This window comes from Rhinatrema bivittatum, chromosome 4, assembly GCF_901001135.1.
Source record: "Rhinatrema bivittatum chromosome 4, aRhiBiv1.1, whole genome shotgun sequence".
Lineage (NCBI taxonomy): Eukaryota > Metazoa > Chordata > Amphibia > Gymnophiona > Rhinatrematidae > Rhinatrema > Rhinatrema bivittatum.
Window position 1 is genome coordinate 101,249,806 of NC_042618.1, and position 144,179 is coordinate 101,393,984.

The 144,179-nt window shown below is 43.8% G+C and overlaps 2 protein-coding genes across 2 annotated transcripts; one reads left to right on the forward strand and one right to left on the reverse strand.

Annotated features, from left to right (window-relative positions):
* The first annotated feature begins 16,892 nt into the window (after window positions 1–16,892).
* On the forward strand, window positions 16,893–70,097 carry IVD (isovaleryl-CoA dehydrogenase). The gene is made up of 12 exons (XM_029598539.1): window positions 16,893–17,067; window positions 29,905–29,994; window positions 30,955–31,006; window positions 42,883–43,052; window positions 43,626–43,719; window positions 57,172–57,308; window positions 65,496–65,592; window positions 66,486–66,579; window positions 66,975–67,056; window positions 68,130–68,234; window positions 68,380–68,452; window positions 69,397–70,097. The coding sequence occupies exons 1-12, from the start codon at window positions 16,927–16,929 to the stop codon at window positions 69,528–69,530; spliced, it is 1,269 nt and encodes a 422-aa protein (XP_029454399.1). The 5' UTR covers window positions 16,893–16,926; the 3' UTR covers window positions 69,531–70,097.
* On the reverse strand, window positions 32,898–33,755 carry LOC115089266 (lysine-specific demethylase 4B-like). Its single transcript, XM_029597392.1, has one exon. The coding sequence runs from the start codon at window positions 33,753–33,755 to the stop codon at window positions 32,898–32,900; it is 858 nt and encodes a 285-aa protein (XP_029453252.1).
* Window positions 70,098–144,179: the final 74,082 nt, after the last annotated feature.

A 144,179-nucleotide genomic window follows, 5' to 3' on the forward strand; every position in this document is an offset into this window, starting at 1 on the left:
TGCTTGCTTTTTTGGTACTTTTTTATTGTGGAAAAGGAGACTGGGCATCTATTGGAACAGATGGCTAAGGGACTCTGGCATATGGATATTCTTTATTTTTGTTTTTTCTTCTGAGTGGCTTTCCCTTATTCAGGCAGTAATCTATGGGAGGTAGGCAGCCTGCCCAGCCCCGTGACAATCAATGCGAGATTTCCTCTTAGGAGATGGGGGGCTGGATAGGGATGTGGAAAGGGGGAGGTAGGGTGTGGGTGGGAGGAGCTGGGATAAAGAGAGTTTGGATAATAAAACAGGGTTTAAGGTAGCAAAGAGAGAATGCAGGTTCCTCCTCAGATATGCTAGGTATTTGGGAGTTGCAGTTCTGCTGTTTTCTCTGGTTGGAAACAGGGTTCGTCCCAGGCTAGGGAGAGGGACTCCTATTACAGGCTATGTACTTTTTCTTGTGGAATCATTCATGTGTACTTGACTGCCTAAGGAAGGTTGCCGAGTCTCTTGGAATGTAGCGGGACTGGGTTCCCCGATCAAGCACTGTAAGATTTTGAAAGCTTTTAAGCATCAGGCAGATATTTGCCATGATCCAAGAAACACATCTGAGTGATAATAAACACAGCAAATTGCCTAAATGGTGGATGGGGGGAGCTTATTGGGCATCATCTGGCTCAAATAAGGCAGGGGTGGCCATTTTAATCCACAAGGCCTTCCCATTTCAGGTTTGGGACCGATTTAAGGATCCTGGAGACATGTTTCTGATCATTTGGGGTGATTTGAATGGAGTCTCTAACTTAGATTGTAAGCCCTCTGGGGATAGGGAAATACCTACAGTACCCGAATGTAATCCATTTTGAAATGCTGAAAAAAGTGCGAAAAGTGGAATATAAATCTAAATTAAAATTATGTAACGTGCTTAATGTGCATGATCATGATTTCTTTAAGGGTATTCTCCAGAAATTGCAGGCTTTGGGAGGGGGGTCCTGTTGTATTGAGGAATGACCTTAATACAGCATTTGACCCTATGATTGATAAATCTCAATACCCCACAGGGGAACGGTTGGCAAAGCATAAAGGGATTCCATGTTATGTGACTGCCTAGAATTCTTAGATGCATGGAGAGTTTTGCATCCCACAGAACAAGATTTCATGCATGTATCTAGAGTTCATGCCATGCAATCTCGAATCAATTACCTGTTGGCCTCCACATCGGTTTTCTCCCAGATCACCCAGACAGTCATTGGCCCACTTGAAATTTCTGACCATGCTATTATTTGGATTGACTATCGCTGGGGGTTGTAGAAAAAAGGGAGGGGGAGTTTGAGGTTTCCTACCCATTTGTATAGAGATGGATTTTAGGTCTTCCTTGCAGAGAAAGTGGATGGAATTTCATGAACATAAGAGAACAGGTGCATGAATCTGCTTTGTACTGGGAGACAGTGAAAGTTGTCTTGCGGGGGAATCTAATTACCTATACGAGTTGACGGCGGAAAATGTTGGATAATAAAATACTCTTGCTGGAAAAGCAGGCAAGATGAGATAAATTACTACTTTACAGCTTCTTCTACTCCCAAAGCTGGGTCAGCCTATAGCTGCTCTTAGGTGGCCATAAATTCTCTCCTACACCAGAGAGCTCAAAAATGTTTTGTTTTTTTATTAAATACCAGCTATTTTAAGTTTGGCAGCAAATCTGGAAAACTGATGGCTGCTTTGGTGAAACATAGACCGGGGACTCAACATATAACAATAATTAACAAAGGAAAGTAGTTAACTCTACTGAGAGCCTATGTAAGATATGTTGGGGAATTTTTTTCAGTCTTTTTATGCCAAAGACAAAATAAAGGTGGGGAATAGAGCTGCTTTTTTTTTTTTTTTGGTTAAACTTTCCTTGTTTCAGTTAACTTCTCAGAAGCTTTGAATGCACCAATCTCAACCATGGAGATACAGGTAGAGAGAGAACAGGCTGCTCTCTGTAAAGCACCAGGCCCAGATGGGTATGGTGGGGAATTTTGCAAGTTGCTGAAGAAGCAGGTTGCACAAACATTACAGACCTTATTTACTCAACTGTTAGGGATTAAAACAGTTCCCTTTTGCCACTAATATAGCTTTAATTACAATTCTTCCAGAAAAGGGGAAGGATTGACTGATCCTGGAATCCTATAGACAAATTTCACTGATTAATTATGATCTCCAGGGGCGGTTCAGCTGCGTACTGTTCCTTTTTACCGAAAGTGGTAACTGAGTTTCACATGAATCAGTCCATCTCCCTGCTGCCTCTGGACAGAAAGATGCAGAGGACCCTTGGATGTCAAGAGACATATTGTCAGGTATCTGGAGGTTACTGAGCCTTTGCAGAAGTCAGATTGCCTGTTTGTCCTTCACGGCAGTACTAGATAGGGAGAGCCAGCCTTGTGGGCTACAATAGCTCGCTGGATTAAGGAGGTAGTTGTGGCTGCATACCTGGATGTTGAGAAGCTGTTACCTAGTCATGTTAGAGCTCATTCCACTAAAGTTCAGGCAGTGTCATGGGCAGAAGTTAGATTGTCTCCAGTTGACATTTGCTGAGCTGCAATGCAGTCCTCTGTGCACACCTTTTCCAGGTATTATTGTCTGGATGTTCAGGCCTGGGGACACAGCCTTCACATTTGCAATTTTGACTGGACCGCGGACAGCTCCTGCTCTATTTGGGAGAAGCTTGGGTACACCCCATTTGTTCTGGGTTCATCTGCCTGGACACTAAGAAATTTCCTTTTCTTTGGGACAGTCAGAAGAATCCAGCTTCCCTCCCTTGGCTGCTGAATGATTGCATAAGGATCCTCCTATGTGTCTACATATTACAGGGATTACTGGTAAGTATTACTCCAGTCCCTAGACTAGTGTTGTTACATTCTTGTCTGAGCTCATTGTTGCCTGTTCAGAGTATTGGAATGTTTATCTGTTTTTAATCAAGTTTTTTTGCTAGTCTTCCACCGTTGCTTTTGAAGAAAATACTAGCAGGCTCATGTTTGTTTTGTGTTTTATATACTGTCATTCCAAAAGATCACAACGGTTTACAATATCAGCATTCATATTTATGATCTATGATCATATACTTTGTCAACGTTCACCTTCTAATTCAACACCACAGCAAGTACATATTCTAGTTTATAGTCATACATATTATAGGATATCAAAGTAGCTACTATATAATTGTTCATATTGATACTTTTTCTAAGTCAACATAACAGTAAATACAAATTCTAATTCTACTAGCAATACCCTTTATATCATTTATTATATGTTGCTTGCTTCACTAGCATTATCTCTGGTGCTGTTGCTGCAGTTATCAGCATATGGGCATTTTACGTTAAATCTTATGCTCTTCTAAAGAGCCATGTTGTCACTACAGGGGGGTGTGTGTGTATATATATATATATATAGTGACATCAGTTTGCTCAGTCTCCATCTGCTGGTAGAGGTGCATAATCCACTTGTTCTGGATTTATTTGACTGTCCTAAAGAAAAGGAAATTATCAGGTAAGTAGTAATTTCTCATTACCAGTACACTTGAGGAAAAACTGGATCATAATATCCCTTAGGTGTTCCTGGCAGTCTCTGTGGCAGGTTTAGTCATAGTTCTCAGGAATCCATTTTTTTTTTTTTTTTTGCCTTTGCAGGGTAATGGGGACTTTTTGCCTGGATCACATACCAAATCTTTTGACTGTGCACGAAAGGGATTGTGCCAAGTGGCACAATTGGTGAGTTTAGGACAAATTTCCCCTTAGGAAATGGAAGTCTAATTTAGGATGAATGGAGGGCAGTGCTTTGTGTGTAATCAATTAAAGCACTATTGGCAGTCACTATCACGTGATAATCTTATGAACAACTTTAAGGTAAAAGTTGAAGATTTTTTTTTCAAATTGGGGAATGGAGGAGGCTGAGTATCTCTTGCTTATAGAAGGCACTCTCGGTGCTCCAAGATATAGTTGAGTGCAGTCCCCTATTAGAGAATGGAAGGCTGCGCTTCCAACTCAAGTGATGGGACAACAGCTCTCTAACTCCTTTGCGAGGATTCCAGGTTTAGTAGGAAATGCCAACTCGAAGGAGATGCAATACAACTTTTTATTGAGAGAATATTTGCTACCAGTTCAGTTGTTTAAAGTGGGTATGTTAGTCTGGCCCTTGTCCTAAGTGTTCATCGGTAGGGGACCTCTGGGTCATTACTTTTGGGTATGTCCTCTAGTCCAAGGTTTCTGGGACAAAATGAAAAGATACTTCCAGTTACAGATATTAAACATCCCCCTTTCTTTCACCCTGGAAGGCATGTTTGACTTCAAAGTTGTTAGGTGTAGTCGACGAAGGAGACCATCTTTTTCTCAGAAAAGTGTGGTTGCTGTTGGAAGAAAGTGATGCGTGTGGGGTGATAAAAAAGCTCTGGCTTATTGGGCATGGAGAAATAGTTTGCATGAACTAATGTAGATATTGTAAGATCTTTGAAAAGAAGTAAGTTGCGATTTATATCTATTTGGGACAAATACCTACACTAGTTTTCCCCCACAGCTAGCAGTCTGGTGCTTTTAATTACCCTTGATTTGAGTGGAGCCTGACCCCTTTATTATGAGATGGTTTGTTATGAGAGGGAATAATCTTTTAGTATGCACTACTGTTGGTCTTTGTATTACTTTTGAGGATTGTAAGGGGGAATTCTTTGGGGAGGCAGGAAAGAGAAGGGGGGGGGGGGACTGTAAGTGGATGTTATCTTGTACAGTTCTGGTGTGCTTCAGACCTAAAAGTGCATCAGTGTTTGCAGAATATTTGGTTTTGCTTACAATAAATTGATCTCAAATGATGTGGAAAAGTGAAAAAAAATTATAAAACAGATAAAAACCATAAAATCACATAAACAAGAGCAACAACTAGCAATAACCCCTTTTGTAAAATAAAAATAGCTACTCTCTCATTGTACAGTATGTAATTAAATATCAAAGACTTGGGATAAATGTGCCTACCAATCTATATTTTCTGTGTATTTAATACATTTAGAGGGAAATTTGACTGTGCTAAAGTGTGCATCCCAAGAAACTGCTTACGAACTGCCACAGTAGAGAGCAAAAGTTCAGGAAATACATTGTTCCCATGAAAGCAAAAAAATCTACTTTGAAAAAAGTTTCAACACTGTGTCTAGTTACACAGGAAACAAAAATGGCCAAACCCTTGGCCCTATTTGTTGATTCCTCTAATGTTCCAATAATTTGTCTCATTACCCCTGTTCTCCAGTCCCTTCACTGGCTCCCAGTAGCCTCTAGGATAATATATAAATCCCTCACCCTCATACACAAAGCCATCCATAACCAAAACATGCAATGGTTCCCTGAACATCTCTCCCTTCGTAAACCCACCAGGCCAACAAGAACACAACACCAAGCGAAACTCCAGACACTCTCTCCCAAACTTACTAAGCATGTCACCACTAGAGAGCGCTCATTCATCATAGCAGGAACTACCCATTGGAACAAAATGCCCTCTCACCTACGCCAGGAACCATGCCATAAGAAATTCAAACAGAATCTTAAAACCTAGCTATTCAAAATAGCATATCCTGACTGACTCAATGCTTCCTGATTTCCCCCCTTTACCACACTGATTTCTGAACCCCCCTCACGTCCGTCCCCCCTCCTACCCCCCCTCTCCCCTGCCTCCCGCCGTTCCTATAATTTCGCTAGTGTACCTCACCACGGCATATCCCCTTTGCCCTGCACTAACTCTTGTCATACGGATTAACTCCACTAGTTGAGCTCTGAATTTTTACCAAATATTGATTCCCCTTGAACTCCTATTCTTAACCAAAATATTTATCCTATCCCTGTTTTGAAATGTCCATGTTAGTCCAATCTCTGTTAGATATGAAACTTATTGTAAAGCCTGTTGCTATGTTATGTTACACTGTGAACCGAGGTGATGTGCTAATGTGCCACAGTATATAAAAACCCTTAAATAAATAAATTCAGACTGTCGGCAGCAGTTATGTCCATGCCCACTTCTTGAATTTGGTGAATGGAACTAGGAATTTAACATAGTTAAAGATGCCAAATTCTATGGAGATATCTTTGATATTTAAAAAATAATCCTGGTGCAATCATCCTCTTCCTCTGAAACCTTAAGGTCTTATATTAGAAAGCATTTTCCAGTTTCTCAACCTGGTTCCTCAGAGTTGTTCTTACAACAACGTTAGGATCTGATTTATCAAGGTATTTTGTCATAAACACAGAATGGGAAAAAGGCCTTAGTGAATCAGGCAGTTAGCTCATTTAAACTCTTGCATGCTGTGGGAGCAATTGTTGATTTTAGATTGATAGTCTCAAACTGGTCTACTGCAATGCTTGATTCTTGGGGCTTCTGGGTACCTATTTACGAGTACTCCAATTTATAGAGAATGCTCCTTTGCATCTCATTTCAAGTACCAGAATGTGTGACCATGTTTCTGTAACTCTAGCTAGCCTTCACTGGCTAGTCCTCCTTTTGATATGTAAAGCTCTCCAAGGTTTGGCCCCCCTCCAGTCATTGTGCCTTCTATAAGCAGACACTGCCCCACCTGCTGCCTCCACTCCTCAGCCCAGCATTGGGTTGAGATTCCATTGCTCTCCCTTGCCCGATTAGCAATTTTTTGCATCACAGCCCCTGCTCTCAGGAATAGCCTTCCTAGCTATTAGAGCAGAGAGTGATCTTTCTCAGTTTAGGAAGAACTTCGGCTGGGAAGGCTAGAGAAAAGAGAGATGGCTAAGTCTCTGACATTTATTAATGTGACATCATAGTAATATGTTATTTACAGAAAGTTATTTACATACCACATGATTGCATATACCATCCAGCACCCTTTGTGTCATCAGCCTTGTATCGAGGAGTCGTCAGGTCAGCAAAGGCGAGAAGGGGGTTTTCAATGTCCAGCACTCTATACATCTATAGAGGCAATATCCCCTACTCCCGCTGGACACTGGAAAGTCCAGCTCTTTTATAGCATGCCATAAACAAGTGTGCATGCAAGAGAGAAATGATTGATCACTGTCCCCCCATGTTATGTGTCAACAGTTGCTACTGCCCACTCGGACTCATCCTGTCCTTGGCATGTAGGGGTTGATCAGACCGCCTTATTCCTGACAGGGAGCCAGAAAGCTGAGCTGCACAACCTGTTTAACAAGAACATGTTTATCCTACAGCCCTATATGTACAAACTTACACCAGCTCCTGAGCAGAGGTACCGTAAGTCTACAGCCATAAAGTTACATCAGGGTGGCTAGCTCTACTCCTTGAGAGCCAAAAACAGCACCTGTTTTCAGGATCTCCATCTGCATATCCATGAGAGCGATTCCTCTTGAATGGAGACAGTGCATGCAAATCTATCTTATGCATAGTCATGGTAGACATTTTGAAAACCGGGCCTGTTTGTGGCTGTGGAGAATGGGACTTAGCCATCCCTGACTTACATGCATGAATGCTTTCCCTGTCCTAACTCTGCCCCCTTGCACACCTACTGAAAGTGTGGGTAAAAGTAGGAAAACCTGTTTCATGGCTACATTTACATACACAGCCCCCTGGTTTTAGTCCTGGGGCAATTCTGCACTACAGTGGATTGATGCAGAATTTGAGGCGGACCCTATCCTGCTCAAGGCGAAGAGGAAGGAGGCCCCTGCGTGCTGTCTTGCGGTGATGAGACCCTGGGGTGCTGCATCGAGGTGACAAGGGAGGGGGCAAGTCCCGGCCTGCTGTGGGTGGAGACAGTAGGTAGTGGTTTTGTTTGGGGGTGAGACTGAGGGTGAGACTTGTTGGGGTGAGAGGCTGGGTGGAGGTGTTTGGGTAAGAGCATGAATGAGGGTGTGTGTGCGCGCATGTGCCAGAGCGAGGGAGTCTCTGTGACAGAATGTGTATATGTGTGAGAGTGTAGGAGCTGGTCTATGTGAAAAAGGGAGTGTGTGCATGTGAGCGTGCTTGTTTGTGAGAGGAACCTCTTTCCTGGGATATGTGTGTGGGGGTGAGAGGGAGGGAGCCTGGCTCTAAGGGTATGTGAGAGAGGGAGGCCATGTGCAGTGAGAGAGAAAGGGAGCCTTTGGGAGGAGGTATGTATGTAGATGAGAGAAGGGGGAGCCAATGTGCAAGGGTGTGTATGAGAGAGAAATGTAGCCTGGGGAAGGAGAAGGGAGGGTGTGTGTGTGTGTGTGTTGGGGAGGGGGGGGGGGGGAGTGAGAGAGAAAGGGAGTCTGTAGAAGGAGGGGCATATGTGTACCAGAGAGCACCTGTGTTTGTGTGAGGGGCAATATGGAGAGGGGTCAAATGCTGAGGGGAGACGGAGTGAGGTGTCCTGAGCAGGCACAGTGAAAGGAAATGAGCCTGGGGAGCAGGGAGTGAGGGATAGTCTTACACTCCTACTTCTAGAGCAATTCTGCTCAAACTATTTAAAATTGCATATTTACCTAATATTTTTTCTGTATTTCATTTTAAATGAATTACTTAGCACACTATACAAGACAATGTTTATTTTAACCACTATAAAGTATGCAGAATTTTACAAAATTTGGGTACTGAATTTTAAATTTGGGGGTGCAGAATTTCAATTTTTTGTACAGAATTCCCCCACTGTATGATTTTTAAAAGCACTGCTTATATACATCAAACAGTTTTATGTGCACAAGTTGTCTTGAAAATCAAATCATCATGTGCTCAAAACATGATTTAAATGAATAAAAGTGGTGTACATAAAGCATGGTTTAGTTCTATGCATACAAGTTTTATATTCAAAACCCAAGTGCAGGGCCCTCAAACATGTCTCCTACACTCTACGTTCAAAATCACACTGGCCACTTCAGTAAAGGGTGGTTGGCCATGTGCACTGTTCAACGTGCGGCTGGCTGGGTGTTTTCAAGGGGTGTCTACTACCCCTTATACCGAAGGGGGTTAGTGCCTCGAAAATGTGTGGCCAAACCCCCTGGCTAATAGCGCTTATCACATGCACCTGCATGTTGCGGAGCCTATTACTCATTCATCTGGGATTCAAAAAGTAAACTGTGCATTCAATCCGCTCGTTTTATGCTCATATATTAATACCTGCTCAAGGGCAGACGTTTATGAGCAGCCTGGAAAACTATACAGAAAAAAAAGAGAAAATCCTGCTTTTCTGTACACCCTCCAACTTAATATCCTAGTGCTATTAAGTCAGAGGAACCAAAACTGTAAGAAGAAGAAAAAATTAAAAAGAAATGTGTGTGCTGGTCAGGAGAGGAAAACGGACACCCAGTTTTACCAGCATCCGTTTTTCTAATCGAGCGCTGGCAGTGGGTTAAAAAACAGATGCTCCTAACATTGAGCATCTGTTTCCTGAACCGGCTGACAACGGGTGCCAGAACCACCTCTCCTGGGACAGGGAGGCTCTAGGGGTGAGTAATCGTCCCTAGTGCCTCCTTTTAGTGTGACTCCTCATTTAATCACGTGCCCAGGAGAGAGCACTGTATAACCTGCAGTCGGATGTGGGTTGAATAGGTGCTAATCAATCCCCTAATGCAATAAGGGGATTAGTGCCTACTCAACGGGCATGGGAGCTCATCACATGGAAATGCATGTGAATGAGGCTATTAGGCATTCACTCCGATGCAAAAAAAAAAAAAAAAAAAAGTGCATCTCGGACACACATTTAGCGATCAGCTATTAATGCCTGCCTGGAACAGGCATTAATAGCCTATTCAGCTATTAATGCCTGGAGCAGGCATTAATAGCTGAGAGCATTTAAAACAAGCACAGAAAAGCAGAAAAAAACTGCTTTTCTGTACTTCCTCCTCTACTTAATATCGTTGCGATATTAAGTATGAGGAAAACCTTTAAGAAACAAGTTTAAAAAAAACAAAAACAAACCCCAAACTTGACAGTCCGGTGCAGGAAACGAACGCTCAACTAACAAGCATGTTTCCTGACCCCCCCCCCCCCCCCCCCCCGGCCTCTGTTAGGAAAACTGAGTGGATTCTCGTTAGCAAGGAAGTGCGCAAGTGACCCTAGCACCTCCTTGCTAACGCGACCCCCTAATTTAAATATTGCAGCGCTTGGGGCACATTAAGAAAGCGGGCGCTGACTGTTCAGCACCCACTTTCTACGCATATTTATTGCATCGGCCCCAAAGTGCATTAACTTTACCTCTACCTGTGAGTTAAATTTCCAGCATTACAAAAATAGTTAAGCCTCCCCCCACCCCCACCTAATGGCATAATAGCTAATAAATGCATTAGCATGGGCTTTCTATGTACTTATGTATGAAGCCCCTTTCTGCACATATTTTTGGGTCCTAAAATCCTTATTAAACTGGGAGTGAATTTATGCAAACATGTTTTCACCCTAGTACAGCTCCTGCAAGATATGCAACCATTGTATTACGTTATTCTAATAAAAAGGTAGCACTTTATATTTTTTTGTTTAACCTTTTGATTCAATGTTTTGGCCCACAACAAGTATCTGACCATGCACAGCATTCTCTAGGCCAGTGATGGCTAACCTATAACACGTGTGTCAGAGGTGACACGCCGAGTCGTTTTGGCTGACACGCGCAGCGTTTCAAGGACTATCAGGAATTTTTATTTTTTTTTTTATCGGCTGCGCCGAGCCTTTTCTTTTTCAGCTGCGCCGACCCTTTAAAATGTGTTTTTTAGTTTCCCCCTACCCTCCACCAATGCCCCCGGGCACAGGGAGGCTCATGCGTCGCAGCGATGAGGCTCAAGACAAAGATCGCGTTCAAACGCGCTGATGCTCCTCCTTCCTGCCTGTGCGGCCCCGGAAGTAAACGTTGCCGGAGCCGCGTGGGCAGGAAGGAGGAAGAGAATCAGCGCGTGCAGAAGAGGAGGAGCCGCCGCGGGTCGCTGCGAATCCCAAGTCGCAGCGGCCCAAGAAGAGGAAGAGGCCCGGTAGCAGGGCTGCCGCGGCCCGAGAAGATCAGGGCCGCTGCAGAGCCCAACCTGCGGCGACCCGCGAAGAGGAGGCCCAGAGGTGAGAGAGAGGCTAAGGGCCCGTAGAGTGCGTGTATGAGGTGAGTTGAGAGAGAGGACCTGAATGTTTGCAGAGACAGCATGTGAGAGCCTCTGTGTGTGTGTGTGAGAGAGAGAGAGAGAGAGCGCGAGCATGTGCCAGTGAGAGCCTGTGTGTATGAATGATTGTATGAGAGAGAGCATGTGCCAGTGAGAGCCTGTGTGTGTGAGAAAGAGAAATGCATGTGAGAATGAGAACCTGACTGTGTGTTTGAGGGAAGAAGATGGAGAAAAAAGAAACAGAAAAAAGACAATATAAAAGGAATTGGCAAAAAAATAAGAAAGGGAAGGTGAAAAAAAAGCCTGTGACCAACCAATTAGAAAACTAAGATCAGACAGCAAAGGCAAAAAAAAAAAAAATTTACTTTTTAGTGATTGGCACATGTAATCTTTGGGAACGTGCAAGAATAGCACTTTCTCTATGCGGATCTCACAATGTACGAGATCAGCATGGAGAAAGTGGAAGCCCACGGGGCCTGCACAGAAGAGGCAGCAGAATGGACTTCAGTGTCAGTAGCAGCAATCAGCGCCTCCCAAATAGTCACGCAGCAGCAGTGACAGTGGCAGCAGAGGAATGAGAGAGGTTCTGAGGTTGCTGGCAAAAGAAAGCGAGGGGGGGTCTGCCTTTAGTGTGTGAATGTGAATGAATGGGATTCTGTCTGGGGGTGTATGTGTGTGAATGCATAGGTGCCTGCCTGAGGGTGTGTCTGTGTATGAGAATGAATGGGTGTCTTCCTGGGGTTTGTATGTGTGAGAATAAGTGCCTGCCTGTGTGTGGTGTATGTGTGTGTGTGAGAGAATGAATTGGTGCCTGCCTGGGGGTCTGTGTATGTGAGAATGAATTGGTGCCTGCCTGGGGGTGTATGTGTGTGAATGCATGGGTGCCTGCCTGGGGGTGTATGTGTGTGAGAATGAATGTGTGCATGCCTGGGAGATGGGGAGGGAGTGTTGTGAACATGAATGGGAGCCAATAAAAAATCAACTGACAGATGAAGTTTGTAACGCTTGCTTGGACTTGAAGTGTACGAAATACCAACCTTCAATTGAAGATTTAGCCAATGAAATTCAGCAACAAAAAAGTCACTAAGCAGGTAAGGTAAAGAATTATTTGTTTTTGCTTTATTAATAAATACAGTATATATATTAAAATTATAACTTTGTTATTGATTAGAGCTACAAATATCACAAAATTATGGATTTTTCTAGAAGTGACACACCACCCGAGTTATGCTCGGTTTTTTTTTAATGAATTTTGACACACTGAGCTCAAAAGGTTGGCCATCACTGCTCTAGGCCAACGCTTCTCAACTGGTGTGTCGCATGTCCCACTGCTCCATTGCCCTTCTCCCTTTTCAAGCCCCCGCGGGCCAATTGGAAGCCTTCTTTCTTCCTACCCCCACTGCCCAATGGGAAGCCTCCTTCGTTCTGCCTGCCCCCGCTCAGGCCAATCGGAAGCCTCCTCCCTTCTACCTGCCAGTGGGAGTGGGAAGAAGCCTTTGATTGGCCTTTGAGGCAGGCATCGCCTAGCCTGGGGGTGGGGCGGGAGGAATAGTAGTGTCGAACTCCGATGAAACAAGGCCGCCACGAGAGCCCATTCCTGTGATGGCAAAGAGGAAAACCCGACCGAGGCCACCACGGGAGCCCATTCCCGTGGCGGCGAAAAAAAGAAGGCCATCCAGAGTAAAGCCACGGCGGAACTGGAGCCCATCCCTGCAGTGAAGGAAGAAGAAGTATTTGGTGAGAGCTGGTGTCTGTGTGTGAATGGGTGCCTGAGTGAGAGCTGGTGTGTCTGTTATGCCGGTCAGCCGAGGAAGCCAACCAAGCTTACTCCTTCCAGCTTCGGTCAGACGTGCTCCAGACCCCCGGGGGCTACCGTGATGTCAAAAGGCCTAACCCTGCGCTCGGGACGCCGTCACAGCAGAAGCCTTGCCCCCATATGTCCTCTAGACATGTGTGGTGAAGCCAGCCCTTCTTTTAAAGAAGATCAGCACAGGAAGACCGGCCTACCACGACTGGTCTCCACCCCTTCCTGGAGGTATTTAACCTGCCCTTGTTTGCTAGCTCATTGACAGGCCGATACAGTAAGAAAGCGGTAGAAAGAGTGCGGCAGTGCCGGGCGCACCCTCGTTTGCCGCATGCACAGGTCTGATCACATACCGCTTGATACTCTATTTAAATTGCTTGAAAATGCAAGCCGCGTCCAACGTGCGTCCATGAAACGCAATTCATTTTACTGTATAGGCGCTTTATACAGCGCCTATACAGTATCCTGGGTACGCTGGTACCTGTCATTTCAAATGACATTTGAAATGACAGGTACCAGGAAGTGGATCCCAACTTTAACCAAAAGAAAACCTAAAAACCTAAAATCCCCTCCTCCCGAAGTGACTCGACATGTAAAGTATTGTGAATAAGTGTAACCAAAGTCAACTTACTTTTTCTTTCTTTCAGCCCTCTCTGCCCTCCTCCGCTGGCTGCCAGGGGCAGCCAGCGGCGAAAGCTGCTTCCAGCGGCCCCTGCCAGCGAAGACGCACGCCCGTAGTGCACGGGCGCCCGTTCATAAGCTTTTGCTGACTTGGGGGCCCGTCAATTTGGGCGCTCAAGCCACCGAAGCGCATGACGTCACGGCATACGTTCATACGCTTCGCTGGTTTGTGCACCCAAATTGACGGGCCCCCAAGTCAGCAAAAGCGTATGAACGGGTGTGCGTGACGTCACGGCGTACGTCACACACTCCCGTTCATGTGCTTTCGCTGGCTTGAGCGCCTGTGCACTACGGGCGTGCGTTCGTCTGTCTTCGCCGACGGGGGCCGCTGGAAGCCGCTTTCGCTGCCGGCTAAGAGCAAATGTAAAAAATATTTTTCTATTGCTGTACAGAAAGTCAATAAATAACTTTTGAACTTTTTTTTTTTTTTTTACAGACTGAGCACAGCAATGGGGCTCTAAGCCAACCTCGGCAGCCAGAGGAGGGGGAGACGAGAACTGGACCACCAGCCTCTGTCCCCATACCTGGCAGCACCCACGGACTCAGGCTATGCTCCGCACAAGGGGCGAAGCCCCCCTGAGTCCGGCAAGAGCCAGGAGACAGAACCGTCTCCTGCCCAGAAAAAGGACTAACTACTGTTGTCAAACTTTTTTTTTTCAGAGAAAGAGCCAATCCAAAACCTAAGAAGAAGTACTTGCTTGCTCCAAAGAAAGAAGAAGAATAGATGGCTGACTAGCTGAAATCAGGAGACCGAAGGGTGAGCTGATGCACCTGCTGGAGACAGACAAATACTGAAGGGTTACAGGATAGGCTCTGTCCTCATAAAGACACCCTTTCAGTTTTAGTCTGTCTCCACCTGCTGGAAAGGAGGCTCAACCCACGGTCTCGACTGATCCTGGTACGTACAGGGAATGCTATCTTACAACTACCATCTTAGTGAGTAATCTAACTTGTCAGTCTGTCTCTCTGCAGCTCTGCTGCATTGCAAACCTGCAACCGGACTTCCCTAACCACCTCTGTGAGGTGGGTCTCCTCTGCCGAGGATCCCTGGACTGCTATCTCTGGATTGCCTCACTACTGCCACCTCTGATGGAACTCATCAGCTGTTTAATAAAAGACAAATATCTGTGTTTGTGTGTCCTGAGTCTAGCCTGGTACTGTGGTTCCTCACAGGGCTTCTCCCTGTGGGCGTGGTCATTTCCACAGTACCCTGAGAATCCACTCAAACACCTTTTAAACCATAACATCTGTGTGTGGATGAGTGCCTGGGTGAGAGCTGGTGTGTGTGTGGGTGCAAGAGCATTTGTGTGTGATTTGAGAGCTTGTATATAAGCGACCATGAGTGTGATTGAGAGAGAGACTGGTCAGGAAGATGACCTGTGTGAGAGACCGAGACTTATTGTGGGTCTAATTGGGGGTGGGGGTGTATGTGAGTGACTGGTTGTGAGTGCTAAGGAAGAGGACTGTGAGGACAGAGCTTCAGCAGTCCTTGCTGCTTCTGGTGAGTGCTATTGGCCTGGAAGGTAAAGGAGTAGGAGAGTTGCTGGAGAGGGTAAGTAATGGTGGCTTTTTAAATGTATTTTTCTTGATTGCCTGCCATTTTAATTATTGGGTATTATGCGATGTCTGCTGTTTTGAAATATTTTATTGATTATTTGGTCATGTTTTAATAATTTTTATGAGTTTTTAATTGTTGGATATTATTTATTTATTTCGAATTTTTCTATACCGACATTCTTGAACAAAGATATCAAATCATATCGGTTTACAATTGAACATAACTGTCGCGGCTATGGCGTTACATCGAACATAGAACATTGAGCAATAAACAATAAACATAGAACAGGTCAACAGTTCAATAATAATATATAGTGAAATGCTTCATCATAGAGTAACATAATATATATAAATAGGGGAACAACAACTGGGGCGACTGTATGCGTAATATCAAAATACGTTTAATGAAGGGTCATTATGCAGCTGCATAGTGGATAAGGCGTGGTGGTAGCATAGGGCATAAGGTAGCTATGAGAGTAAGACTGAGTGGTGGAGGGAAGGAGGAGTATGTAGGCAGGAAGGGAGTGAGGCATTAGAACAAGATTAACGGGATATGATGTGGGAGTAATGGGTGATCAAGTCTCCTAAGATCCTTAAGGGTCGGGTGACTCCTTAAAGAGTATGGTACGGAAGAGATGGGTGCTCAAGTGTCTCCTTAAAGTCCTGATATGTCTTATGTCCTGAGGTTACCTTGTGTCATGTTATGTCTTTTGACCCGTGTCAGAGTAATGTTGAGATTCAGGAAAGGCTTGTCTGAAGAGCCATGTTTTAAGGTGTTTTTTAAAATTTTATTTAAATATTATTATAATAAATATTATTATTATTTAAAATTTTATTTAAATATTATTCTGATCAGCAGCTGTTTTGTAACATTTTTAGTATAGCTTTACAATTATTTCTGTGTGGGGTTCTATAGCAGCTTGGCTTATTCTGTTTTCTGTGTTTAGGGCCTCCTTTAATAGTTGTTTTGTGGTTTTTCTGTTCTTGGTGAAGGGTGTGTGACCGAGTTGAGGTATTTTACTAGCATGTAGGCATTTGTATCAATCTTATTTGTTGTGTTTTCTCAATAGGATACGCATTAGTGGTAAATTACTGTCTTTTCATAAGGAAGGCTATTGTGCCTGATAGTAAAATGAGTTTGTTTTGCTTTTACTGGGATGTCATCAGAACCAGCATACCTTTTTTTGTATGGCGAGTTGTACAAGGGAATGCCCTAGATCTGCTCTGCACTCATTGCTAGGGGTTGAGGGGATTCCTGTGGATGCAGAGTGCAGGTTTACATTTAGCCCCGTGATGGCCACATGTTCAGTGTGTCGCGCATGTGAGAACCATCTGTCAGATGTGTCCTGGCCAAAAAAAGTTGAGAACCACTGCTCTAGGCTACTAGCAACTTAAGCCCTCTATGAGTTACAGATGTGTGAGGCATGAATCTGGGAAATGTAGTCTCGTCTCGGGCTAAGGGAAATGTCTTGCAGCGGGGGAGGGAGTCCTACGGATTGGCTGCGTTTTTTTGTACGGTCTGAAATAGGCCTACGGATTGGCTGAGCTGCTGCGGGTAGCCCGGGTGTGAAGTCCAAACCCCAGCAACAGGCGACAAAAAAAATTCCCAAACCCAATTCTGTTTAAAATAAGGTGTTTGTAATTACAGGATGTCTGCCTGCCTGCTTCAGATGGGGACTGGAGCGGATAGGCTCTCCCTGCGTGCCACCCCCGAGTGTAGAGCTCTAATTGGCTGCAATTTTTGGGAAGGCGTGGAGTGAGTGGCAGGCCAATGGTTAGTCTTAGCTGACGGGCGTGCTGCAAGGCACCAGCGGTGATTGGTTGGGGGTGGGAGCTACTGGCCGATTTTCCCTGAAGTTTGCAAGGATGGTGGTGCTGCTCAGGAAAGCGATCGCTGCCACTCTAAGGAGCCATCGGTGGCTCTTGCTAGGGACGCAGAGGAGGTGCGCGGGGTCCGGGGTGCTGGTAGATGACGTGATAAACGGGTTGAGCGATGAGCAGAAGCAGGTGAGGTGCAGACTGAGTGACTGTAAGCAGGTGACCCTGGGACTGGGGGCGCCTTCCCTTGGCCCCTATTCAGCGAATCTGCAGCATCTGCCACTTAACTCTTTTTCTCCTCCCGCAAAATGGAAGTATTTGCGAGATTTGATGTTTTCTGGGAAGACAAGACTTCCGAATTTTGGCATTGCTAATTCTTAAAACAGTGGTAGTGGCCTACCAGGAGGGAGGGACTCGTCAAGGCCTTTGGGCGCCAGGCTGTAGGGAGGGTGCTGACGGCCGCTCAAGTCCATACCTAGAAGCAGCAGGGAGCTCTGGTGTGTTTAGCACGGAATCCCCTTCCTTTCCCCGCTTGCCCTGTTGACTGCGTTTTAGCGTTGCTTTTTTTTCTTTTCTTTGACTGCTGACTGCAGCCAATGATAGCGGGCAGGAGGTGGGGTAACAGACGATGGCTGAGCAGGCCCGCAAAACAGCATGGGACTGCCTAGAATTTAAGCACTGGTTCCTGTTTGCACACCCTCTCCTTGAGGGAGCAGGAGACGAGCACGGTCGCAGAGGGAATCGGCAATTCTAGCTACTGCCAGGAGGCGGATAGAAGCCACTGGACACGCCAGCAGCGGACATAGCTTTTCTGTTCCGTAGAGCTGGGAGGGAAGGGGAGCTGCTGCTGAGGGCTATTAGCGCTGGGATATGGGAAATAATGCTGGGCAATGAGAGCGAGGCCCAGGTTCCAAAACTGAGAAGACTAGTTGGGCTGCGGTGGAGAAAGAGGGGTGTGGAGGCCACTGCAACCTTGGGCTGGGCTGGGGGACGGCGAGAGAGGGGTGTTTGTGGGTGGGGACAAACTGGTTCTGGGTAGGAGTGAGGAGAAAGAGAGGGGTGTTTGGGGCCAGGGCAAATGTTCTCTTTGATTACGTGGCAGGGCACCTCATATTTTGCTGCTACGGTTGCTTTTTCTCCAGTTTCTCAGGGTTATACAAGCTTTTTTTTGCTCATTCTTTTGTGGCAAGTCTTGGATTTTCTCTTAGTTTTTTAAGAAATGGCTCTCTGATATCTTTCTATTTTGTACTGTATAGAAAAAGAATTCTATTTGTTGCTGTTTGTCCCACATTGCATTATATGCAGAATCTGGCTTCTTGGGGGGGATCTTTCCTCTCCCCTCCTAGGCAATGTGGGAGTGGGTGGGGAGAGGCTGGAGCAAACAGATTTGCACCGATTTATGATCCCAGATCTAGGCTGAGTGCTGGAGGAGGGAGGAGATATTCGACAGCACAAGTCGTAAAGAGGTGGTAAATGCTGAATGGGGGATTAATGTGACCCAGACTGGCTATTGTTAGAGACTCAAACAAGTACCTGGCAGATTCCTAAATTAGATCTATTTCTTATTACTCCCAGAGATAGCAATTGTTTTCCTTAGTCTTCCTGGCTTATGAACTTTTCTATCAAGAACTGGTTCAAACCTATTTTAAAGACTGTTATGCTAGTTGCCTTGATCACAGCCTCTGGCAGCAGATTCCACAGCTTGATTGTGTGCTGATTGAAAAAGTACTTTTTAAGATTTGTTTTAAATCTGTTGGTTGTTTTCAGGGAGTGTTTGAGTATTATTTGAAAGGGTAAACATTCTTTATCTGTTCTACCCCCTCATGATTTTATAAACTTCTATCATGTCCACTCTCAGCTGTCTTTTTTTCAAGCTGAACAGCCCTAACCGGGGTAGCCTCTCATCCAGGCCGATACAGTAAAAATCGCGGGAGAGCAGGCGAGCACCCAGGCCACTCTCCTGTCTGCGCGATTCAGAAAAAAAAATTATTCAAATTAGGGCCCGCGGTAAAAAGAGGCACTAGGGACACTAGCACATTCCTAGCGCCTCTTTTTTGACAGGAGCAGCAGTTGTCAGCGAGTTTGACAGCCGACACTCAATTTTGCCGGCGTCGGTTCTCAAACCCGCTGACAGCCACAGGTTCGGAAACCGGACGCCAGCAAAATTGAGCATCCGGTTTTTGAGCCGCGGGCCTATTTAAAATCTTTTTAAAATTATTTTTAACTTTTGGGACCTCCGACTTAATATTGCCATGATATTAAGTTGGAGGGTGCACAGAAAAGCAGTTTTTACTGCTTTTCTGTGCACTTTCCTGGTGCCGGCAGAAATTAACGCCTACCTTTGGGTAGGCGCTAATTACTGAAAGTAAAATGTGCGGCTTGGCTGCAGATCTTAGTGGATCGCGCGGGAATAACTAATAGGGCCATCAACATGCATTTGCATGTTGCGGGTGCTATTAGTTTCGGGGGGTTGGACGCCAGCAGCTCCCACCCCATACTGAATAAGGGGTAAAGCTAGCGCATCCAAACGGATGCACTAGTACTTTATAGGCCTGATCATAAGGGAGCCATTCCATTCCCTTGATTATTTTTGGTGGTGGTTCTGTGCAAGAAATGCAGTGTAACTTATGGTAATTTACATATTTAAGACTGTTTTATTGAAAGAGAACAGCATAAATTTGACATACATGACTAAAGCATGCCAAACAAAGCACACACGCATGCTCTCTCACACATACAGGCTCTTAATCATATTTACATACTTGCTGTGTCTCATAAACAAAAGATGTCAATCACACAGACACACAAGGCCTTGCTCTCATACACACACATGCTCATGTGTTCTCTCACCCACACTCACTTAACATTCATGCTGTCTCAAACACATATGCTCACTCTCTCTCTCCCCCCCCCCCCCCCCCCCCCAGCAGAACTGGTGGCGGCAACAGCCTTCTCCTCTTCAAGCCTCGAGAAAGGGGTCCCATCACCCATGGGTGCTGATGTTCCTCTCTTTGCTCTAGGCCAATGCTGTCCGCACTTGTAAATTACCATGATCTATTCTTCCCAATTGTGCAGCAGCTGTACATCACTTCTTCCCATCCCTGCGGCCTGGAAGAGGAGACCATGCTACTAATGCCGCCGACTCTAGCTATCCTGCCGCGTTCACCCCGAGCTATCAGAATTTCAAGCCCTGGTGGAAGAAGAGTGTGCATCTTGCTGGGATAAAGGGGAGCAGCTAGACCAATAGGGGACCGGGAAGAGTGGCGACACACACTGGCTGAGAACTGCTGTTATAGAGGTCTATAAAATGAGTGGAATAGAATGGGTAAATGTAAATCAGTTATTTACTCTCAGAAAATACAAAGACTAGGAATTAGTAAGCAGCACATTCAAAACAAATAGGAGAAAATACTTTCATTCAGTGCACAATTCAGCGTTGGAATTGAGTGCTGCAAGATGTGGTTAAGGCACTTAGTAGCCGAGTTTAAGCAAGGTTTTGAAAAGTTCCTGGAGAAGCCAATAAATGGTTATTAACCAAGTAGTCTAAGGAATAGCCACTACTTATCACAAGATGGGATCTATTTACTGTTTGGGATCATGCCAGATACCTGTGACCTGTATTGGCCACTGTTGGAAACAGGATACTGGGCCTGATGGACCCTCGGTCTGACCCAGTATGGCAGGTCTTATGTTCTTATGATACCTGTTTTATGGGAAGGTGTGGCTCTCCTTTTAAATTGGAGCTGCTGAGTTGCAAAGCAGCAACCACAAGCTGCTGTTCAGCTGTCGCTGGGGATGGAGAAACAAGAAAGGAGTCAGTACTCCAAGGCTGTGAGCATCATGGTTTTGCAGCCAGAGTGCCATGAGATTAAGGCAGCAGGACCCTACTACTGCAGATGTTTTTCAATGAAATACTTAACATGAGAGCCTGAGAACAGCATTGAATCTTTATGAAAGAGGCTGCTATTAAGGCAAAGGTTTTCCCCTGGGAGTTGAGTGTGTGGCATACTGGGCCTTCTCTTGATGCTGTTTTGTGGTGGTCATCTGGAGGTTTTGTAATGTGATGGTTGTGGTTTGTGCAGGCCAATTTTAATAATTCTTATTAAATTAATACGCAGCATAAAACTGAGCATTCCTTGTTTTTTGTTTTTTTTTTTGGGGGGTGGGGAACTCAACTTCTGTTTTTCAGAGGCAGAAACCTGTACTGGAAAAAAACCCTAAAATCCACCTTGTCTGAGTACTGTTACACTATTGATTGTGAAGTATCTAGTTCTGCCTCGCGGTGAGCAGTCTGAGTGCTCTCGGAGGGAAGCTGAACGTGAGAGGTTTCTTTTGCCTCTCGTTTTGAGGGAATTCCCCCGCCCCCTCCATTACCTCTTTCTCCAATGTTTTTTTTTTTCTATCTTCACGCCCAACCTCTAGGATAGCAGTAACCGAGCAGGGTTTTCCATATTTTGTTAACCAGCTGGAGGGTGGGAATCTTTTTTTTATTTGGACCTTGTCAGCCTTCACCCTAGAAGTAGAAGGGATCCCCATCGCAGCGAGCATGGGAAAGCTTTCACCCCGGAGGCTGTTCTCAACAGTCTAGTCAGTTTATTTCTTTTCTGGGGATTTGTATTAGTGTGAATTTCTATGCCTTTAATTTCTAATTAGAAGTGCGTGGAGGCAGCACTGGGAAAGCAGCTTAAATGCATTGGCCCCTGGGTACTGGAGACCTTGTTTGGGAACAGATCGACCTGCACATTTCGTTTATTTTCATTTTTAATAAAATGTATTCATCGCTTCACTGTGATGGCCGAAGCGATTTACAATAAAAAAAATACCAGTATGTAAAATACACACACATAAATCGCTAAAATAAACTATATACATAAATATACCCTCTAGTCAAGAGACATGCTACAACTTCTGGCAGTAACATCATATATTAAGATGGAAATATGAGTTGGTCAGTAATCCTGGAAAGCCTGCGGCAAAAGAACCTTAAGTGCAGTTCTGAATGATTTACTGCAGAGATTTAGCATTAAGTCAACAGGCAAAGAGTTCCAAGGAGAAGGTACTGCCATCAAAAAGGCCGACACTCTTGTAGATGACAAGAGAGCAGATCTGGCACGTCGAGCAACCCCTGCAGGGATGACGAGACGTGTGATAGACTTTCAACAAAGCTTTGGCCCAAGGATGTGTATCTGAATTTAGCAGTTTAGATATAATCATGCCCACTTTATAGGCAATTCGTTATTCATTTGGAAGCCATTTTAAACCTACAAGCACAGGAGTTATATGTTGATAATGCTTCGTATTTGGGATTAAATGAGCAGCTGCATTTAACAATAATTGTAAAGGATGTACAGTGGAATATGGTAAACAAAGTTCCCTGTACATACCCGGATCAGTCCAGATAGTGGGTTGAGCCTCCTGTACAGCAGATGGAGACAGAGAAAAACTGAAAGGGTATCCTATATCAGGACAGTGCCACCCTGCGGTAAACCAAGGTAAAGACTATTGCAGTAGCCAGTAACAGGCAAGAGAACTGCTTGTACAACCGTTTGAAAGTCAGAAGCAAAAAGTGTTTTAAACCAGCAACAACTCGAAGCTTGAAAAAAAAAAAATCCAGATTTCACCACAGATTTAATCTGAGGTTTGAAAGAAAGATGAGTCAATCAATATTCCTAGACTTTTAATAGTGTCTGAAATGTTGAAAGATGAATTTCTAATGGATATGGGGGGATAAAATGTCAAATAATGTGATCGTTTAATCACCATAAATTCTGTTTTAGATATATTCAGCGATAGCCTATTATGGTGTAACCATTGTTGGATAGAAGATAAGCAGACGTGCAGGTGTTCCATGGACTCATTCCAAATAGCACATAAACGAATGAAAAAGTGTAATTATCTGCGTAGATTTTGTAACTGTCACAGATGCAAGCAATTTGGAGATCGGAGCCAAACAGAACTGCTGATAAAACAGAGCCCTGTGGTACCCCAGTGTTCATAGTAGTTTGTGAATATTCATTATTGCATTTTACTTGAATTGGTTGATTTTCTTAAGAATGAAGTGAACCAGTCTAATACTTTTCCAGAAATGCCACATTCTCCTCCCCTCGTCATTCTTTGTGTTGGGTAATCCAGAGTTTCTAGTATTTAGCAAACAGTAACATTTTTCTTCTACAGGTTCGAGATTAAGGGGAAAGTCATGGAAACTTCCTTATTTGCTTTGTGCCTTATCTGGCTGCGTGGTGCTGAATAGCGACGTCTTCGTAGTACTAATTCATGAAATCATATACCTGTAGTTCTAGTCGTAGGTTCCAAAGTCTGCACCTTTTTGAATATTGTATCCAAAGTAAATTTAGTACTGCTGCCTTTAATGTGACAGAAACCTGAAGAATCATCTGACTTCACCCTAAAGCTGAGGGCCACCGAGGATCATCCAGCGTTAGAGAGGCATCCAAAACTGTGGCGGGCATGGCCTGCGGTTTTTGAAAAATTGCCAGTGGGTACAAAGGACTCATATTCTGCAATTGCTTTTTTTTTTTTTGGAAGAGAAATATTTGCTGGAAAACAGCCCGTGTAGATTAGAAAATTAAATGCACGTAGATTTTATTTTTAAAATGCACTGTGGCCTCCCTTCCTCACCAGGAACACCTCTTGGTCCTGCTATAAGTGCACATGAGGTTCCACAGCATGAGCACTTTCAGCTGCACTGAGTATTTTAGCACAGTTGTCAGACTGCCAGTTTACTCGAGTAAATCGGTTGCTTCTTATCTGGGTAAATGGCTTTGAAAATTGTTCTCGCAAAGGCCTTCTGTATGTAACCAATTAACTAAGACTAGTCCCAGTATAACCTAGCCAGACTGCAATGTCTTGTGCAACCTCACCCAGGGTTGGAAGGCAGGTGTAACCACGCCCATTCGTTAATTCATCCGGTGTGGGACCGCATATTGGTAGTGGATGCTTGCATTGCAGTCTTGGGCTAGACAAAGCCACATGCCCAATGCATGGTCATAGCAGGAGGCCTTACTGCAGAGCTGTAGCCACAGCAGTGTGAATCTTACATGGTTGAGCCCACTGGGTAACTGGGGTTTTTTTTAATGTCATGTGTGGTCCTTGTATGTACCATTGCTTTAGAAATGTACATTCAATGTAATACTTTGATACATTTGTGATTGTATGCACTTACCAAAAGTCTATTGTAACTAATATTGACCAGTAAATTGTCTGCCACACATTTCGTCTTCGTTACATTTTATGACTGTACAGATAGTTAACCTGTTGCTCAGCTTTGTACAAAAGGACAGGCCCATTCTTAAAATTTAAAAACAGCTATTGAAGAACAAACGGGCCGATGCACTACGGGCACACACAAAACAGGCGCTCATGAGTGAGAGGTAGCTTTCCTAACGTGCGCCCGTCCACCTCCCCGGCCGCGCAGTGCAGTAGGCTAATGAGCTGCTGCATTAAACAGGAAACGCTAGGGGAAACTGCGTCCCTAGTGCCTCCTCGGCATCGGGCTCCCAGGAGAAAGCGGCTGTGCGCAGGCTAGGAAAATGGATGGTCGTAAATTGAGCGTCTGTTTTCTGAACCTGATTGCCGTTGACTTTTTTTTTTTTTTGCATGTTGCTGTGCTTTCACAATGATATTAAATTGGAGGAACCACAGAAAAGCAGTATATCTTCTGCTTTTCTGTTCAACTTTTGGGGCTCCTGAAGACTTAACACCAGCTCCGGGGCTAGCGTTAATTTTTGAGGGTTAAAATGTGCGCAATAGGCGCACTTATTTTTTTTACATCGGGGTACTAGCTAATAGCCTCATCAGCATGGTATTTACACGTGAGGAGCGCTATTAGCTATGTGCTGGTTTGGACGTGTGTTTTGAACACCCTCATCCCCTTGTATCAGGGGTTATGGACATGTATTAACCAGTGCGCTAGCCTGAGCGCACGATATTGCATCGACGTGAAAGTCTTTGGATTGTGTTATGGATGATTAAGGCCTTCTTTGAATGCTTAACATTGCCTTTTTCACCCTTAGTTCAGTTATTTCCTTGCTTCAGTGAGCCAGCTGCCACTGCAGGCCCAGCTCACTGCTGGCTTCTGCAACGAAGGACTACAGTTTAGTGAATCCTGATCTGTCATGGACTGCTCCACTGGCTTGTGCTGACAGATAATGAGCTTTAAACGCTAATGGCAAATCTCATTATGACCACTAGGTGGTAGCTTAACACAGACCAAATACTATGCATACAGCACAGTAACCCACCAGGAAGTCTTGGTCCTCTTCTGGGATCTTCCAGCAATAAATTTGAGTTCTCATTTATGGGGGCCCTTCAACTTTGTTTCCCCATCAGATACCCCTGTAGCACTTCCATTTATTGCCACTGTCATGAAGGAGTTGTGTAATGGTATTGTACTGTTTTGGGGCACATGCCTCTGCCTCACAACCCTTACACTACCTGAACCTAAGTGCAATTCACCTTTAAAAGTTTGACCCTGTGTGAGTGTGGAGGCAGACTTGCTGCACCTTGGTCATGACAGTAGGACCATTTAATTCTGACCAATTGTAATTCAAAGAGAGCCATCTCTATCCTCTGTCCAAGCTGCTGGATACAGCTGGGGCCACACTGAAGCCTCCCACAAGTTATTGCACTGTAACACATCCCTCACTTTTACTCCATGTATTACTGTTGCAATTCATATTTATTTTTTCAAAATTTTCCTTTACTAATTATATCTTCTAGCCGCTAAGAAATATTGTCTTATAGCAGATTTGAGCATGGGGGTCACTTTGCCTAAATGAGAGAGATTACAGAAATACCCAGCCCATCTTCGAGAGTGCGGGTAACAAGTTTTTTAAAAATAAAACCAGGAAGTAGGATGAGGGAGGGAGGGAATTTTGGATGGCATTAAGAAAGAAACAGTATTAGAAAAGAGAAAAACTGGACCTCAGTTTCTAGGTAGAAACAGTAACTGTAAAAGAAAGCAGTTTTCCCATATTCACAACATGAGACAAGGACTTTAGTACATGTGGCCTTGCGTATGAAACCATAAAACAATTGAAGAATAGAGAGAAGTAATTTTATTTTTTCATGGTGGTTTGATCACAATAGGTGCACATCATTTCCCTCAAAGACTAAAAATGTAAGAACTAAAATAAAGTAGACAAAATATAAGGAATACGACGAGTGAGGTTATCAAATTTGCAGATGATACAAAATTATTCAGAGTAGTTAAATCACAAGCAGACTGTGATACCTTGCAAGACTGGAAGATTGGGCATCTAAATGGCAGATGAAATTTAATGTGGACAAGTGCAAGGTGTTGCATATAGGGAAAAATAACCCTTGCTGTAGTTACTCGATGTTAGGGTCCATATTAGGAGCTACCACCCAAGAAAAAGATCTAGGCATCATAGTGGATAATACTTTAAAATCGTCAGCTCAGTGTGCTGCAGCAGTCAAAAAAGCAAACAGAATGTTAGGAATTATTAGGAAGGGAATGGGTAATAGAACGGAAAATGTCATAATGCCTCTGTATCGCTCCATGGTGAGACCGCACCTTGAATACTGTGTACAGTTCTGGTCGCCGCATCTCAAAAAAGATATAGTTGCAATGGAGAAGGTACAGAGAAGGGCAACCAAAATGATAAAGGGGATGGAAGAGGTTAGGGCTGTTCAGCTTGGAGAAGAGACAGCTGAGGGGGGATATGATAGAGGTCTTTAAGATCATGAGAGGTCTTGAACGAGTAGATGTGACTCGGTTATTTACACTTTCGAATAATAGAAGGACTAGGGGGCATTCCATGAAATTAGTCTTAAATGTGCTACTTGCTAATCTGAGAAAATTCTTTTTCACTCAACGCACAATAAAGCTCTGGAATTTGTTGCCAGAGAAGGTGGTTAGTGCGGTTATTTATTTATTTATTTAAAACATTTATATACAGTTTCACCAAATACATGAAATGACCAAAACGGTTTACAATATTTTTCCAAAGTAAATTAAAATTGGCTATAAACTAACTCCCCAACTAATTTAAAATAAATTAAAAGAAAAGGTAAAAATTATAATGGAATAAAAATTACATTAAACTCAGGATCAATTTTCAACGAAAAAATTAAATAGAATAACTTTAACCATTAATTTATAAACAAGATAAAGAACAATAATAATCCAAAAACCTATTAAAGCATAAAAGATTGAGCATAGATAGCATTTAGAAACCAAAGAGGTCTAACCTTCGATGGGATCTAAATTTCCAAAGGCTTCTTTAGAAACGTGTGTTTTTAAAGCTTTTTTGTTCTGAATTTGTCTCAAAGGTTCAGGTAAGGCATTCCACATTAAAGGCCCTGCAACAGAGAATGCCCTTTGCCTGGTGACATTTAAGGCGGTCTTTTTTATTGCTGGAACTTCCAGCAGATTTTTTCCTGCTGACCTGAGATCCCTAGATGGTTTATACATTTGTAGTTCCGAACAGAGCCAAACGGAATCGATACTATTTAGTAGTGAGTGAATCAGTGTTAAAATTTTTAATTTTATTCTATATTTAACCGGGAGCCAGTGCAACTTCTGTAATGTGGGAGAGAGATGTTGTCTCATAGGTGTTGCTGTTAAAAGTCTAGCCGCAGAATTTTGAATGAGCTGGAGAGGTCTGATGGCAGAATCCGGCAACCCCAGATATAATCCATTACAATAATCCAGCCCAGAAAGAACCAGGGCTTGTAGAATCGATCTGAAATCATTGATAAATAGAAGAGGCCGTAATCGTTTTAATACATGTAATTTAAAAAAGGAATTCTTTACAACCTTCGAAATGTGTTGAGAAAGGGACAAACTTGAATCTATCCACACTCCCAAGCTCCGAGCGATTTTTAGTGATTTGGATAGTTTCTTTACCCAACGTAATATTTTCAGGGGGGGGTATTTATAGGATTTCTGTTTTCTTTTTGTTTCGTTTCAGCCGGTTATGCGCCATCCATTTTTCTATGACAGAAATATATAACTGTACCAAGCAGTTAGTGTAGCTGGGTTCAAAAAAGGTTTGGATAAGTTCTTGGAGGAGAAGTCCATTATCAGCTATTAATCAATTTTACTTAGGGAATAGCCACTGCTATTAATTGCATCAGTAGCATGGGATCTTCTTGGTGTTTGGGTAATTGCCAGGTTCTTATGGCCTGGTTTTGGCCTCTGTTGGAAACAGGATGCTAGGCTTGATGGATCCTTGGTCTGACTCAGCATGGCAATTTCTTATGTTCTTATAAAAGGATACTTTAGGGATAAGACCAGTGAAGGAAACAACTGAAGCAGGACCCAGGCAATCAGATGGTTAGACCTCTGCTTTCCCAGTTGTGCAAGATATTTTGAAGGATCTAAATAGTACACCTTTAAAAAGAAAACCCTACATCTGTTTGCGTTGGCATTCTGATAAGCCATTAATCCAAATGCAGCAGAGACTTCAGTGGAGCTCTTGTGGTTGGAGATGGCAAAACAGGCACGCGCTTTCCATTATGGCCAAAACTATTAAGAAATATTTTTAGAAAATGTAGAGAATTGTAGGACCTGGCCCCCCAGGTATGTGGGGTATACAGCTATAAAAATTGATATTCTGAGGATTGGAGGTAGCGTGGGTATTAAGTGTAAATCCTTACATTATTTCCAGTGGAAATATGAACATTTCAGACACGTGGAGCCCAAAGTCTCTGCTAGCTCCCTGTGTAGATAGGAGGCCAGGAAGTATTTTGCAGTGGATATTGTAGTGAATGTTGCTGCTGTGTAACAAAGTGACTGGGTTACTCCAGTGGTATTCCTGCATAAACCCGGCCTGCTGGCCACTAGGCAAAGGTGCTGGAAAAGATCATGGAAGAAATACCACATTATTTGGTTTAGTACTCCATTGTGATTGCTGTTCCCAGTCTTAAAGGATAACTGGCTAAACTGTACAAACCCTAAACTTCAGTCCTCCCTCCCTATGTTTTGTTTTTCTTACCTCATTGGCTATAATTATCAGGATGCAAAGATGCTCTCCCTCCCAACTATTGTTTTCTTGTAGGTAATACAGGAAAGCCAGGATGCTGAACTCTGGACCTCTCAGTGCAGTCTGTAGCAGCAGGGTAGGAGGCTAAAGAAACTGCATTAAGCAGGGTCTGTCCCAATGGTCCCGTGTCGGCACCAGATCCAGTTCCGGGTCCGGTTTCTGATTGTTGCATGGAAGGGGGCGTTGGAATACTGTGGAAGCAGCAGCGGCCCCTATAGAGAGAGAATCTTGGCTGTCGATCTAGAGCTTTACCCTCCGAACTGTACAAAGCAGACAAACATAACAGACTGGTACGGGGCTCCGAAGGAAAATCGACTGTATGCGCTATCCAGGCTGGTGGTGTACATGGAAAGCAAAGCATCTTCAAATAAACTATACTAGTATCGAAGAAACCTGTCTGCTTAGCCAACTCAAAAAAAAAAAAAAAATCATCTCTGCTAAGATGTTCCCTACAAGTTGCTGCTTTTTTTTTTCCTGCCAGCGCTAGCCCACTAGAGGTTTAGCAGGCGGTTAGAGAGCAGCAGGGTGTAAAATTATAAGCCACACGATGACAAGAGGGAAGAACGGAGTTGAAATGCAGCTGCAGAGAGCGCGGCTGCTGAGCTCGCTAGTTGGCGTAGGCCTGCTGGTTAAAGCATTCATTCTGAAGTGAAGAACGGTGCCTCGCACATAGTACTGAAAATCTCCGGAAACTGGTGGAATCGGGGTTTTTTTTTTCTTCTCTGCGTTGTGGCTCTATATATCAGAAAATTGGCTGACTGGCAAGGTTTAAACATCATGTGCTGCCCAGCTAGTCCTGATGAGCTTAACTATCCTTCATTCTGCTTTTAGGAGGTTAGTAATGTTAGATTTGCTGTTTTCAGTGATCTGGCCTTAGGTGAGAAGGGAGGGCAGTTATTAAGTTCAATGACATGGGACTAGGGTAAGGTATGATGAACCTGCCATAGAGGATTCAATGTTGACTTTTTTTGGTTGGTTGGTTGTTTTTTCTGTTTAACAGCTCAGACAGACCATGTATAAATTTTGCCAGGAGCACTTGGAACCAAAGGCTCAACAGATTGACCAGGATAATGAGTTCAAAGATTTGAAGGTGAGTCCCTGTTCTGCATTGTGTACATGGATGTTTCTCTGTGGGTAAGTAGGATGAGCCAGCCCATGTACATGGGCGATACCATGAGAAGGCAACGATCCGATTCTTCTTCCATAGCTGTAGAAAATCCCAGAAGACTTTATCTTTCACGATCTCCCCTCTCTGCCATGGCTGCACAGGCCCTTTTGGTCTTATAATAATTGCTTAATGAAGCCAACTCCGAAAGGGGAGGTGTGAAGATGGATGAGGATGCTCATCCTGCTGTCCACAGAGGATGAGCAGATTAGCAACTTTAATTTTCTCCCGCAGACAGGCTGATTGAGTCAGCCACACAAGAGAGAATCCCTAGTTAAGGGCTGTCTTCATTAGGGAAAAGTGGATGAGGCAAAGGGCCTTTGTAACTTCATTCTTCCTTGTAGTTTGTATTTTCTTTTTAAGATGACCATATGAAAACACAGGCCCTTGGGAAGGGGAGGGTGGAGTTGCACTTCACCCCTCAGAGACCCTGTGCTTCCGTTGGGAGTCGATGTCTAAGCAACAATGGGAAGTGTATGTGTGTGTAGACAGAAGTCCATGTCATCTTGCACATCTCCTCAATCGAAGCCAGTTTTACATGTGCAACGGATGCAGCCATGGCTCACCCCCTTCCCCTCTTTTTTTTTTTTTTTTTTTTAACATCCTTATTCATCTCCCCCACCTAATAAATCCTTTATAATTAGTCAAACTATTCCATTAACTTTCCTTTTTAGCCAGGACCCACCGACTGCAGATTCATCCAGAATTTAGTGTTCATGCTTCCTGAGTCTGACCAATATGTGTGTCGTCCCCCGCCTTCCGTAGCTGTAAACACTGTCTCCATAGCATTCCTCGGCCCAGCCAGTCGTGGGAATCCACCCCGATCTCCGGCGTGGCAGCGGGCCTTGGGTGGGCGCTTTGATTGTTCTGTTTTGTGTTTTGTAGGCCTTTTGGAAGAAGCTGGGAGACTTGGGAGTGCTGGGAATCACAGCTCCTGGTGAGTCTGCATTTTCCGCTCATACCTAACGTTCCTCGATCTCTCTCTTCCTTCTCGTTCTTGTGATAACTTCTTCCTCCCTGGAGACCTGGACACTGCAACCACAGACTTCATTCTTCGTGTTGACGGGAGTGCTTTGTGTTACGCTTTGCATAGTCCTTATTCTGCTCGTGTAGATGTTCAGTTTTTGTAAAGCTTTTTTTTTTTTTTCATAAAGAAAGCATCGTGTAAATAGGTTAGAGACCAATAAAATGTGGGACCAGCAAACCTCCCCCCCATCACTCTGGTGTGGGGGAGACAGTGTAGGCAATTGTATTAATTACCCTGTCTGGGGGCTCCTTGTGCCTGCTTTGCCCTTTCTTTGCCTGGAGTAAGAGAGTCCTTTTTATGAAACAATATACTTGAAAGTCCAGAAGTAAAAACGGCCCTGATTCCTTCATGTCAGATTCTCTCTTTATTATTTTGCTTTTATATATGTACAGAGTATCCCTGTATTGACTTGTCTGTGTTTTCAATACATTAACAAAGGCACTGCCCATGCAACAGGTAAGGGAGACGCGGGTGCAGCCAGAAACGAGAATCGACTTGGGTAAGGGATAGATGCAAGTAATGCCTTCCAGAGGGAAGCTCTAATTGAATGCAGAAGTGAAGGGACTCGAGGTGGGGAAAAGCTGCTGCCTTCTAAATGGATTACAGAAGAGCAAGACGAAACTTAGGCTGTACAGTCTTTTTCTGCGTTATTTCTATCTAGTCTGGCCATCTGCCCAACTAATTTAGCTTTACAGTTCCCATCACTCCCTCAGAGCCTCTGTTTATCCCGTGCTTTCTTGAATTCAGATCCTGTTTTTGTCTCTACCATCTCCATTGAGAGGTTGCTCCAAGTATCCACCACTCTCTCTGTAAAGAAATATTTCCTACAATTCCTCTGGAGTCTGCTCCTTTTTTTCACTCGTTGCATGACCCTTCATTCTAGAGGTATTTAAATGTCTCTATCATATCTTCCCTATCTCACCTGTCCTTTAGTTTAGGGTGTACATGTTTAGATCTTTGTCTGACCCCATATACTTTAGAATGAAGACCACTGACCATTTTAGTAGCCACTCTTTGGACCGACTCCAACAGTTTGGTTTTTTTTTTATCCTTTTCAAGGTGTGGTCTCCAGATTTGTACACAGTATTCCAAATAAGGTCTCACCAGGGACTTATACATGGACAATATCACCTCCCTCTTTCTGCTGACCATTCTTCTCCTTATGCAGTCAAGCATCTTTCTGACTTTTTCGCCACCTTCAGATCACCCCCAGAGTCCCATTCTTCTTTCATGCTTAGAATTACACCTCAATATTGTACACTCCCGTAGGATTTTCATCCTAAATACATAACTGTGTGCATTTTTCAGCATTTGAATCTTAGCTGCCAGACCCTAGACCTCAAGCTTTGCTATTTATTTATTTATTTATTTATTTATTTATTTATTTTTAATTTTTATATACCGAGGTTCTTGTATCAGATACAAATCACTCCGGTTTACATAAAACAGTGAGATGCCCAAAAGGGAGGGGCTTTACATATAACTATAAAACAACGTACAAATTGAACATGGCATAGAAATAGTTACAAGAAAAGGAAAAACTTTTGAACTCAATATCATATTATAGTGACAAATAACAATGGGTATCATAGTTTTGAAAAATAAACTAAAATAAAATAAGTAAAAGTAATACAATAATGCACAGTATATACAATAAAGTATAAATTAATTATATGAGTGTGGTCACTTTCAATATTCCAATGCAAATCGTATATTAACCCACTTAATCCACAGGATCTATGCTCTCTTCATTCTTTTGATTACCATTAATAAAGAATCATCAGTTGAACTACTTAGTCTCCTATGATCCATAAAACGCCTTCCATTCCACCGTTTCGTTAAGCCCTCGGGGGTACACAGTGTTCCATTGGCATATATATTTTTGCTCAATGTTTCTTAATATGCCAGTTATATCACCTTGCTGGTGTACTTGGCACTGTGTAGCCATTTTGCCATAGTCAATCCACCGCAAGGTAGCAAAATTGGTGGACTCAGCACAATTGAACCCATGATTGAATCCAGCATGGTAACCATATGGAAACGTGATCAAGAATTCTCCAGCCTCTTGGGTGATCCGGTCAAAAGGGATGCTGTATTTCTTCAGAATTGAGGGCGAAATCAGTGTCATCTTATGCCGAAGAAAAGCATCACATCCTTGGGAACTTCCGGGAAAAAATCCTTTTGCCAGGCATTCTAGACGTTTACCATGCTCTGGAGGGATTGCATACCAGGATTTGGGTTCCCCAAAGTGCAGGTAATTGATGCTATACAGATCCATGTCCTCCGTATGCCAGGCAAATGTAGTCTTCCACATGTCGAAGTACAGGTAAGGGGTATTTACCCCTTCAATGATGATCCCGCACTCATGTTCCACCATGTCCAGGAGAGTATTCAGATTTCCAATGTTCCACAGATTCACGTCAGAGTCGTACAATGAGCCACTGATGTCTGCTCCATAAATTGGAGACACAAATGTCAGATTCTTCCAATATTTACGTTCCAGGTCCTCAAAATCTTGGTGGCGTGGAGTACAATACTTCTCACTGTTTGCCAAGCGCCGGTAATCTCCCACAGTCATGGGCTTCTTCTGTATGTTATACTGGGTGAACAAGCGAGACTGTCCAGTCACCACCTGTTGGATGGGTAGAGCTCTTCTCATAGTTTCCACACCTTCCTGGCTGTGTACCTTGTTGCAGACTTTGGTAAAGTCAGCAAAAAGACAAACCTTTCCTGACAATCCTTCCGCAGTGTCAATCAAAAAAAAAAAATGTTGAAAAAGAACTGGTTCAAAAAACAAATCCCTGAGGCATATCGCTAGTAATGCCCATCTCCTCTGAGTGAACTCCATTCAACATTACCCTTTGCCACTTCCCATTCAACCAAATTTTAACTCCATCAGTCACTCTAATGCCCATGCCAAGGGCACTCAATTTATTTAAGGTTACTAAATAGAACCGTGTCAAAGGCCTTACTGAAATCCAAGTACTATGCATCTTGTGCTCTCCCTTGATCCAACTCTGTCCATCCAATCAAAGAAATTTGATCAGCTTTGTTTGACAAGATGTACCTCTGGTGTCCTTAGTGAGAGTTAGGGAAGGCAGGGAGGAGCTCATTGTCAAGGTGAGAGATGATCAGGGCATATATCTGAGTGTTGATGGGGGAAGGGGAGGGTGAAATTTGGGTATATTATGGAAGATGTGATGAAATATGTTTTAAAAAAAATCAGATGCCATTAAGAGTGAGGGAAAAGTAAAATATGACTTAAGAGTAATATGCCAGGAATATAATATAATACTCTTCAGAGCCCGCTTTCCGTGCTTTTTATTGCATCGGCCCCACTGTGTTTCTTTCTTAATGCTATCCAGAATTCCCTCCCTCCCTCATCCTACTTCCTGGTTTTATTTAAAAAAACTTGTGACCCGCACTCTCAAAGATGGGCTGGGTATTTCTGTAATCTCTCTCATTTAGGAAAAGTGACCCCATGCTCAAATCTACTATAAGACAATATTTCTTAGCGGCTAGATATAATTAGTAAAAGAAAATTTTGAAAAAATAATAAATATGAATTGCAACAGTAATACATGGAGTAAAAGTGATGGATGTGCTACAGTGCAATAACTTGTAGGAGGCTTCAGTGTGGCCCCAGCTGTATCCAGCAGCTTGGACAGAGGCTAGAGATGGCTCTCTTTGAGTTACAATTGGTCAGAATTAAATGGTCCTAGTGTCATGATCAAGGTGCAGCAAGTCTGCCTCCACACTCACACAGGGTCAATTGTGCGTGCACTGTGGTGACGTAAGGTTCAGTTTCTGACATTACATATATTGGTCATCTGTGTGGATATGAGACAGAAACTTGGGATTGGATGGATGGGGAATAAGTTGAGGACAGAGAAAGTTACCATGTTACAAGCATGGGTCCAGCATTTGAAACCAAAAGACTGAAAGGGACTGCCCAGTGAATGATCATAGAGATGACAGGAGTGCTCCTGAATCCGACTGCTGTCCAATTTTCAGACTGGGGAAATGGCTATAAGGAGGATTTGTTGAACATGATATGGCAGAGAGAGAACCAAAGGAACATACCGGTACTTTCAAAATCCATGAGTGTGGCAGATGTTAAGAAGTAAAGAGTGGATTACTGGTCTCGAAGACAGAAGATGGGTTAGTGAGGTTGAGATGAAGCTCTGAGACTGGGCCAGAAAGAGAGCATTTGCTGTTGTGAAGGTTGCATCAAGTGAATGTACAGGATGGAGTTCAGATTGGATGGAGAGGAAGTAGAGTGTCTTCATAATTTGTGAAGTTGTCCATTTACTGCATTTTAGCTGTTCTAAGTCTTGCACTTCAGGGAATGAAATCTGCTTCAGTCCTTTTTTATTTATTGGTGTAATTTTGTCTTTATTACAGACTTTTAGAACCCAATTTTCCAAACTGTCTGCATGCTTAAGTGAATGTGCAGAGGTTGATGCTGGTATTTTATAAGCTGAGTGACGGGAGCTGCACCGTTTATAAAATTCCATGTGTTTCTGCCCTGAAAGTTCACCCATTCGTTTCAGTAGGTGTGATGATTTGCCATGCAGGAACACACACACACGCTCTCTACCAAGTTTATAAAAACATCCGTGTATGTTTTACACGTGTAATAATTGTGGCAATTCACGCACAATCCACAATTAAAAGCGAAGATAGGGGTTTTATATGCTTGAAAATAATTGCGTGTGTATTTGGAATTGGCAGTTTGCCGATACCTCCATCGGACAGACATTCACCGGTTCACTTAGACCACCCACCCACCCACAAACGTCAGACCAGTCCGATTTTCAGCTGCACAAACCAGTGGGTGTAAAAGTGGTAGCCACACTTACCACTTATAAAATAGCAACTCGCCTGTTTTTTTATGAATCATGCTCCGGGCCGCCCCCTTTTCCCCTCTACAGACTCGAGAAGCTTATAAAATATCATGTGTATGCATATGTGCTAAACTTATGCATGAAAGCCCACAAATCTCTGTGACCATTACCTGCTTAAAAGAGTACAAGCAGTATCATTTCAGCTGACTTTCCAGGTCTCAAACAGTAATGATTTTTTTTTTCAATTGTTTTTAAATATCTATATTAACAAGTTCTGTTAGAAACAATTCAAATTAGAAGCATAATACAACTATTTCCTCCCCTTCCCCCCAGGCCAAACAATAATATACAGACCAATCAAATCAAATACACATCGAGATTAAAAATAGCACTCTTTGCTAGGCTGTGTTACACTATTTAAAAAAACACAAAAAAAACCCCTCTCAATAAAATTTGACCAAGAGGAGAAGAGTGTAACCTGGGTCCCTTTCCGGGTTATCAGTAAGCCCTGGGTATCAAGTGTCAAATAGATCTAGTGCAGGATGATAGTGGGGAGGTTTAATTTTAAATGCAGCCCCTCCTTCTGTGGGGTCTGGCATGAGCATCCCTCTAGTGAGGTTTTAGAAGCAGGGCTCTGGCTACAGCTAAGAGAGGCAGTCCCTTGAGTTGTGAACAGTGTTCAGAGGTAGATGGGAACTTAGTGTTTTGTTATTTTACAGGCCCAGCCAGAGGAGTTGAGCACACTCTGTTTGGTGGTCCTGGCCAGGATCGGGAGGGGTTTTGCCTGTCCAGTACACAACCTGTCTGGTGGGAATCCTCCCTCTGGGTACTTCTTTTGAAATTTGAACCTTCTAAGTGGCAGGAGCCTTGCTGGAACTTGTCCAGCTCTTAGGCCCAGGGAACGGGGGGGGGGAGGCCTGGGCAGGATAGGAAAGACCTGCCCCTGCCCCCCCCCCCTAATATCCTCAGTGAGGTTGGGGGTGTCAGTGACCTGCTGTAAGGGTATGCTCCGGTGATATTTTTAATTTTACTAAAGATTTCTTTCAAGACCCAGGAGGAAGTTGTGACTGCCCTTCCTTCCTGACTGGAGCACCAAGAGCCCTGCTCCGGGGGGGACCCGAGGACAACAACAAAGGACTGTATTAGTGCGGCAGGCTGAGTCCTCTAACGCGAGTGAAAGCGAAGGCTATTGCCAGAAGAGACACCCTGGGGAGGGAGGGAGAGAGTTTATCTCTCTGGGCAGAGACTGACACTTTGTAACTTTGCCAGTTGGAGGGGTGTTCCTGCCCAGCTTAAGGACACCTTATACACCTGGGGACTCTGTTTTTTTCCAAGCTCCGGAGGGTAGACCTTCCCCTGGCTCTGGCAGCCGATACTGCTACACAGACTGAGGGGAGGCGATTGTAAAAAGAACATTCTGTGGTGCTGTGAATCAGTGTTTGTGCCAATTGCACTTATTTGCGACAGTAAAGATGTTTGGACACTAACACAGCGGCTCCAGTGACTTTATATTGGCACCTTCATCACACGCCTGGACACATCCCTGTCCCTCCCCAGGAACCTAACAAAGGACACGTGGAGCCTTGGGAGTAATCTCCCCGCCCACTCAGCCAAGAATCCAGGCCCTGAAAAGAAGAGACTGCGACAGGCAGCCTGGGAAGGTACCAGCCCCGAAGAGAAACAACAGATTCTTCTATGGCCTCATCGGATAGCAGTCCCCACCCAGGGATGGGGTTACAAAAGGAAGAAATAGATCCAAATGTGGTCAACATAAGCATTCTTATCACATTGCTTAAATTGTAGTCTATGTTTTTATATATGGTCAGTAGGCTTATACTCTGTCTAAGATGAAGATGTTGTTTTGTTGGCACTTGCAGTGCTTAGACTCTCCTCTCCTGATATCCTGATTTTTATGCCAGCACACACAATGTGAAGGTCCACGCAACAAAAAATGAACAAAATAGGTGAAACCTGGTAACAATACATTTTTGCAACCTGAATACGAGGCTGTTGGGGGAAAGTCTCATTGCTACATTAGGACTTTGTTTGGTTAAAATTGGAAAACCCTGATGGAGAAATTTGATTTTTTTTTTTTTTTGTGGTTTTAACTCAAATAAGGCCTTTCTTGAGGTACTCAATAACATCTGGCTGCTGTGAGTCAGGAAGAGGCAGCGACTCGATTATTGTAACTCACTCCTCCTAGGCTTACCGAAAAACTCCATCCACCCTCTCCAAATACTACAAAACACAGCTGCCCGGATCCTCACTAACTCGTGCAGAAACGAACACATAACACCCGTACTAAAGGAACTACATTGGCTCCCAATTTCTTCCTGAATCCAATATAAGACCCTCTCTATCATACATAAGGCACTCCACAATCCTGAGATGAATTGGTTCAACGATTCATTGATTCTCCATGAGTCAAATAAACCTACCAGACACCAATACCTCGCTACCATTCATACTCCCTCCCCCAAAAACACCAATCTGGCCTCCACAAGAGCACGTGCGCTCTCCGTAGCTGGCCCTGCCCTTTGGAATACAATGCCAGTTGAGCTACGCCAGGAGGACTGCCAAAAAATGTTCAAGCAGAAACTTAAGACGTGACTTTCCACAAAAGCTTACACCTAACACTACCCAGCTTATACCTAACATCACCCAGTCATCTCCCAGTCTATTCACCCTTCACCCAACATCTTTACTCCCCCTCCCTACATCTTTACTCCCCCTCTGTCCTTTTCCTTAAAGCTCTTCCTTAATTCTGTTTCCGTGAAATATGTTCACCATTCCCATTCACCTCTTTGAGTTGATTTCCACGTCTCATGTTCAATCCTCCCTAATCCTGCAGTATAATGGAAGCAATCTTGCAAGTAACTGATAACCTCATTCTCAATATAATTGAAGAATTCTTATTAGTACTTGTAGTGCAATGTATATAGTATCTGCAATGTATATAGGTCACAATGCAACTTAAGTGTAGTTTATAATGCATATAATTTCTCGCCTGTTTTATGTCAAACGCCATCTTATGCGTAGTTTACTGTTTTACTGTTAACCGATGTGATATCATTGATGAATGTCGGTATATAAAACCAATAAATAAATAACATCGGTACAGGCTAGAGGGAGCCCAAGCACCACTAGCGCAAGAAATAAAAATGGGACTGCGGGAAGCAGTGAGCCAGCAAGGAGCGTAAAACCTCCTGGCCCAAGAGGAGGCCTGCTGGAGAGGCAAAGCAGAAGGAGAGAGGGAAGAGGAAGGGAGTTTTCATAAGTTCCGCCACCCCTCAGACACATTTACCCCACTTACCTTGTCCAAGCATTACACGTGGCTTTGTTTGACTTCAGTTAGGCAGGGAGAGCAGTTTCTTAATTTTCAAAACATTTATTTTCAGAGTAATTGAAGAAAACTTATGAAACTTACTGTGAATGGTGACACGACATTAAGAATTCTGCACAAACAATAAGTGGGGTTTGGTGTTTTTTTTTTGTGTAACTTCTGGTTTAAATAGTGTTAAAAAAAAAAAAGGATAGTGCTTCTATCAGGATGCAGAGTTAAGGGACAAGGTGTGTAGCTTGATGGCTTATATCTTTGTGTCTCTCTGGCTGAGAGCAGGCAGGGTCCCAAGGTACCCTTGGTTCAGAGGAGACCAACAGGAGAAAACATACTTTTAAGTTGGGAAGTGCAGGTAAGGGGGAAGCAACCAGAATGGCCAGATGTAGTTCTTATGGTCCGAGATTACAAGTAAAGACCTGAGTGACCGATACTGCCGCAGGTCAGCAGATGGCAGCATGACACACAGATTGTGTGGAAGAACCCCCAACCCCCCCCCCCCCATGCTGCACCCACACCCCACAATGCCTTACTATCTGGTTTTGACTTTTTTAAAAATTAAACACTAGAATAGATGTCTTGCAAATGATTTATAGAAACAATTTGTGAAGCAAGGTTTTTGCAAGAAATTGATTTACACCTTATTAAATGGAATCTACCTAAAAAGTGCCACAAATAACACTTTTTGTCACGAAAACATTGATAAATGCCTACTTTTGATACCTACCTGAAACATCGAACCCCCCCCCCTACATTTTCAGTTTATAAATCCCCAGAAGTCCTACATGCAATGTTCTTGTGTAAACGTCCTGCAGCTTGCCTTTGCTAACAAAGCCATGAGCATAAAAGAATATTTAGCTCAAGAAGAGAGCTAGTGGCATCATAGTTAAAATAACGAGCGGGTTGCCAGGAGATCCGGGTTCAAGTCCCAGTTTCTCCCATTGATCTCCCTGTGACTTTGAGTAAGTTGCTTTTATATTCTGTTGCCTCAGATGCAACCTAGGGGTATATTTACTGTATGAATGTTTCTTTGATCAAGCAGGTTATAAATGTTGCTTAAGTTAAATATTTACTGAAGGCTTGTTCTCACTCTGTGTCTCTAGGCTGGAATTATATTTGGCGAGGCAGACATTCCCCAAAAAAAAAAAAAAGTGAGCACCTATTTTCAGCTGAACTAAGGATTCTTCTAAGATTTTTTTTTTTTTTCCAGCTGAAAATTCACCTAAATTTTGAAGCCAAAAAGTTAGGCTCCTAAATTGTAGATCTGCTGTTTATTTGCTTAGATGTGGTGCCTAGTGCTGAAAATCGAATTATTTTTCCTCTGCCCTAGCACTACCCCCATAGCTCCCTCACCTTCTTAGGTGCCTAGTGAAAACTAGAAGCCGAAATTTAGGGCATCAGCCCTAGTAAATTTTCAAAAGGGCCAATTTAGGAGCCTAACTCACAAAATTAGGCACCTACACCTTTGAAAATACACCTAAAAAAAACCCAACTTAAGCACCAATCAAAATGTTTAGGAGCCAGGTTTCCTTGTTTTTGTTTGGCTTTTTTTTTCTCCTATTTTGCTCCTTTTTTTTTTTTTTTTTTTCCTTTTCTGAACTTTAGTGCTGGGTGCCCTGGCTCATTTTCCAGTTCGTGTGTGTGTGTGGGTGTGTAAAATTATATAACTATGCGTGAGAGATGCTTAATAAGTAGGGACTTTAGATTGCAAATTGTTTGGCCCAAGAGCTTGTTCCAGTTCATAATGTGCTGTGAAGAGCTCTATGAATGATTAAATAAATAAAATCAGTGAAGGAGTTACATAGAGATGGAGTTTTTATAAATCTCATGAGATGTTTTAAGGAAAGAGAAAACTTAAGCAATCCCCCACAAATTGTGAGATTCTCTTTATGATGGTCTTTGTTGTCATGCCACATCTTTGCCTGTCACAAAATATATGAAAACCCTATACCTTCTGTGGCAAAGCTTGAATATTGTTTTATATCATAAATCGGGTGATGCATGGTTTGTTGTGTTCAAATTACAGAATATAATACTTATGAGAGTCAAAGCTACAGGAATACAAATGCAGAGACCATTTCTTTTTGCTTTATTCAAGATGTCATTTTCACTGTTCTGGTTCTAATTTTGTTTATTCTGCAAGGACAGCAGGATGTTAGTCCTCACACATGGGTTACATCAGATGGAGCCCGGCACGGAAAACTTCTGTCAGCTTCCAGAACTTTGACTTGGCATACTGAGCATGCCCTATACCACATGGGGTCCCTCTTCAGTCTGTTTTTTTTTTTTTCTGCGGAGTTCTTGGCTTTTTTTCTCTAAAACTTGTGGAAAACCTTTTTACCCCGATTATTTTTGCTTTAGGTTTTTTGCATTCCATCAACGCCGGGTCCCTCCGTAGCTGCCTCAGCTAGGTTTCTCAGCATTTCGGGTAAGTTTCCTTTTGCAACAAGGCGAACGAGCACTGCACAGTTTGGACTGCAAGCGAGCCTCAGCCTTCTATTTAGAGTGGACAGAAGCCCATAGACAATCCACCCAACCTTTTATTTCTTTTGATAGGAATAGGTTGGGAGTTGCCGTTACCAAACAGACATTATCCAGTTGGTTAGCAGATCGCATCTCCTTCTGTTATGCCCATGTGTGACTGCATATTGGGGGTCATGTCGAGGCTCATTCTGCGGCCCACTTGCGAGCAGTTCCCATGGAGGAGATCTGCAAGGCCCTTCTTCCAGTTCAGCTTCCTTACGTTATATGTAACTTCGCATTTCCTTAGTTAATGGTTTCCCCAGTTCTATGTAAACCAATGTGATATTTCCTTGAATGTCTGTATAGAAAAGTTTTAAATAAATAAGGCTGCGACGTGGAGTTCTCTCCACACATACGCATCTCAGTATTGTTTGGATAGGGATGGCCGACGTGATAGTAGTTTCTCCAGTCTGTCCTTCATAATCTCTTTGAGGTGTAGAACCCAACTGTCCTTGCCTAGGGCCCTTTGTTTTGGGTTCAGGCTGTCTCCCCCCTCTGTTTTCAACAGCACTGTAGTTGTTGTGCCCGTTGGCACCTGGTTGGTGTCTGTGTTGGGGAGCAGCCTGTAGCTAGGGATTCACCCATGTGTGAGGACTTCCATCCTCTTGTCCTCAAAGAAAGCAAGAGTTGCTTACCTGTTTCAGATGTTCTCAGAGGACAGTAGGATGTTAGTCCTAAAGAAACCTGCCCACCACCCCGCAGAGTTGGGTTTCTCCTATTTTTGTTATCTTTAATCTAATTCTATGTTACAAGACTGAAGAGAGACCTCGTGTGGACGGGTGGATAGTGGCATGCTGGGCAAGCTCAGTGTGCACAAAGTTCTAGAAACTTTGACAAAAGCTTTTCGTGCTGGGCTCCATCTGATGTCACCCATGTGTGAGGGCTAGCATCCTGCTGACCTCGGAGAACACCTGTTACAGGTAAGCAATTCTGCTTTACATTTTTAAAGTTGACTGATGAGGAGAAAAGCTATTGTTTAATCTTTTATCAAAATCAATATTTAATCTTCTTATGCAGGAAGATGGAGCATACCAGGAACCAGGACTGGATATAAAACTATATGCACTTTTCTCTTCCAGTGGAATATGGGGGATCTGGAATGGGCTATTTGGACCATGTCTTGGTAATGGAGGAAATCTCTCGAGCCTCTGCTTCTGTTGGATTGAGTTATGGTGCCCACTCAAACCTGTGCATCAACCAATTAGTGCGTAATAGCAATGAAATGCAGAAGAAGAAATACCTACCCAAGGTAAGGTGATGGGGGAGGTCATGCAGCTTGGTCTACAAGACCGGGTGGGGGGGTGGAAGGTAAATCAAAGTGGGTGAGGAAAGGAACAAGAGAAACAGTGAAAGAGCCTGAAAGCAGGTAAAAAGAGTAATCTGATCAGAGAGGATCTGAATCTGAGAGGACGAAGGCGACTGAGTTGCAAAGCAGCAAAGAACTGCAGAAAAATACATATCTTTCAGGGGCATTCTTACCACAGAACTAAAATCTGACTCTAGAAAAGAAGCAATAACACAATATTCATCAGGGCTTTCCAAACCTATCCTGGGGATCCCCTCAGCCAGTCAAGTTTTCAGGATATCCACAGTGATTATACATGTGAGAAATTTGCTTATACTGAGTGTCCATGATGTGCATATTCATTCTGGATATCCTGAAAACCCGACTGGCTGTGGAGTCCCCAGGACAGGTTTGGGAAGCCCTGAGATATGCTCTGAGAAAATGGAATTGTGTGCAGCCCCTGAGGGTGTGAAAAGAAGTAACACAAGTTTTTAGACTTACCCGTATCTAATCACTATGACTTTTTCCCATCACCAGCTGATCAGCGGAGAGCATATTGGTGCTCTGGCAATGAGTGAACCCAATTCTGGCTCTGATGTAGTTTCCATGAAGCTAAAAGCAGAAAAAAAAGGTAAAGCATGCCTTGTGTGACCTATCATAGGCTTGTGCGTCTGGCAGCCCTAAGCTGATCAGCAAGAAGGTGACCAAAGGCTTTAAGAGGTCACATTACAGGGTCATGAGAGGATGAATAGAGAGACCAGCAGGAAAAAGGAGGTGGTGATGACTTTTTATAGAAGTTGTCAGTAAGGCCTCATCTGGAGAGTGGTTTTCAATTCTGGAGACCCTACCTCCAAAGCGATATAGACAGAGTCCAGCGGAGGGCCACCAAAATGATGCTGGGAATGCTTCAATAGTCCTTTGAAATGAGACTTAAGCATGTAAATATGTATATCTTAGAGTGCACAAAGGGGATAGGCTGTAGACCTTAAATGACCTCAAAGTTCTAAATAATGCACAAGAAGAACCAAGAGATCCTGGCATGAGGCTGAAAGGAGTGAGGAGTGTAACATTAACAAAAATGATCTCTCTTCAGATAGGGTGGTAGAGATGGGTGGAGGTGCTGAAGAAGGCAGGGGATAAGCACAGAGGATCCTAAGGTTTCACAGAAGTTGAGGAAAAGCTGGAGATGAACAGCAGTTTCTGGCATTGAACCATGAAGGAGAGATTGGGCAGATGAGCCCGTGATCCTTATCTGCCAGAGTCTTCTGTTTCTATTTTGCATCATTGTTTAGTGTATGGGAGTTAACCTGCATCTCACAGAAAGAAGACGAACTTGCATGGTTCCCCCATCCACTGGAGGTACAAATCCTTTTGGTCAAGAAATATTTCCTTATGTTACACTGGAGTCCATCCCCTTTGAGCCGCTTTTATTTTACAGCTTCCTTGGCATTGATACCGTTGAGGAATTTGACTCTCCCGCTCGTATCCCGCCACTCCCTTATCTTTTTTAGAGTCTGCCAGTGTGAATTTCCCACATTGTTAGTATGTAGAATTTCCTTTATCTCCAGAATGGAGTAAGCATGAGTTTTACCTGCCTTTTGGAATAAGAAATCCACCTGAGGTGGGGTACAACTGCTTAAAAAGGAGGTGTAGCACCATAGCAAAGGTCTGACTCAGGGAGGGGCGGGGTGTCTCCAAACCTTTAACGAGACAAATCACTGAGGTGGTCTGTGGGGGAGGGGTCCCCAAAGTTTTTTGATGGGAGAGGAGTCCCGTTTCCCCCCCACCTTGGAATCTGGCTAGTTTGGTGATTTGAAATGCCTCAGAGCAGGGGGGGGGGAGGGAGGGTTCCCACAGATAGGGTGTCAGTAAAAATATTCTAGGAAGTTGCAACCCTGCCACACCCCCAGGAACTCTTCCACCTGCCTCCTCCCTTTCTCAGCATCCACATCTGACACACCCCCCCCCGAGGAGTGGAGAGCGGCAGAATGGTGTTTGTGGCACACTTTCCCCACTCACAAACTCCTATCCAGTCTTGTTCTGTCTCTATTTCCTTCCCTTTTCCTTCATCCCCCCTCTTTCCCGTTCTTGCTCTCACCCATTACCCCATCTCGCTCATACTCCCTTCCTCTGATTTCATTTTTTCATTCCTTCTCATTCATACTGCTTTTTCCTCTTCTCAATGCTCCTTTTGCCCCTTTTGGTGTGCTCTCATGCCCCCGTCCATATCTCCCTCTCACCCCCCTCATCTCTTGCAGGTCTTCCTTGTCTGCTGGTGGCGTTGGGGGACCCCATTGGCAATACAGCCTTAACCATCACTTTGGTAACTCTCTCTAACCTGCTCTTCACCCACTGCCTGCTTATGCACCGGCTATGGAGGTTCTCCTCTGATGCGTCATCTGAGAAAGTCCTACACTAGTGATGCATCAGTTGAGTAAGTGCCACCCAGATAACACTAAATACACTAATACATTGCTGAGACTTATGCTTCAGTCAGAGGTAGAAGATTTACTTTTTCATGTTCCTTGATGTTCCTGACCGGGCCACGTAAGACTGGGTGCGCTTTTTTTTTTTTTAAGTGAAGATAGGCCAGAATAAAGGCCTTGGTAAGCCAAGGTTTTGGGGGTCCCTGGTTTAAATCTAGAACAGGTAGACGACAAAGATCTAAACTTGAATAAATAGACATTTCCTTGTTCTATGCTCCACTAGTCAGGAACATGTGGGTAATATCTCCCATCCAGCACCTGAAGGCAGAATTTTATATATTCATTTTTTTTTTTTTCATGACCTAACGATGTATGTAATATGCAGAATCTCCATAGCCAGTATTCTTTGCCTCCAGCTACTGGATAGTTGGTTGTGGACAAGCTCACCCCGAAGATTGGAATTTATTATAATAATAAAAGAGGAATTTGGCTAGATTTGCCTTTATCCTAAGTCTATATGCTTAGCATTAATTTGGAGCCAGAATTCTGCAGATTAGTCCTCCTTCAGAGAAGTGAGCAAATAATTCTGAGCCAGCTCACTCTATCTCACTGGGAGGAAAGCAGTTTGAGCATAAGATTCCTTTGCAAGCACCAGTATTGAAAAGGAGAGACCTACTTAATTGTCAATTCTCTCGTTTTTACTTTCTAAGACCTGACTAAGGTAAGGCTCTCTTGCTGTCATAGTACTCTGGTTTACAGGTGAGTTCGGTACCATGACATTAAAAGCTGTTGTTCTCACCATGGTGATAGACTTGGCAGCAATCCCATGTTTTCTATTAGCTCCCTACAACAAAAGGATGGAGTCAGAATCCTCCTGCAAAGCTTCATACTCCTCAAACGAATTGGTAGTAAGTTGGGAGCTGCTTTATTTATTTTTAGACACCAGGCTCACTTTCAGCTCGAAAAAAGTCCGTTAATGCTGTCTGGTTGCTAGGACACGGTGGCCATCTTGAAGCTGCCACATGAGTCAGCTGCTGTGATCAGGGGAAGTCTAACTTTACCACAGGTTGTTACTGGAGGAAGGTTTTGAGCAGAACAACTTACATGAAAGAGAGGCTCCCTCAAGGGTCAAATATTCCCTTGAATTTTTTTTTTTATTTCTTGTGCTAAGCATTCCAGACTCTGCAAGCCAAGGGGGACAATGATGATTTTCCCATGAGGGCTTTTTCTTTCTAGGCTGGCCCCATAAGGCAGAAAAAAAAGAAGTTGAAGAGGAGCCAAGCTTAAGTTCTCAGGTCCTCTTTTATCCTCCTTTATTACCGGAGGGGACAGCAGTTCAGGTTCACTGGAAGAAGGCGAAATCTATTCTGGTGGGGAAGAGGAGGATTCTTTTAAGCTATTCCATAAGGGAGAGATGACTGCCTTGATTTCTCAAGTAACGTCAGCTTTGACTGAGGAAAAAGTAGAGGAATATTCTGAATGGGACCCATGATGCTTTCTGAATGGGAAGCAGCAGAAGCAGGATATAGACACCAAAGGGTCTTTAGCAAACTATGGGCCGGATTTTAAAAAGGTTACACGCTTAAGTTAAGCGCTTAACCCTTAAAAGAAAAAAACAACCAAAAAAAACCCAAAACCCTGCGCACGCCCCGGGACGCACGTAAGTCCCGGGGCTTTGCTAGGGGGGCGTGTCGGCGGGCGGCACGACATTCGGGGCGTTCCTGGGGGCGTGGTGCCGGCCAGGGGACGTGACCGAGGCCTCCGGACCAGCCCCCGGGTTGGGTGATGGCGCGGCAACAGGCCATCAGCACGCACGAGTTACGCCTGCTTCAAGCAGGCGTAACTTGTGCAATAAAGGTGGGGGGGTTAGATAGGGCTGGGGGGGTGGATAAGGGAGGGGAAGGTGCGGGGGGGGGTGGAAGGAAAGTTCCCTCCGATTTCGGAGCGGCCTCGGAGGGAACGGGCAGCGCGCGCAGGGCTTGGCGTGCGCAAGTTGCACAAATGTGCACCCCCTTGCGTGCGCCAACCCCAGATTTTATAAGATACGCGCAGCTACGCGCATATCTTATACAAATCCGGCATACTTTTGTTCGCGCACTGTTTTTAAAATGTACCCCTATATCCTTTACCATTGGAATCTCAGAAACGCTTATTTCAATTACCAAAAGTGGATGTGATGGTAGTAGTCGGGGCCAGAAAGACCGCAATTCCTTTGGGGGGGGGGGGGGGGGGGGGGAACTGCCTTAAAGGATACTTGGGATAGAAATAATTAATTCTAAAGCATACTTTTTCAGCAAATTCTATAAAATGCTTCAGGCAGCCATTTATGATAGCTGTGTAGCTGCACTGGCTTCAGCATCTGTCAGAGGAGGATGACTCTGCTAAGCTGAAATCAGCAACTGCATATCTGGCAGATGGGTTTGTATAACATTTATTAGGATTTTGGCAAAGTCCTTAGCCCCTTCTGTAGGAACTACAGGACTTCTTTGACTCCATAATTGGGAAGCAGACTCTCTCTCCACATCACACTTGAGTAGATTGCCTTTTAGAGGCAATTACTTTTTTGGAAAAGAATTAGACAGGTTGGTGAAAAGCCTGGGAGAGGCCAAATCTCATAAGCTTCCAAAGGGATAAGGCTGTCTTGATCAAGGTGGATCTGGCATTTTGATCCGGCTAGATTTGTCTGCGGCGTTTGACACCCTCCATCATGATATTCTGTTGAATACTTTGCATTCGATGGATATGGGAGGCACTGTCTTAAATTGGTTTCAATCTTATTTGACTGAAAGGGAACAAAGGATTCAAATTGGAACACAACACTGCTTGGTATGAAATTAAGTGGGGTGTGCCGCAAGGTTCAGCTTGATCATCGATGCTTTTTAATCTTTATCTGGCACCCATAGGAGCTGTTTTTCAGTCTTTGAATATCAAATTTTTTTTATATGCAGATGACATTCAGGATTTTTGTTGGGTTTTTTTTTTTTTTTTTTGCAATCTAATTCTAAGCTATGAATGTAACTTTTGTAAACCGTTGTGATCTTTACATGAAAGGACGGTATATAAAATATCTAAATAAATAAAAAATAAATAAGGGAGAAATCCCTGAAGATAGATTTACAAGAATTTGTTTAAAAGCTGCAAGTATGGTTGGTTACCTTTTTGTTTATTTTTAAATATGAGTAAAACCAAGATCCTATGGATAGGAAAGGATGCTGAATCAAAGATCAAGAGCCAAGTGTGGATATCCAGTGTTCTTTCAGTGCCAGTGCAATCGGAGAATGAGTTTGGGAGTTATTTTGGATTCCCAATTATCTATGAAGCAACAAATTTGTCATGTTATGAAGACAGCTTTTTATAAACTTAAGATGCTTCGACCATTGAGAGTGTTTTTTACCTCCAATATTTTTTTAGAACAGTGCTACAAGCCGTAGTACTTAGTCATTTGGATTACTGTAGTACTCTTTATATTGGGCTTCCAGATAGGTTGTTGCATGTAATGCAGTTAATACAAAATTTGGCTGCGCGAGTTTTAACAGGGATTCCAAAAAAAATGCATATATCCCTGGTGCTAAGAGAATTACATTTATTTATTTATTTATTTATTTGATGAGTTTTATATACCGTTATTCGGTTGAGCCATCATAACGGTTTACAAAAGTGTACAGTATCTTGTAACAGAGCATTAGAAAGAACAGTACTTAACAGATGGGTAGCAGTACAGAACCATTTGAACTATTAAACAATATCATAGAAATAAATACAACAAATAACCTAAATTTAATGTAAACTCGTGCATAATTTTTCCCATTGTATATTACGTGATCTCATAAGATCTTATACCCCGGCATGAGCTTAGATCTAAGCACTTACAATTGTTGGATGTTCCGTCAGTCAAAATGTTTAAATGGGTCAAAACCAGAGGACGTGTTTTCTCCGCTGTTGCATCTAATGAATGGAATAAACTCCCAGCAGAAGTGAGACAGTTAAAGGATTTTAACATTTTTAGAAAGGCGATGAAGGCAGTATTTTTCGAGGCCACTTTTGGCTGAAGTGTGTGTTTCTTTTAAAAATTGTTGCAATAACATAATATATTTGGTTATGTTTTATTTTGTTTGTATATGTTTGTTTTTAGTTTTATGATTGTTATATTGTAATCCGCACCAAATATCTTATGGAGGTTGCAGAATAAAAGTATTTTAAATAAATAAATAAATAGAATAAATGAGGGCGGAATCAGTATAGTGACTCAGAGATTTAGGCCAACTAAGCAGTTACCTCAATAGTAAGCTAAAGGAAAGGGAAGGTCTTAGTCCTTTTGAGGGGCTAGAAGACCACATGGGGATTCAGCACGGCCTTCTGCATCAACCCAGTCCTCACAATGAGGCCCAGGGGATTCACACCTTAATTACTCCAATAGGAGGCAGGCTGCAAGATCTTTTTTTCAAGGAGTGGATCATATTATAATAGATCAGTGAGTCCTAGATATTATTCAAAATGACTACTTCTAGGATTTTCAGTTCCCAGTGAGAGAAAGGTTTGTGATATCACTAGCCCATGCCCCATGAAAGCTGAAGGCAATTCATTCTACCCTCAGCAAGTTGCTAAGTTTACAGGCTATAATATGCCCAGTTCCTTTCACCAAGCAATGAAAAGGATGCTATTCAATCTATTTTGTCCTCCCCAAAAAAGGCAGGTAACTGCCATCCAAAAGGTGTGAACAGAAGTTTTTATGTTCTACGATTCCATATGGGACTCAGATCAGTGATATCTTCAGTAAAAAAAAAAAAAAAAAAAGGGGGGAATTTTTTAACATTTCTGGATATGCAAGAGGCATATTTCCACATTTCTATGAGAGAAAACATCTAGACTTCAATCTTGTATTTCAGGAGAACATTACTAATTCAGGGCTCTGCCTTTCAGATTAGCATCAACTCCAAGAACCTTTACTAAGGTGATGGTGGTAGTGGCCGTCTTTTGAAGGAAACGAGAGATCTGTGTACATCCATATTTAGATGATTGGTTGATCTGAAGCAAGACATACTCCAAGGGTGTGACAGTAGTTTCTTTTTTCAGGAGATTGGAATGGATAGTCAATTTTGGAAAAAGTCAGAAGCCTTTTCAGGATATAGAACATTTGGGAGCCCAATTTAACACTCTAGGTCTAGTGACCTTAACAGCAAAGAGGGTCTTAAAGATAATAACGCAAGTGAATCAATTTTTTAGAGAGCAGGCACCATCAGCATGGGCATATCTCCAGCTTCTGGGCACATTGGCCTCAACTCTAGATTTAGTACCGTGGCAAGGGCTCACGTGAGAGAACTTCAGTTGGCTCTGCTTTCCCGGTGGAAGGCACAGTCGCTGGGCTACGAGATTCACCTTCTGCTTACACGGAAGACAAAGGCAAGCTTAATTTGGTGGACCAATGCTGTAAATTTTCAAAGGGGTACACCTTTGGAGGGCCTGGATTGGATCATCATTATGACAGATGACAGCTTAATAGGTTATGAGCTCATTGCCAAAATCATTATGCCAAGGGCCAATGGTGTCCAACAGAAAGGCTTTAGTCAAAAATAGTTTAGAAATAAGAGCAATCAGATCAGCATTAATGCACTTCCAAAATGTAAACAAAGGAAATGCAGTGCAAGTTCTAAGTGATAGTTCCATGGCAGTAGCACATATAAACAAGCAAGGAGGTATCCGCAGAACGGGTATAGCAAAAGAGATGGATCTTCTCTTTCTGTGGGCAGAGAAGAATCTGTTTCAACTCTCCGCCCTGCATACTGCAGGACAGGAAAATGTCCAGACAGGTTATCTAAGCAGGAACATAATAGATGCAGAAGAGTGGGAACTAAGTCTTTGGGAGCTCCAAATGATAGTATAGAGATGGGGAGACCTGCTGATAGTCTTAATGGTGGTAAAGCAGAACTCAGAATCTGAGGTTTTTCAACTGCCGAAAGGAATATGGCAGAAAGGCTTTAGATGTGCTAGTTCAAAGTTGGCCAAAGGAGGTCATGCTGTATGTCTTTCCCCCTTGGCCGTTAAGTCGTATAATAAGGAAAATAGAGAAGGAGAAAGCTTATGTCAGCTTATGCAGATCTAAGCAAGCTATTAGTAGACACAGTATTACATTTGCCAGTAAGCAGGGGTTTGCTTCATCAGGGACCAATCTTGATAGAAGACCCCTCTTCATACTCGCTGATGGCATGGCTCTTGATAGGAAGAAGCTAGCTAAGAAGGGTTATGCTCCCTCAGTTAATAAAACCATGTTAAATTCAAAGAAATTATCTACTTCATTGGTTTGTGAGAATATGGAGATGTTTTGAATCATATTGCAAGGAGATCCATTGCTTCCCTTGGTGCTCTCAGATTGGCAATATTCGGACCTTTTTACAAAGGCGGCTCGACAACGGCTTAGCGTTTAATTCTCTAAAGGTTCAATTCGCAGTGATTGCCTGTTTATGGGAGAGAGTTAAAAGCTTATCTTTAGCTTCTTATAAGGATATTTCTCATTTTCTTCAGGGAATAAAGCGTATAAAGCCCCTAGTTAGGCCAGAAGTTCCTTGGTGGGATCTAAATTTGGTATTGCCTTCCCTGATGGTGGCTCCTTTTGAGCCTCTTGAGCAGATGACTCTGAAGGATCTAACTTTGAAGACAGTTTTCCTGGTATTGATTACTTTGGTAAGATGAATTTCTGAGTCTCAATAGAGAGTGAGTAATCCTGAGACCAGTACCATCCTTTTTTGCTGAAGTTGGTTTCTGTTTTTAATTTGAATCCTAAAATCATTTTGCCTTTGTTTAATAAGTCAGACTATAAAGGATCAATGGAGGTTTTACATTTCTTGGATGTAAAGAGATGATGTCTTTTGAGATACTTGCAGTTTACAAAAGATTTTCTTCAGTCAGAAAGATTGTTTGTGCTTTTTGGTGGCCCACCAAAGGGTGAAGCTGCTTCAAAGGCAACTATTTCAAGGTGGATTAAAACATCCATTGCTTCTGTTTATTAGTTATAGGTTAAAGAATCTACAAAAGTGTTAAATGCTCGCTGAACCTGAACACAAGCTTCTTCTTGGACTGAATTGGGCGTGGTTAATCCTGTCGATATTTGAAAGGCAGTTACTTGGACTATATTAAGTACACTCATAAAACATAGGTTAGACATTGTCGCCAAGCAAGATGCCACTTTTACTGCGACTATCGTAAAAGTGAGTTTAAAGTCTACCTGCCCTTAGAATATGGACTTCCCATGTATTCTGGACTGGTGTAACATAGGACAAGGAAGGAGAAATTGACTTACCTGGTAACTTCCTTTCCTTTACTTATGCTCCAACAGTGAAGAAGCCCACCCAGAAAGAAACATTTTCAAGCCGCCATTAATATCATTAAAAAAAAAATGAAACAGGAGTCTTGATGATTATGCCTGTTTATTTTAGCAATATTGAAGTTCATTGAACACTCTCCTTTCTGATGTGAGTGCATGTGTTTTAAGATCATGAGAGGTCTTGAACAAGTAGATGTGAATCGGTTATTTACACTTTCGAATAATAGAAGGACTAGGGGGCATTCCATGAAGTTAGCAAGTAGCACATTTAAGACTAATCGGAGAAAATTCTTTTTCACTCAAAGCACAATAAAGCTCTGGAATTTGTTGCCAGAGGATGTGGTTAGTGCAATTAGTGTAGCTGGGTTCAAAAAAGGTTTGGATAAGTTATTTGAGGAGAAGTCCATTAACGGCTATTAATCAAGTTTACTTAGGGAATAGCCATTAGCCACTGCTATTAATTGCATCAGTAGCATGGGATCTTCTTAGTGTTTGGGTAATTGCCAGGTTCTTGTGGCCTGGTTTGGCCTCTGTTGGAAACAGGATGCTGGGCTTGATGGACCCTTGGTCTGACCCAGCATGGCAATTTTTTATGTTCTTATTGCATGTTTAGTCAGCATTATGTTTGCATTAAGTATTTTATCTTTTATGAAGGCTTTTATAGGTTAAAAATTATCTTTAACTGATTTAATAGGATCTTATGGCCATAATTTTGTTAGCTTTGACGAAGTATACTGGCTGTGGAGGTTCCACATATGACATACATATGTGATGTCATCAAAAAAGAATAAACAGCTCTACCTCCAGGTGCTGAATAGGGGATATTACCCGCATGTTCTTGACTGGTGGAGCATAAGTAAAGGAAAGGAAATTATCAGGTAAGTCTTAATTTCTCCTTACTGAACTGTTGTCTATTTATTCAAGTTTAGACCTTTCTTATGCTTCTTTGCTTAATGGGTGGTTTATTTAAGCTGTTGTGCCCCATCATAGGTGAATTTGCTATTCAAAAAGGTGAGTAATGAATCCTAATATCTATAATAACAGCTCAGTAACTAAAGCAGGTTATACCAGCCAGGGAAGAAATGGAAGTTAGCCAGTCAATGATAGCTACTATTAAAGGTTTGGCAGAAAATCCAGGCTTTCACCTGCTTTCTGGAATGGGAGAGCATTCCTGCAGGCAGGTGCTGCTCCTGAGAAGTTTCGTTGACAACTATCCAGTCTTTTGATTTCTTTTATCGACGGTGTGATTATGGAACCACTGAGGGGAGGACATTTTAGCAGTCTGGTAGGCATGTAGAAGGACAACCTGTCTCTTGAGATAGCTGGGCTCATTTTCTCTGAGGACCTTCAAGATCCGAGTCAGGGTTTTGAATGTGGCCCAGTAGGATAGGGGTGGCAAACTCTGTCCTCAGGAGCCACAAACAGGTCTGGTTTCCAGGATACCTACTTTGAATACATTGAAGCTTATGTTCGGGTTGAGCAAGCATTTATCACCTTTGTAGTTTCTTTACCCTGTAACAAATAAGCAGAAACAATGGATGTTTTAATCCACCTTGAAATAGTTGCCTTTGAAGCAGTGCATGCAGATCTATACCTCATGCATATTCATTGATGATCCCTGAAAACCAGACATGTCTAGGACTCTTGAGGACTGGAGCTGGCCACTCCTGCTGTAGGGTATTGATGCAGTTTTTGTAGAATGGGTGTGATATAGTCCTCATGCTTGCATTCCTCTAGCATTCAGCTGCAATGTCCTGAATTAGCTGGAGTTGGTGAAGACCCTTATCTGTCAGTCATTTCTAAAGAGCATTACAGCAATTCCAGCCTTGAGGTTGTTGTCATGGACTTTTCTGACTAAGCTCACCTTTTCAGTGAAAGGGCAGAGTTTTCATAATTGGTGCAAGCAGGAGAAATGGCTTTTAAGCATTGTTTGAATATAGGGAAGCATAGTTTAGTTCTGAGTCCAACATGATTCTGAGGTTTCTGACCTGCAATTTTAGGGAGAACTCACTTTCCAAATGGGATTTTCAAGTCTAGGACCTGCCTGCTTGCATTTTGTACCCTCGGAATCTATTGTATTTAAGTTCAGATGGCAGCCTATAATTTGTGTGTATATGTATACAATTTAATGTATACAAACACAATACTAACACTATAGCAAGTCTACACCCCCTTCAGGAATATTCACCTTTTGTTGCCTTATAGCCTGAAAGTAAAATGCATTGAAACAACATTTGTTCCATGTATCAACACATCCTACCCCACAATTGCCAAGTGAAAAATATATTCCAGAATTCCTTAGACATGAAATAGAACTAAAAACATGGAATGGCTTGATTGTATAAATATTCACTCCCCTTGTACTTCTATAACAATTTGGCTACATCAGAACTTTAATTATTCAGTTGCCTTCAAAAGCGCACAATAAGTGAATTGACCCGCCTGTGTTTAAATTAATTGTTTATTCACATGATGACAGGATTTCCTGTTGGTTATCTCTGCTGGGTAGTGCATTTCAAAGCAAAGACCCAACCATGAGCTCTAAGGAGCTATCAGAAGAACTCCAGAACAAAGATGGACTAGCACTGACTACCCTTCCCCGGATCTCTAGTTTTGTAGAATGGTAAAACTATTCACTTTTGAATATCTCACTGCGAGGGCTGGCACTTCCAAACGTTTTCGTGCTATGGTAGACATTTGGAGACCCTTCTATGCCTTCCTTTCTCCTACCATTAGAAAGATAATACCGGATGTGTAGAGCTCTCAATACGCTTTTCTCGCTATTTGCCCAGTTTATATTATTTGGCTCTAACCTATAATACAAAGTCCTTTATTATTATATCTCTCACACTCTCTTCTTTCTACTTTGATGTAAGAATTGGACCTCTGCTTCTTTTGGTATGCTTCAGACAAAGATTGTACAATTACCTGGCTTTGCATACTCATTTCTGGATATTAGTCTATTTTTAATTGGTAAACCCAAATTGGGGGGAGGAATGGGATGGGTTGGATTTGGGAGCGGTTTATTGAAGCAGGTTCTTGAGAATGTTCAAATTTCCAAGCACAAAGTGCTTTGTTTTTCGTGTGTTACTAGATTATCCCTATTTCCGTGTTGCATTAATGCATACAATTATCTTTGAACATACTTTAATGTGCTTGCTTATCGATTTTTGTAATGCTTCTGAAATGTCCAATAAATAAGATGGAAAAAAAATAGTAGAAGGTGTATGGTACCACCAAGACCTTGCCTAGATGAGGCTGTCCCTCTGTTCTGAGTGACTGAAAAAGGAGGAGACTGGTTAGGGAGGCAACCAAGAGGCAATGGAAGTTTTGAAAGAACTACAGGCTTTCATGGCCAAGACTGGTCAAAGTGTACATGTGACAATATCCCAAACCTTCTACAAATCTGGCCTGTATAGTAGGATGGCAAGGAGGAAGCCAATATTCAAGAGAGACCACCTTGAATTCAATTTGAAGTATTCAAAGGAAGACTTGGGATCTTGTATCCATGCGGCAAAACGTTTTGTGGTCTGATGAAATTAAAATAGGACTTTTTAGCCTGAATATAAAGTGCTGCATTTGGTGCAAACCCAACACAGCACATTACCTAGAAAGCACAATCTCTAGTATGAAGCATGGTGGTGATAGCATCATATTATGAGCATCTTTCTTATCGCCAGGGTCTGGCGCTGCTGTCCAGGATAAGAAGGGGCAATGAATGGAGAAAAGTATAGAAAAGGCTGTGAGGAAAACCTGCTGCCCTCTGCAAGAAAACTGAAACTGGGGATGGAAGTTCATCCTTCAGCATGAGAGCAATCCAGAGCTACACTGGAATGGCTAACGAATAAAAAAGCAAATACCCAGGATTGACCCAGACAGAGCTTCCACCTCAATTCAATAGAAAATGTGTGGCAGGACTCGAAAATTTCTGTCAGTCAATGCTCCCGCAAGGACCTAGACATTTTATAAAGTATGGTCGAATATTGACAAATCTAGATGTGCAAAGTAGGTGGGAACCTATCCCAAAAAACTCACAACTGTAATTGCGGCTAAAAGTGCTTCTACTAAGCACAGAGTCAAGGGGATGGAAACTTATCCAATTGGATTTCTGTTTTGTTTTTTGGATCTATATGTACTTTGTCCCCCAACAAAAACATTTTTGGGCCTAAAAGGTGTAGAATGTGGTGTATTGATGAGTGAAAAAAAATCCTTATTTAAATGCATGCAGGCCTGACGCACTGACATAAAATTTTGGGGGGAAAAATGTTCAAGGGGGTGTAGACTTTCCGTGGTTACTCTGCATGTGGTGAATTATAGGCCGTATATTCTGTATCCTCAGGAGATCACTACGTTCTGAATGGGAACAAGTTCTGGATCACCAATGGGTCAGATGCTGATATTTTGATTGTGTATGCCAAAACAGATCCACATGCAAACCCCGCATCCCATGGTATAACGGCTTTTATTGTAGAAAAGGTGGGTCTCTGTTTCATTGATATAAGGAGATATCTACCCTCTGCATGTTGCCAGTCAGTGCTGACCGCTTTACAATAATCCCTCATTTATGCTTTTGTCCTCTAAATATTTTAATTGCTAATAGGGCATTGGTGTTAAAGGATAAATTGACTGGGGTTTATTGAAGTACAGCAGCTGCTTTTTGTCTTTCTTGAGACTTGGAGATCATACTCCGATTTGGATGTTCTCGCTCGCTCTCTTTCTTAATTTTCTGCACCTCTCCTATTTATCGCCTCTATCGTTCATCCCCCTCCCCTCCTCTGTTCTTTGTACTTTCCAGCCTTTTAATTTCACTGTAAACCGGTATGATGTTGTCCACTAATATCGGTATATAAAAGTTTTAAATAAAGAAGCACGCATACACTTATGGACACTATTTTGCTACAGTGATCTTCTGCCAGTAGTTTAACTAGAAAATGGGACATACAGGTTAGATTTTTGTAGAATCTGTTTGCCCTGTAGAGCAGGGGTAGACAGACTTTTTTATTTTTTATGCTGGGGCCACATTACAAGTTATTGAGGGCCGGAGGATGGGTCGGGACGGGGTAGGTCTCTCTTGGAGCTCCTTAACACAGCAATCAAATCCCCAGCACTTGCTGCAGACATTTCACTATCCAGCAGGCTTAAGAGCCATCATTTGAAGCACCCAAGGAGCCCCTTCAATCATGGATTCCCAGCCTCTACCAAAATCAGAAAAAACTTCAATCCATCCCAGCTAGCAGACTACCTCACCTCAGTCCAAATGCAGGCCGTAAGTATAAATAGTAAGGTGCTGACAAAAACTGGACTAGAAACTACTAAAAGCCAGACTCCTATTCAGGGCAATAATACAAGAACAGAAATATCACCATTCCTCATAAAACAAAGTCAAGAAATATAAATACATGATAAGTGAGGAAACCATACTAATATAAAGCATATTTCAAAACAGATGACAAATAGAACACCTAATAATCAAGAAGAATAAAGGTTAAAAATACTTTAAACATTTTCCCCCAAATCAATCAAATATTTCAAAACAGACATATCAAACACCCAATAATTAAAACTGATATGGATAAACCCTCCCCTATAACCTGGAAACTTTTCATTTCCAGTCACCCTGAGATTGTAGGATTAGTAGGGGGAAGGAAAGCAGGGTACACACAATCTTCCTCCTTTTCTCATATACACGCTTCTACTCTCTCTCTCTTCTTCTTTCTCCCTCCCTTTTACTCCCTTCCCTCTCGCTCACCTTCTTCCCTTCCCTCTGTCACTCATCTTCCCACTCAGCCCCTCGCTTCCATTCCCACTCACCCCTCTCAGTCATTGAACTCTGAGGGCAATTTTTAAATTGGTAAAATTGCCAGACTAAAAACCACTCTTCTCAGATATGGCTGCAGGCATGCGCAGCTTCCTTAGGGTGTGTACTTTTGGCCGCAGGAAACTTGAGATGTTCCTGTTCTCCTCTCCCAACCTAAATGCCCTCAACTGGAGCATCTGTTTCCTGTGACCAAAAGTGCACGCTCTCTGCCTCCATGGAGTTGTTCTCCATTCTGGGGGTTTCGGTTATCCCTCTAAGTTTGACAGCGACTGGGCACAGAAATGTAGTCTGATCTTCTTAGGCTCTCAGCCACCTCAAAGCTGGAATTCATATTGACGTTCTGAGCAGAGATGCTCTCCCTAGCAAAGAACAATCCAAAGAACTGGAAAGAAAAGACACTAAAGCCATTTAAAAAAAACAAAAACAACCCCAAACAAAAAAAAACGTCACTTTACCTCCATTTGAAACAATAAAAACTTGTCTTGAGCAGATCAGGATTATTGCTCACCCCAGAGCCATTCCAGCAGGCTTAGTTGAGAGATGGATTCCTGTTATATTACTCTAGTAATCTCTTAAATATTTACCAATGTCGTCTTATTCAATAACCAAATCATCTTCATTATGCAAAATGTATAGAGTACAATATTAAAAAATTCCTTAAACTGAAAATGACCTTAAATGTAATACTGTAATAAACACACGACTGAACAGATGGCTTTTTGAAACCTATTTCTTCAGTTTTTCTGGTTATAAAGGCAACATCATTAATTACAAATTAGACTTTAATTTTTATTAATACAGTTATTCTATAAAATATATTAGAATTTTAAAGAAAACATTTATTCTAATTAAACCAGAGAGGAAGTTTCCTGTGGAAGAGGAAGACAGCTGGGCAGACAGGATGGACCATTTGGTCTTTATCTACTGTCATCTGCCATGTCATTACGGAACTATTCACAAACTATATGCTCAAACATTAATTCAGTACTGTTGCACTAAACCAATTACATTAATATCCAGTTCTGTACTCCACTAGTTACTACAAGACACATTTTAAGCAATCATCATAAATTCAATTTGCCAATTAGAGAACTACAAAAAAAGGGTGTAAAAACCATATTTACATTCATTCTTTTTGGTGTCCGTGCCTGAAATGTATGTCCAAAATGTCCCTGTAATAATAGGTATAATTGATCATCTCCTATATCTAAATACATGATTTTCACCAGTCCAGAGAATGGAAATGTTGACAGATCACCACCGTGTCCATCAGTGAAATGCCTAGCTATTGAATTCTTGAGGTTCATATTTAGTGGCATTTAACCCGATTGCTTTGGAGTTTTCCAGCTAAATGCAGACTTGACTATTTTTGCCACTTATCTGGCTAAAGTTTAACCAGATAATTCATTGGCTACATTTATTTAGACAATTTAAATCCCGTTGATCTGCCAATCTCAGTGGGTTCCAACTTAGGTACACAATCAATAAACATATGTAATTAACTTTAGCCAGATAATGTAGGGGCATTCCGGGGTGGAATTAGGTTAGCCGGCTAAGTCCAAAATGGATTAAAGGTGGCAATGAATGTTAATTTGTGTCCTTGGATCCTTTATCTTTTTTTCTTTCATTTAGACAGCTTTCCTATTAACTGAAAAGGTAATCAAGAGGCAAATTTGTTGGATGAAATGGAATATGAGTAAATAAAATAATATTGTTCCCTACGTCTCTAAATCTGAATCTCTGCCTCTTTTTATGGAAATCATATTCCAGTTTTGGCAAACAAGCTTGTTTCAGTCTCATGTCTTGTCCTACTGCAGTATTTGAAATCAGTTGAGATGGATGACAGTCTGTAGAAGCAGGGAATTGGTAGCTGCTGGTCGCCAAACCAGAGCACTTTGAAAGAAGTTGTCTGTCCCCAGGTATACAGAGCCAGACATGCTAAGCATTTCCCCTTTTAGATGCAAAGTGGGAAAAAATGTTTAATACATCTGACCCATGGTGTTAGATCCAAAATAAATGTATCGCTGTGTGCCAAAAAATGTAGATTAATTTCATTGTCCAAACATTTTGTAATTTCCTGCAAAGTACATTTTTCATCTGGATCAAAAGTATGTGATCAGTGTATTGTAGTGATCTGTGGACCTGGCCTGGTGTCTTGGTGATAGTACTATGCACTGCCATGCGGATGGGGAGGGCGTCTGTCGTTGTGCACTAGGCAACATCTAGGGGTTAGACTTGGGGTCCACTGTAGATGGATTCTGGAAGGAGTCATGTTTTGTGGTGGCTGGGGGAGAAGAATATAAAATAAGAGGAATTCCCCCACTTCCTGAATAATTGTGAGTGAAGGCTCATGTTGTCGTTGTCCGACAGAAGCTGATCCTGACTGAACCGAAAGCCCAAAACAAGGGGAAACTGCAAAGACAAAAAAAAAAAAAAAGAGATCTGCAAACAAAGCACTTCTAGCTATTCCCTCAGTCAAAACAGCAAAGCTAACGCAAGTAAGAGAGAGCCCTAGCATTAGTAGGGCCCTCATTATGGAACACCATGCCGTTAGAAATCAGATTGCAAAAAGACATCAAACTAGTCAGAAAAAGCCTAAAAACATGGCTCTTTAAACAAGCATGCCACAAAGAAAATGGAGAATAGAATCCAGGGAACTGTAGAGAGCAATTACTGTATTTTTTGCTCCATAAGACGCACCTGACCATAAGACGCACCTAGGATTTAGAGGGGGAAAATTTAAAAAAAAAAAAAATTTTGTGCTAAACTGGCTCTGTCCCCAGGCGTCTGTGCGTCTTATGGAGCAAATTAGGAGAGTACATAACATTTTTTTTTCTCCCCATTTTGTTTTCGGGTCTGGGGAGGGCCATTTCGGTCCACTCCCCAGATCAGAAAACTTTTATCTTTCTCTGGGAAACCCTCCCCCCTAAAAAAAAACCCCATCCCAACCCTTTAAATTAATTAACAACCCCTCACCCTCCTGACCCCCCAAGACCTGCCAAAAGTCCCTGGTGGTCCAGTGGGGGTCCAGAAGCGGTCAGGGAGCGATCTCCTGGAGTTGGGCCATCGGCTGCCAGTAATCAAAATGGCGCCGATGGCCCTTTGCCCTTACTATGTCACTGGGGCCAACCAATGGCAGCGGTAGCCCCTGTGACATAGTAAGGGCAAAGGGCCATCGGCGCCATTTTGATTACTGGCAGCCGACGGCCCTTTGCCCTTACTATGTCACAGGGGCTACCGCTGCCATTGGTCAGCCCCAGTGACATAGTAAGGGCAAAGGGCTGTCGGCGCCATTTTGATTACTGGCAGCCGACGGCCCAAGCCCAGGAGATAGCTCCTGGACCCCTGCTGGACCACCAGGGACTTTTGGCAGGTCTTGAGGGGGTCAGGAGGGTGGGGGTGGTGGTAGATTTTTAGTTTAGTTTTTTTTTTTTTTTTATATTAGCTCCATAAGACGCACGTACATTTTCCCCCCACTTTTGGGGGGAAAAAAGTGCGTCTTATGGAGCGAAAAATACTGTAGTTTGTACACTAACAAAACACACCTAAGCAACACGACTTTGTTTGTTTATTTATTTATTTAAAGAATTTATATACCGGGGTTCCTGTATAGTATACATATCACCCCGGTTTACAAGGAACCAAAACTATCGCTAAGGAACCGTAACTATCGCTTCATTTATGTACCTTCTTATAATTTAATTATTATAATTATTATATAATTTATTATATATAATTTATATATATATATATATATTTATATATATTTTATTATATATAATTTATATATAATTTATTATAATTATTATAATTATATTATAATTATTATAATTTAATACCTTCTTAAGGCTTCTCTTTTTCCAGCTGAACCAGCTTCCAAGTTCAAGGTCCTTGTTATTATGTAACTTTTTGCTTCTCTGCTCTTGTCTCTTACCACAAAATTTGCTCCTTATGTTATGTTACGTTATACTGATCTACCCCTGTTCGATGTAAACCGACCTGATATGGTATTCAACCTTGAAGGTCGGTATAGAAAAATGTTAAATAAATAAATAAATAAATTTAGCGGTTTACATTGAACATTTAACGGTTTACATTGAACATAGTTAATTTGAGAAAACATAATAAAACATAAATAAACATAAAATAGTTAATTTGAGAAAAGGTATATAATATGGTTAACCAGTTAATAACTAAAAGGCAGGTTAATAAGTACATAAGTAAGTAAATAACATTGAACTTGATAGAATCTGGTAACAGGATAAAATATAGTTTTACTTTTAAGCAGTAACAGATAACATGTAGATTATATACATTGTTAAAAACTGTTCTAATAAATCTAAGCATATCTATCTCACTTATCCTATAGTTATTATGAAACTTTGTACCGTAACATGCAGGCACCTGTCTAGTTGTTATACTAAACGCATTCAGCAACATTAATTTATGTGCCTCATGGTTAACCGTTGTGACGGCTCCTAGCTTAACGCCAGTATAGAAAAGAATTTAAATAAATAAATAAATAAACTAAGTTATTACTGCAACCACAATAAGAAAAGAGTAAACCTAGCCACAATATTTATTGAACAATGAGAAAAAGTAATGTTTTCTGTCACTTATGCTTTTTTGTTGTGCCAGTCTCTCTTGTTTGGTATTATACATATATACACACACACAAAAGAAGGATAACTTTCATACAAGTGAATGAAGTAATAATACCAAACAGGAGAGAGTCTGGCACAACAACAAAACATAAGTGACAGAAAATTAAAGTAAATATCAAATGTACGTCATAAGCGTCAAGTAAAAGAACTGCCCAAGTTCCCCGAGACCGGAATCCCATTTTCGCCTATCGGTAGGAACACGTCATTAGAACCCTTGTTGCAAGATACTTCATCATCCCACTCAATTGCTGCAGTCAAGTAATTTAGAGGTGACAGACAAGGGTTTTTCCCCTCTGGAGTAATCGAGAGAACCCCCTGTATCACCATCTTCATCATTGAGGCCAGAGATCAGCGATTTTTTTTTTTTTTTGGCCTTCTCCTAAATTTATTTATTTACTTAAAACATTTTACATAATTCCTACATATAACAAACCAGTTGTGCTAAGCAGGTTACAATACACACAATTTATAATCAAAATACATACTAGAAAAGAAGTTCCAAGATCTACAGCAATCCAATGCCACCTCAGCATTTGAATCCTGGGACCAAATTGTAAACAGTATTGCTGATAATCTCAGTCCTGTCCAGACTAAAACTTTCAACAGAGAGAAGATATCTTCCAAACAAACGAAACCTTGGTACAACGAAGAAGTAAAACGCGCCAAACAGCTCCTTAGAAAATCTGAGAAACAATGGCGTAAACGACAATCAGATGAATTCCTAGAAAAATATAAAACTCACTTAACAAAATACTGATCTATGACCAATAAAGCAAAAAGACTATTATGCTAAACAGATCCATGGAGCTATGTTCAACTCTAAACTACTCTAGGATATGATAAAACACCTAATTAAGGACCCGTCTTCCACAATCCACAGAAACTACAATGCCATATCCTTATAGACAAAATTAACCACTTCAAAAGCTCAATTCCCTGCAGCAGTAGCAACCAGTATCCCAAAAGGCATAATGAAGTGGTCCACATTCGAAAGAGTCACAAATTTTGAAATAACCCAAATAATCACAAAGATTAAACCTGCCATACACCCAAGAGACCCTATTCCTTCCAGTTCCTTGAAACAAATTCATGGGGTTATCACCCCTACAGTCACAACATTTAACTAAATCACTCTCACAGAAGGAATTGTTCCACGAGTGCTAAAACAAGCAGTAATAAAACCTGATCCCTGAAGACAAATCTGGAAGACTTGATGACTGGGGCAACTACCGCCCAATATCAGACTTGCCTTTTCTTGCAGTATTAACCCAGCTTGAAAATCATCTGGAAGATCAGAGCATACTACATCCAAACCAATATGGTTTCAGGAGACTCTGCTACTCTCTCTAACTGACTCGATCTTAGGAGGGTTTGATGCAGATAAATCATATTTTGGTGCTAATCGATCTGAAAGCCGCCTTTTGACACAGTTGATCATTCCCTGTCATCATATTAATATATTTTTAACTATTTCATTGTAAATAATCATTGGCAATTTCACAAAGAAGCAAAATTCTCCTCCTACCAGCTCATAAATAGGCACTTAAATGATGCCCCCAATAGATATGCCTCTTAGTTGTAAATAGTTTTGTACACAATGGAACATTGTAATTGTGTTTAAGCTCAAGTATCTGTATAATGAATTTATTTGCACTTGAGTTAACCTAATTGTTGATTTCAAATTCCGTCTGCTTGCTGTTACGCCATCAGTAGGTTTGACATCCCAAGAAGCTCATAGAAATCTCTCTTCCAGCTTGATGTCTGTTTTTTTGTTGTTTTTTTTTTTTGTCTGTGGCTTCCTTAACATCTTATATATAGCTGCTTCTATTCTAATCTGTTGCTGCTTTTCAGTAACTAATGCTAAAATAGGGATTTTAACCAGTAAACTCTCTCCAGATGAGATCAGAAAGCAGGCACAATACTTCTCATTTCTGGAAAGTTATTTGTATCTAAGAGTTACCCATCGAGGACTGATTATGTACATTCCTGCTTATGAATCCTGGCAACAGCTGTGTTTATACTTTAGGTTCAGGTCGTGGTACATAGGTCCGTGCTCGCTCCTTAGGGATGCTGAGCACTTGTTCAGATGCAAAAGCCATAGGTTGATTCACAGGGCTAGAGACTTGCTTCAGTAGTCTGTCTTATAGAAGTTAAAGATTTATAACATTTTGGTTTTGACAGGGTACACCTGGATTCAGTACAGCCCAGAAGTTAGATAAATTGGGAATGAGAGGATCCAGTACTTGTGAACTCATCTTTGAAGACTGCAAGATTCCCGGTGAGTGACCTCTCCCATGCCTGCTGCTTGGAAGTGGAGGATGTACTAGCACGCCTGAAGTCAGGTCCTGTTGGAAGGGGCTTGCTTGCTTACTGCGACTGTCTGGAGGTGAATGGTCTTGTGTATGCCTCACTCAAGGTGCTTTAGTGGCCATGGGATGTGTCCGCTTCATGGCCAAACCACACCAGTGGTTCCCAAACCTGGCCTGGAGGACCCCCAGCCAGTCAGGTTTTCAGGGTATCCACGATGAATATGGGGGGTCCTCCAGGCCAGGTTTGGGAACCTCTGCTCTGTGCTATTAACAATAGCATGATCTGGCCCAGAGTGGGCTCATTTGCACAATGTGACTGGTGTATCCATGGGTTACTAATGTTTGGGTATTTCGGGTTATGAGCGAACATGTTTGCAGTTTGGTCACAGTCTGTACAACCATAATAAGAAACTAAATAGTTCAGAAAAATAGATCTACGGGAGTCATATTTGTTTATGACCAGCTAGTAGAATTCAGCTTGTGCTTTCCTAGTGCCATGAAACATCAGTTGTAAGGTGTTTTATGAAAAGCATCCAGACTACTTCAGAATGTGATGGTGCAGGAATGAGGGGAGGTATTTTGTCCCCATCTCTGTAACATCTAGGGCTGCAAAGATGTGCGTAATTCAGACTGCAGGTGGGACTAGTTCTTTAATGAACTAGTCCCTTTCGGGCAGTAGTTTAAATATCTGGATTCAGAAGCCCGTGCCCTGATTCCCCTTAGAGTAATGACCTGACATTCTGTGCATTGTGGGCTGCGGAGTTGCTGTCGGATCCTTTTTTTTTGAGTGGCATCTTCATCTCCACCTTGATGGTGACAGTTTTTGGCACAGAGTGATAATGGCTGTTTTTGTTGTTTTCAGAGGAGAATGTGTTGGGCCAGCTGAGTAAAGGCGTCTATGTGCTGATGAGCGGTCTGGATCTGGAGAGGCTGGTACTGTCTGGTGGACCGTTGGGGTAAATGTGTTCTGACCAAAGTTCATCTGCAAGGCTTCTGTATTCCATCTCCCGACAAGAGATTTCTTGTGTCCAGCTTCAATGAGAGAATTCTTCCTGCCACTGCTCCAGGGCCTGCAAGGGAGCAAGATGCCTTCTTGGGGTCATGAACACGTTTTCCTTTCACTTTGTTCATGAATGTTCACAATGTTTGGGGAGAGTAAAGAATAAATTGGACCAAGAAGTTACCGGAGTCTTTTTATATATATATATATATATATATATATATTTATATTTAATTTAATTTCTAAAATTAATCTCCTGCCCACTCATTCATAACCCCCTCCCCCTACACACACACACATTTTCTTGCCAGGTTTTGCCATCTAATTTCTCTGTCTGTGTTTGTTCCTTAGAATTATGCAGTCTGTCATTGACCATGCTTTTCCATACCTGCATGTGAGAGAAGCATTTGGACAGAGAATTGGCTACTTCCAGGTGGGTAAATAAAAATCGCAAGAGTGGGGACCGGGAGGGAGGAATGGATTGAGAAGGCTTGAAGGTGGTAAGCAAGGCAGCAGCTGATTGGCAGAGGAGGAGGGAATTCACAGTGCAACGAGGAACAGGCAAAAGGTAAGGGAGAGTCTAAGGGGAGAAATTCGAAAGGGAGAGAAAAGCAGCTTTTGGGTGCAGGGGGGAAAAAGTGGAATTTGGAAAGGACAGCGTTGGGGACAAAAGCAGAACAATGAAGCTGCACGGGGAGAAATGGTAGAGTTAGGGGTAAGGGATGTGGTACGAGGGCACAGATGGAGAAAGGATTGGCGTTTGAAGGTGCCCCTGGCAGAAAGGATGGGATGCATCGGGGGGGAGAGAAGGGATGGAACAAGGAGGACATGGGAGGAGTGGAAGGATGAAGTAAGAGAAAGCCAAAGAGGAGTTGGGGCAAAGAAGCTACAGGGAGTAAAATGAAATTAGGGATGAGAGAGAAACTGATAATTAGATCAGGGAAATGGAGTTGTATTCATTACTCTATTTTTGTGGTGGTATTTTATAATTTGTTCTGGATAAATTGAAATGTATTTTAATAGGAACTGGAATTGACGTGATGTGAAATGGAGAGGGAGGGTTAACTTCACGTGATATCGTCTTGACTGTGTTTGGTGAAACGGTGATCAGCACATGGCTTGGGTAATTCTGTGCATCAGTTTACATGGCACAGTGCGTGGCTGGACTGCAAGAGCAGAATGGTAGTTAAACATTAATGGCAGGACCCATCCCGCGGCTCCTGCTATACCGACCGAATCCAGAGTTGATGAGGTGGTATACTGGGGATGTGGAGATGAAGCAGCACCTAGCAGACCCTCCTACTTCACATGTAGCTATAGTCACTTTCACTCGGGCTTCCAGCTGAACTTGGGCTCTATGTATCGTATTTTATCTTTGATTTTAATTCTACATCACTTTGAGAGTTTAAAAACTTTTAGCTGGAAAGTGATTTATAAATGTCTCTTTTTAAATAATAAATGCCTGTCTTAAATTGTGATTTGTCCTTTCTTTGCTAATATACGTAGCTGATGCAGGGTAAGATGGCTGATATGTACACACGGTTGATGGCGTGTCGGCAGTACGTGTATAATGTGGCGAAGGCCTGTGACCAAGGACACGTTAATAACAAGGTGAGTGGATGCTATCTTGTAATTTCCAGCTCACGTTGAACGTGATCTTCTGAGCCTGAATCGGAGGTAGAATCATTTTATTTATTTATTTTTAACCCTTGCAGAGGGCAGTGATGTGTGTCTTGTCTGTTTTTCACTCCTCTAGGACTGTGCAGGAGTAATTCTGTATTCCGCAGAATGTGCAACCCAGGTGGCTTTGGATGGAATTCAGTGTTTAGGTGAGAGCACAGGCTGTGAGAAGCAACATTGTTGTCATATCAAGGCCATGGAATAGTGTGTCAGTAGTTGCAACTTTGCTGAAAACTTAATTGTCTCCAAATAAGCTTGAGATGTACATAACCTTAAGATTACCTCTCCTCTCCTCCTCACAAAATGTCAAAAATTCAGGGTTCCCTTTGACTTTCCTATTGTGTAGCATGCGATGAAATGTGGAAATGGTCACCAGAGTCCGTGCTTTTTGTGAGGCTGGTTCTGTTCACGTAAGCTATTTAATTGAGCTGCTCTTCCTCCTGGAACTTGGGCAGCAGCTTCTACAAGGTGGAGATATACTCGAGCTATGTATCATACATCACCTGTTGTGCATTGTCAAGCACCCAGTTACAAGGAGCGTTGATCAAGGCCTCCTGTGGCCTGTACTGTATTTCAAGGATATTTTCCTTAATGGACAGACACATAGCTGTTGGTCAGTATGTGTATGAAAATATTTTCTGCTGCTGCTGCTGCTCATAGAAACATGACGGCTGAAAAAGAGTGGATGGCCCATCCTTCTAATTAATTTTAGCATTATAATTCTCATGACTAGATGAGAAGAGAGACTCTGAAAATGATCCTTGTAATTTTACAAAAGAACTAGGGAAATTGCCATGTGCTGTCTCCTACATGTAGTGCAGCTGTTTGACCTCCCAGATTTCACAAATGACCTCTGCTCTGCTTATGGCAGCTGTTGGAAGTAAGGAATAGATTTTTTAAAGGGATATAGGAGATCCAATTTTTTTTTGGGGGGGGGGGTCCCATCACACCATTTGAACTAACGTCTCTAGAAGTGGATATTGAAGACCCCCCATGCTGCTGTACGTGTAGAAGCGTGACTAAACCCACATCCTCTCTCCTCAGCTCTGGAACTCAGGGCTCGTTAGTTTCTCACTTTTTCTTGTGTTTGCAGGTGGAAATGGCTACATTAATGACTACCCTTTGGGCCGCTTCTTGCGTGACGCCAAGCTGTACGAGATTGGAGCAGGAACTAGTGAAGTGCGGAGACTTGTTATTGGTCGAGCTTTTAATGCTCTCTATAAATAACGTCCTCTGTGGAAAAGAAGCTCCCTCAGCACCACAAGGCCTTAAGCCCATGAATGGCGAACACATGAGGAATAAGTGAAGCAAACGGCACCACCACACCTTTCTCTCTCTCATCGTTTCAAATAGATGAATCTGCATTTTTAGCTGTCCTTCTGTTGTCAGGCAAACGAATGCATTGACTGGGCCAGGAAGGTGCACCTCATCTGATATAATTTGTCACAAATTGCTTTCAATTCAGCCGAAATTCACCAAATAAGAACAGAATCAGCTGCAATACAGTTACAGTTCAGATATGCAGCAGAAAAGTTCTTCCATTGTCAAAATTGTCGATCTATAGAAAAACGATTTTTTTTCTCACCCAATGAGCCAGAATCTGAGAAATCCAATTAGAAACACAAGAAGCCCAAGTTTCCAGGATAGACCAGTAGAGGGCAGACATAGACTACACAGACCTGCAGTGGCTTCTTGCAATCTGTAGTGTGTTTCAAGGATATTTTTCTTAATGCACATGCATAGCTGTTGATCACTTTGTGTATGAAATTAAAACCAGAGAATATAATAGGGTAATTATTGTTGTAGAATTCATTTGCATATTTTGATTACCTTTTCTCCTGAACCTCTGCCTGGGGATCTACAGTTTGGAAGTGAATTATTGCTGTATGAAGGAACTTAACTTCATTTCAGATTCTCATAGAAGTATCTATCTACTTCTAGTTTTCTTTGAGCTTGGTGAATCCTAACATAATAACCCTGAAACTGCTGCCATAATAATGCAAATGCCAGGCTGGTTATTATTCTAACAGCAGTTTGTGTGGTGCTTGATTGTGATGTTCACTCATTTTGTGATTTTCCTGAAAGAGGTTTTGACCATTTATGCACATGCCCTTCCCAGTCTACATCAGAAAATGGTGTTCATTGGTTTTCAAGACAAAAATGTTACAACGAAAAACTTTAGAAATATTTCAGACATATTTTGTGCTTGTCTGGCACTCAAACCCTTTTCAATGGGCCCTGGTGGAGATGAACCAGAGCTATGTTCCTGGTATTTTCATATTCCGTTGCTAAGCTTTGGAGGGGGTGAGTGAGAAATGTATGTATAAAAGTCGTCTTATGCACAGTAACACTTTGGAGCTATGAGCTTTACTCGTATGTTGTGACTGAATGCTCGCTTAGCAACTTGAAGCTTTAAAAAGTGCCAGTGAATAGAAAAGGATGTTCTTAGCTTTATTTGTGAATAGTACTCTTTACTGTCTGTAACCCCTTCTTCCCAGTCCTGGGGAGCAGCAGGCTAGCTTACCAAGGATGGGGTATTGCACAGTCTCTCAGGGTAAGGTGGGCTGGGGAGCAGAAACATCTTCAGGGGCCAAACCAGGCTAACGTGCGCTCAACAAAGCCCAGAAATTCCAGTGTCCACTCTTCACTTGTGCTGTAAAAAATAAAACATTTACTTTAGAAAACAGCAGTAGATAAAATTCTGGTTCAAATAACAGTCCATCTCCATAGTCACTTGACTTGCCATCTTGGTCAGAGCACAAAACAATCAGTCCAATATCTTCCACTTCCAGTTATTATTCTTTGATTCTTCTTTGCTATTCCCCCAGAACTTCTGTGGCTCTAGTTCATTTTCCCAGTCTCTCTTCACAACTTCATCTCAGGAGCAATTTCTCTGTTCTCCCACCTAAAAAAGGGTTTTCCCTTTTGGGACCCTTGGGGGGTGGGGGGGGGGGGAGACCCTGCTGTATCTCTTCCTTCCACAGAAGTCACAACAGTTCAGTACTGACACAACTGAAATAGCCTGAAATTCAGTCCTTGCACACCAGGAGCAACCTTTGGGCATGTACTGGTCCTGAGTTCTCCAGTGAAATAACAAATCCAGTACCTCTTCCTGTGGTCCCGCTGGCTCCCCCCCCCCCCCCCTCCCCACTTTCTTCTTACTCAGCACAGCCTTTTTTTTTTTACACAACTCTTCTCCAAGGACAAGCAGGATGGCAGTCCTCCCACATGGGTGACATCCGATGGAACTCGGCACAGAAAAAATGTCAAAAATTCTAGAACTTTGACTGAGCTTCTCTGAGCATGCCCGAGCATGCATTACATCACACGTCCAAGCAGGGTCCCTTCAGTTTTACTTTTTCTATGGAGCCCAAATTTTCCTCTTTTTCTCTTTTCTGCATATTTCAAAGTTGCACAGACTGGATTTATATATCATTGATACAGGGTCCCACGGTTTCCCTGTATAATCATCCCTAGGTAGAATTTTCAGTAGTTTACATTGCTTTCTTTCATGTTGAAAACCTTGGGTGGAAATGCGCTTGGTGCCTGCTGGCCATTGATGGTCGCTGCCATCAGTTTTGATTTTGCATCGCTTTTGTTTCGCATCACCATGTCATTGGGGTTCTAGATGTGCCCTCAATGCGTGAAGATCACGTCTCTCATAAATCCCCGTGATAGATGTTTCCTCTACTTGGGGGCATCACATTATGTCCAAAGTTGCCGAAGATAGAACAACTGTTCCGGCACTGGAAGACCCAATGCATCAACATTGAAGGACCTCAGAACCACACTGATGGCCATTGAGCTATCGACATCACCGGGGCCATCAGCTTCATCTGTGTTGATGGCCATTAGGGATTCTAGAGATGGGACAATCACCTGGCTCTCTCCCCAGTCAAAGATGGGATCAGGTTCCTTTTCTTCAACCTCTGTGATGGGGAAGGACTGAACCTTGAGGGAAGCCAAAGAAGCGTTATCCCTATCGATGCACTGTGCCAGGCATGGGGATGCTCTGGCTTTTGCCAAGAAGCCCCCAAAGCAACCCTGTGGTGAGGATGGCCAATCCTGTTCAGTTCCCAGGGGTTTGTTACTGCCCCCAGTGGTCCAGGTGTAGGCCACCAATCCTCTCTGTTCCAAAGAGGATCTGGTCATCCTCCTGGCTTCCAGTCAGTGTTGACAACAGCAATCTTCGAGGAGGAGCTGTAAAAATGAGTCCAGCTCACCATGAAGATGGCGCTGCAGGGTCTTTGTGTTGGAACACCAATGGAAACGGGACTGGCACCATCGCTCTTTGAGCTGCTACTCTGTTTCTTGCAGGCACTCATCCGTGCTCTACCGACGCAGTCTCCAGTGTCGATAGGCACTGCAGCATTTTTGCCGATGGAGCATCTACACCACTGCCTGCCAAAGGAATGTTTTGTCCACAGTTCCTTGGAGGAAGAAGCTCCCCCAAGGATGGGGGGATGCCTCGGGGACCCAGCCCACCTGGCCAGCTGCTTTTAGTATCCGTAGCACTAGCTGATAAACAAGCGCCATGGGATAAGGACCCCGTTTACCACTTGGGGGAGGCTCTTCAGAGGCTTTGGAAGACGAAGCATCAGATGGCCTTCTTCCAACCCTTCCCCTCCTGTTGGCAGAAGGAAGTCTCCCCTGGAAGACTTAACCTTTGCAGATTTTGTCTGGTTGATGGCTGAGGCCATCCCCTTTACTTTACATGCAGAAGAGGATATTTGGCACAAGATGCTCAATATCCTATTAATACTGCTACTACTACTACTTAACATTTCTATAGCACATCCAGTACAAGGAGCTTCCAAAGGAGATTGTGGCAGTCCCAGTACATGATATCCTTAGAGAGTTACTGATGAGGATGTGGGAGAACACTGTCTCGGTGGCTCCTATCAATAAGAAGGCGGATGTGGTGTACCTCTTCCTGAAGGATTTGATAGGCACAATATACCTCTTCCCAGATTCAATAAGCATCAATTGCCACACTAATAGTTTGTGGTTGAATCCGCTCTCAAAAAGGCCAAGTGCTGAGGGCTTCTGGCAATGACATAACGCTGAGCAGGAGTCAGTGAGGTCTGCTAGAGCTTATGGAGTATTTCATTTAAATCTGTGTATGGTAAAGCTGAACACTCCTCAATTGAAGATGAATGAAACCACAAGCCTCGATAGATAATTTTGGGTTCAAGAAGACTAACTATACCATGAGCAGAGCTAAAAGACAAGTGCAGAGGACAAAATGGCCGCTGAGAGTAGCACTGCAAGAGACAGCCTATCTGAGTCCATGATTTGAGAGCTGAATCATTCAGTATCTGCAGCTATAAAAGATCAATTGCTAAAACTGCAGTTCTCAGTGGATGAGTTACAAGATAAAGTTGATAATTTCAATGCTTCTGTTTCTACCTTGATGCAGTCTGTATCTCCCCATGAGGAGCTCTTGGATGTGTTAACATCCATGGTGGATCAATTGCACACATGAAATGACAACTTGGAAAGCAGACTTGAGGAGCTAGAAAACAGAAGTCAGCAAAATAATCTTTGAATTGTGGGAGTGCTAGAAGCAATCCAGGGTGAAGCTCTCTTAACATTCATGGCTTCCTGGCTTCCCGAGGCTCTTGGAATTCTAGTGATCAGCCTATTATTGTGGAGCATGCACATCATCTTGTGGCAATAGCCCCATGCTAACCAAGCCGAACCAAGTGATAGTAAAATATCTGAGCTTCCTTGACAAAACTAAAATCCTTGCTGCCTTTCGCAATCTATAAAAACTGAAATATGAAAATAGCAAGTTGCTAACTTTTGCTTATTTTTCTGCCAAAGTCATGGCTTCCTATAAAGAAATGTCGCCCTATTGCACACAGCTACATATCAAAGGGGTAAAATTTTCATTGCAGTTGCTGGCGAAGCTCAAGGTATTTCATAACTGAGTTTTCACTGAGCGCAAGGAAGCTAAAGCGTATATTGACCAACTATGAAGTTCTTCAAGATAAGTGAGGATTTTGTAACCTTCCTTTATATTATGACTACAAGGGGTCAGATTTGTTTTTTTTGAGGCCATAGCAGGAAACGGCATCAAGGTAGAGGCCAGGGAAGAGAGAGATCTTTCATTTTTACTTTATACTTTCTCATGGGTGCTGGGCTTTACTTATGGCTTGGCAAATTGGACTGATTGGATTGTGCTTGGTTCTTGGGAATTAGCAACATAATATTTTAGTTGTCATTGATCAATGAAACCGCTTGTGTGAGGAATTACTTCATCATTCAGCTCTCACCTAGCTGATCAAAGAATGAGAGCTAGGCAAAGAAGTCTTATAAATTTCTGACCCCTGAGTTTTCAGATATTTCACTGTTTTGGCTAAGGTCATATCAGTTGCTTTTCTCTATGGGCACTGGGAAATCCTTATGGATGAAGGGATCATATATATCGCATGATGAGGCTGGAAGTAAAGAAAATTCTTCATTGTTGACAGGGATGGTCTTCCCTATGAGGGGAAAGACTGGTTCAGTGATGATGAGTTTGAATTTGGTATGCATGTGGAATGTGAAGACTGCGATGTTGGTGGTATATTATGTGTATGAATGAGACAAATATCTTGGGTATGCTCGAGGGTGTGCGGAATGCAAAGTAAATTGTTGCTCAGAATTTAATTTATACGGGCCAATTATTAGTAGAGGGGGAGGTTCTGGCTGAGAGAGACCGCCTCTCAATGTTTCCAAGGGTAATTCTGTCGGATTTATCTCTTCTACTGAATGGTGGATATAAATGTGTGTTCCCTGAACACTGATGGGCTGCATTCCCCAATAAAAAGAAAAAAATATTAGCTTTTTTTTCCCCTCAAACATAAAGCTTATATTGCTTTCATACAGGAAGCACATGTAGGAGACTCAGAACACCCGAAACTATGGAGAAAAGTGGGTTGGGTAATGCTATTACTCTTCTTTTACTGATAGGCAACAAGGAGTGGCTATTCTTACCCATAAAAATAGTAATTTTCAGCTGGATAAACTAATCTCAGACCTTAATGCTCAGTGCATCATAATATTTGGATAATTTTGTGGCTTCAATATAGCTTTAGTTAATGTATATGCTCCAAATTGTTGTTCTCATTGATTTTTTTTAACAAATATATTAGCAAAATTACTGGCTAATTATGAGTATACCTTGATTATAGGTGGGGATTTCATTATCACAGCAACCCTTTAATTGCTTGTAGACCAGCTCAATCTCCCAGGAAAAATCTAAATCACATAGGGATAGGATTTTTATTCCAATATTTACATTTATTGTATGTATTAGACCAATAAAAGGGATTTGATAAGTTTGGAGGTAAATCTTATAAGTAGACAAAATGGTCAGACAGATGATGAAATACTAAGAGAAATTAGGGAAGCTAACCAATTTGGCAGTGCAATAATAATAGGAGATTTCAATTACCCCGATATTAACTGGGTAAATGTAAGATCAGGACTTGCTAGAGACAAAGTTCCTGTATGTAATAAATGACTGCTTCATGGAGCAATTGGTTCAGGAACCAACAAGAGAGGGAGCTATTTTAGATTTAATTCTTAGTGGAATGCAGGATTTGGTGAGAGAAGTAACGGTTATGTAGCAACTTGGCAATAGTGATCATAACATCAAATTTAAACTAATAACTGGAAGGGGGACAATAAGTAAATCTACAGCTCTAACACTAAACTTTCAAAAGGGAAATTTTGATAAAATGAGGAAAATAGAAAAAAAACTGAAAGGTGCAGCTGCAAAGGTTAAGTGTTCAACAGGCATGGACATTGTTTAAAAATACAATCCTAGATGCATAGTCCAAATGTATTCCACGCATTAAGAAAAGTGGAAGGAAGGCAAAACTATTACCGTCATGGTTAAAAGTTGAGGTGAAAGAGGCTATTTTAGCCAAAAAAAAATCCTTCAAAAATTGGAAAAAGGATCCATATGAAAAAAATAGGATAAAACATAAGCATTGTCAAGTTAAGTGTAAAACATTGATAAGACAGGTGAAGAGAGAATTTGAAAAGAAGTTGGCCATAGAGGCAAAAAACTCATAATAAAAACTTTTTAAAATATATCCGAAGCAAGAAACCTGTGAGAGTCGGTTGGACCATTAGATGACCGAGGGATTAAAGGGGTTCTTAAGGAAGGTAAGGCCATTGCAGAAAGATTAAATGAATTCTTTGCTTCCATGTTTACTAATGAGGATGTTGGGGAGATACCAGTTCCGGAAATGGTTTTCAAAGTTGATGAGTCAGACAAACTGAACCAAATCACTGTGAACCAGGAAGATGTAGTAGGCCAGATTGACAAACTAAAGAGTAGCAAATCACCTGGACCGGATGGTATGCATGCTTAGGGTACTGAAGGAACTCAAAAATGAAATTTCTGATCTATTAGTTAAAATTTGTAACCTATCATTAAAATCATCCATTGTACCTGAAGACTGGAGGACGGCCAACGTAACCCCAATATTAAATGGCTCCAGGGGCAATCCGGGTAACTATAGACCAGTGAGCCTGACTTCAGTGACGGGAAAAATAGTGGAAACTATTCTAAAGATCAAAATCGTAGCACATATAGAAAGACATGGTTTAATGGAACACAGTCAACATGGATTTACCCAAGGGAAGTCTTGCCTAACAAATCTGCTTCATTTTTTTGAAGGAGTTAATAAACACGGATAAAGGTGAACCGGTAGATGGTAGTGTATTTGGATTTTCAGAAGGCGTTTGACAAAGTCCCTCATGAGAGGCTTCTAAGAAAACTAAAAAGTCATGGAATAGGAGGCGATGTCCTTTCTGATTACAAACTGGTTAAAAGATAGGAAACAGAGTAGGAATAAATGGTCTATTTTCTCAGTGGAAAAGGGGTAAACAGTGGAGTGCCTCAGGGATCTGGTCTTGGACTGGTGCTTTTCAGTATATTATATAAATGATCTGGAAAGGAATACAACGAGTGAGGTATCAAATTTGCGATGATACAAAATTATTCAGAGTAGTTAAATCACAAGCGGATTGTGATACATTACAGGAAGACCTTGCAAGACTGGAAGATTGGGCATCCAAATGGCAGACGAAATTTAATGTGGACAAGTGCAAGGTGTTTCATATAGTTTCATATAGGGAGAAATAACCATTGCTGTAGTTACACAATGTTAGGTTCCAAATACACTACCATCTACCGGTTCACTTAGGGGCGGATTTTCAGAGCCCTGCTCGCGTAAATCCGCCCAAAACCGGGCGGATTTACGCGAGCAGGGCCCTGCGCGCCGGGAAGCCTATTTTACATAGGCCTCCCGGCGCGCGCAGAGCCCCGGGACTCGCGTAAGTCCCGGGGTTCTCGGAGGGGGGCGTGTCGGGGGCGGGCCCGGTCGTCGCGGCGTTTCGGGGGCGTGTCGGCAGCGTTTTGGGGGCGGGTACGGGGGCGTGGCTACGGCCCGGGGGCGTGGCCGCGCCCTCCGTACCCGCCCCCAGGTCGCGGCCCAGCGCGCAGGAGTCCCGCTCGCGCGCGGGGATTTACGCCTCCCTCCGGGAGGCGTAAATCCCCCGACAAAGGTAGGATGGGGGTTTAGACAGGGCCGGGCGGGTGGGTTAGGTAGGGGAAGGGAGGGGAAGGTGAGGGGAGGGCAAAGGAAAGTTCCCTTCTAGGCCGCTCCGATTTCGGAGCGGCCTAGGAGGGAACGGGGGTAGGCTGCGCGGCTCGGCGCGCGCAGGCTATACGAAATCGATAGCCTTGCGCGCGCCGATCCAGGATTTTAGCCGATACGCGCGACTACGCGCGTATCTACTAAAATCCAGCGTACTTTTGTTTGCGCCTGGAGCGCAAACAAAAGTAGGCTATTCGCGCTCGTCTGAAAATCTACCCCTTAGAGAATAGCCACTGCCATTAGCAATGGTTACATGGAATAGACTTAGTTTTTGGGTACTTGCCAGGTTCTTATGGCCTGGATTGGCCACTGTTGGAAACAGGATGCTGGGCTTGATGGACCCTTGGTCTGACCCAGTATGGCATTTTCTTATGTTCTTATATTAGGAACTACCACCCAGGAAAAATATCTAGGCATCATATAGTGGATAATGGTTTAACATTGCCGGCTCAGTGTGCTGCAGCAGTCAAAAAAGCAAACAGAATGTTAGGAATTATTAGGAAGGGAATGGTTAGTAAAATGGAAAATGTCATAATGCCTCTATCGCTCCATGGTGAGACCGCACTTTGAATACTGTGTACAATTCTGGTCGCCGCATGCGATGGAGAAGGTACAGAGAAGGGCAACCAAAATGATAAAGGAGATGGAACAGCTCCCCTATGAGGAAAGACTAAAGAGGTTAGGACTTTTCAGCTTGGAGAAGAGACGGCTGAGGGGGGATATGATAGACGTCTTTAAGATCATGAGAGGTCTTGAATGAGTAGATGTAAATCTGTTATTTACACTTTTGGATAATAGAAGGACTAGGGGGCATTTCATGAAGCTGGCAAGTAGCACATTTTAAGACCAGAAGATGTGGTTAGTGCAGTTAGTGTATCTGGGTTCAAAAAAGGTTTGGATAAGTTCTTGGAGCAGAAATCCATTAACTGCTATTAATCAAGTTTACTTAGGGAATAGCCACTGCTATTAATTGCATCAGTAGATTGGGATCTTCTTGGTGTTTGGGTAATTGCCAGGTTCTTGTGGTCTGGTTTTGGCCTCTGTTGGAAACAGGTTGCTGGGCTTGATGGACCCTTGGTCTGACCCAGCATGGTAATTTCTTATGTTCTTAGGTTAAAGAGCTTTATTCCATTCCAGATTCCCAATTTTTTGCCTTCAAGCGAGACATTATGTTGATTTTGCTAATGGGGGACCTTACTAATATCTATTTTACAAATGAAGAAGAAATCTTTCAGGAAACTATTTCTAAATTTAACAAAATTGGGATCTGGTATTTAATGCTTAAGTAACAATTGTCCCACTGACATTCGTTTAAGTTAGCAGAAACATGAAATAGTGATCTGGGGTTGAATCTGGGTGAAGAAGAAATAGAGGTCTTTGGCTTCAATTTCAGTTACTGCTTCCTGCTAATTTATGGGAAATTCAATTTAAATATATCTGTTGTATATATATAACTAGGGATAAAGGGGTCACAAGCTATGGAATTCTGAGCTTTGTGTCGGTGGCACATTCTGTCATATGTTCATTGGTTGTCATAAGCTACAGTCATTTTGGAGTCAGATAATTGAATTTTTTGAAACCATATTGGATTGTTCTGTTATGGTCTGAGATTAATTTACTTTTATTTGAAAGATCGTTAAAATTACCCACAGGTGGGAAAACAAAATTTGTGAGTGTTGCAATTGTATTGCCTAGAAAAGCTGTCCTGACACACTGGAACAATGAACAAGTGTCCACTTTTAATTATTGGAAAGAATTGATGAAGGAATATCTTCATTGGAATTATTGTGTCAAAAAGATCTTACTAATACATAAAGCCATTATGCAGTTAAGGGGATATTTTTGTCTGTGGAAAAGATTGGCCCTTAAGGCAAACGAAGCAATGACTGAGGAAAAGTTACATTTTTTAATTTTGTATATTCGATTGCCCTACAAACTCGTTTCTTGGTGGTGCTTGGATGACTGGTGTGAGTGTATGTGTCTTTAGAGAGTGGGTTAATATGGAAAAAGTGACATTGTGATCTTTGGGCAAGTTGTCAAGCTTTTGGATATGTTGTTTTTCTGTGTGGCTAACAGTGTTATATGTAACCAACAAACAGATTATATAAAAAAAAAAAAAAAGGCCAAATGCCTTTGGACCCACTCTTCTGTGCCCCCTGAGAGGACTCAGAGGGCCAAGGATATTCTTGGGAGGATGATGTTTCAGGGAGCAATGATCATTGCGTGCATAGCAGCCTAACCGTTCTTCATGGGCCGGTATATGTGGGACATCCTCAACCAGGTGCAAGAGATGGCCGAGTAGCTTCCTCAACAGTAGCATGACACCCTCCAGTCACTGCTCCAAAAAGGTCTGGAGTGCAGAAAACCCGGGGTGCATTCAACCTATGATGTTTTCAAGGTAGCATTGCGAGTGTCTACTGCAGGAATCGGTACCCACAGACTTGCCTGGTTGCGGGTCTCTGAGCCAGAGGTGCAGGAATGACTTGCTGATGGGCCGGCCACAGGAGAGAATCTCTTCGGAAATTGGGTGAAGGATGCGGTGGTACAGATTCGTGATCACTGTGTGATGCACCAGCAGCTCTCTGCTAGCACCCAAGACCCGGCCTCCTCATCTAGGAGGGCTCAGAGTCAAGGAAGGTTATCTTCCCCCCCAAAGAAGGCACTATCTTCTACCATCTTGGTCCTGACAGCAACAGTCAATAAAGGGGCTCCTAAACCACAGCCAGCATCTTAGCTCCTGGGATGGGGTTTTGACTGGATAGGAGAATGTAGCCACTGTCCCGGTACCCGTGTTGGGAGACCCCCCCCCCCGCTCAGGGGCAGGCAGTGGTTCTTTGTGAACTGGTGGCCCAGTGTAACCTCAGAACAGTGGGGCCACGGTATTGTCTGCAAAGGGTACAAATTAAATCGCCCCTGAGCCCCTCTTAGGGGCTCATAGCTCATCAGGAGGTACATTCATCAGAACTCTCCTCTCTTAATAGCCAGAGTGGTCGAGCCCATTCCACAAGGGCAAAGAGGGTGGGGATTCTTCTCCTTCCTGATTCCAAAGAAAACTGGGGAAATATACCCCATCCTTGATTTAAGGACCTTGAACAAATTTCAAAAAGGAGAAAAGATAAAGATGAATTTCCCTGGGCATCTTGCTCCCTTTTCTATAAAAAGGGAACTGACTATGCTATCTCAGTCTAAAGATGCCTATCCGCACATTGAGCTCTTCCTCAATCACTGGAAGTATCTCAGATTTGTAGTGGGGGAACTAACATTTTCAGTAACATGTCCTGATATTTGGGCTGACATGTCCCCCACCCCCACACACAGATCTTCACAAAATGCTTAGCCATAGTGATGCACATCTTAGCAGCCTGGGAGGGTACCTATTACTTCTGGGGAATTCTGCACAACTGCACAGCGCAGAATTCCCCTCTTGCGCAGAATTTGGAGAGTCCATTCCACTCATGGCAAAGATCTGATAGTCACTGGCCGCAGGTTTAGCACATCCTGCTTGCGGTGAAGATGAAGATCTGCCAGGCCTGGTGGCCACAAGCAGAGTCCACCCCGCTCATGAAGAAGATCCGGTAGTGCCAGCGACCGCAAATGGAGCTTATCTCGCTCACTGTGAAGATCTGATAGGATCGGCAGCCACCAGTGGTGGCCATCCTGCTCACAGAGAAGATGAAGACCTGGCAGCTGCGAGCAAAGCCCATCCCACTCGCAGCGAAGATATGACACATTCAGGATGAGAGGCCTGGTGTGAGAGAAACTGTGTGAAAGTTTGTGGGTTTTATGTGAGAGAGAGGGAGCCTGTATGAGGATGCATGGGTGTTTTCACAAGAAAGAGAGAAGGAGCCTGTGTAAGAGTGAATGCTATGGGTGTGTGTGAATATGAGGGGAGATTGTGAGAGATTGGAAGCTGGTCTGTATATGAGGGAATGACTGCATGTTTGTGAGACAAGAGCGTGTGTGTGTGTGTGTGTGTGTGTGTGTGTGAGAGAGAGAGAGAAGGGAACCTGTGTGAAGGGGTGGGTGTGCATGAGAAAGAGGGAGCTTGTATGAGAGAGGGAGTATGAGAGAGGGGTGAAACTCTGGGAGTGAAGGGCTGAGGAGTGAAGAGAGAGTGGAAGGGCTTATTCCTAGAGGGGAAGGAAAGATATAGTGGTGGGTGGAGGAGTTGGGGTCTGAGAGGGCAACATGAAAGGAGTCTGGCCAGTGGCATAGGGAGAGAGGGAAGAAGGGACAGTGTACTTCTAGGGCAATTCTGCTCAAACTATTTATAAAAACTTTTTATTCCATTTGAAATTAATTACTCAAAAATTGATTTATATTGTTATTTTGATCACTATAAAGTATGCAGAATTTTAAATTTTTGTGTGCATAATTCCTCTAGCAGTAACATGTTTCCTTAGTGGGACAATTGGCTGAGCAAGAGCACGTCTCGGACAGGGGTTTGAAGAGTCCATATGCTGAAATCTCTAAGATTCGTCAACTACCCAAAGTCTTAGCCCATCACCTCAATTGGACTTCATCCGAGCTCTGTTAGACATTGGGTCAGGCCAAGGCCTTCTTGCCACAGCAGAGGGCTATCAACTTGATGACCATTGTGCTAGAGATCCAATTGAGCTAGCAGACAGCAGCCTGGCACAGGTTGAGGCTGTTGGGCCACATGGCCGCAACTGTGCATGTTACTCCCATGGCACGCTTGTTCATGAGAAGAGCTTAATGGAACCTGAGGTTCCAGTGGCTAGAGGCCACTCAGGATCTTTGGGACTGTATCTGTCACTCCAAGCAGACTCTTTGTCCTGGTGCCAAGAAATTTCAAGTTTAGTGTAAGGTTTCCTTACAAACTACTCTGATGCAAATTGTTCTGACAATGGATGTGTCCACTCTGGGACAGGGAACACATAGATGGGCTCAGTAGCCAAGGCCTTTGATTTGCCCAGGAAAGTCTGCATCAACTCAACTTCCTGGAACTCTAGGTGATACAGTGTGAACTATATGCTTTCAGAAATCAGCTATTCAACAAACTTGTGTTGATCCAGATGGACAATCAAATGGTGATGTACTACATCAACAAGCAGAGAGGTACAGGCTCATACCTCCTGTGGCAAAAGGCAACCTAGATTTGGCCATGGGTCCTTTCTCATGGAATGGTGCTCAAGGCTATGTATCTGGCCGGTCTGGAGAATGGGATGATGGGGCAGACTGAGGCGATCCTTCAGACCCCACAAATGGTCCCTAAACCAAGGAGTAGCTAATCGGATCATCTTCCTCTGGGGAACCCTGGAGGTGCATCTGTTCGTGACCCCTTGAAATAGGAAGATCCCTCTCTTCTGTTTTACCTACAGGACATAAGGCAAGCTAGCCTCAGATGCTTTTTTCGTCCACCATTGGGACCAGGGTCTTCTATATGCATAGCCTCCAGTTCCACTGGTAGCAAAGACTTTGTTGAAGCACTGGGATCTGAAAAGGACTATGATCCTCATAGCCCAAGACACATTTGGTTTCCGCTTCTTCGGGATTTATCCATACAGAAACCGATCAGACTGGGGACTTCCCCAGCTCTCATCGAGCAGGATCAGGGTAGGTTGTGGCATCCTAATCTCCTCCAGGCCTTCTCGCTCATAACTTGGATGTTGAGAAGCTGATCCTCCACCCCCTCAACCCATGGGAGAAACTTTTGACCTATAAAAACATCTTCTCAGGGGCAAAGGCTATCATATACTCCTCTCATACTAGCCATTTCCCCCAAGTGCCCTTTGCCTAATATTGCCCAACACAAAATGTTCTCCATTGTAAAGTATAGCAATGTACTTTTAACCTCTCAAATTAAACCTAAATCCTTTGAAAGCATTGCCCTTGTAGAGTACAGAGATGATATACCAGCTAGTAACCCAGTAGGGTTACATGTACAATAATGGTGGTGACTGCTAAAACTGTATCAGAAGTCACCATCTTATGTTGTAACTTGTTTTATTCATAGCTTTCTGGTTTCTCACTGTAGCTTGGTCACATCTAGTAGATGATATGAAACTCCAAGGGGGGACAACTCAGAACCAATTTTCACAGAGTGGGTGGGTTAACCTGCATGGAGCAACTGTTACTACCAAAAGCAACTTGCTTGGCAGACTGGATGAACCGTTTAGTCTTTATCTGCTGTCCTTTTCGTAAGCCTGGATTTGTTAGTAGGCACACTAGGGCAGCAGGCTGGCTGAAGAAGAATTGCTGCCTTTCAGCTGTGCTGAATCTCTAGGAGGGAACAGACCTCTGTTTCCTGATCCAGTCCCTCCCCTCCAAGTAGCATGCAGGAAACAAGAGAGCCTGCAGCAGACAAAGCAAAGGGGAGTCATGTTGGGGAGATTAGGAGAAGCTGAGTAGAGATCGTTTGGAGGGTGGGAAGAGAGGTTGGGAGATGAGGGGTATTGGCTGGGGGTTGTATGTCTGTGTATGAGAGAGAGGGGACCAATGGTAGGGAAGGTTTGTGTGTATGGCATATTGGGTAGGATGTTAGGGGATGCATGGAGGAGCAGAACAGAAGCATGACAGGGACATCTCCCTCCTCACTTTCCCACCCACTGCAATTCAAATAGTTTCTCCCTTAAGCTTGGGTTCTCTCTCCCAGATCCTTGAAATTCCCTTCCTTCCTTCTCCCTAGATCCTAGAAACCAATCCTCAACACTTCCTGCTCTCTCCTCCCCTTCCTCACTTGAAGAACCTCCCTCTCTCCCTCCTTGTCCCCATCCAAGGATGCTAATCCCCATTCTCCATCTTCCCCATTCCTACTTCTCTTTCCTTCTCACTCTCCTCCCCTTTCTCCTGAATCTCTTCCCTTCCTGTCCCCTTCTCTGACATCTGCTACCTGTATTGAAACTTGAGATCACGTTTCTTCACCCAATAAAAATAAATTATACTAATAATTATAGTGTAAAACTGTTAATTTTATAATATAATATAAAAGATGGAAATGTTGGCCAATTTGCTTCAGTATTTTTAATTTTTGTCCTAGAATCTACCACGGAGCTGGCACAGGAAACTAGAGGACTGGGCCTTAGTTCTGCTTCTTCTTGTCCAAATGTGGGGGAAAGAAGGGGATGACAGCACCAACAGTGCCTAGGGCTGCCAGAATCCTACTGCCTTTGCTATATTACTATAACCTAGTAAAAAAACACAGTTGGCCTCTGCAGTTCTCCTCATCCTTACTCTAAAGATGGATGGATTTAATTAATATTCTGCTTTTTTAGGCCCTTCAAAGTGGATTATATTCATGTACTGTAGGTGTTTCTCTGTTCGCAGAGGGGTCACAATCTTAAATTTGTAGCTGAGGCAATAGGAGGGTGAAGTGACTTGACACAAGGATCAGCACTGGGATTTGAACCCCCAACTTACCTGGTTTGTAGCCTGCTGGTCTAACCACTAAGCTACTCCACCACGCCCAGCTCCTACCCTTAAAAGCTTGACTGCTTGTTAGTTTTTGTGTGCTTCATTATTGGCTCTCTGCCTGAGTACTTGACCATACAAAATGGCAGAGAGGTTCATTTTCAAGGGGTTAGGTGCCTAAAATGAGAGTCTGGATGCTGGGCCAGTAGGGGGTATGCCTGTGTCCTCCTGCAGACTCGGTATTGGAGCTTTTGGGGAGTTCTGGTTAGTAAAAGGGGGGTGGGTTAGGGGGTATTTTATGGTTTTAAGATTGGGAGGATAGCAGTGAAGGGATCACAGGGATGTTGTGAGAGGGAGCTGCATTTTGTTGGAGATGGGGCAGGTGCAAAAGAGGTAATTGCAAGGCTGTTGGGGAAAGTGTGGTAGAGGGAGATGCTTTTTGTTGAAGAGTGAGCTGTGGCCATATGTACTTTTCAGAAGTACATACATGCCACTAACCCTTTGCACCACCCTGTTAACACAAAGAGCATGTAGCCTTGCCGGCAGATCTCATAGGCTCTCCTGTCTCATGAGGCTGAACAGGTTAGGGCTCTTCAACCTGGAGAAGAGATGGCTGAGAGACGATGTGATTGGGATCTGCAAAACCATAATGAGAGTGGAACAGGTAAACAGGCACTGGTTCTTTATCCTTTTAGCTTGTACTAGGACTAGGCGACACTCCATGAACCTAATAAATAGTGCATTTAAAACAAATTGGAAAAAGTATTTTTTCATTCAGCGCACAGTTAGCATGGAATTTGTCAGGACAAGATATAGTGAAAGCAGCTAGCATAGCTGGGTTCAAAAAGGGTTTATAGAAGGTCCTGGCGAAAAAGTCCACAGCTTATTATCAGCCATGTAAACTTGGAAAAGTCACTGCTTATGTGCTAGAAGGACTGGACCTATTTTGTGGGATCCTGCTGGGTGCTTGTGACCTGGATCAATGTCTTAGGTTGCTGCCTAAGTGCTGCACAACCCCCTGGCAATTTCTGGGATATACTGCTTAGAGCCAGCCATGGGCAGTAAAAACAACTTTATTCCAGTCATCGGTGTTCACTATACACATGACAATTTCAATTCCTTTCCTGAGACACCAGAAACACTCTAGTAAGGTACATGGCAAGTAGCTGTGGGCCAGTCCAATTCCTAAGGACCATATATACAGTATAGCCTACTTCCCAACTGTACCTTTTGCAGATTAAAATCCCTACTGATAGGCTGCAGCCATCTGGGTCTGGGTGAGCTTTCTTTCCTGGTTCTCCTCCTCGCTCTGAAAGTCTGTTCTCTGCTTTATGAGCCATGCTGATGTGCTTGCTATTGTGCCCCTGCGGGGTTGAGGCTGTCAACCACTCAAGGAATTAACAAAAGGCAATGCATATTCCAGCACCTAGCAGAAGTGCTGCAGATAAGACACAAAGGGGCCAATGGATCAGCGCACTGTTTAAACCCGGGGTTGGACGTGCGTCCCCAACCCCTTATGCTATAAGGGGATTAGCGCATCCAAAACGCGTGTCCAGCCTCCCACGAAACTAATAGGTCTCATCATGTGGAAATGCATGTTGATGAGGCTATTAGCTATTCTCCCCAGATAAAAAAAAAAAAAAATGCACCCAACCTGCACATTTTTTAAACTCCGAAATTAACACCTGCCCAGAACAGGCGTTAATTTCTGAGCAGCCCAAAAAAGTGTACAGAAAAACAGAAAATACTGCTTTTCTGTACATCCTCTGACTTAATATTGTGGTGATATCAAGTCGAAGGAACCAAAAGGTTTAAAAAAAAAAAAAAAAAAAAGTTTGCCAGAGGTCAGGTTAGGAAAAGGGATGGTCAATTAACAAGCATCCATTTTCCTAACCCTGCTGCCAGTCACCTCTCCTTGGCGCTCACTGCCAAGGAGGTGCTAGAGGTGCACATTTTGTCCCTAGCGCCTCCTTGGCAGCGCAACCCCTCCTTTAAACATTCAATTTTTTGCATTGTCTCCAAAGAGTATAAACCAGCTGCTCAAAGTGAGTGACCACTGAAAAAGTGGAAAAAAACCCCCCCACTGGCCAAACTGGCCAGAGACTCTTCTGTCCCTTATTAAAGCTGACAGAGTTATGGTGGGGAGGGAAGCTGTAGCCCTGACCAGGGGAGTTCAAGGGTTGCTCCCATTTGCCCAAAGTGTCGTCTTCTTCCTGCTGGTGTTCTTGTGTTCCTGTTCCTCTGGCCCTTGTCTCTCTGTGTGTGTCTTGAATGGGTCCTTGCCCTCCCTTTTTCTCCCTCTGGCTAGTTCTCCTGGGTTGGCCTTGGCTCATTATTTGGATTCTTCTGCTTTGGACTTGACTCTTGCTTGCTTGCTGTCTGACCAAACCTTGGCTCGTCTCTTGGATCTTCAATGTCTGCTGCCAGCCCCAGGCCCGTTCTCTGGCTATCCCTGTCCACTGCCTGCCCCGCCTATTGCTTGGACCTGGCCTCTTCGCCTGGATTTGGGGACCGGCCTAAATTCTGCTGACTATCCAAACCAAGGGCTAAACCTGTGGGAATGACGATTGGTATAGGTGAAGCTTTTGCCAGTCCCATTCAGGCACTTCTGCCAGAGGTTGGTGTGGGCCGTACGGGTTCTTCCACTCGGCTATGTCAACCACCACCGTACAGGGGTCCACAACCCAAAAACAGATTACCAACAGTCTGTCTACAACTTCATTTTTCAGTTCTTTCAGCACTTTAGGATGTATACCATCTGGTACAGGTGATTTGCTACTCTTTGATTTCTCAATTTCTGTAGTATATCTTCCAGATGCACTGAGATTTGTTTCATTTCCTCTGAATTATCACATTTAAATAAACTTCTGGCATGGGTATCTACCTTTCATCTTCCTTAGTAAAAAAGAAAGCAAAGAATTCATTTAATCTCTCCACTATGGCCTTATCCTCCCTAAGCACCCCTTTTACCCCTCTGTTATCTAATGGTCCAACGGACTCCCTTGAGGCTTTTTTGCTTTGAATGTACCTGAAAAAGTTTTTATTATGAGTTTTTGCTCCCACAGCAAGCTTCTTGTCAAATTCAGCCTTTTGTTTACCTTCTCACTCTTTTTTCTCTCCCTCTCTGACTTTCACCTGCATCTAAGCCTTCCACATTTCTTCTTCTGATTCTCAACCTTCCCATCTCCCACTCTCAACAAACTCGTCCTCCATCTTCTCCTATTTCTATTTCTGCTTCTCTCTTTTTTTTTCCTTTCCCCAGCAGCTTCACTCCCATTGTACCTCCATCTCTCACCCTGTCACAAGCAACAAAATATAGCTATTGGCATGCACCCTAGGACAGTGGAGTGTGGGCACAGGTGCTCGCTGTTCTCACAGTGGTCCTGCTGCTGTTTGTATTCTCAGCATCTTTGCCAACTATCAAAAGCCAGTGTTGCAATTAGAGGTGGTTAGCAGCAGGTCGGCTGTGGGCATGCTGAGCATATAGCATGCCCACAGCCATGCTATATGCTGTATTCAATGTCCCCATGCTATATGCTACAGCCTGCATTCTGCTGTTGCTGGCTCCAGGATTTTGGTTGCCATTGGTGATCAGGCTGCCATACCTTTAAAACCATAACTGAATGCATTAAAAAGGGATAGTTACATAATAACCCATGGTCCATTCTAGGCACAATATGCTAATATCTAATTTTTTTAGGCATGTTTCACAGGCAAGATTGCCTATTATTCAGTCTCTGTCAATCCTTCTCTACATATATGTGGAGTGTACATATGCAGCTGAGAACCCTTGGTAAAGGAGCTGCATATGTCACATGTCATTCTAACTATGAGCTGGGACTAGAGTGAGAGGAGCAGTGGGAATATGTGCCTTTGCTGCTGCTGCTGCTGCTGCTGCTGGTTTCGAACACTGGAGGCAAGAAGCAGGAGTATGTGATGCTGCTCTCTCTGGAGAATTGGAGAAGTAGGTGTGTTTGCTGTTGATGCTAGAGAGCTCTTGGTGGAGGGGGGGTGGGGAAGGGCTGGACAGGTGAGAGAGGTGAGATGCACCTCCATGCAATGCTTGTGCCATGCACTTTTGAACTTGTTTTGTATTCATGTTGTTTGATCTTGTGGTACAGCACATTATTTTATTTACAGTTATAACTTGCTGATTCTGAAATATGGCTCGATGGCTAATATGGAATTTAAATAGGGCAAATTGGCACAAAATTGCCATATATCATTTCTAAATAATTCAACACATCAAAATAAAATAGACAGGATCCTACCTGTTATGCAGCCTCCCTACCACCAGAGGTCCCCTTGGAGCTAAATTGTAGCTATACCTGCTCTCAGCCTAGGCAGAGTCTCCATGGTCCCATAACGCAGCAGGGCCCAGCCTACTTAAGCCAGCCTCTTGCAAAGTCCAGTGCCTTGTCATCAGGTCGACTTGGCTCCCTGCTTGGCCTTTTTTTCTGTGTATTGCTTTGTGGACTCCTCAGGTCTTCTGCTCTAGTTTTGCCCTGTGGCCTTCTCAAGCCTTCTGCTAGTTTGGCCTTTTCAGGCCCTTTATCTAGCCTGCGGCCTCCATTCTGTGTTCCTTGTTCTCTGTTTTGTCTAGTCAGTCTTGTCTGGTCGTGTTCCTGTTTGATTTAGTGCTGTCCTTGTACCCAGCCCTTGTCTCTGACTCCAATCTTAATTCAGCTTCCAGTCCTGCTCAGCCTTCGCCTCCAGTCCTCTTCAGCCTAAATCCTGCTGGCCATCAGAAACCATGGAAACAGAAGACCTGCTCTGTCTTGCCATGAAGTCCTGGACTGCTCGCATGTGGGTTCATTAGCCCTAGCTGGGCCTTCAGACATAATTAAACTAGGGACCATTCTGAACAGCATCAAATATAAACACAGAATAACCCAATTATAAATACAGGTCTAACATTTGGTCATTACATAACTAATCAGACCAAACATCAAGCAAAGGCAGGTCTTAATGGCCTTACAAAATGGCAATTACTGTTCCAGCAAATGAAAGTCCTGTCTCCTCAATTCCATAACCTTGGACCAGCAAAAGAAAAAGCTCACTTCCTGCTTCTCTCTAACTTACACTCCTTTAAAGGGGAAGGTTAGAGGAGGGCTTTCTGAGCAGAACATAAATATCTATCTAGGACATAACAACTTAAGACGATCAGCCTTGTAAGTAGGACCATTCTGATGTCATGTTCTAAAAATCAGGAAAAAGGACCTTAAACCAAACTCACACTGTTACTGGGAGTCAGTGGAGACCATAAAGAGTGGGATGAATATGGTCATAGAGTGCAAGGCCAGCAGTTACCAGGGCAGCATTGTTGTGACAGATTTGTAAATGGTGAATATCCTTAAATGGAAGGCCAAGGTGGAGAGCGAGAGTTACAGTAATCTAGTCTTAATATGATCAAGGCCTGAGTTTCCATAAAAGCATCATGAGAAAAGAATGTAGCTGCCGAAGAAAGAATGTAACATTCTTTACAACAGCAAAAATCCATTTGTCAAACGTCAGAGATGAATCAGATAGAACCACAAGAATCCTAGCGTGATCCACAATGGGTAATACTTCCTCGCCCAACTTTACATCGGGGTTACTACAAAAAAAATTGATAGTCTTCAGACCCAATAACCAATGTTTTTTTAAAGGGGGTTCAACTTCCGTTTGTTTCATTTCATCCACTGAGCACATCAGATAGATGACCATTAAGAGGAGCATCTACTCTGGGTGCTTTCCCATCAACATACATCAGTGTACTAATCTTTGAGGTCCAAATGACCCAACGCAGAGGAAAAGTATAAACTTTAAACCAGGTAGGTGTGTGTTTGGTTCTTCCTCTATAATATCACCAAAATCTGTCCCTTCCTTTCTGAGCATGCTACCAAAATACTTATCCATTCTTTTTTCATCTCCAGTTTAGGCTACTGTAGCACTGGCCTCCCACGGAATCATTTTTCTTCACGACAATCTATTCAAAATTCAGCTGTACTTATCTATTTTATTTTTTTTTTTATTCTTTATTTATCAATTTTTCAAAATTACAACAGAAAAATAATGTTTAGTACAACTGTACACATTATCTCTGAAGTACTGTTATAAAGATCAGAAAAGTCCATACTTTTAAATAATTATGAGCCAATATACCTTATAATCAACATTATAACATTAGGAAGAAAGAAAAAATAGCGGTTTTGTATTTACTCACTGGGTAGGTTCGATTCTACTTGCTGTTCTTTCAAATTTTCTAAATAGATCTTCATTTGTTCTGGTTCAAAATAAACAAATCTTTTCCCATGAATTTGCATTACACATTTACATGGATACCTGATGTTCACCTGTGCTCCCAATTTTCTAGCTTCTTGACTCAATTGCACAAAAGCTTTCCTACGTATCTGGGTGTCTTTAACTATGTCGGGGTATATTTGTACTTTCTGGCCTAAATAGGTCTTATTTCTATTTTTTAAGAAGGTGCTTAAGATCATATCCCTTTCTTCTAATTGACTAAATGAGAGAAATAGAGTTCCCCTCTGCTCGATTTGATCTTCGGATGGGGTTTCTATATAAGCAGTTAAATTAAGGTCTAAGTCGACCTTCTCCTCATCCTTCTTCTCAACTATTCCATTTTTTAATGGAGTAAAATAAATTTTTGAAATAGAGGGCATTTTTTCAATCGGTATTAACAATATTTCCTTAAGATATTTCTTTAATTGCTCTCTAAGAGAGAGCAATTTAAGATTAGGAAATTTAAAACTCTCAAGTTTTGATATCTTAGTTTATTCTCCATATTCTCCATCCTTCTTCTCAAAACCGTCTCCGATTGAATTATAGTAGATTGTACCTTCTGGATTGAATCTACTTTTCCAAATATCTCCCCTATCTGTTCTGTATGTTCCTTTATTGTTGGTTCAATATTTGATAATTTCTCTTGTGACTTATTCATTGTTGTTACTAATAAAGAGATAGATCTCTCCATAGTGGTTATTTCTGAGCATGCTACCAAAATACTTATCCATTCTTTTTTCATCTCCAGTTTAGGCTACTGTAGCACTGGCCTCCCACGGAATCATTTTTCTTCACGACAATCTATTCAAAATTCAGCTGTACTTATCTATTTTTAACATCGCTATGGCCATGTAACCCCTCTTCTCCAGTCACAATACAGCTCCCTGTTCACATCAAGTTCATTCTCTTACTTGCCTATAAATGCATTCATTCTGTAGCTCTTCTTTACTTATCTTCTCTCTCCGTACACCCATTCTTGTGAACTCCATTCAAGCTAATCTTTTCCACTGCCAACTCCTGATTCCACAATTTCCAACCTGTTGTGCCATATGCCTGGAATAAACTTCCCGAGTCCGTGCATCTTGCTACCTCTCTGGTAGCCTTCAAATGCAATTTAAAAACTCACCTTTTTGAAACTGCTTTTAAATCCAAAGTATTTCTCTGTATTACACTTCTTCTGGATTCTTGTTTGTCATGTATGTTTGTCTTGAATGGATTGTAAACTCCTGTTTCTTATTTATTTGATTTATATTCTGCTTTTTCAGGCACTTCAAAGCAGATTACATTCAGGTGCTGTAGTTATTTCCCTGTCCCCAGTGGGCTCACAGTCTTAAGTCTGTCTGTATAGTGCTCTGTATATCTAGTAGTGCTTTAAAAATGATATAGAATTAGTAAGAAGTGAAAGGAGCCCAGGTGCCATGTCCTCCAGAAAAGAATGAAGACGCAAAACCCTTGGTGGATCAGATAATCCAATTTCTTGGAGCCACAGCAAGAGGAAATAAGGGTTCACTATGTCAAATGCAGCAACAAGGGTGAGTAAAATTGCAACCAGATCCATGCCCCCGGTCTAAAATCCAATGGAGATCATCAGAGAGTTTGATCAAAATAGTCTTTGTGCTATGTTTGGAGCAAAAATCAAATTGGAATTATCTAAGAGATGACCTTTCTTTAGACTGTCTTTCTGTTATAGTATTGCCTTCCCAATAAGCTTACCTAAGAACAAAAGAGGTGAGACTAATGAGAAGTTGAGCAAAATCTTTGGACTGAGGGTTGTTGTTTTTTTTTAAGAGAAGAAACCAATGTTTCCTTCATTTGGCATGGAAAACAACTCTTTGATAAAAATGTATTATAGCTCCTACTGGCTCCAAAATAATGGGTTGAATGATTTTCAAGAGCCAGGAGAGGGAAGGTCCTAATTTATAAGGTGTGGGCTCCAATTTAGACAGGCTAGCACTTAAAACCGAAAAATAACACTCGCTAAAAGTTGTCAGCAATGACATGTGCTCTGTTAATGGAGCTGTGCTCTCTGATAAACACAGCACTCCAGGATTATTCAGCTCATTTAATGTCAGAGACTTTATTCATGAAGAAATGAGAGAAAACTTCACAGTCCTGGGCAGAGGAATATTGAGTTATAAACCAAATATTGTGGCTTTAGAAAGCTATTTACAATTGTAAAGGTTCTCTAGCCCTGCTATGAGTCCTATCTAAAGAATATTAAATTATTGTTTCTTGACTTCAATAATCTCACCCTATACTTCCTTAAAGCAGTCTTGTACTATTCCTTATTTGAGCTATTTTGAGTTTTATTGCCAAATGCATTTTAAGCAGCAAACCTGTTACTTCATGTCATGCAATTGTTTAGAGAACTAAGGAGCAGAATTTGAAAAAGTAACTGCACAAGAACTCAGTGGTAACATTTTCTCAGCAGCTAATTTTAATCTTTGGTGCCAAAAAACATCTACCATAGTGCTTAATGTCCCTGCTAATTTTTGAAAGAATATATGCAGAAACACAAACATTTTATGTTGTGCAACTTTTATAAGATGAGTTCAAATTTCTGCGCTACGAGCTCGTATGATGCAAATAAATTCAGGATTTCTTGTGCGCACTGTATATTTTGCCATGTGCACGGGGTTCATGACCAGTGTGCGTGTGCCCATGTGCACAGCTTAGAGGGAACAGTGGTGCTTAGCAATGGTTCACCTACCTACAAGCTCTTTTACCAGATTACACGGAGTTAATTTCTTTATATCTATCTATCTATAAATGTTTTTAGTGTCTTAGAATAGATTGGAATTTAACACTAGTAAAATGTTCTCTTACTACAAAGGAGATAAAAAAAAAAAAAAAAAAAAGGTCCAGTCAGGATAAAAAAGTAACATCCTCACAAACTTCTTCATTGAGGAAGTCTTGGACCAGTCTCAAATTAAATCCAATATTTGTATGACAATGTGAGTTGCACAATCAACTATTTAGGAAATACCAAGGTCAAACACGAGCTGAACTCGAAGTGGAGGAGACCAGGTATAAATTAAAATCTCCCAAGACAAACGAGAGAACTGAGAAGAAACTTCCATTGTTACCCAAGTTTGCTAAAGAGACCTCTGAGTCCTGGGGAGCAAGAGATAAAAAATGGTCTTGTGGTTGATATCTACGAGGCAAATGGACTAACCTGCAGTATTTTCTACAGGTTAGTGGGCATTTCCTGTGCACTTTTGCTAAGATGCTAATGAGCTCTGAGCTTATTAACATCCATAGCTAACTTATGTGAAAAATTGTTCATGCATTGCCACAGCCAGAAACTTTGCAAATTTCCAGCCATGGCAATAGACAAACTTGGCCCAGAAAGAATCCGTGAACCAGTATATACAGTTAAATGGCCTCATGGTTTATGTGAGGCCTCCCCCCCCCTGAACTGTACCTGGATTACCTGGTGGCCACCAACCTGCATGTAAGAAACAGGGCCTAGTGGTTAATTTGCCCCCTAAGAACCCCATAAGCTGTAAAAGTATAAATAATAACCACTTTGTGAAGCCCTGGCCCCTGAAAACCCTGTCCCCCTCCCCAAATCCATTAATATGACCATTTGGGCCACCTCCCCTTCCCCCTCCAAATTCTACCCCATCAAAGGGCTGGGGTAGGATTTGGAGGGGGAATCCTACCCTGCCAGCAGCAGTTTTGAAAATGATGCCCGGTGATCTCATGCGAGCCTTTGCCCATACCCAAAGCTAGGTTCCACATTAGGAATTACCACTGATGGAATGAACCTTGGAGTCATTGTAAGTCACACATTGAAACCCTTAGCTCGATGCACAGCAGAGGTAAAAAACACAAATAGAATGTTAAAAATTATTCAGAAAGGAATAGCATATGAAACTGCAAATATAATGCCTTGTATTGATCCATGGTGCAACCGTGCCATATTTTATGTCACTCTACTTGTCCCACCATATTGTGTGTAGTTCTAATTGTCCCATCTCAAAAAATATGTACAGAAATAAAAAAAAAAAAACTACAGAAAATGGTAGAAAACCATAATAAAAGGTATGGAATGGCCTAGACGTGAAGAAAGGCTGGATAGATTAGGACAGTGGTTTTTTGAACTTTATTGATAAGCCATGCTATCATAATTTATTGTGAAGCCCAGCTTTCTGGCTTTAGCCCTTTCTCCTCTGCTGCTATATAATTATTACATGGAATCACTGGATTAAGACTTTTCAGCTTGGAGAAGAAATGACAGGAGGAATGAAAGAGGTTTATGAAATCATGAATGGTGTGGAACAAGCTAATAGGCGATGGTCACTTACCCTTTTAAGTAGCAACAGGTCTAGGAGAGACTCATACAACTTATTGGGAGCAGATTTAAAACAAATTTAAAGTATACATAACCCCCAATATTGGGTGACACCCAGAATGCAGGACAATCCCAGGGCCAATGTTATCTTCCCAGACCTCTAATTCTTCTCTGTTTTATACCCAATCTAGTGGTCACTGGGGTGCTGGGGAGGAGGACAAGCCTCCAGGGCCTTAGGCTCACAGGGGTGGGGACCCTAAAAGGTCTCTCAGACTCCACAATCACTATCTCAGATGTACTCACTCCTTGTTGTCTCGGCTGGCACATCCTTGAACTTGAAATAGCAGGCTGGACACTTGAAGTGATGTTTAAATAAAACTTTACTGTAACTTAGGAAAACTTAATCAGAGTCCAAATTACAAAAGGAATATAAAAATGGCTTGATACATGGAAACAAAATTCCAAGTGCCTTATATTCCTCACTCCAGTCACTGAGTTAATGCCCCTTCCTGATGACAGGAAAAAGTTCTCTCTTCCTTTGGGTGGGCAGGAATTGGTGGTAAAAGGTTCCTCCCAACAAAACAGAAAATGCAACCTTTTCCAAATCGATTCTCTCTTCTGGGGAACTGCAGGCTGTATTTAGACCTGGTCGCAGGGCAAAGCATACAGGGGAGACTTCCCTCCCGAGCTGGAGGAGATCAAGGAAAAAAAAATAAAATCTCTCACAAAAGGAAAAAAAACCCCACTCTCTTCTTTTCTTCTCTCAAGGACCAGTCCTTCTAGTCTGTGAGGGCACTATTAAGAACACAGTTCTTATTAACTAATTACTAATTACCCAATAGGGTCCACTGAAAAAACACCACTCCTCTCCTTCCAACACCAAAACTTACAAGCACACTCTGCACATGCTCAGCCAAGTTTTTATATGCCCAGCTTGACCAAGCCCAACCCCCTGGGTGAGGCAAAAACGGCACAGGCCAATATTAAAACTTGCACGCGTGCACCCATACAGTTGCATAGCAGCGCACAATCAGAGATATGCTGGAATTTTAAATTGTGCGCACATATGTTTTAAAATAGACCAGCCACGTGCAAGTATGCTCCTAATTTTAAGAGGTTGCTTGAGCAAAGATAGTGCACGTCTTCCATAGGACCCTGTAGGCTTTTATGCGCATATGTAAGTGGATTTTAAAATATGCTCGCGTGAGGGACATTCCCAATGATTTCAACTAGTCCACCAGTTTCTCCAGTTATCTATTTAAAAATGTTTTCATTCTGCTTATAACAATAAATCGTGCTAAATGGATTGCAATAAAATTATATATAGCGATCGTAGATATTAAATACAATCTAATATAAACACTAAAACAAATATACAACATAATTAAATTAATTTCAAAAACAAAGTTCCTACTAAACACCAAGGAGCACTGCTATTACTTGAAAGCTTGCGTAAATAAGCAGGCTTTTACCTGTTCCCTAAAAATACTAATATCAATAATAACATGTGAGGCTACAGGCAAAGGATTCCAGAATTTAGGCCCCGCTACAAAGAAAGATCTCGCACGTGTCTTCTGCAATCGTGCTGCCTTTATTGTGGGGATCGCTAATAAATTCTTATTGACTGAATGCAATGTGCAATTAGGAATACACTGTTTCACAAGATCTGCTAAGTAAGAGTCATTTCAAAACTTTAAATTTCAGAACTAAGATTTTAAAATCAATCTGATATTTAATGGGAAGCCAGTGAAGTTCCTTTAACCTCGGGGATGCATGCTCCCAACGCTGCCCACGCGTTACCAGTCGGGCTGCAGAATTCTGTAGCACTTGCACTGCTTTTAAGGAGATAGCGAGTAAGCCGATCAGGAGAGAGTTTCAGTAATCCACAGTAGGCAGCACGAAAGCTTGGAACACAGTCTGAAAATCATTTGTATCTAGTACATACTTTAAGTGCCTTAACAATATCGAGGTCTTCCAGACCCCTCTAGTTCTTCATCCTGCACACTTCACAGTTGACCTGGACCCCTATGAGCCTTAAAACCTGAGATCTACAGACTTTCTCCTCACTGGGAATAGCTGTAAAGTTATGTGGATAGCAAGCCTATGTGCGCTATGGATTCTGGTTTTAATATATGGAGATACGCCTCTAACCGTGTCCCTGTTTGGGTACTTTATCCTTCACTAGGGGTGATACAGGTCCGGGTTCTAATCCAGATGAGGGGAGATTAACTTCCAGGGCCCCAGGGCACAGTCGACCACAGCGGCTTCACACTCTAGCCTCAAAATCTCTTGAAGGTGCCAGAAGGGGAAAATCAAAGGCAGATGAACCAAAATCAACACCACAGGCAAACCTATTGAGTCATGTCAGGGTCCACTCATCCCTTGCACATCCAGGAAGGGAAAACAAAGAAATCTAAAAGAATCCAAGTTTAGTGTTCAAATAAAAATAGTCTTTACTTTAACTTTAAAAAAAGGATGATCCAAACCACACTATCAAAAATCAAAAACAGCATCAGAACTATGATGGCAATGAATATTATTGTCAGTTTGTCCATCTTAGGTGTTACCTCCCTTCTCACTTCCCTTGCACCATTATCCTGATGGAAAAAATATCCTTACCAGGGAGGGTGGGATAAGCTAGAGTGCAGCTCCAATATGTACCAACGACCAAGAAAAGGTTCAATTGGGTTACCAAAACTTCAACCGTGAATTCAACTTGTCCAGAGTTGAGACCCTGGGTTCTTCCAGTCCAAAGCCCTTAACTCTTCCACTCTTTCCATCCTCGCTTGTCTGGTTGCTTGGGCAAAAAAGATATCCAAATCCCGATCCTCAGGGAGACAGGGGTAGTTAATCTCTCTCCTCCCTTCATCTCTAGCTCCTTCCGCTGCCTATAACCCTCTGATCGCTGAGCATGCTCCCAGGGGTTATAAACCCCCCAAAAAATACAGCCTCTCCCTCAAAAAGGTGGGGATAAAGCCATAGGAGAAGCCCCAAAATCTCTTAACTCCTCCTACTATCCCGAGCCTAGAAAAAGTGCTTTAGGGAAAAATATCAGTGATGGGCTGAGAGTGCCCATGTCCCACCCCTTATCTTTCAGGTGCACACGGTTAGGCGTGTAATTCGTGGCTTTTTAAATCCATGTTGCTCGTGCATGGCCCACATATGAGCTTTTTTGTGCAAGCAATGCTTTTAAAATCAACCTCTTAGGGTCGGTCTAAAAAGTACCAAAGTTCTCTCTCTGAAGTTAAATAAGAGATAAATAAGTGGTAAAGGAACAAAATACCCCTTATATTCCCCCCCTCCCCCCCCTGCAAAAAATAAAAAATATGGGTCAGGGAGCCCGACTCAGATATGTTTTCTACTCCTGTCCTCTGCAGGCACAATCACAGAAAGATAATAAACAAAACATGACAGATTAAGAAAATGCAAATTTAATTTTCTGAGCTGACCACTTGAGGGAGCCTATAACCCATGGTGGAGGCTGTGACCCGCACAATGTAACAACTACTAAAGCATTATAAGACTTACAGGGGTAGATTTTAAAACATGCGCGTGGTTCCCGGCGCGCGCATGTTATAAAATCCAAAGGCCGCGCAAGCAGGGGGAGGAATTTTACAATGCAATGTGCAGCGACGAGAGTAGGGCTTCCCCAGTTCCCTATACCCCTATCTAACCTTCCTACCTTTTCCCCTCTCCTCTCCGACCACTACCCCCTACCTAACTCTGAGATTTTTTACATTTTTTACCTTGCTGCCTCTTCGGAGCAGCAGTAGATTCCGCGTGATGGCCGGCTCCCGGCGCACGCTTCCCAGGGACAGCAGCTAATGGTGCTGTCTCAGCCAGTCACTCTGCCTCTCCCCACCCAGACCATTCCTCCCGGCCCGCACCTTTCAGACAGGCCGGCACTTTGGCGCGTATCAGGGATACGCACGTGGCTGGGCCCGTTATAAAATGCGTGAAGCGCACGCAAGGCCCGGCCACGCCCATAGCCCCTGAAATCTACGAGCGCGGCCTTTTTAAAATCGGGGCGACAGCGAATAATCATGATATACAAGACAATTCCTGCATAACAGCAAACAGAGAAGCCTTCCTAGACTGAGAGACTTTGAATAGATAACATTTACTTCTTATACTTCACAATCAGCAAAACTGCTCTCTTACTTGGAAAATCATAAGGGAATGGTCATCACCGCCCCTTCAACATTGTCAGGGGAAACATCCCAGTCTGGGTACCTTTTGCCAGATAACAAGCTGGGAGGTGTTCTGGTCCCTATGGCATGTCCTCCTATGATTGCACCTGCAGGAAACAGATCAGTGAAACATCGCAATCTACAATGCATCTCCACGGGTGGGACACTGTGCAGGAATGCCCCTTCATCTAGGCCCCTAGGGCTTCCTGGGCTAGAGAACAATGGTCATGGGTTTTCATAGTGCATTAAGGAAAAAGACTGACAGCCAAGAAATGCTAAACATGACAAAGATTACAAGACATTTTTCTCCAAAAATTAGAGGAAAACTAGGTAATAGGGTATTATCTAGAAAAGAATCATTGGTTAGCCATTAATAAAAGAAATGCAAAGAGCAACCGATTCTGTGAAGTGCGCACTGTTTAACACGGGTTTGGATACGCGTTTTCGACAGGTGTCTTTTACCTCTTATACTGTAATGGGTTTAGCGCCTCGAAAACGCGTGGACAAACCCCCTGAAACCTAATGGCGCTCATCACCTGCAAACGCATGTTGATGAGGCTATTAGTTAGTCACCTGGGATTCTGAAAGTAAAAGTTGCAGCCAATTTTACAAGCGTCAGTTTTCCGAACCTGCTGATAGCGATCGGTTAGGAAAATGGATTCCGGTAAAATTGAGCGTCCATCCTCCTAACCGGACCAGCTGGCACTTTTTTTTTAATTTTTTTTTTTTTTTTTTACATTATTGGTTCCTCTGACAATATTGCTAGAATATTAAGTCGAAGGGTGTATAGAAAAGCAGTATTTTCTGCTTTTCTGTATATTTTATGCTTGAAAAAGTGTACAGAAAAGCAGAAAATAGTGCTTTCCTGTACACTCGCCAACTTAATATTCTAGCGATATTAAGTCAGAGGAACCAAAAATGTAAAAAAAATGTGCCGGCTGGTCTGGTTAGGAGAACGGACGCTCAATTTTACCATCGTCCGTTTTCCTAACCGATCGCTGTCAGCAGGTTCAGAAAACTAACGCTTGTAAAATTGAGCGGCGGTTTCCTGAACCCGCTGACAGAGCCATCTCTCCTGGACCAAAGAGACGCTAGGGACACGTAATCGTCCCTAGTGCTTCCTTTTAGTGCGACCTCTCATTTAAATATAGGATCGCGTGCCCAGGAGAGGTGGCTGGGCCCGCGATGGGAAAGGAGGCCTTCAACACGGAGCGCCCGTTCTCCCGCGATCCTTTCTGAATCGGCCTGAAAGTGTTTTGTTAAATTTTTTATAGAAAATATTTCCCATTTTGTCCCCAACACAACCATAGTGAATCAACAAAATTCAACTTTCCGACCCTCCATATGGAATTAATTAGTTCATAGACCACAGTTCATAGTAGAAGAAGTGTAGTCAATCTAGCAGCTTTCTAAGCCTCTTCATGGCCAGGTGCAGGTTGCTTGATGATCACTCCCAGGAGGCTCCTGAAAAACAAAGAAATCTCCCACCAAAGGCAACACAATTCCATTAGTTCTTTAATTTCAAGAAACTCAAACTTGGCAATAAAATACTCATTCCTTGGAAATATCTCCGATAGTTCACTCACATCTCTCCTCTTCATCATTCCCTGCTGGTAGAGGCTCATAGTGATCGGGATGCAGTTTATTATCACTCCATTGGGCAGCAGGCACTCGACTTGAAATGTATCTACATCCCACTGATGGTACATGGTAGCGGGTTTATAGATGTTTATACCAATCTTCATTTGTTTGTCCATCTCTTTGGAATAATCCGGATGGTTTTGTACAAAGTTATGATCTGTTTTCTCGGTAATATTAGAACTTCTTCGCATGTTCCTGGATCCACTCTTCTCTGTGCGTCTCCCTACATAGCTCATTATATGGACCTGGACATATGGATAGTGCAGTCGGTCCCTCACGTTCCTGCACCCCATGCATTCAGATGTCAGATTGAAGCCAGCAGAGTGAGGGGCACACAGGTAAAAAGTGCTACTCTCCTCCTGCTGATGGGGGTGGGGGGAGTGAGAATGGTGCAAAATGCGGTTTGGTGTGCCACAAGGATTTAAGCAAACTTGAAAGTGTATCATGAAATTTAAAAAACCGGGCGCAGGGCCCAGGAGAAATCAGCTGGAGGAGGGCTCTGGAATATTAATGTGTTTAGCAGCATCCATGTGCCGACAGGAGATTATAAGTGCTGGAGACAGGGCTCTCATGGTGGCATAGGGTCCCCACAAGCATGGGGTTGTGAGTAATTGCCCTGATTCTTCTCCCTCCCTTTATATTCCCTCCCCTCCAAGGACAGCCCTGCTAGAGATAAGGAAGCAAAAGGAGCAAGGGAACTCTCCTGGCGGTAGAGTGCCAGAAGAGGTTGGAGGTGCAGACCGCTGTGTTGTGATTTATAAGCTCACTAAAAGCCTCGATCACCAAGACATGGGATCCATGAGTGGGCTCCAGTCGGGAACTGGCATTTCTGAGCAAGCAGTATACCTGCTGCTTTGGGAAAGGAGTGAAAACCTCAAGTATCTGGGTGATGGCCAAGTACTGACAAAAAAAAACATTAAAGCCTAATCACCTGGCTTGGACATAGACAGGCAATGTTTTGCCAACAAGAGCCTGCGCGCTGCGGAGAACATAAGAGTTGAAACAGAGGAACAGAAGAGAAATGAAAGAAATAAATTCCGATTGGTTTGGAGCCAGAAGTCCAACAAGTAACTGAGAGCGTAATGAGTGTTTGCCCCTCTTAAGGCACAGGAGGAGAGGAGCAAAAGTCCTGATTAACTTCAAGCTCCCTTGTATTGGATGCAAATAGGCTGTTCATTCTTCTGCAAATAACTGTAATCTGTTTACCTCTGAGTAAAGAAAAATGTCCTTGGAAGCAATAAGCATGTGTTTAGGCATGGAGTGAAGTCATATTCCTCCCCATGCACTGGAGGGCCTGAAGTCTATTCTCTCCCTCCCCCACCCCCAGTGCCTGTCAGTACCTGCGCTGCAGCATGTGTGAGTTACATCAGCAAAAGTCAAGTTTTATCTGATCAGCAGGCAGAAAATGCTGAGGGCTGCCTTTCTGCATGTGGATAGCAAGTGCTGCAGTTTCCTACTGTCAAGCTTCACTGGCTATTCTTACAAGTCGTAAAAAAACAAAACAAAAACACCCCAAATCCATCCATCTCTGCTTCCACCAACTAAAGGTGCAACTGTTTTTTTGTCATATGAAACAATTTGCAATTGTGAGGACGCCGATTCTTCAGCCAGGGGGAGGCAACTGCTATTCAAAAGGGGACGGAGGGTCTTCTTCGAGGCTTAATTTAGTAGACTGGATCGCCTTCCATGCACTTGATGTTTTCTGGCATAACGACAAGGAGCAGATACAGAGAGGCCGTCCTCTGCCCGACTGAAACCCACAACTGCAAGAAAATTCAGAATTATGTCCATCCTGGCAACCTTGGCTCAGCACCCTCATATCCCAATTTATATCAAAACTTGTTTTCAGTGTCATCAGCTCACAGTTGCATGACTAAGATAAGATTACAAGTTTTTCCATTTAGCAACAACATGCCATGCTGGGTCAGGCCAGCAGTCCATCAAGTCAAGCATCCTGTCTCCGACAGTGGCCAAATCCCAATATGAAAGTCGGTTTCATGTTGCTTTCAGCAAGAAGCAAGAGGTGGAGAAACCAAAGTCTATCTGTCAATAATTATTTATGGACCAGTCCCTCCAGAAACTTGTCGAAACCTCTCTTTAAAGTCAGTTATACCACATTAACCACATTTACTGGCAGCAGGTTCCATAGCGTAATTGTGCGTTGACTGAAGAAAATGCTTTCTGTTGCCCGTCGGTTTCAGGGAGTGTCACCTAGTCCTAATACTATCTGATAGTGAAAATATCCACTCCCTATTAATCTGTTCCATTCATTTTACAAAATATTGTGAATCAGAGATCCAAGGCAATTATGCCCTAATTTATACTTTATTGTGTACAATGGGGCAGATTTTAATACCTACGCGCGGGCATAGATTTGTGCGTGCAACCCGGCGCACACAAATCTACGCCCGATTTTATAACATGCATGCACAGCCGCGCGTATTTTATAAAATCTGGGGTCGGCGCACGCAAGGGAATGCGCACTTGTGCACCTTGCGCGTGCCGAGACCTAGGGGAGCCCGATGGCTTTCCCTGTACCCTCCGAGGCTGCTCCGAAATCAAAGCGGCCTCGGAGGGGACTTTCCTTCCACCCCCCACCCACCCCCTGCCCTACCTAAACCCCCCCTAACCTTTGTTATGCAAGTTGGGCAGGCATAGGTTGTGCGCACTGGCCGAGTGCTAGTGCACGATCCCCCAGCCTAGAGGCCCTATGGAGGCCTCTGGCCATGCCCTCGCCCTGCCCCGGACCGCCCCCGCCCTGCTTTTCAAGCCCCGGGACATACACGCGTCCTGGGGCTTGCACGCGTCACCGGGTCTATGCAAAATAGGCTCAGCGCGTGTAACCCCCCCCCCCCCCCAAGCGCATAAATCCAGCTGGATTTACGTGCGTAGGGTTTTTAAAATCTGCCCCAATATGTCTACAAAACACCACACTTTTTTAATACTTTTTTTTTTTTAGCAGATGGACCAATAAAGTATAAATTAGGGCATAAATACTGCCTTGGACCTCTGCTTCACAGTATTTTGTAGTTTGTAATTTCAGAGGATATGCAGTCGTTATGCACCCATCCATTTTACAAACATTTATCACATCCCCTCTAAGAAGAGCCCTAACGTATTGAGCCCTTCCTCCTAAGGAAGCCGATCCGTCCTTGTAATCATTTTCGCTGCTCTTCTCTGTTCGTTTTTCAGTGCCGGGCCAGCTTCTTCTGTATCCAGGGCAGAGATTGGGAATGATATTCCTCTCCCCGCCTTATCAGTAGCTGCTCCTGCACAGTGCCTTCTCCTTTAGCAGCCCCTCCCTCTGATGGTGGGGGCTCCAGCCAAGCAACCCCCCTCTCTCCTCACTGCTACCCAGTATCCCCCCCTCTCTGCCCTGGGTCCCCTTCTGTCTCCTCCTCTCATTAATTCTACTGCACCTTCCTTTCGCTTCCACTCGCTCCTTAACCTGCAATCCACTGTCTCCCCCCCACTGCTTGCCATGCATCCTTCTTTTTTCTTTCCCTAGATTTCTTATCCAGCAGCATCCCCCTCTCTCTCCCACCCACTAACCAGCAGCACCCGTACCACTCCTCCCTTGCCTAGCAGCTTCTCGTTCTCTCCTCCTTACGCCCTGCCCAGCAGCACCGCCCTCCCAACCACCTGCTCAGCAACAGAAACCCCCTGCCCAGCAGGAGCAGCACCCCCGCTCCCCCCACAGCCCCTGGCTCCTCTCTCTCCCCGCTCCTGCTCAGCAGCATTCCCTGCCACGGCTCCCCCTTAGCCCCTAGCCCAGCAGCAGCCCTCTCCCCTCTCTTTTCTGCTGGCTGGGCTGCAATGCTGCAGATCTTTGTGCAGTGGCAGCAACACTAGCTGCAGAAACTTAAAATAAAATCGGCACGGGGCTTGTGAGCAATTCCCCACCCACAGGCCTGGAGGCAGCCCCGATCCTTCTCCCATAGAAGCTTATTCATTGCAGTATCCTGAAAGCCTGACAGCTTGGCCCCCCCGGACAGGTTGGGGAGCCACTTCCCTAGGTTCTTCAGGTTTGTGCTCCCCCTCCCCCCACCGAACAATTCATTCTCAGGCCTTTAGGCACCTCCTGAGATTTTGATAATTAAACTCATTATGCTCCCACCACCCTTTCCAGAACACAATCCTGTAAAAATCACATAATTGGACATCATGCTTTTAAATATTGAACTTTGTTTTGTAGCGTAATATGTGTTTCAAAAATCACGTCACAGTGTCTGCTGAATGTGTCATCTGTGATTTCTGGAGACAGACTGCTGCAAAAAAAAATCCCAAGAAACACCTACATTTATTAATTAAAAGAAATGTATATTACATTGCTTGAAGGTAATCTCTAAAACAGCTGACTGAGCCGATCTGGAATGTTTCCCTTTACTACTCACTGCAGAAAAAAAAAATATTCACATTCTGTTGTCACTTCAGTAACTGTGATACAAAGTCTCTCCATTGCCAGGCACTTGATGAAGTAATATAAAATGCTGCAAAACATCGTTCAGAACCTATATAGACAACTTGCCATACCAAAAGAGCATTAACTCCCAGCACTCAAACAGCAAAACTGCAAATACCCCACTGGGCCCTAAAACACCAATACACCTTCCACTAGGAAAACAGAACAAACTGAACCTATGCAGAAACAATTCGCTAGCAGAATACTTCACCTCCGTTACATATATAGAACTCAGACACTCACAAAATACAGAAATTAGAAACAGAAGTATACAGACAAAAGTATACAGACAGAAGTATCCATGCCAGCTTCACACTCTACCCCCTCCTCCATCTGAAGGCAGGAGGGGAGGGGGAACAAGAGGAGGGGCTTGATTAGAGAGCAAAAAGCTTTTCTTTGCTTTGCACTGTGCTCTGCACGGCTGGGAACTCTCTAAATTTGAGCCATAAGCTCCAGAATTCTAAAGGAATTGTCAGGTCTGGGCCAACAATGTCAAACTCCAAGTACCCTGCTGCTAAAGCACTCTGTGTGTGCTGTGACAGAAAAGGGAGAAGCCCTGGGATTAGCCTGCATGGGCGGCAGAAAAAGGGGAAGAGAAGTTCCCTTGGCCCATGCAGGCAGGAAAAGAAGAGGAGGCATTGGATTGGCTTGCATGGAGAAGAAGAAAGGAGAATGTGTCTGATTGGCCCATGAAGGCAGGAAGAAGGGAGGAGGCCTCTGATTGGCCCACTCAAGCAAGAAAAAGGGGACATCCCATCTACCTGTGGAGCAGCAGGATCAGGAGAAGGATATAGTTGGAAGAATGTGGTGTCCCATTGGCCATGGGAGCCTCAAGAGAGGGGAAGAGAATGAGTGAGTGAATGAATGTGTGTGTGTGAGAGAGACAGAGATTGTGAGTGGGTGTATATGTGTGTGAATGGGGATGTGTGTGAGGGAGAATAAGCATGTATGTGTGTGAGAGTGAACATGCACGATTGTTAGAGTGTGTGTGCATACTGTCTGACCTGTCCCTGCTAATCAATGAAAATGTAAGTGTGCTTGGAAATTGAAAGTCCCCAGGTATGGTGCTCTGTCTGCTCCAGGTTCACCCCACACTCCCTACCCCTCATCCTGATCCTTGCATGTTGCCTGGGAGGGGAAACGACTGGAGTAAGAAGCAGAGAAATGTTCTCTGCTAGTTGAGATTTAGGGCACAGGCAAATAGAGTCTTCGTGGCAGAGACTTGTAAACTTATGCCCATAAGTAAAAAGTAGCCCTACTGATGATGCCCCTTGTGTTTAATAACTGGGGCAGCTGTCCCCCTTGCCTCCACTTAGTCTCAACCCTGTCTTTTTTTATGGTGCGATGATCAGAATTGCACACAATAATCAATGGATTCTTATATTCCCAGCTTTGCTTTTCAAATAATTCCTAACATTCTATTTGCTTTTTTGGCTACCACTGCACACTGACCTGAAGATTTTGTGTTGTCCACAGTGATCCCAAGGACCTTTTCCTGAGTGGTAACTCCTAATATGGAATCCAGTACTTATATATATAATTAAGATTATTCTTCCCTATGTGCAAGAATTTGCACTTGTCCACATTAAATTTAATCTGAAATTTAAAGGACCAGTCCCACCAGGCTTGCACTGTCCTTCTACAATTCCTCACAATTAGCTTGTGCTTTAACTAATTTGTCAATAGTTTAAGGTTTTCTGGGAGTAGTAAGGATTGGAAGGAAAGAGGATTGATGTGTTCCAAGATTCTGCTTTGGTGAGGTGGGATAGGATGACGGGAAGGACTTGGGATGGGATTTTTAATATATTGTTATTTGTATATGTGTGGGTAAGGAGGTGAGAGGGATAGAGTAATGGGAGGGGCATAGAGTGAGATTTTAAATATGTTGAGGTCGATATTCAAAAGCCATTTAAACGGATAACATAATAGTTCTAAATGGCTTACCTGGGTATACTTAGCCCTTATCAGGCTAAATTCTTGCCGTGTAAAGCTAACATGGGGGCATTCTGTGGGGAGAAGCGGAGTTAGCCGGCTAAGTTAACCGACTAATTCTGGTCAGGCTGCAGGGCTGTCCTAATGTTAATGGGAGCACCGAGAGGTGAGGATCACCTTGCTGGTGGCTGGAAAGAAGCAGTAAGTACTGCTTGGAGAAATTTTTAAATTTAAAAGTATTGGGGAGAAATAAACTATTGGGGTATATTATTGTGTTCTTGTATTTTGTTTTAAATAGGTAGTCAGAAAGGCAGGCAAAAGCAGAAGTTTGTGTGTGCGTGAAACCTTTTTTTTATTTATTTATTTATTTATTTATTTATTTATTTAATAACTTTTATATACCGACGAACGTTGGGAACATCTCGTCGGTTTACACAGAACAGAACAGAACTTAGCAACAGGCTTTACAATTAAAATCTACCCCCTACCCCTTTATGTCTGGGATGGCATAAAGTCCAACAGGATAAAGATCCTGCAAGAGACTAAGGGGTAGATATTAAAAGGATGGACGCTTGATTTTATAATATGCGCGCACAGGTGTGCTCATGTTATAAAATCGGGGGTCGGTGCGCACAAGGGGCTGCACAATTGTGCAACTTGTGCGCGCCGATGCCCGCAGCCTTCCCCCGTTCCCAACCCCCTAACTTCCCTTCCCCTTTCCCTAACCCTCCCATCCCCTAGCCCTATCCTAAACCATCCCCGACTTTTATTTTACCTGTTGCACCTGCCTCTGGGCAGGCGCAAGTTGCACGCGCTGGCAGCCTGCCGGCACGCAATCCTCCAAGAGAGCGGCAAATGGCTGCTGTGCCAGAGGCCTCTGGCCCCGCCCTGCCCCCTGGACCGCCCTGCTCCGCCCCTTTTTCAAAGCCCCGGGACATACTACGTCCTGGGGCTTTATGCGCGTCGCCGGGCCTTTCTAAAATAGGCTCGGTGTGCGTAGGCTTTTAAAAATCTACCCCTAAATGTACAATTAAATCTTTATGGGTAGAAATCCCTTGTGTATTGGGGAAGAGAATAGTGATAGGAGTATACTACTGTCCACCTGGTCAAAATGGTGAGACGGACAGTAAAATGCTAAGAGAAATTAGGGAAGCTAACCAACCTGGTAGTGCAGTAATAATGGGAGATTTCAATTACCCAAATCCAAAAAGTGCAGAGTATAGACTTTTGTATGTCCTGATCAAAGGAGAATTCCAAACAATTGATGTGAATGCAATTTATAATTTTATTGCGGCAACTCCACTGCATAATACTATCACGGCAAAATAATTTTCAAGGTGCCCCAACACGGTCCCGTGTTTCGCTGGTGGCTGCATCGGGGGGACCAACAAGGAATTCATGCAAGCTGTAATTTAAAAGGATTAAAAATCAGGACAATAAAGCAATGGACTGACGCCGATGTACAATTTTCAAGACAGTAAACAATACACATACCTTGGTACAGAAGATTCAAAAAATGGCAGGGAGTGCGTTTTCCCTCAATACAACCAGGTATTTTAAGGCAGAATTTGGGCGCCAAACTCCAGGTGAGTTGATCACCTTTCTCGAGGGAACCAATCAGCGGTTCCCAAGATGCTCAGCGCCCCGCAGGTACACAGACGGACAACAATGACAGTGTAATCAGTGAGCAAAGCTAAGAGAACAAGTGCCATTCAATCTCGCGATTTAAACCTGTAGGAGAGACTGTGTCCAAAGTGAAAATCCATTTTTGCTCTTGTCTGCCCAAATGTTCTAAATAGTTACCTCCCCGGAATGGCTTGGGAACTACCTCAATCACAGCAAACCATAAGTCAGCAATGTTATGAGACGAACTTATCCAGTGCGAGACCAGAGGTTCTTGATCACGAGATGTGCGAATATTTGAACAATGCTCAAAAATTCTGGTTTTAATTTTCCGGGAGGTTTTACCAACATATAACATAGGGCAGGGACATTTGATGACATAAATGACCCCCTGTGACGTACAATCAGAATTAGATTTTAAATAAAAAGTTTTGTGAGAAATAGGATGTTGAAAGAATGAAAGGGACTCTGTATGGTGGCACGCAGTACAATGACCACAAGGCTGATGTAGGTATTCTCCAGTAGAGGTCGCATCAACCCGACCTTGAAATGCATGTACCAATCTATCTCTAAGGTTGCGCCCTCTGCGGAAAGTGAACCGCAGGGAACCCTGGAACAGCTGATGTAAGGATAAGGAGTTCCAGTGTGTACGGATAATTTTAGTAACTTCCCGACTCAAAGGCGAGAAGGGAAGAATACAATTGTTAGACGGCTCGGATGAGGATGACTGGGGTAAAAAGAGTAAGTCACGGTTAATATAAAATGCTCGTTTAAAGGCATTCCGAATGACTTTGTTAGGGTACCCTCTAGCCAAAAAACGAGCTGTCATCAATTGTGCCTGATTTAAAAATTCTTCACGAGTTGAACATAAACGGCGTAATCTTAAGAATTGACCGGTTGGAATATTTCTGCGAAGATTTCTCGGATGGCAGCTGTCAAAGGCTAATAGGGTATTACGGTCAGTGTCTTTTCGAAAAATTGTAGTGTGAAATGTATTATTTTGAACTGAAACCATAATATCCAGAAAAGGAAGTGACAACGAGTTTATAAAAAAATTAAACTGAAGGTGTGAATTAAGAGAGTTTAACCAGTCAAAAAACATCAAACATTGAACGTCGGTGCCCCGCCATATAATAAAGATGTCATCAATAAAACGTACCCATAATGCTATGTGATTTGACCAGTGTGAAGGATAAATGTGAACCTCTTCAAATTGTGCCACATAAAGGCATAAAGGATGTAGTATCTCTTTACTCGAACATCCCCCAGACTGAAGCGTTAACAGTTATTGAAGCAGCCCTGGACTCTCGACCTGCCCCTTGCTGTATCTCAACAGCTTTTATCTTAAAATTAGCCGAAATTGCACTTACAAAAAATTTCTTCTGTTTTGAGGGCCAATTTTACCAACAAATAAAGGGCACGGCGATGGGGGCCACTATGGCCCCCAGCCTCGCGTGCCTTTATGTGGCACAATTTGAAGAGGTTCACATTTATCCTTCACACTGGTGAAATCACATAGCATTATGGGTACGTTTTATTGATGACATCTTTATTATATGGCGGGGCACCGACGTTCAATGTTTGATGTTTTTTGACTGGTTAAACTCTCTTAATTCACACCTTCAGTTTAATTTTTTTATAAACTCGTTGTCACTTCCTTTTCTGGATATTATGGTTTCAGTTCAAAATAATACATTTCACACTACAATTTTTCGAAAAGACACTGACCGTAATACCCTATTAGCCTTTGACAGCTGCCATCCGAGAAATCTTCGCAGAAATATTCCAACCGGTCAATTCTTAAGATTACGCCGTTTATGTTCAACTCGTGAAGAATTTTTAAATCAGGCACAATTGATGACAGCTCGTTTTTTGGCTAGAGGGTACCCTAACAAAGTCATTCGGAATGCCTTTAAACGAGCATTTTATATTAACCGTGACTTACTCTTTTTACCCCAGTCATCCTCATCCGAGCCGTCTAACAATTGTATTCTTCCCTTCTCGCCTTTGAGTCGGGAAGTTACTAAAATTATCCGTACACACTGGAACTCCTTATCCTTACATCAGCTGTTCCAGGGTTCCCTGCGGTTCACTTTCCGCAGAGGGCGCAACCTTAGAGATAGATTGGTACATGCATTTCAAGGTCGGGTTGATGCGACCTCTACTGGAGAATACCTACATCAGCCTTGTGGTCATTGTACTGCGTGCCACCATACAGAGTCCCTTTCATTCTTTCAACATCCTATTTCTCACAAAACTTTTTATTTAAAATCTAATTCTGATTGTACGTCACAGGGGGTCATTTATGTCATCAAATGTCCCTGCCCTATGTTATATGTTGGTAAAACCTCCCGGAAAATTAAAACCAGAATTTTTGAGCATTGTTCAAATATTCGCACATCTCGTGATCAAGAACCTCTGGTCTCGCACTGGATAAGTTCGTCTCATAACATTGCTGACTTATGGTTTGCTGTGATTGAGGTAGTTCCCAAGCCATTCCGGGGAGGTAACTATTTAGAACATTTGGGCAGACAAGGGCAAAAATGGATTTTCACTTTGGACACAGTCTCTCCTACAGGTTTAAATCGCGAGATTGAATGGCACTTGTTCTCTTAGCTTTGCTCACTGATTACACTGTCATTGTTGTCCGTCTGTGTACCTGCGGGGCGCTGAGCATCTTGGGAACCGCTGATTGGTTCCCTCGAGAAAGGTGATCAACTCACCTGGAGTTTGGCGCCCAAATTCTGCCTTAAAATACCTGGTTGTATTGAGGGAAAACGCACTCCCTGCCATTTTTTGAATCTTCTGTACCAAGGTATGTGTATTGTTTACTGTCTTGAAAATTGTACATCGGCGTCAGTCCATTGCTTTATTGTCCTGATTTTTAATCCTTTTAAATTACAGCTTGCATGAATTCCTTGTTGGTCCCCCCGATGCAGCCACCAGCGAAACACGGGACCGTGTTGGGGCACCTTGAAAATTATTTTGCCGTGATAGTATTATGCAGTGGAGTTGCCGCAATAAAATTATAAATTGCATTCACATCAATTGTTTGGAATTCTCCTTTGATCAGGACATACAAAAGTCTATACTCTGCACTTTTTGGATTTGGATTTCTCTGTAGTGCAGAACCCTGCTTCTGGTTTTTTAGATTTCAATTACCCCAATATTGACTGAGTAAGTGAAATATCAGGGCATGCTAGAGAGCAATTGGTTCAGGAACCAACGAGAAAGGGAGCAATTTTACATCTAATTCTCAGTGAAGCACAGGATTAAGTGAGAGAGGTAATTGGTGGGGCCGCTTGGCAATAGTGATCATAATATGATCAAATTTGAATTAATGACTGGAAGGGGGACAGTAAGCAAATCCACGGCTCTCGTGCTAAACTTTCAAAAGGGAAACTTTAAAAAAATGAGAAAAATAGTTAGAAAAAAACTGAAAGGTGCAGCTACAAAATTGTGCAACAGGCATAGACATTGTAAAAAAAAAAAATACCATGCTAGAAGCACAGTCCAGATGTATTCCATGCATGAAGGAAGGCAAAACGATTACCGGCATGGATAAAAGGGGAGGTGAAAGAGGCTATTTTAGCCAAAAGATCTTCATTCAAAAATTGGAAGAAGGATTCATCAGAACAAAATAGGATAAAGCATAAGCGTTGGCAAGTTAAATGTAAGACACTGATCAGACAGGCTAAGAGAAAATTTGAAAAGAAGTTGGCCATAGAGGCAAAAACTCACAATAAAAACTTTAAAAAATATATCTGAAGCAGAAAGCCTGTGAGGGAGTCAGTTGGATCATTGAGGAGGATAGCGGCCACAAGCCAGGCCAGCGGCAGCTGAAGGGAGGATGGACGCTGTCACACGCCACCACTGGAGGCCAGGCTGGGGGTGGCTAAAGGGAGGAGGGATGGGGTGGGGTGGAGGGAGCAGGCGGGACAGAGTGAGGGAGCAGGCGGCAGATTGCCTTGAGGCGCCCCTCGCAGTGGATTTCTATAACTGCACCTTAACAATGGGCTTTTCCTCCAGGAACTTGTCTAAACCTTTGTTTAAACACAACTACACTAACAACGTCTACCACATCCTCTGGCCATTAATTCCAGAGTTTAATTATGTGTTGAAAAAAAAAATTTTTTCTATTCGTTTTAAACTAATAAGAGAACATTTTTTATAACATCGCTAAAATCCATCCCTTCCTTTCTGTGCACGTTACCAAAATGCTTATCCATTTTCTTATCATCTTCCACTTAGATTACTGCAATTTGCTCTCCACAGGCCTCCCACTGAACTTGCAAACTGTTCAAAATTTGTCAGCAGGACTTACCTTCCTTTAGTATGGCTATGACCATGTAACTCCTCTTTTCTTTTTAACTGTTTATTTAATTTGACAGGCAACATAAGTTATCCATTACATACAGACAGGAAAAGTGCAACTTGTAGTAGGAAATGGTCCCCATACTCACACAGTAAATTTCTACTGAGACACACCAGTCTTCTTCAGACGATTAATCAACAGTATGCCCACTGACCTACGCCAGGAACCTTGCCACAGAAAATTTAAACATAACCTAAAAACCTGGCTGTTCAAAAAAGCATACCAATGGCTGACTGGGCCCTTTACCTGCTGCATACATAACCCCTTATTCCCTTCCCTGACCCCCTGTCCCGTCCTATCCAGCACTTGCTCCCCAGAAAAAATCTACCTACTGTAGATTTCCTAAACGTATCCCGATTTTGGTTCCTCTACCAAATGCTGCTGTAATCCTTGTTACGTGTACGTTAATCATATTTCATTTTAAAAATTGGTTCTAGTCCCAAATTTGACTGTAAAACCTGTTGCATGTATTGCTTTGATTTGTTTAACATTTTATTGTAAAGCCTGTTGCTGCATTACTGTTTAATGTAAACCGAGGTGATGTTCTGAACATGCCGCGGTATATAAAAATCTCTAAATGAATGAATGAATGAATGAAATAGCGGGAGCTTCTTTCTAAAACATAGCAATGGCAAATCTGGCTGCGTGGATTAAATGATTAACAAGCTTCATGTCCTTTTCAGATGTGATTACATCCTTGCAGTATCACAGTAAACAAATGATGGGTGTTAAGGATATATCACATTTAGATTTTGTTTTAGTCTTGTTTAAAATATTATCCAAGAATCCCTGTACCTGAGGGCATGACCATCAAGCATATAAGTGCGTTCAAGGGTGCCCACATCCCCTCAACACGGGGCTTAAGCTGCCCTGGAGAACCATGAATAGAAGCTCGGGTTTCAGTATGTTCGATGAAGCAGCCGCACCATCAGTTCAACTCATCGACTACAGTAACCCCTCTTCTCAATATGCTACCTTGACTTCTGCTGCGCTAAGGCGCGAGAATGTGGACCCCTTGCCCGAGGGGGGAGTTGGCACTACCTGAGAGGGCGAACCCTCTCAGGTCCCCACCGTCGGGAGGCGAGGCTGAACTGATGCAGGGGCCGGCTGGAGCTTCACCAATACCAACCCTTTCCCCGCAGGTTGAGCCTTTGGGTGCGTGGGGCCGGCTGGTCTTAGGTGGGCCCCTGTGAAGGCAGTAGAATGGTCGATGTTCAGTTAGAGGTCAGAAGCCAGAGGGTTGCCAGTAGCCGGTCCAGGGTCAGAAGCCAGAGAGTCGTCGGGAGCCGGTCCAAAGTCAGAAGCCAGAGAGTCGTCGAGAACCGGTCCAGAGTCAGAAGCCAGAAGATCCATCCGCTGGGGCCAAGGGATAGGAGCTGGAACAAGAAGAGGACTCGGAAGGCTGGAACAGGACACAATGAAGACTGAAGACTCCACCAAGGCGAAGCAGACTTGTTGCCAAGTCAGGGAGGAGCAGGTGGAGTGGGCCTAAATAGGCCAGGAGCGATGACGTCATCTGACGATGCCTCTAGGCATTTCCCGCGTTTGTCCCTTTAAGAGGGATCCCTGTTCGCGCACGCGCACCTAGAGGTCAGGCCCAGCAGGCCGGGAGGACGTCAGCTTTCCGCGGGCCTGTGGCAGTCCGGTGTCGCTGGGGTGTCTGGAAGAGGCACTGAAGCAGGCGAACGGCCGCGTGCAGCTGAGAGCCGTGGTGAGCGGGGGTGGTGCTGCCGGCGTGCGGTAAGCACAACAACTTCTTGTCCACTTCCACTGCAGTTCAAGCTTCTCTTACTTGCCTACAAATGCATTTACTCTGCAGTTCCTCATTACTTCTCTTCTCTCTCCCTGTACCTTTTTCTTGTCAATTCTGTTCATCAGGCAAGTCTCTCTTATTGTTCCCTGCTCCTCCACTGCCAGCTTCTGAATCAGTGCTTTCCACCTTGTTGTGCCTGATACCTGAAATAGACTCTCTGACTTGGTGCGTCATGCACTCTCTCTAGCCACCTTCAAATTCAGTCTAAAAGTCACCTTTTTGAGGCTGCTTTGAAATCCTAACCACTTCTTGACAATAAATACACTTCCTGTAGGCTTTTGTTTGCCATGTATGTTTGTCTTGACTAGATTGTAAGCTCCATGGAGCAGGCACTGTCCCTTATTTGTATCTGTACAGCCCTGAGTATGTCCAGTAGCACTTTAGAAATAACTAGTAACGGAGTAATATTGCAGATTTTGTTTCTCTATAAAACATACCCAGCCTCCAGGAGCCATCTACCCCTACATTCTCAGCCCACAAAACACTACACAAGCTCTCTTCCTCTGCCCAGTAAAATACCCTTCTCGCTATTCTCCAGTGTCTACCTGCTATGTCTGTCTCTGTATTAGAGTTGGCATTTTTCAACTGAAAATTTCAAACACTTAAGGAGGTACCAAGTAAAATTGCTGATAATGTTCTTCCACATCCACACTTGACAAATTATTGGGGGGGGGTGGGGGGGGGGGGAGAATGGTAGAGTGAGTATATGGCTTCTAGGTTGGTTGTAGGCTGGTGGAGGGCTATGTGTAGCTATGGGAATGGCAGGCAGGCGGGTGTGGCTGACTGAGTCTCTCCTCCTTACCCCATTCCACTCCAGTCTCCCTTTCACTTACCCATCCCTCCCCACCCCACTCTACCCCACTGCGTTTCCCCATCCCACTGTGCCCCCTCACATTTGGCTCAGTACCCATCCATGTTAACATTGGGTCCACCAAATATTCAGTTCTAGCCTCACCCCTGCTATCCTGACTACTCTCCCACTGACATTCCCACATTTCCTGCTCTTCTCCTGTGGCTGACTATTGCCACTGCTTGCCCTACTTGCACTCCCGCCCTCCTCATCCCTCCCTAGCTTCTCCCCCACCCTCTTCTCCTGTCCTTCCTCGCCTCTTCCTTCTCTACCAAACAGCCACCACACTCACACCTCTAGCATGTTCATTCATTCATTCATTCATTCACTCCCCTGCCACTTGATGTTCTCTCACCTTGCATGCAGGGCCGGTGCTTCTATTAGACAAACTAGGTGGTTGCCTAGAGCACCCCAGGTTCACTTAGGGTGCCAAATACACCTGAATGGGCCTTGTTTACATGCACAAATACTCTTCTATTTCTTTGACAAATAGGACAAGATAAAACTGACAGAAGACACTAACAACACTTTTTCACTCACAAGTATCCACAAGACACTGTTATAATTTCAGCTGCTATGCAGCCTCACTTTACCCTTTCTATGATGCTTCCCTACCAGCAGAGGCCTCTGCTCAGAACTGTCCTCACCATCTTTTCCCTGTTGTCATGACTCAGCCTGTCTTGCAGCCTCCCCTCCATTAGAGGACCTCAATGAGCGTACTCTCCAGACTGGCCAAGCTTCTCTCTGTTCTCACCACACCTAGGTCTCTTCCCTATATAATCAAGTCATGCCATAGCCACCTTGTTGGTTCATGGAGTTACCTTTGGCTCCTTTTCCTGGCCTCTTGTCTTTCCTGATACTCTTCCTCTAGCCTTGCCATGTGGCCTTTGGGCTTCTGCTCCTAGTCTTGCCTTGCTTTGTGGCTTTTGAGCCTTCTGCTCCTAGCCTTGCCTTGTGGCCTTTGGGCTTCTGCTCCTAGTCTTGCCTTGCTTTGTGGCCTTTGAGCATTCTGCTCCTAGCCTTGCCTTGCCTTGTGGCCTTCTGCTCCTAGCCTTGGCTTAACTTGTGGCCTTCTGCTTCTAGCCTTGCCTTGCTTTGTGGTCATCCAGCCTTCTTGCTTCTTGCCTTGCGGCCATAGGGCCTTCTCACTCCTTGCCTTGCGTTGTGGCCATCTGGTCTTCTTGTTTCTTGCTTTGCTCTGCCTTGCAGGCTTCCTGTCTTCTGCCCCTTGCCTTATCTGTCTTGTGGCCTATCTGGCCTTATTCTGTTACCCAGTGGCCTACGGGCCATCTGCCTAGCTGCCTTCGGGCATATTCATTCTGTGGTACCTTGCTTAGCCCTATGTCCCATCCTGCGCTACCCCTCAAATGATGTTCCCTGAACAGGGAGCTCGTAACAGAATGAACCAACCATCGTTCGTTGGAGTGGCTACAAGAATCTGAGCACTGCTGATGAGTCTGAATTTTTCTTTTCTGACTTGGACTGTTATAATTCTGCCTTTGCCTTGTACGATAGTCCAGCTGAATGCTTGCTATCTCTGCCCCATATGTTTTACTTGGAACTCTCTGGTTTCTTCTACTTGCTGTCATTGCTTATCATTGATCCCCTGAAAGAGTATACTAACAAACCTCAGAAAAGATCAGACCAGCAGCCTCTCAGAGAACACTCTCCACTTTACAAAATCCAGGCACTTTCAAAGACGAAGGCAAAAAAATACAGAGAACTTACTTTAGGTCCAGAAAAATCCGTTACATAAGGGCACCATAATTAAGCAGATGGATTCAGGTTGCACCTCCAAGGCCAGTTCTGCTACTCCAGTTATTTCTAAGCTGTTGCCCATAACAGCAGAGTCTGTCTTCCTGCAACCTTTTGAAGGGAGTACTGCTTAATAAACCCAAATGTTGACAAGCAGCGCGGCACTGTGGCAGACTGCTTGTCAACGGACAATACCTCAGTCCGACAACTCTCAAATAAAGCGATAGCTCTTCGCATGCTAAAATCATTGCCAGCAGCATCAAGTTGGCAGTCCCCCACATTCCACTATCACCAATGTCAAGCCCATGAAGAAGGAGTGTTTCAGCTCCGAAACATCGTGATGTCAATGTCGGCTTTACTATTTACAGCAACAAGATGGCTTTACTATTTGCAGCAATGAGATAAGTGCAATAGCGTGAGCTAATTCACAGGCTTTAAACAAAAACAAATTTTCCATGGACTCCAATAAGTGTGATTTTCTCACACCATACAGACATTTGCAAATATAATCAAGTTACTTAATGATTAAGAAGTCTAATAATTCTTTGGGCTCATCGCCACGATAACCATTAAATATATGGTATCGTATGAAGGTAAACTTGACCCAGCAATGAGTTTCCGTATATAGCAGGTCTAAATACATTATGTGACCTTTTGAAGGGAAGCACAGTCTTGATCCTGAGAAATCTGAGACTTGTAATGAACATTTGGAAACTATAGCTATTAATCTGAATCTTGTTACAGAAACTGTATTCTGGCATTACTAAAATAGTTGATCCCTTTATTACCTGCCAGCCCACAGCCATGGTTCCCCCAGAGTAGACTAACTCTGATTTTAAAACAGTAAAACTTGAACTAAAACATTGATTTCTACTTCTTGTGCAGACACAGCAAGTCCCATCCACAAAGATAACTTAAAAGTTTTACCAGCAAAGGCTAACTCAGACCTTGATTGCAGTGATCCTGTGGCTCCCCTGCTCCCTTCACATACACCAGACTCTCTGAAGCAGAAAGGACTAATTGACTAAGGCAAACTTAGCCATCATCAGCTGCAACCCAACAGCTGCCAACGAGATCTTCTGTGAAGCATCGGAGAGCAGCGTGTATCATTATTGGACTTAAGCTACACACACAAAATTCAGATTCCGAGTCTAACCTTCATGCACAAGACCTGTTCCAAAATGCTGGGCCTATGAAAGATACTGTGATGAAGGTAGGGGAACTGCGTACCTTTGTTCTGCCATCTTGACATGCGAGAACACCTTCAATAACCCTCACAAATTTCCTCTCTGCCATTTCAGCCAAAGAGAATTGAAAAATCACCAGAACCTCTGTCGGTTGCAGCTAAGCCTCAGCTTCTGAAAGCCACCGCTCCTGCAGAACCAGCCCAGAAGGGGGCACCCTAGCTCAGGAGAGTCTCCTGCTTCAGATGTCCAGACCCAAGAGAGCCCTGCCTCAGACACCCAGCCCTCAGAAGGAGGCACTATCCACACCCTGCGCCCTGTCGCCAAGTGCCATGCATCAGACACTGGTCCTGTTGCCTCGCTTTAAAGAAACCTTGTGGCAGTGGTTACATTCTTCACCCACCCTGCACCAGTAGTCCGGTCATCCAAGGGTCTTAATTTGATCACTGAAACCCAGTCACAGATCGGGATTGAGAAAAAGGCTACTATGTAAAACACTTAGGGGCCGATGCAATAAAGTCGCGTAGAAAGCAGGCGCTGAACAGTCAGCGCCCGCTCTCTTAACGCGTTCCTGAAGTTCATACTTACCTCCATACACCTCAGTCCACTCCAGAGACTCAGCCAGCCTGTACCTCGCTCCAGAGACTCAGCCAGCTTGTACTTCGCTCCAGAGACTCAGCCAACCTTCACTTTATCTTAGAGTTCCAGCATGTCTGCTTTTGTTCTTGTTCTAGCCTCACCGGACCACTCGCACTTGCCCCAGTCCTTCCATCCTGTGTCACTCTTAGAGGTGGTATTCACCTCACCTTGATACTGCCCAAACCCATAACACTTCACAGCCTTGCCTGGTTCAGCCTGGCTACAGCTTCAACCTAACTACACTGTTCGTTGCCTTGTCTGATTCAGCCTGTTCTCAGACTTCCCCTGTAGTACTGCCGCACTGGACTCCTACTGGCCCCTAGCACCCAAAGGCCCAATCTAGAGGGAAGTGTTGCGAGTGCAGCAGAGTGGTCGCCTGCTCGAGTGAGTGAGCGAGCCCTTGGACCACAGCACAACCCCCTGGGCAAGGCTCTGGGATGCATGCCTTGGGTAGGTGAGGCATATCCGAGCGAGGGCTGGACAGGCTTGAAGACTTAGAACACTTGGACCTCCGCTGATCCTGTGTTCACAAAAATGAGACCCAGCAATGCAATGCTGGTCTCTGGGGTAGCCCTCTGGCCACTTGAAAGCCCTTTTGGACCTGCTGCTTGGGAATGGCTAGTGCGTCAGGACAGACGGAGGTCGAGGTCAGAAGATGATTGTGGAATAAAGACATGACGAAGCACTGGAGACTTGGATGAGAAGAAGGTACTGAAGACTAGGACGAGACGAAGGCACTGAGGACTAGGATGGTTCAGGTTCAGGAGTCAGACTCAGGTTCAGGAATCGGGTGCAGATGGAGCCCTGCACCGCAGCGCACCCTACACAGTCTGTGGGCTGGTCACAGACCACGCCAAACGCGAAGCAGAAAACAGGCTTGGAACATGACAAAGACTTGATACTGGAAACATGGCGAAGACTCAGGAGAGTCCAACACCTCTGCGTGCCCTACACAGCCCATGGGCTGGATGCAGACCATGCCAAAAGTGGAGCAGACTCTGGACTTGACTCTTGGACATGGACAGATACTGGAACAAGGCACTTCAAAGGCCACGAACAGGGTTCAAGGATTCAAGATTCAGGAGCTCAGAACCAGAGACAGGACCTTGGCGTTTAAAAGCAAGGACCTTCCGGAGACTTGATCAGTGGACTTGAAGGCAGGCCATTGTGCCATGAAGCCTGTGGGCTGGTCATGGACTACAATGGTGGCGGGCCTGGAGGAGTGGATGAGAAGACCTAGAAGCAGGACGAGGAGATGAAGAACATCTGGACACCAGAACAATCTGAAGGCATAGGGACTGTCTAGAGACTAGGATGAGGAACGAACAACATAGTGGAGCTCCCATGAAGAACAAGGATCTTAAAGAAGCAAAAGCTGGAACTCAGAAGACTTCTGGAGTGAAGATCCTGTCTTCACTCCAGAAGTCCTGATGACTCCAGGAGCAAGCAGGTCCTTGCAAAGGCCCCGAACAATAAACTGAAGAGCCCTTAAATAGGGCAAGTTGGCTGATGTCTTTAGGGTGGTCTGTGGAGCCCCTCCTACCGCGGGCCCCCAAATCCTGAAGAGAGACGTGCATATGCGACCAGGAGCACTGAAGTAGGAGCAGCATCACAGCAGCATCTGGGCCATGAAGAGAAGTCAGAGTTTGCGGCATCCCCAGCCACATGGATGGTGGAGGTGGCGGCGGCATCCTGCCATGAAGAGCAGCAGTGTGGGACCGTGGAGTACAGCAGGACAAGTCGCACCAGGAGGGTGGCGGTGCTCCAGGCCCCGTCCTGGGGAGGTGAGAGAGCTGCTCACGGGCCCATCCCATGGCAGCGTACGCAACTGAAAGGGGGCTAGCTAGGGAGAAGACCACTCCATGTCCCATCCTGCTGTCCTGCGCTACACTTCGAGCGATGTTTCCTGAAGGAGGTGCGTAACAGACACCATGGGGAAGGAAGACAGAAAGGAACAGAAAAACAGCAGACAATCCAACCAAGATTCCTTTATTTCTATCTCCTCTCCTAAATCCCATAGTGTCTACTCTCCTCTCAGAACTGACAAAGAATCAGGCCTAAAGCTGAATTTATCCATGTTCCAGAAAGGGGGAAGGAAATGTTGCAATGAGCATCATCCACATCTATAGCATGCATTAAACAAATTAACGCATCCTATGGGTGTTTCCAACTTAGCATGTGCTAACAGCATTAACGCATGTTAAACAACATTAACAAAAACATGGCCCTAAATGCATAAATATTTTTAGTAAATCTGGTGCTATATTACATATCATGTTTAAAAAATCTAGAATTAATAAATGTTTACAATCATCCCATTAACAATTTTAGATATTTGAGGTACATTTGCATATACAAACATTATTTAGTTTCCTTAAAATGGCCCTAGAAACAGTCAAAAGGACTAATGAATTTTCCAGTCGGTATAAATAATGTTACAGTACAAATGCACCACTCAGAATTCTTGTGTCCTTATTCAAGTACAGAAAGCAGGAAAAGTCACTTTTGGAGCACAATAACACTCTGTAGGATGTGTCTTCATACTGAGATAAGTGCACTTCCTGGGAAGATGAAAGCTCCACTCAGCCTCCTGCTTCACAATATAGAGAGGGTAAGCAGTGATTAGAGAACGAAGGCTGAGCTTGCCATGCGTGTCTCCAGTGATGCTGCAAATGCATGCAGCCCTTAGAAATGCAGAGTTTCCTAGCTTAAACTGTTGGCTCCTGATAGCAATCCCGAATGACGTCACCAATGTGCTTATTCTGGGGGATAGTTTCTTTATTTGGAATGCAATTCACAAGCAGATGGTAAGAATTTAATAAAATCAAGGTAAAAAAAATATTAAGTCCTTGATCAGAAGTGAACTTTTTAATTTTACCCCTTTCTCATTTGATCACTGAAACCCAGTCACAGATTGAGATTGAGAAAAAGGCTACTATGTAAAACACTTAGGGGCCGATGCAATAAAGTCGCGTAGAAAGCGGGCGCTGAACAGTCAGTACCCGCTCTCTTAACGCGCCCCAGGCGCTCCCAAGGAGTGAGCCATGCAATATTAAAATTAGGGGGTCGCGTTAGCAAGGATGCGCTAGGGTTGCGGACAGCCACGAAAACCGATGCCGACAAACTTGGCGTTGGTTTTCCTTAATGGTGGACGGCCGTCATGAAAACCAACGCCGATATACTCAGCATCGGTTTTCCTTAACGGCGAACGGTAGTCATGAAACCCAACGCTAGGTTTATCGGCGTCAGTTTTCGTGGCTGTCCGCCAGTAAGGAAAACCGATGCTGATAAACTCGGTGTCTGTTTTCGTGATGAGTCCGACTGTCAATTTTTTTTTTTAACTTTTATTTTTCATCCTACTTAATATCACAACTCCAGGCAGGCGTTGATAGATGACAGTTAAATGTGCATCCGAGACGCACATTTGGGGTTTTTTTGCATTGGGAGTGAATGCCTAATAGCCTCATTCACATGCATTTGCATGTGATGATTGCTATTAGATTCACTCTGCATTGGACGCGCATTGAATATGCGCTAATCCCCTTATTGCATTACGGGATTGATTAGTGCCTATTCTACCCGCGTCCAACTGCAGTTAACAATGCGCTCGGCTCAGCACACCGTATTGCATGGGCCCCTTAAGCTTTGCTTTTAATTGTGATGGCAGGGCAGCCTGGTCGTAGTAACGGGCTGCTCAGGATAACGGGCGAGCCAGGCAAAGTTTGGCTGCTTAGAGCCAGAGAGGGAGAGGGGAAGGGGTTGTGGAGGGGGGGGATTTGTGGGCAAGTTTCGGTGCAGCAGCAATTAAATTTGAAGGATCCTGCCAACATGGCCTCACCCCATTGGGGAGAGGCCATGTTGAGTGTTGGGATTTCATCGCACAGTGGAGCGAGGCGGGATTCTCTTGCTTTGGGGCTTGGTGGCGAGTGGCATCTTCATTGCGGAAGCGTCGGGTCGGTATTGTTAAACATTTTTACTTTTCAAGGACATGGCGTCGGGAGTAGAGGTCATGGTTAGTGACCATGAATATCAAGAGGAGAGAGGGAGTCAGGTCAGGCCCAGTTGGGCCCTGTGGATTGGTGACGGGGATTTTTTGGTTGGGGGGCGTCCGGTGGCAGTGCACTGCTGACGGGCCCTCCCGTTCGAGTTGTGCTCGATGTCAGTGCGCGTCCGGGGATGTGGTGGGGTGGGCAGCACAAATGCTCCTCCGGCACCGAGTTTGACTAATCTGTGAGGGGGCAGAGGAGCCTTGGCGTTTTGGGGGGGGGGGGGGGGGCGCGCGACTTTGAATTCTGAAGCCCCCCTGGCATCCATTGGGCCCAGCCCAGGGCATGGGGGAGGCATGCTATTGCGGTCTTGTCAGAGTGAGAGGAGGGTTATAATTGATCCTGTCGCGGGGAGCAGGGTAGTTGGTGGGGAAAATGCCCTCAACGATGATGAGCCTCAGCATGCTGTTGCTGGCTCAGTGCAGTTGGCTAGAGGGTGCTCTGTGCCTCAGGGTAGGGCCAGGGCGTCAGAGTCTGTGGGTGGTGTGGGATGGAGGGATAATGGGTTGGGTGCATGGCCCGGTGTGGAGTTTGATGTCTTACAGGGTTCTGAAGTGATGTTGTTTCAGATGGGTTGGATGGGGGCATAGGAAGATTCGTTATCAGCCAGTGAGGGAATCAGTCAAGGCACCAGTTGGTCCGGTGGGGCTTATGGGGGGCCCGGTGCAGGCATATAATGCCTGGGTCTGGGGGATAAGGAGTTCCCCCTTGGGTGGGGCCCAGTTCTGTTTCTTGCAGGGAGATGAATTGGGGTTTTCCCGTGTGTTCTTCGCAGATATGGGGTTTTGGTGGGTCAGAGAGTGGTATGGGACATGTGCCAATTAAGGGATATGGTGATTGGTTTGGGGGACTGGGCATGTCGTCCGGAAATCTCCAGGATACTACAGGATTTCAAGCTTGGGGATTGCCTTTTAGTGGTGCCACTGCTTTGTTCCTGTGTCTGCATCGGCTGTTTCTTCTTCACAGGTTGGCGCTGCAGATAGGAGGCAGCTGGGGCCACTGCTTGGAGGTCCGGTGGAGCAGTCGAATGATGGTATTACAGCAAGTTCAGAGCCGGCTGGGAGATCCACTGTAGGGGAGGTTCCAGGAGCTTCTGGAGCGGCTTCAGAATCTTGTGAGCAGGGAGAGTTGCTGGCATCGGGAAATTCTGGGACAGATGCAGATGGTTCCCGTGGGCGCACGACAGAAGAGGTAGCAGATTCTTCGGGGTTGTTGCCAATGGGAGTACGGGGGATCGAGTTGAGCAGAGGGTTGCTGAGAAGGGGCCAAGAAAGGAGCAGGAGAGGGGGCGGTTGAAGCATAGGTGTTGATGAGACTGTTCCCATTCATCCAGTTCATCATCTTCTGTGTCGTCGTCCTCTAGTTCCACGTCATAGTTGAGTGATGAGGAGCCGGCCACTGGGAAGGAGTTGGAACCCAAGGCTCAGGATAGGGGTGCCCCTGCTTTAGAGATGTTGTTAGAGTTATGGGAGGATGTGCCGTGTTCAATGAGACGCAAAATCCAGAAGAGAAGATACATTGATATTTTCAAGTTGTTGCAAGGTAGGAGAGGTAGTAGGAAGGAGGACAAAAAGATAAAGGAACCCAGAAGAGAGTCCCTCGGACTATTTTAAATTGGATACATTATTTTTTTAGATTACCCAGTGTCACTGGACATCAGAATTCTTCGCAGTATGGGCCAATGTTAGCTTATGTGGATGCTATTTTGGTAGCACATATGGATTATGAAGGTTGGGCCTGGCTCAACTATGATGAGCATTTTTGGGACAAAATGGAGGAGAACAAATTTATGTCCTGGGGAACTCAGGACGTGAGCTTATGGCTCACTCAAATGACTAACAAAGCTGCTCCAACAGGCTGAGTGGTGGGCAGGCCGTGACAGTGAGTGGTGGAGCTAGTAGTTGGCTATTTCAAGCAGAAGCCGCAACTAGTGGTGCGGCCAAAACCAGATCTGGATCAGGGGTTGCCAATATGTGTTGGCATTTCAACCGATCCACAAGCAACTTCCCAGATTGTAAGTTCAAGCATTTGTACTCCAATTGTGGAACTGGTCATCCGGCCAGTAAATGTACAAAGTGGAGTGGAGTTGGGAGTGGGGGTAGTGCGACGACCGGAAATTCGTGGAAATGATGCAATGCGGAAGACTCCTTCTCCTATAATTCTGGGTGCAATGGAGCCATAGTTGCGGGGTATCCCAAAGTGGAGGTGGTCAGGTTTTTGTGGGAGAGGTTTGTTTTAGTTTTAGAATTCCTTTTGCAGGCAAGGTGGAGCAGTCTGATTTCAAAAACTCTAGGTCGGTTGTCTGGTTGCGGGATATCGTGAAAGGTAAATTGGACACTGAATTAGAAAAGGGGAGAGTTGCAGGATCCTTTGACGAGCCTCCCTTTGAAAAAATGTTTTTGTCACCATTAGCAGTGGTTCCCAAGGAAGAGCCGGGTAAGTTTAGGCTTATTCATAATTTGCCTTTTGCGGCTGGGAGTTCCATTAATGATTTTCTGCCCAAGGAATTGTGTGCAGTGTCCTATGCCTCTTTTGATTCAGCTGTTTGGTTAGTGGTTAAATGTGGAGAGAGGGCCTTAATGTCCAAAGTTCATATTGAGTCTGCTTTCTGGCTATTGCCAATTCACCTGGACAGAATTCCTTTATTGGTATTTCGTTTTCAAGATAAGTTCTATTTTGATAACTGTTTGCCCATGAGTTGTTCCATTTCTTGTGCCTATTTTGAAATGTTTAGTTCCTTTGTGCACTGGGTGTCTGAGCAAGTGTCAGGAGTACCTAACATTATTCATTATTTGGATGATTTTTTATTTGTTGGGCCTAGGGATTCCAGTACATGTCTGGATATTATGCAGTGTTTTCTGAGAGTGGTTGAAGATTTTGGGATACCCATTGCGGAGGGAAAATATGAGGGGCCATGTAGTTGCTTGGTTTTCTTGGGGATTGAATTGGACTCAATAGGCATAGTGTCTTGTTTGCCCAAGGATAAAGTGGACAAATTGAGAGAATTGGTGGTGGGTGCTCACTTTAGCAAAAAGTTGACTCTGTAGCAAATGCAGTACCTGGTGGCAGTCTAAATTTTCCATGCAAGGTTATACTGATGGGAAGGGTGTTTCTGAAGAGACTGTCCATTGCTATGGCGGGTGTGTATAAGGCTAACCACCATATTACAATGACTAAACGATTGCGAGAGGACTTGGACATGTGGCAGGTATTTTTGGAACAGTTTAACGGTGTTTGTGTGTGGCAGAAGAAATTGGTGTCCAGTCGGGATCTGGAATTGTTTTCGGATGCCTCAGGAGGCAAAGGATTTGGGGTTTATTTCCAAGGGGCTTGGTGTGCATCCCCGTGGCTGGAGGAATGGATACAGTCAGGGGTTACTAGGAATATTGCTTTTCTGGAATTGTTTCCGATCATGGTTGTGTTGCACCTATGGGGAACCTGGCTGAGGAACTGTAGGATGGTATTTTGGTGTGATAATACGGGGGTGGTAGAGGTTATTAATAAAAGATCAGCTAGGTGCTTATTAGAGTTGGAACTGATGCAAGAATTTGATCTACATTGCATGTTGTTGAATGTCACTGCTCGGGCAAACATGTTCCAGGTGTATGTAACAATATTGCTGATTCTCTTTCTCGTTTCAAGTGGGCAATATTCCAGAAACTTGCCCTGATGGCGGATTTGTGTGGGGCCCCCGTTCCAAGATCCTTTTGGAGGTTCGGTTTCCTGAAGTATGGCAATTGTTGCAAGCATCCTTAGCTCCTTCGACTTGGGCAAGGTATTTGAATGGAGCAGCGAAGGTGGTGGACTTCCTTTTTCTGAGGGGCTGGTCTTGGGGTCCTGTATTGGACGTATTGCTATTTCAATACATTGAGGAGGCTCATAAATTGGGGGGGGGGGGGGGGGGGGGGGGGGGAAATCTAAAGCTGCAGTGTCGTGCCAGTTAGCTGGGTTCTCTTTTTTCATGAGAGCCTATGGCTGGGGGTATCCTATGGGGTGTTTCTTTATACAGAGGATAGCAAGTTGGTCTAGGTCCATGGGAGTCCCGCAAGACAGCAGGCGCCCTATTACCCATGCTATCTTGTTAGAACTGTGGGACGCAGCTGCCGCTGTCTGTTCCTCTTCTTTTGAGGTAAGCCTATTTTGGGTAGTGTTTGTTTTAGCATTCTTTGGGACCTTTCGGATAGGTGAATTGGTCTCTAGGGCTGGAAAAGGGGTAAAACATACTGGCCTCGAGGGACACAGTTAGAGTGATTATATCCAGATCCAAGATGGATCAGGTGGGCAAAGGGGCGGAGCTCATTTTGAGAGCTGTTAGGGGTCTGCGCACTTGTCCAGTAGCCAATGTGGAAAATTATCTTTCCAAGCGTCCTGCTGGGGGACGTCCATTTTTTGAGCATAATGACCTTCGGCCTTTAACTAAATATCAGTTTGAGATGGTGCTCAAAGTGGTTCTCAATAAAGTAGGTTTGGAGTCCTATTATGGGACTCATTCCTTTTGGATCAGGACTGCTACATCAGCTGCAGGGTTGGGTCTAGCAGGTGATGTGATTCAACGGATCAGGAGGTGGAAATCTGCGGCTTTCCAGATATACATCCGACCTGGGGTGGGGGAGAGGGGGGAGAAGCACTAATTATGTTATCTTTTCTCCTTAGATCAGACTACCATTGGCCATCAGGTGTAGATCTAGGGCACTCTTTAGTGGTATGGGCCATCAGACATGCTTGTCAGCGGTCTTATGGTCCGCATCTTGGTTTGGTGGCTTATGGTATTACATTGCATTGGTTGGGATGACAAGGAATGCGCTGGGGTGAATTGTGGCCGCATGTTCGGCTTTGGTTGAGCTGCAAAAGACATCCGGACGCTGTTGGGGTGCACTTAGGAGGAAATGATTGGGGGAAAATGTCCATCTGCCAGTTCATTAGTATGGTTCAGAAGGACCTTGCCATGTTGATGAGATGGTTGCCAGGCATGATTATTTTTTGGTTTGACATTATTCCAAGGCCTGCTGAAATGGAACAGTGCATTTAGGGCATAGTCTAGCCAAAGCTAATCAACAGATTGGCTCTTGGTTGAGGGTAATGGGAGGTTGTCATATTAAACACAATTGGTCCTGGGATGCTGAGGCAGGTCTTTTTCAACCTGATGGAGTTCACGTGTCATTTATTGGTAGGGACTTGTTTCTCAATGCCATTCAAGAGGCCTTGGAATGTGTTCTTGCGGGGGTCTTCGGCCGCATCTTTGGGGGGGTACGGGATAGGATTTCCTTCCCGTACCTGTGGCGGGTTGCCCGAGCCTCATTAATGTGTTGTGGGCCGGACCAGGTAGCCAGTTTGACCATTGAACTGGTAGGGGCAATACCCGTCTGGTGAGTAGTGTCATGGGCATGGCTCCTTGCTGGCCAGTGGCGGGGGCTAGGCCTCAGGTAGCTTGGTGCTGCCTGGAAAGATCTAGACCAGGTGGCCTGTGGATGTGTTATCTTGCTGGATTGTGACGGATGATCATCTTGTAGTGTATTGGGGCTCGGGCTGGTTGTTAATAATTGTTTAAATAAAGCTTCGGCCTGTTGATTCCCATATCAAGGTATATTGTGTTTATTTGCGAAAGTGATTTGTAAAAGGGTGGCTGAGAGTGAAGTCCTGGTTTCATCTGTTATCCAAAAGTTGGCACATCTCTAGATTTTTGCTATATGCAGATACAGTATATTCTAACTTATTTTTATACCATAACTCTCAATTTGTGTTTGCTTGTATGTCAAGTCATGTTTCCAACTTCTTCAGAATTCCTCAGGGTCTTAAGAGTTGTGTCCCTCTCTCTTAAGTGCTCTCCGATTCCTGTCACATACAGGCCGATACAGTAAAGTGCGCTCCAAAGTGGCGCACTGTTAGCCCGCGTTTGGCCGCGCGTTTTCGACGCGCTATTTTTACCCCTTATACAAGGCTGGTGTTAATGTCGGCCGGCACCGGGAAAGTGTACAGAAAAGCAGAAAAAACTGCTTTTCTGTACACTCTTCGACTTAGTATCATAGCGATATTAAGTCGGAGGCTCCAAAATTAAAAAAAAAATTAAAAATCTGCCCGCGGCCCGCAGGTTGGAAGACGGACACTCAATTTAGCCGGCGTCCATTTTCCTAACCCATGGCTGTCAGCGGGTTGAGAACCGATGCCGGTAAAATTGAGCATCGGCTGTCAAATCCGCTGACAGCCGCCGCTTCTGTCAAAAAGGAGGCACTAGTGTCCCTAGCGCCTCCTTTTACCGCGGGCCCTCATTTACATAAATTTATTTACTGGATTGTGCGCCCAGGAGAGCGGGCACTCGCCCGCTCTCCCGCGAAGTTTTCTGTATCGGCCCGATAATTTGTTGTTGCTGCTTTCTTCTCTGAGGGAAAGGTATATAGTCAGGGTCCCCAGTGTGGGTAGGGCCACAAAATCCAGCCCTCCCTGCAGTACTGGCCAGTTACCACGGAATTGCCGTGGGAGGCAGGGAGCTGAGCTGGATCGGGCAAAGAATGCAGCGGTGATTCCATTAACCCTCTCCCCCTCTGCTGTTTTATTCCCCCACCCAGCCCTTTGCAGTGGTATGGAGGAAGAGAGCCATGGTAGCAGTTTGGTCGCATTTTCTTCCTTTGTCACCTGGGCCTAAATACTTCTTTTAACTGTGAGGAAATGCAGCCTTGCAGTTACAAGCAGCAGACGTGCCCAGGCGGCAGAAGAAGATGACGCAGCCAAACTGCCGCCTCTACTCTCTCTCTCCATGCTGCCTGATCTGAAAAGGAGCACGGGGGATCCTTGTGGAAACAGGTAGATTGTCTCTTCTGCCCTCCCCTCCTTCCAGTTAGCCAGACGAGAATCACTGCCTTACCAGATGGAGCTTACAGTGGAGTCCAGCTTCCTTTTCTCTTATTAAATAACTTTATTGATGAACTGCAGAGAGCAATTGAAAGCTCAACCTGCATAGAAAAAAAAAACCTGACTTTTTTTTTCTATGGGGAAGGAGGAAGGAGATGGAGTGAGGGGATCTGAAGGGTGTGATTGAAAGGGAGGGAGGGAGGGGTTCAGAAGTGCTGTGCTCTGTGAATGAGGAGATTAGAGGAGGGTGCTTGAAGAGATAGTGATGGAGAGGCCTGGAGGGGGAGTGGAGTATGAGTGAGAAAACTGATATCTGGAGGAATGGTGTGAGTGGATCATTCCTTTGTCTCCTGACCTTAGATCTCCCTCCCCAGATCCTCTCTTTCTCCTTCCCCCTCTTTGATCCCTCTCGTTTCCTTTTCCTCTCCTCACTATGTGTCTCTATTCTCCTCCACCCCTTATCCCTTTAACCCTCCTGCTTGAGAGCCCATCTTCATTTCCCTCTTCAGATCCTCTCTCTCCCCATTTCCAGATCCTGTCCCCTCCTGCACCACTGACTACAACCCCTTTTTCTCTAATAAAGAGCCACTTAAATTAACTAGACACAGAAATGTCAGAAAAGGACTTTATTTTTATAAAGTAAAATAAAAATCATTAATATGTAAATAAATGTAAAATTGTGCAATTTGTCACATTATTGCCACAGAATTTTGAAAAATTTGCAATGGAAATTGCTGACCTTTGCTGCAGAATTTTGAAACTTTTGCTACAGGAAATTGGTGGCATTGTATGTAGTGATGTGTTTTCCTGAGAAATGCAGCCAGTATCTGATCAATACATATGGAGGTGGCTGATCGGCTTATTGCAACCGTGATCCCTAGAGGTGTCTGGAAGGTGCCAGTGGCAAAAAATGCCAGAACAGTAGTGACCTTGATGTGTACTGGCAACGCATGGCCTCTCCGAGTAGAAGGATTCGGGTCCCTCTCTAACTGCTGACAAAGGTATAATATGATTTCCTTGAACCTGATCCTGCACAAGACTTGTTCCTCAGACAGATCCAAAGACCATGCCCTAGTCCTGTATACACTCTCGTGCTATTACCCCTTACTCAATAAGGGGTAAAGCTAGCGCGTCCAAAACGCACGTCCAAATGCCGGCTAACAGTGCGCGCCGTCGGAGCGCACTGTACTGTATCGGCCTGAGAGTGTATACAGGACTAGGGCATGGTCTTTGGATCTGTCTGAGGACGCGCTAGCTTTACCCTTATTCAGTAAGGGGTAATGGCGCATCCAAAACGCGCGTCCTACCCCCCCCGAACCTAATAGCGCCCGCAACATGCAAATGCATGTTGATGGCCCTATTAGGTATGCGCGCGCGATTCAGAAAGCAAAATGTGCAGCCAAGCCGCACATTTTGCTTTTAGAAATTAGCACCTACCCAAAGGTAGGCGCTAATTTCTCTGGGCACCAGGAAAATGCACAGAAAAGCAGTAAAAACTGCTTTTCTGTGCACCCTCCGACTTAATATCATGGCGATATTAAGTCGGAGGTCCCGAAAGTTTAAAAAAGTAAAAAATAATAAAAAAAAAAATTTAAAATGGGCCCGCAGCTGGCGGGTCAAAAACCCGGCGCTCAATATTGCCGGCGTCCAGTTTCCGAACCCGTGGCTGTCAGCGGGCTCGAGAACCGACGCTGGCAAAATTGAGCATCGGCTGTCAAACCCGTTGACAGCTGTCGCTTCTGTCAAAAAAGAGGCGTTAGGGACGCGGTAGTGTCCCTAGTGCCTCTTTTTACCACCGGGCCCAATTTAAATAAATTAAAATACTGTATCTCGCGCACTGTATTGGCTCATCTGTAAGGGAGTAATGGCCGGGGAGTGGTTAAGGTCGCCAGATGACATTCTACTGTTTCTTAATTCCCAGTTGAAAGTGATTTTATTTAACTGGCTGCTGTAAACCGCAGTCATTGAACATAACAGAACAACGGCATATAAATTAAATGAAATAAATGAATAAAATAAATAGCTGAGTTCAGTGCTTGTTTGGAGAAGGCCCAAATCAGTGATGTTGAAGAAGATGCTAAACTCCTCAGGGAGAAACTGCATATGCTGGAGAAACAAGTTGAAGAGTAGGAAGACAAGATGGGTGACTTTGAAAATAGATCGAGGAAAAACAACTTGTGTCTCGTGGGATTACTGGAATCAGCAGAGGATCAGAACCTTGTGAATGTGCTGGAAACATGGGCTGCTTTCTGATTTAGGCCTCACTGAGTACCAGGGAAAAATCACATTTGAGCAGGTGCACCAGGTAGGAGGCGAGATGGCAAGGAGAGAAAAACCTTGTGTGGTCATCATAAAAGTGCTTAATTATGCACATAAAATGGCAATATTTCAGGTGTGCAACAAAAAAAGGGATCTGTAATATCAGAACCACCAGATTTTAATGTTCCAAGACTACTTGAATTTGTGCCTTTATGCAACACTCTGGCTCAGCAGCAGATCAATTTCACTTTGCAATATCCTACTAACTTAAGACTATTCCACAACTCCATACAGGTATATGATTCAGTTGCTGCGGCATAAGTGTTTATTAGTAGCTTACAGGATTATTATTGATGAGGTCCATATTTGCTCACGGCTCAGATAGATAAGTTAGCCGGATAAACTTTGGAGGTACTGTAATTCATTAGTGCAGATGCACTATTGAATATAGCTGGCTCTCTTACAGTTAGCTGGCTAACTTTAGCAAACTAACTTTAGGATAGCTCTTTGGTCCGGTTAGACTTAGCTAGCTAAGGTATCCTGATAACTCTGAATACCGGAGTTAGCTAGGTAACTTAGCCAGTTAACTCAACTCCTCCCAGTTACTCCCCTGGTATGCCCCTAACTTAGCTGGCTAAATTCTAGCCGGTTATCTTATTAGCCGGCTAGAATTTAGCTGGATAAGTGCCCAAATATTCATTTAGCTGAGTTATCTGGCTAAATGTTTCAGAATATGGACCTCATTATTATTATTATTTATTAAATTTGATATACCACATGTAAAACAACTTATCGAGGTGGTTCACAGTTGTGAGGGTTTCTGGAATACGTTGGGTATTAGGGCTTGTTTTGTGTGATTGATATCACTCTAAAATTAAACATAAGATAAAATCAGTAAATAAATTATCCAGTGGTTTACAATAAAATGTAACATAAAATATAATGCAATTAAAACATATATACACAAACTACAAAGCTACAGAGCTCAGTTCTGATGTTAAATCTGCCATGGATATTATTAATTATTGAATGCCTGAAAAAAGAAACATGATTTGATTGCTTTCTGGAATTTGTGGTTTAAAATCCTTACAGTATTTGTTGCAGTGTTTGAGCAACATTTTATTCTAAATCACTCCTGAATTTCTATGGATTCTTCCGAGAACTATTCAACTTTGACAGTCTTAGGTATTTGAGTGTGCAAGTTTTTATCATTATTGGAGGCCTCAACAAGCATCTCTCATTTGCCTTTAATGAAGCGCCACAGCCACGATTCATATTGTTTCTGGAAGAGGATGATGTGGACTGGTGAAATCTGTATGACTATGTTTCAAGCAATGGAGAAAAAGGGAGGTGATATTGCCCCTGAATAGGTCCCTGGTGAGACCTCACTTGGAATACTGTGTACAATGCTGGAGACCGCACCTTCAAAAGGATATAAACCGGATGGAGTCTGTCCAGAAGGTGGCTACTAAAATGGTCAGTGGTCTTTTCTTTTAAAGCATATGTGGATGGACTTAAAGATCTAATCATATAAGCAAGAGGAAAGGCGAGATAGGGGAGATATGATAGAGACATTTAAGTATCTCAAAGGTTTCCATGCACAGGAAGTGAGCCTTTTACAATGGAAAGAGGGCTCTAGAATGAGGGGTCATGAGATGAGGGTGAAAGGGGAGAGATTCAGGAGTAATCTTAGGAAATGTTTCTTTACAAAATGGCTAGTGGATGTGTGGAACAACCTCCTAGTGGAAGTGGTGGAGATAAAAACAGTATCTGAACTCAAGAAAACATGGGATAAATACAAGGAAGTGATGAGAATGATAATGCTAAATTAATTGGATGGATGGGCCATGTTTCTATGTTGTGGGGATAGATTTGCTTGGTTAGTTGCTGATTGAAATTTATTGGGACTTTTGTCAGTATGAAGTAATTTCTGCAATATTTGCACCATGACATCTTGATTTACCTGGTTTTATTTGGGGGATGGCACCTGAACACATCATTAAGGGCTCCAGACCTCTGTAAATGGATTCATTGTTTGGGTGTTTGTTTTCTGCTAGGGGTGGGCTGGGAGGGAATGAGGGAAATGTGTGTGTATGTGGGGGAGTAAAATTGAGGATGGGAGAGGTTGGGTAGTGGCGAGCTGCTGTGAGGAATTGGACTTATGGTTCCTTAACACATATGCTATGAATATAAATAATCTGATGAAAGATATGGGATGGGACAGGCAGGCATGGGACCTACTGCTCAAACTGGGACCTGATGGAGCCCAGTGGTCATGGGCATTTGACATTTGGCTAAGTTTTGAACCTGACATCTGGGATGGGGAACCAAGTTAAATGTTGTACCTGCAATGTTACATGGTTGGGCATCCCAGTCAAAAGGAAAAAAGGTTTTGGCCCATTTAAACAGATTGAAATGTAAAATGATATTTTTACAGGAAACATGTTAGATATAGAACCCTGCAGGCTACGGAAGTGCTGAGTGGCACAGGTGTATTCTCCATAAGGCACATCCAAAGGTTGTGAGATGGCGATTTTACTCCACAAGTGTTTACTTTCAGTTAGGGAAATTTATCGCAGACCCTAAAGGGAAGTACATAATTATTTTGGGAAAGTTGTTTGGGGAGAATTTTATATTGGCGCCGATATATGCACTAACCAGTATGGTCAGTCCTTTATAATGTGAATAGTCTTACAGACTGACTCTTTAGGCCCAGCAAAATAATTTTGGGAGGAAACATCAATTCCCCCTGAGGCCATTACTGCCTTTCATCGTCTGAAGGAAGCCTTCCAGAAGGGGTCCTGTCTGCACCATCCTGATCCGAACCGCCTGTTTTTAGTTGAAGTTGACACCTCTGCCATTGGGGCTGGGGCAGTCCTACGTCAATGCACCGCCTCTGGTACCATAGTTCCTTGTTCCTTTAAATCAGAAAAATCACTAGTTATTATACCCTGTTTCCCCGAAAATAAGACCTCCCCCGAAAGTAAGACCTAGCAAAGTTTTTATTTGGGAGCATGCCCGTCGCACAGAACACCAGAGCATGCAGCTGTGATTTTTTTACCCTGCAGGATTCACAGTTAGTTGTCATCACAAACCAGCATAACCAGACAACTATTCAGAATATAATAAATGTTCATTTTTTTGTTCAACAATATATGTGAATTCTTCTTCATGGAAAAATAAGACATCCCCTGAAAATAAGGCCTAGTGCATCTTTGGTAGCAAAAATTAATATAAGACACTGTCTTATTTTCGGGGAAACACGGTAGCTTGTATTGGCACTTAATTGAATCCAACAATTTGAAGTTGTATATTAAAATTAAAATGTACTTTTTATTGTCATATAATTAAAATCACTATCATGTTTAATATAATTTGTGATGATCAATATGACAAAATCTTTTCTTTTCAAAAAATCTTTTAAGTGGATTTTTTAAGAAAATTTTTTATAAAGCGGAAGATAAGACCTCAGCACAGGCATAGAATTCTGATAATGAACAGAAACTTAATGTACTGGTCGGTACAATCACTGGTCTTTTATCTTCTTTTTATTTATAATTTTTTTCTAAAAAAAATTTTAAAGTGCTGAAATGTGCACTGCTCCAGTGCTTCTTCTGGTGGCCTACCGTGGTCTCCAACACGAAAGCGTACTTCGAATCCTGTAATGTATGTACACAGCAAAAACCCCTGGTCGGATGACCTTGGGGTCTCTTACAACCACTTCCAGCACCCGAAGAACCGTGGACTCACTTATCTACAGATTTCATCGTGGACCTGCCGCCTTCTATGGGTCACCATAGACCGTTTTTCAAAGATGGCCCATTTTGTACCTCTACTGGGCCTACCATCTGCTCCAGAGCCAGCACAATTATTTTTCCACCATATCTTCAGACTGCATGGCTTACCCACGGACATTGTTTCAGACCGAGGTCCTCAATTTGTTGCCAGGTACTGGTGCTCCTTTTGCCGAAAGTTCGGCATTAACATCAGCCTCACGACCGCCTATCATCCCCAAACCAATGGGCAAGCTGAGCGGATGAATCGCTCTTTGAAGGCCTTCCTGCGCGCTTACATCAATGACCAACAAGATAATTGGTCAGACCTCTTATCCTGGACGGAGTTTTCTCACAACTCCCACATTGCCACTGCTACTGGAACATCTCCATTTTCAGTTGTCTATGGGAAACAACCACGACCACCACTACCCATACCTCTATCTGTGCCATCCCCTGCAGTATAGGCTACTGCGGATGCCCTTAAAATATTATGGGAGCAGACAAATTTCCGCTTGCGTCAGGCCGCTTCCCGGCCTGACGCAAGAGAACTGCTGACAGTAGACGTTGCTCAGCTCCTGAATTTCTCCCTGACCAGAAAGTCTGGTTAAGTACTCGATATATCCGACTTCAAATTCCATCTCAGAGATTCACTCCTAGATACATCGGACCCTTCACTGTTACCTGACGCATCGGACCTGTTACTTATCAGCTGTGGCTGCCTCCTATGCTGGGAATACATAATACATTCCATGTATCACTCTTGAAACCTGTGATTTTATCTTGGCCTGCCTGGAAAGCCCCTGAGCCACCTCCTTTGGTGGGAAACCGATATGGCATATAAGGTCCATGAAGTCCTAGACGTCCGCCATAGGGGCCGCCGGTGGGAATACCTTCTTTCCTAGGAGGGATATGGGCCCGAAGAGAATTCGTGGGAACCAGCTTAAAATATCCTGGACAAGACTCTCCTCTTAAATTACCATCGTGCCCATCTGGGCAAACCTCGACCTCCAAGAGGGGGGCGAAAAGGGGGGGGGGGTACTGTTACGAGTGCCACCCGGGGAGTGGTCCTCTCACCTCCTTGTACAGGCTTTGTTTGACTACTCTTCAGCCTATCTCCAACCCCAGACCTTTGCTACGTTTGACCACACCTGCCTTCTCCGTGCCCTGACCCTTGCCTTGATTAACTACGCCTGCCTTCTCCATGCCCTGATCATTGCCTTGATTGACTATGCCTGCCTTCTCCATGCCCTGACCATTGCCTTGATTGACTATGCCTGCCTTCTCCATGCCCTGACCATTGCCTTGATTGACTACGCCTGCCTTCTCTGTGCCCTGACCATTGCCTTGATTGATTACCCCTGCCTTCTCTGTGCTCTGACCATTACCTTGATCGACTTCGCTACAGATTACTCCGCATCCAGAGTTCTTCATTACTTGTAATGACCTCCACTTGTTGCCAGCCTTGACTCTAGCCTGTCAGTGACACCTCCTCCAGCCTACTTCCTGGACATGGTCTCACAAGGCTTCAGCCTTCCTTTGCTCAGGCACCTCCAGTTACCTCTTGATCCATTGGTACCTGAGTTCCCGTACCGAACCCAGTCCAGGGTAGGACTATGCCACCTATCAACTGCTGTCTCTGGGCTGAATCACCTTACTTTATGAACCAACCTCGAGGCCCACCTAAGTCCTGCCGGCCCCGGCACCCAAAGGCTCAACCCGCGGGGAACGAGGGCTGGTATAGGTGAAGCTCCAGTGGCCTCTATTTTCAGGAATGGCATGTATCCTTCTCTAGTTCTACAAAACACTCCCATCTTGAAAGACTGATTGAACAGAACTATTAGTGCAGCTGCCAGAACCTCTCTGAGCTCCCTCGATACCCTAAGATGTATCCCATCAGTCCACATTGCCTTGTCTACTTTTAGTTTGACTAAGCCCATGAAAACCATTTCTTCTATAAATGGTATATATCTACTCCAGTATCATACACACACCTGGCAACCATCAGTCATCCTTCTCCAATCCCTTCTTTGGTGAACATTGTATCATTCAATGTTTCTGCCTTTTTCCTTGTCACCCTCCACAGAGCTCTCCTTTTCTTCTCTGTCTCAAAATCCCAATCCTGCATTACCTCTTTTCACTGACATACCTCAAAAAAGTCACCACATTGCATTGAAGTCTTAGCTATTTTAATTCCACTTCCACCTTTATTGTCCCGACTACCTTCTCTCAGTTTTTCCAGTCTTCCCTGCCCTTACCTTTTCTGCTAACGCCTATCAAAATCATACTAGTCTCATTTTCCTTTTGCTTTATTTACTGGCCTTTAGATGGTGGTAAGTCCATGATGAAATCTGAGGAAAGATGTGTCCACGGTTCTTCGGGAGCTGGGAGTGGCTGGAGTAAACCCCAAGGTCGCCCGACCGGAGGTTCTGTTGAGCGCAGTTGCTGCAGGAATCGATGTACGCTTTAGCATCAGAGACTATAGTGGGACACCAGAAGAACCGCTGAAGCAGCGCTAAGGTTCACGCTTGCCCTGGGTGACCGGCAAACTTAGAGTCATGTGCCCACCGTAGGACTCTTTCATGGAGTTGACAGGTACCACCATTTTCCCCATAGGAACAGGATGAGTAGCTGAAAGACAAATGCAGGCTCGGTCAATAATATGACCGGGTTCATTGGGTTTGTCTTCAGGTTCAAATGATTGAGACAGGGCATCTGCCCGGAGATTTTTCTCTGCCGGGCGGTAGCGAAGCTCGAAGTTAAATCTGGAAAAGATCAGAGCCCATCGGGCTTGACGGGCATTGAGATGTTGGGCTTGGCTCAAGTGTTCCAGGTTTTTATGATCTGTGAACACTGTAAATTTATATTGGGCACCCTCTAGCCAAGAGCACCATTCCTCCAAAGTCAGCTTGATGGCGAGTAACTCGCAGTCTCCAATGCTGTAATTTTGTTCTGCAGCAGAGAATTTGCGCAAGTAGAAGGAACACGGGATCATGGATCCGTTGCGGGGAGAGCCCATCCAGGTAGATAGCTAGCAGACAGTTCTCCTGCCAAGCGAGTTCAGATGCTAAAGTCCAGAATTCAATGGTGTAGTCGAAAAGGCTTCTTTGGCCTTGTCGCAGGTGTAGTAGATTAGTACTTGCCATGGCATGCTGCCCAAGATCATCAAAGGTTCGCCGAAACACGGTCACGAACCAAGACAGTTCCCGTAGGAGTGAGTCTGATCGCTCCCACAAGGGAAAGGCCCACGCCAGCGCCTTCCCTTCTAAGCGAGACAAGATGAAGGTGACCTTGGTTAATTCATCTTGAAAGATGGAGGGTTGAACAGCAAACTGCATATAGCACTGGTTAATAAACCCTCTACACAGCTTGCAGTCACCATTGAAACGAGGCGGGGCTGGCAGGGCCAGTAGGGCTCTGGAGGAGGAGGTAGACGGCTGTGGCGGAGAGGAAGCCGTCGCTGGAACTGAGTTGCTGGGCATGGCATCTAGCCTTGTATGCAGACGCTCGAGGGAAGAGGCCAGAGCCTTGAGAAACTGTTGCTGCTCTTTTACCTTTAGGAGGAGTTAAGTTAGCCAGATAAGTTAACCAGGTAACTCAGATATTTAGATTTAGCCAGGAGATGTAGCCGGCTAAGTTTGGTCGGGCCAAAGAGCTGTCTAACTTTAAGACTATATTCAGTAGGGCGGCTGCACTCATGATTTTCAGGTTAAACCCCAAAGCCCTGATTGAGTGCAGAAAGTAGGGGGTTTTAAAGGTTTAACCTGAAAAACTCTGGATCTTTATTTGCAGCAGCCGGAGGAAGAGGCAGGAAAAAAGAATGGAGTTGCAAGTGGAGATCCATGGAAGGAGGAGGAAAGTTGGACCATGCCATGTCACAGTTAGAGGTAGCTAGCCAGGGTCCTGGTCTGTGCTGGAGAAGGATGCCCTGACCCATGTCAAAGGAAGCAGCAGCAGCAGCAGCCTGGCTGGGCCAATCCACGCCAGGCTGCCTTGTGACAAAGAAAAGGCAGCTGTCTGGCCTCCACGGAGTGGGAAGCGGAGGACTTTGGCCTGCTGTTACCATGGAACCCCAGTAAGGAAGTGGGGAGGAGATGTGGAGGGTGCTGGGTGGAGCTGGAAGAAGGATTCAGTGAAGGGATGGTGAGGTGGGATACAGAGGGAGATTGGGAAATGGTGTTTAGTGGAGGGATAGACAGTAGAGATGGGGGAGTTGGGGGCATAGGAGGAATGCAGAGGGAAGATGAACAGAGGGAAGGAAAGACTACAGAAGGGAGGAAACAAAAGAGACTGGGAAGCAAAGACAAGGGAGAAGAGATGAGATACCTGTGGAAGGGGGTGAGGGGGGGTGGGGATAAAAGAGAAAGAGAGAGAAGGAAAGAAGGAAGAGGAAAAGGAAATATGAGAAAAATAAACAGAGAAAAAACTAAAATAGAGAAAAAAGGAAGAGCAAAATAAATAATCCAGAGGTACACCACAAAGGCTGGGAAATGATGTTTTATCTATTTTTTTTAATTGAAAACTTTTCTGGAAAAATTCAGTAATTTATACTCTTGAATCTATAGATTTTGTAAACAAAGAATAAAATAAAATTGGATACATACCCAATTTCACTTCAATTAAGAAAACAACTCTCAAAAATCACATGCCCTCCTTATACAGTTCACAGGCACTAGAGGGCAGAGTTCACTGAGCTGCAGTGAGGCTTCCCGTAAAGCCCAGCCCCCGGTTTCCTGTGACAGCTCAGGGCTAGAACGGGCAGCATAGTTTCAGAAACTCCTGGGCATATCTGCAGAAACATCTTTTGCATATTAAATAATGGCAATTGTATTTTACATTACAAAAATAAAATAATGTTCCAACATTGCTTGTGTCTGTATAATTTGGTTTGGGTTATTTTATGGGTGGGGGAAAGGGAGGGGATCTCAGGGACGGGGAGAGGAGAAGGCGAGGGAAACAGAATCGGGGATAAGGAGAGAAGAGGGGGTAGATAACCAGGGACGGAGAAGAAGGTGAGATTGCCAGGGATGAGCAATGGAGAGGGAGAGGAAGAAAGAAACGTGGGTGGGTGAGGAAAGGGAGGGGGGATCTAGGATCGGGGTGGGAAGTTCTTGGATCTGCGATCAACCAATTCCCCCTCCCATCCCCCCCCCCACCCTTCACTCGCTCCAGCCAAACCCATTCTCATCCCCCCACCCCTTCCCTCACTCCCTCATCCACTTCACTTCTCATCCTGCCCCTCCTCACTCCCACAGCTTATCCCCTCTTCGTCTCCCCAGCTCCTCCTGAGCTCCCCAGCAAATTCCCTTCATTGCCCAGCCACTTTTCACCCCGCCAAGCTCCCTCACATTCCGAAAGCACCTCCTTAAACCTGACCTGTCTGCAGTCCTCAAGGAATGGACTTGAATACCACTGCCCTGGTCAATCTCCTTCCCGTCCACCCAAGCCCCTCCTCCCCCCCCAGCCAATTTCCCCTCCTTATCCCCCTGTCCATCCTCTTCTCATCCCCCCCCCAGCACGTCCTCACCCTACTCACAGTGCTGGCACAGACAGGGAGGAGTGGCAGCGGTGGCCGCAGGGCTCCTGCTTATTCTCCCCGTCCCCTCGCTGGGTCCGATATAGCGTGCGGTCATTTGAGGAAGACAGCGCAGCCACGCAACATGCTGTCCTTAGGAAATCATTCTGCAGAGTCTCCTGCTGCAAGTACCACAGTTTTTCTTTTGAGAAGTTACATGCGGTTTGCAAGATATTTGTTGGCCACCTCTGATTGAGCAGTCAATCTCTTACTGCTCAATCAGAGAGAGATAAAAAAAAAAAAACTACTCAGACTGAATTCATTGCTGGATAACCTCCTTGAAGCACTGACTAACTGAAGTGGGACACTGTAGGCTTCATTTTCGCCTTCTATTGAAGTATGTTGTCTGTATTTACAGTCTGCCTAATCCATGATGGAAATCTCAGGTTTTTGGGCTATTGGGAATCATATATTTTGTATGAATTCTGTGAGCTGGAATAGATATTCACATCCCGTGACATCTGGGGTCCAAATTGGAATTCTGACGTTTTAGCCTTTTTTCCCCTTTAATGCTCTTACTTTCCAGCATAAATACGCCAGGCATTATCAGGGCACTTGCAACAATCACGGGACCCAGGACTGATGTCTACACATTCAGAATCATTCTGGGTATCCTGCACCTGATGGATCCGTGAAAACCTTTCAAAGTGCTGGGTTGCCAGTTCCATATTCCTGAATGACTGCCATGCCAAAGGACAGTTCCAGCCCCAAAGCAAGGGTTGTAGTGTGCCTGGGAACGTCAGTTCTGCGTAGGAGAATGACTGCACCAAGTGTCCAGATGTGACAGTGGATCCCTTTGCTAAGTCTACAAAATAATCTTTTGGGACCCCAGACAGACCCCTCCCAGTGTCTCTGTTGTGGCGGTCTGTCTTGCTTCTGCTAAATTTCATATAGAAAGTCCTCAGCTTACAATGGATGGAGTTACAATTATTCAGTTTCAGCATTTCTAAATTGACACCCATTATCCAATTTTTAACACTTGTTTTGACTTTAAGGCACTCGAGTGTCTCCCAACAGGCACACACTGGTGTGCTGATGATCAGGGACTTCCTCTCCTCAAAATAGTATCAGTGCAATGTCCTGTAGGCATTTCTTGGCACTTTCCTGTTCAGACAAAAATACGTAACACTTTAAAATGTGTCGATGCTTTTTATAGTACTTTATGTTACTACATTTCAGCTTATTTTAGTGAAAATTGAGTATTGGACCCTGGTGTTAGAATTAATCCCTCCTTTATAATATTGTTCCTGTGCGACAACTGGTTTCAACTTACAACATTTCAACTTAAAACACAGTTTTCAGGA

Excerpts from the sequence above, each read along its gene's own strand:
- LOC115089266 (XM_029597392.1), bottom strand. The coding sequence starts at position 33,755 with ATGAGAAGAGCTCTACCCATCCAACAGGTGGTGACTGGACAGTCTCGC.
- IVD (XM_029598539.1), top strand. The coding sequence starts at position 16,927 with ATGGTGGTGCTGCTCAGGAAAGCGATCGCTGCCACTCTAAGGAGCCAT. Across the intron at positions 66,580-66,974 it reads CTGTCTGGTGGACCGTTGGG|AATTATGCAGTCTGTCATTG; the intron begins GTAAATGTGTTC and ends TTTGTTCCTTAG. Across the intron at positions 67,057-68,129 it reads AGAGAATTGGCTACTTCCAG|CTGATGCAGGGTAAGATGGC; the intron begins GTGGGTAAATAA and ends TAATATACGTAG.